This window comes from Lagopus leucura, unplaced genomic scaffold (genome assembly GCF_019238085.1).
Source record: "Lagopus leucura isolate 7727_CA_CO unplaced genomic scaffold, USGS_WTPT01 Super-Scaffold_100103, whole genome shotgun sequence".
Taxonomy (NCBI): Eukaryota; Metazoa; Chordata; class Aves; order Galliformes; family Phasianidae; genus Lagopus; species Lagopus leucura.
In genome coordinates, this window is record NW_024962324.1 from 166491 (window position 1) to 305218 (window position 138728).

Consider the following 138728-nt stretch of genomic DNA (forward strand, 5'->3'; position numbering starts at 1 on the left):
GCAAGTACACTCAGCCTTGCATGGGACAGACTTTTAGTACGAGAAAAGTGTTTATTAGGGTCAAATTTATCATTTGACAGGAGTGGTCCTAAGCATCCTACCAACAACTGATGGGTAAGGGGGAGCACTCATCCTCATTCACACCTCATCCTACTCTTGCTGAGGCAGAAAAACGAGTGCTTACCATTGCCATCCTCTGAAAGACTGGAGTGGAAAGATAGGCTGTTCTCACCTACAGAAACCTGCAAGAGAACATTGGGCAATGAGCACCCACAGTCTGCAGAAGTCTGAGAATCATGGCCCAGGTAACACCCAGAAAGACAGCATCAGCACCCCGACAGGAAGAGACTGGCCATACTAACGGACACACAAAGCTACTTTTTTGTTTTGTAAGACCCAAGACAAAGTCCAGCTGACTGTCAAGAACGTTCAGCGCTTGCTATAAGGCAGATACTCTCCCAGTTACAGCTCTTGCAACATTCAGATCATCTGCTGGAGTGTTCACACAAACACTGTTTCTGTTTTTCCCCCAAATACCTGCAGCCTTTAAGTCTTTATCTCTTAGTCATTAGAAAGCCTCTCTGCTTTTGTTGCTGCATTTCCTAGTTCTTACTGAGAAAATCCTTGGCCACCAAGCAGCACATGTTTACTGGAAATCTCCTGGCTCCCTCCAACATTTGACAAACCTATGATACTTAAGCATTCAAAGACAGTGCATTCCAAAACAAAAGAAAACCCCAACACCAACAAAAAAATCCCTGAACTTCCACAGTTTTTCTAAGAGGTGGTTATAAATCAGTTTCAGACACTGAACACGTTACAGATAAAGCACTTGATTTAGAGTTGTTAAATTTGGTACTATTGCTATCAAACAGCTCTAAGTAGCTACACTGAGAAACTAAACTACTGTAGCAAGATTAATGGCAGGTCATCATTAATTCACTTCAATGACTGAATGGTCCATTGCAGGCAGCTGACATTTGCAAATTAAGGAGGTAACAAAGAAGCAAGTTACATAAATTAACAGGCGTTGTTCTCCTGACAAAGTAACAAACACTGGTGTACTGGGAAGGGCATCAGCACCTTCTGTGGGTGTTAGATTGTCACACTTAACTGATTTCCAGACCTGTCATGGATTCAATGTAAAAAATGGCAGAGAAAGTTAGCACGTTTCTTTTGCTCTCTTTCTGCCTACAGGTTCCTATTGCTGACATTCATGCCAGTAGTTTCCATTAGGCTTATTTCCAAACTTCATCGTGCCATTTCAAATGGACAATCCTGATTCCCAATCAATGCCCTCTTCAGGTTCCTTATTACACCTGGACTCCTCAACAAGTGACTTAGCCATTCCAGCTGAGTGCGATCACTTGTATTCAAACCTTCCATACAACAGCAGAAAAGTCTTCTGATTTCACAGGTGTTCTTTTAATTAACTCACCTTTTAGCAGAAGCAGCCTCAACCATTAAACACAGAGCTGCTCAGCTGTCAGTAACGAACAGCTGAAAGCAACAATTTGGCTCCTGGCCCAAGGAAGGCTGGAAAGCTTTAAAAGGCCTCCTGGCATTAGGCTGCCACGTGTTCAGAATGGTTTGAATACACAGTACCCCAATTATTATTCAGCTACTTTTATCCTGTCTGCTATCCCAGTTTAGTACGCAAATGGTTGAGTGTGCTTTATTATCTCTGTATTCAGAGAGTAATTTAGCCTCAATTTACAGCTGGAGCTCAAAAATGGGAGCAAACCCAGAATGGCACTCTCTGCTACCTTAACCAAAACGTAGCTGCTAAAGAAGAAATGGTGACAAAGTCTCCTTTACACGCATCGCATCACACACAGCTTTTCATCCTTTACGTTATATAAAGAAAAAAACCACCAATACCTACTTGAGAATCATTATTTTTGGTAGGAAGTACGACACAAAAGTTTAGGCGACTTCACCATAATCAAATACTAACAGTAAAGTCAAACAAAACCAACCCCAAATCGGAGGTTTCAGTTCTCATCAGCTGCTGAAGCCACTAAAAATAAGTATGATAACCAAGGGTTCTGCCATACTAACGATATGTCATTATTGAGAAGATGGGGGTAATCTGCAAGAGAACTTTAAGACTTATCTCTAGATGTTCTTTACAACTTCAAAAGCCTTCAAATGAGATCTGCTCGCTTATAATGTAGATACAGTCCAGATTTAAAAAATAAAATAAGGAATTCTGCAGGTATACAGCAACCTGCAGAGATTCAGTTTCTAAACAGCATGGAACAAACATCTCAGCTGAAACTCAGCAATTTGTTCCACTTACAGTGAAGTCCTTGATCTTCACCAGCATGAGCATCTTACCTTCTCCCCATCCTGATAGGAAATGCAGTCCTCAAAACTTGGTGGCATATTCTCCTTCTGCTCAGATTTGTAATTCTTGATTTCATTTTCACTGGCTTGAATCTCATTCTATAGAATAAAGCACTTGAAAGTTGACAGGCACTTTTCTCCTAGGAAAGTATTTGCTATTTTTCTTTCTTTTTGTTTTTGTAAACTGTTTTCCTAGCACATACAGCAATAACTAAGTGAAAGAGCTTAAAAAAAAAAAAAATCAATACACATTTGCAAAGTGATGGATTTTAACGAGGAGAAGAGATGGGGCTGTGAATTTTATTCTGTGAAGATAATGCAGCCCTTTTCTCTGACTGCAGATTTCCTTTAAGATCAACTCTTCCATTTTTGTCCTGCTCACTCCACATCTTCACTTTCCAGACACGTTAATTTTTCAAGGTAAGCACCATATATAAAGCCCTGATGAATTGATAAATACAACATAAAAGCAAATCCTACTTGTTTCTATACTAGTAAAAAAAGGGGATAAAAACCAACTGTTATTTACCAAGATTTCTGTTCTTTACAAACTGTCTTTAGATGTGCACAAAAGAAGCTTTCACACTTTAATAATAATCCAACAAAACCTCGTGTTTCATTGCCGCAGGATGCAAGATAATTGGAGAAAAGAGTCATGCCATTCACAAGACATCTTCTTTGTGACATGGAAGACAGATAGCCAAATGCCAGCACTGGCAGCTCACTGGATTCTGTAAGCCAATCGAATCTAACAAGTATGTAATTAAGTGCAGATCTCTAAATATGCTGTTTCTCCATCTCTCCCTACCCTTTCTGTGTCACCTGTGATGCTATTAAAAGAATTGCTTCTCACTATTCCTCTAACCCACTGCAAAAACATCCACCAGTTCTAATCCAGACCTAATTGTACAACAATGCCCACAGAACAGCTGATCCCAGGAGGGATTGTGTCTCTCTTTTGCAGCATAGATGTGACACGTTTTCAGAGAAGTACAAATACCACACTGCTATATCAAAAGACACTCAGTTCCTTTGGCAGCAAAGAAGGAAAAGAACCAAGACTTACAGTTTCTATTCTAAGTATTGCAAACATTAACCTCATCAGCACCTTACTGCTGCCCTTATTGATGTGCCAGGCCAAAACCAAGAGAAATTCTGCTAAATGGGACTTCCTAAGAGCTTGAGGCTGCACTGATGCTCGAACTGATAGCACTAAGGAATTGCAAACGACAGCCTCAAGAGAAAAGAAAATCTATGGTCAATCTCTTGCCATTAGGACACAGCTTATTGAATCCGTGCTACTCTGAGACACAGACTGGAAGAAATAATCTGGCAAACTGAATAGAAGTGAGAAACAGGACTCAAATCAGCTATTTGCAGATAACAACATTTGCTGCACTGGCTGCAGTGCCCTTCCACTCCTGCCTTGAAGGTTACTAGATTTTCCTGCCAAGATGCGCAGAATCAAATCTACACCACAGACAAAACTGAGAGATCATTTCAGTTAGGTAGAAACTATTCCCCCTAGCTTAAAGCTAGTGTCCATTACAGAAGTGAGGTTTCTGTTTATTTCTAGCATGCAGAGAGCTCCAGACAGGCAGAAAGAAAAAGAACGCCAGTTAAGTTTCAGAAGGACCGCAATCAGGACACCAGCAATTAATTTCCTGGAAAACTTTCAAGATCATTCCAGCAAGATGCAAATACTTGTTACTCCCTGCAGTACAGTCAACTCTTCGTTAGAAATGAGTCCTATGAGCACAAAGGTCTCTTCAAAATGTTTGGTTTCTGTAACATCTTCTTTCCAGCCTCAGTTTGGGGCTAAAATCCACTTCTAGTCAAGGCAAACAGACTTACCGTGGTAACGAGGCCTGCGGAACTGCCCTGCTTGGACACAGCTGCCTGATACTTTGCCAGCCTATCCTTTATTGAAGTTTCTGTTAACCGAGGCATCTCCAGGCTTTTCTTGGTCTCTACCTTATCCGGGCTGAGTGCTGGACTTCCATCTACAAGATGAGAAGAATTACATGAATAAAAAGTAACTTTCATGAATACCAACAGCACGCATGAAAATTACAAGCCCCATCCCTTTACCAGAGTGTCAGAAATCCGTCAGTCATGGGCTCTTAGTCCTGTAATCTACCCAGCTACTTTCAGAAGTAGCACGTTCACCCGATGCAGATTTCAGCCAGCAGTCTCAGAAGCAAACACTACAAACACTGATGGCTGCTGCTGTCAAATGACAGCAGATGCTACAGCAGCTAAGTGAAAATTCACATCACTGAGGTGGAGGCACAGTTGTTAGTCTTCTAAAGAAGACACAGAACATGAGGAAGAGTTCCATTTGCCACTTCCACCTTCTCCATGAAAATATTTACCAGCTGACGTGTTAAAGATCAGGATTTCAACAACAAACACATTAGAAATTAGTTCAGTTCAGCCTCGCTCATCCTTGGAAGCATCTGGATATGGCAGGAGAGACAAGAACTAAAACAAGGAAAACCCATCATCAATTCACTACTTATTTTCTAACTGAGATTGACTATTAAAAGTAGTCACAGGAATGACTACTTTTATTAATTAATGCTAATTATCTCCTGCACCTCAGTTTCTTTGCTTAGGGAGGCGATGCTTTAACATTCTCAGCAAGATTGAGTTAATTAAATGTGATGTTTGCATAGACTTTGCAGATGGGAGATAGTTACACTTCCGTTACTACTTATGAAAGGCAAAATTTAATTCCTCTGTGTTGTACACAGCACTTCCCTATTACATAAACTGGGGAAAGCAAACAAACAAACAGGGGGATTACTGACCTGATGCACTGTGACTCTTCTCTCCTTGGCCAACATCAAGGTCCTCTGAAGAGAAGCTGTTTTCAGAAATCCTCCTACCAATTGCTGTCTTCCTCTGGTCTCTAGCAACCTATTAGAGACAGAACCCACCTATCAGCTGCCTGGGCAAACAAAGACTGTTGCATTTAATCCTTTAAGATGCACAGGTGTCACTAGCAAATCTGCTTTACTAGAATAAACAAGTCTAGCAGGTGACATCTTATTTAACCAATATTAAGTTTGATCACTTTGTCACCTGGAAAACACTCTTGTGAAGAGGTTCATAAACATCCTTCAATAAGGTATCTTGGTTTAAAAAAAATCAGAAAACCACACAGGTTAAATTCTTAGCCATTTACCTCTGCAAGCACAAAACATCAGTCTAGACTTTTGCATCTCAGACCACTTCTCATGAAATTAACGTTCAAAGTCATTTTGTAAAGACTTAAAATTGAACAGAATGATGAAAGGAGGAAGATAATGCAAATCTGCATTCATTTTCAGCTACAGAAAGGAAAAAAATTACTATGGTAACAAAAGTTATCTAGGGCTATTTGTTTTGATTTGGATCTCTCATGCGCTTGGTACCAAATAATTCCCTAATTAGGTCTGATAAGGCTTAAGCTAGGTGCTAGAGATAAATATTCTCAGATAAACAGGATAATCACTATTTGCAGGGCTGCACTGATGCGCAGTTTTGTAGTTGCACCCCAAGCGTTGTGGTTGGCTCCATCAAACTTTAAGGCTCATTTCTTGAGACCAACTCCCCAAAACCTTGAGCTCAGTAAGAGGAATAGTGAAAAAAAATTCAGAGCAGCTGAACGCTCAGGAAATGCAGTATTTAATTGGACCTCATTGAAACAAGATATCTTCACAGCTGACAGACAACATTCCAAATACCAGAGGGTGAGAGATCTTCGTTATCTCTCTCCTTAGGAAAGGGTAAATCGCAGAGACAGAAATTACTTTCGAGGCTGATGAGACAAGAAGGCAAGGCAGGTTTGGCAAGATGCTACAACCACACATCCCTGCACCCCCCCCTCCTTCCAACAACTTTCTTGTTTGCTGCTCACCAACCTGAAGGAAATTCCAAAGTTTTATTTGAACAGAACAGCACTGTAAGACAATCACTGTGAAAAATCAGGCTGCCTTGGCATACAAAACAGCACTTTACCAGGGAAGGAAAATGCAGCTGGAAAACTACTTTTTTTTTTTTTTCCATTAGCATGGGAAATATTTCTTATTTCTGTGGTTTAAGGCTTTGTTAACTTTTCTTACTGGAAAAGAGCTTAGCTATGACAAGCCTTTTCCTTCCACTGAGTGCGTTGATAGGTTCAGTTTGGGAGTGCCTGCACACTTGTAAGAACTTGCAGATTCCTTATTCTGAGCAAACTATCCTCAGATGATTCTTCTTCAGTCTATGCCTGCCTTCATGTCACCTTCAGCCCACACATCTGAAGCTCTCACAGCTCAGAAATTGGCCCTTCAAAGGGTCTGGCTTTTCACTAGCATACAGAAAATATAGGCAAAATACACAGAAAGAGAAGATCCTATAAGGATAGAAGAAACAAGCTTATTAGCCCACTTGAAACTCTGAACTAGTGAATTCAGATAAGCTGTGGGTGTTTTTTCATTTGTTATATGGATCACATACGCTCTCTTGCACACAGCAGGGCTGATGAAGCTACAGATGGAACAAAGGTTGTGGTACGGACACACAGGAAGTTGAACTGGTGAGCAGCATTCATGAGGAAGACTCCACTGCTGGGGAACAAAAGTCTTAAGAAATTTGGATCTGGTGTCTGGGATTCCAGCTTCACTGGAAGAAACTATCAGTATCTCACTGGGGAAAAAAAACCAGTTAGAAATCCAGACTGCATAAAGCTGATGTTGTGTGGATTTAATATCAATAGTCTCACACCACCGAAGAAAAAAAGCAGAGCAATAAGTGAAAAATGTTTACCAAAAGGAAGGTGAGAGACTTTCTCCATTACCACCAACAGCCTGACCACAAGTAATTAGGCTGATCAGGGTGCATGGAAGGTAACACCGTTAGCATGAAGGAATCCCTTACTCCCAGGTTTAGGCTTATCCCACTCAGTTCCCTCTATAATTCTGGGTGGGCCACTATTCCAGCGCTGCAGCTTGTGCTGCTTGCAAAATGAAATAAAATATTCCTCATGGCTGGAAAGCCCCAATGTTCTAAGACAAAAGAAGGAGTGCAGAGGTACCATAGAATTAACAGCATTTCGCCTGGGGCACAAGGAGCTGTTGGGCAAAAGACCAAAAAGAAGTTACACCTATTTCATTATAGACAACTGTGTCAAACGTGACCCTGAGCATCAGGTTAAATATACAAGGCATAATAAGTTTTTGCCTTAAAGGAAGAACACAAACCTACATCGAGATAGCTTTTTAAACGAGCCTTGCAGAACTGCTTGCTCTTTCTTTTCTTCTGATCTTCCTTGGGTACGTTTCTGCTATCACTTACAGGAGGGATTCTTTGAAACTGATAAAAGACCCAATGTTCGGCCTCTGCTTAGCCCTGAAGCAAACTAGACCAATGTGTTCAGAAGGATTTATACTGTGTCTTTGTGGAAGAAAATGATCTGCCTTATATCGGAGCTGTAGAAGACAGAGCAAAATCTGACAAACAGATGAAAAAACTGAGAGAGTTTTGCCCTGAAAATCAGAATAGGTTTGTGCAGAGTCTGTGAAGTCAGGAAGTCCAGGCAGTAACCTGGATTCTTGCCATGGACTTACCCAGCAACCAGGCGAGTCATTTTATCTTTACTGCCATGAAGCTACAGCCATGTTGCCACTTAGCTCATACAGATGTTTTTGTCAGGAAAGCTCTTCAGTGCTTATACCATAAGGCTGAAGCAAACACCAAGGAAAATTACCATCCTTCAGGTGAAGGAAGCCTTGCTTGCACTTAAGCCAGGAGTTTATCAACCAGCAGGGTTCAGGAAGAGTACAAATGGAAGAGAGAAGTGCAGATCCCGCAGTCGGTTCCTACCTCAGTGAAAAAGATCTGTGTCCCCATAGCGCTGATCTATCTTCATTGTACGTGACTACATGACATCATCCTCCACTCCCCAGATAAAATCCCAGAACCAGAAACCTTACAATAGAGCTTTCTAATCAGACACCCCTCCCCCCGACTTAAACTTCAGAGCCCTTCGTGCCTTTTTCCTTCTATAAAGTAACCAGATTAATTTGGAATAGGAACAGGATTTGAACCCAACCTGAAGAACTTAATATCTACTGTATGATATTTACTGCATTCACTCAGATTTCAACCACATTCAAATGACTAAGCTGAAGAGAATTATCAGTTCCAGATTCAGTCATCTCCAAAACAATTTTATTCCCCAGGCTAAGATAAAATTACTTCACGTCCATCTGCAGAATGGTACTTTCCTGAGGAATCCTGACCGATTAATCCTACAGCAGGGGTTCAGAGAAGTGCTATCAGGAAATCACCCTCCACCCTGCAAAACAGCCCTGATAGCATGGGTGGCTCTTAGAGAATGGCAAAGACTACAAAATCTAAGCTGTGCAATTATTACACACCCCAAACTTACGTTACCAAAGAGCTGCCCCTCTGAATCTCCTGATACACGTTTTAAAAAACCTTTGTACAAAATCTGCTGGTTTTATTCAATAGTGCAAGAAAAATCACCCGCAGTAAAACAAAGCCAGAAGTATAGGAAAGTATGAGAAAACTGGAAACTCCACCAGCCTCGGGACTATGTTGCAAGTCAATGGCATATGCAACTCATTTTCTAGTTAAGCAATTCTCCCCCGGGACACACAGTCTGCAGTCCACATGCAGGATCAGATTTCATGAGCAGTTGTAGGAAAATGCAAGCCCTGTGCATTTGCAAGTCAAAACGAGTGAAGGCAGCAGCTCCCGAGGCGATCTTTGCCGCTTTATCCCTGCGAGGATTTCTTGATCAGAAGCATTTGTTAAGATACAAAGATGAGAGAAGAGACAGGAAAAGACAGAGGTATTTCGCAGCACTTTATACACACAGATCTACATCTGGTCGTGTCACACATACAGATGCACACAAAGCTCTTCTGGCAGCGCATTCATCTCAACTGCGAAAGCCGGTCCTGCTGAGCTCTCCTCAACTTTTACATACAACCACATCGATTTTGACACAATTCGTGTTTACAGAACTCATCTTCACAGGAGTTAAACACTCCCTTCACGCTTTGAAAAAAATTCTTCATAAATTCCACACATATTTTTCTCATCTTAAACGTTAACCTTTTATCAAAAGCAAATTCATCTTACGTCTGCAACGAGCAACGGACAAAGCAGCACTCTACACGTATTCACACAGCTCAAATAAGTTATTAACAGCAGCCACGTTATTTTTCAACTAAAACAATGAACACAATCACTCAATAGCTCTCAGCCACTCCCTCCGGGGTTTTTCCCGATGCCCAGGAGGCAGCACTTTTAGTTTCCCTTAAGATTTGCACAGTCAGATCCTTACCTTGGGCTGGGCTGCTTCACCCTTTTCAAACATCATCTTTAACTTGTTCAGCGGAACGCTGTACTTCTCTATCTTCCCTGAAGACTCCGTGTTTTCACTGGCTTCGGGCTTTTCCACTTCTCTGGACTCTCTCAGATAGTTTTCCATTTTACCACTCTCCTGTGAGTGGCTTTGAGACTTTCCGCTGTCAACACCGGGACGCTGCAGCTGGCCAGGGGTGCCAGAAGAGGCCTGGACGTGAGATGCTGTGCCGGCTGCCGGGATCTGCTCTGTGTCTGAGCAAAAAGCAAGGCTGCTTCCAACTCCCAGCTCGGGGCTCTCGACCCTGTGCCTACCCTCAGCACAGCTGCTTCGGAGCGTTTCCTTCCGAGACTCCGTTCCCGGCACTGGATTCTCCCACTTTTTCTTTAGTACGCTCAGATTCCCTCTCTTAAAATGAGGGGGAAGATTTTCTGTGCTCTGAAAGAACCAGAAGTCAAATTCCAGTTATGTGCCTGATGAAGTACTTCCTTTCTATGAGAAAGGAAGTTAAAGGCTCAGTATTGAGCTCAGCTCTCTGCTTTTTCAGACAGCTGTGAATAGTTACAACTGTGCCACATGGAGAAAGCATCCAGGATAGGAAAGGAAGGAGGGGGGGAGAAGAGAAAAGTCAGGAGCTAAAGCAGGAAGTGAGCAAACAGGATGGCCTTATAAGGAAAAAGGGAGTCAAGGTCTAATGAGTTAAATGCCACACAAAAGGCTCCAATCCACACATGAAGGGAAGGGGACCCAAATCCACATAACAAGGGTCTCTAGACCTGGAACGAACAAACAGCAGCAGCCACAGAGATGCGTGGTGTGCCAAGAGTTGCAATGTCTTCCAGCTGCTTCAGAAGACAACAATTAATAAAAAGCCACTGATTAGCTTCCAAAAACCAGTACTTTTTGATCTTTTGCATTTGTGCAAGCACTAAACAGAAGCATTCCACTTACAACAGATCTGGCTTCAGCATTTTGTACCATGCAGAGTAAGGCTTAAGCAAGGCACAGACAAGATATTTCTGTTTGCTCCCATTCATAAATACCAGCTCATTTGCTGGACTTTCTCTTCTGTTTCACTCAACACACTGAAACCTCTAGACAGGAAACATTCACACAAAGCACAAGTGCTGCCTTACCACTGTCAGTGAGATGGTAATACATGGAGAACATTCAAATGCTTTCCATATTAGTTTTGCTCACAAGCAGTTACCTCTCCTCAGAGTAACAGGCCAGCCCACGTTTGATTCATTCAAATCTATTACCTGCCAGCATTGCATTTTTGCTGTCCCTCTCTTATGGAGTCCACTGTGTATCAGACTCATTGCAAGTGGAGCAGGTCTGCAAGGCTTACAGGAATTAAACAGGATTAGCAGCTATATTAGGATTTAAGTCTCTCACCCCATTACTCTTCTGGTCACATTTTGAACACTGCTTTGCAAATTAACTTGAATCCATCTAGGCTTCAAAAAGATCAGCTCACTTGCTAACTGTACTTAAAAGAAAGTACTAAAGTTGTAAGGCAAATGTTGTAGTGTAACAGAAGTACTTGTAACTGCATATATCCACATAACTGGATATGAGACATGTTGCTAAGAAGCCCAGGCATACTTTACAGCCCCAGTCATTTTGCTTTGGGACTTGCCTATTCGTGATCATAGAAGCAACGAAGTAAACTTAAGACTGGGGAATAATTTTTAGAATGCTTATTTTGTCACTCCTGTATCCCAGAGAGAAAGAAAATGACTTCTGAAGCATTACAGAGATCAAGTAAGCACGCTCCAGCAAAAACATCGCTATATATCCTGTAAATATTGCTGGTCTTTTAAATGAAAATTAAAAGGTCTGCTTGCGAACACCTGGTCTTCCATCAGGGTTTCCTGACCCCATGCCAGTAAGTGCAATGTAGAGGGAGAGCAGGGCTCTAGCAGAGCCAAAAATGATGGCTCTCCCACATTCAGGGACAGTTTGAACTCTGTGCAGCATTTCAGAGAAGATCCCTTAACGGATTCTGCAGTTATCAAAGAGATGCGTGCTAGATTTCAGAGAGGCTGGCAGCTTCTTTTTAAGCAGACTTTTAAATTTAGTTAAGAAAGGAAGAGGTACCACATAACTGCCTACAGCTAAGAACAAAGAGGCTGTGGTTAGAAATGACAGCCAACTCGTTCTGCCTTTTGCTTAGGAGTGAACTGGTGATTCAACATATAGCTTTGGGCAAGTCACTTGATTTTCTTTCCTTTCATTCCCAGTCTAAAGAGAGGAGGGAATGGGTCAAAGGCAGACACTGCGTCTGAGTTTTCTGTAGGATGCACAGCAACAGCTTTGGTATTTCCAAAATAAACTGCCACAGGAACATTTCATGCAGGTGATCCACTCTGGTTGCAGGCTGTTGCTTATTGCCTAGGAAACAGATACTTACATTTCTTTTTTTCTCAGCCGTGGCTTCTTCAGCTGCTTTCTGATACCTTTGGGATATAGGAAGGAGGAACAAAAAAACAAAACAACACAAGAGTTTTAAACTAGAACATTGAATGATCATGAAGACGGCTGAGATTTCGCTTCCACCTAGGACTCTGTGCACTTACCAGACCTACCAAATAAGACCGAAGGCTGGACAAAACAGCAGTGAATAGCATCCGAACAATGCGAAATGACAGACATGTTTTAAGTCATGCGGCTCACAGTAATAACATGCGTTGATAATTTTTATTAGCCAAGCACTCTCATTCTCGAATCAGGCAGTTTACCTTGGAATAGCTGCATTGTTTCTCCCACCCAGCTGTCTGCTGTGTCCCCTCACAGGAATATTGCCTCAGCTATTTATACAGCAGCTGCTGAACCGTAACAAATTACAGCTTGGCATACACAGAAAATCTACATAAGTGCCAGTTTATCGTACTCCGCTGGGTGGTAAGCTGCACCAATTCAGCAGTTGCTTCACGAGCAGCTGAACCACCCCAGCAGTGGAAACGTTAATCACAGCCCTCTGAAGATAAGCTACCCTGGATCATGAATCAAAGTCCTTTAAGAAGCTACAGAAAACTCCCAGCAATCTGCATGCCTCTCTGCTGGGACGGAGCACACCGACCTCACTGATCACTATACTGCACACAGCAACTGCACTTTGCTTTTGAAACGCACAAATTAATCTGATTAGACACATTTGGCCATTTGTAACCAAAGCTGTGCTTTTCAAAGAAAAGAATCACCTCTCAACATGTTTCTGTTTTTCTTACCTGTGGGTCTCTCTTATCTGTGCAATTCTACTTTTGATAAAACTATGAATATGCTACAGGCCATAAAAGTGAGTCACTCATACTGTAAGTCATCAGCTTCAGACTTTAAATAATGGCTGGGATCAAATCAAGAACTAATGTATATCAGGGGCTCTAAGAAAAAAAAAAAAGCCCCTTAGGAGGACCAGGTTCTTTCTTAAGGAAAAGAAACTCACACACAAATACCTGTTTTACAGCTGATGAACCTCAGTGACTTTGATTTCCCTTTGTGAATTGTGTGCTCCTATGTAGGTTTCTTCTTTCCTCGTGCAGAAGAGCAAACAGACTGCACTCGTTTATTGCTGCTCTGAAAACTGCATTTACTGCACAGACTGAAAGCTGCTGAAGAACTGTAGCTGGCCCTCTTTAATTCACACAAATGAATTAACCTGTGTCTTGTATACTGCAGAGCTTCCAAAATCGGAATGAGACACGGTGGGAAAATAAGTTGATGTAGGAATAGAGATCAATACTACTGGAAAAATCAACAGAGATATGCGGGTGAAAGTGCAAACTGGAAAACATAAATGAGGACTGAAAAGTTTCAGGCAGCGCTCAGTAAGTCAGCCCAGCGCAGCGCACTGCTTGAGTTTCTGCTGTTGCAAATTTGCATGTCTCTGACCTGGCAAAGCTGATAATTTAAACACTACGGGGATTAAAAAAATATTTCCACGTACAAATATTTAGGTAATGACAATTCAGAAAAAAACACTCCTCTCTGTCAGTGTCAGAGTTGGCAAAGCCAGTAAGCAGCGCCGTGCTTTTGCAAGGAAGTGATGCTGCTTACGCAGAGGGACTCCATTTGATTAACGAATAGCAGTTTGGATTACTTCCAATAAGCCCTTTCCAAAGGATTACCAACATTTAGCAAGATGACTAGATTCTGTAATCAAGTTTCAATGAGTGAATAAATTACCTTAACGAGACTGGCCAAAGCAAGCAGCTTCTCCTAGGACAGGGTACTTACAGAGCAACATTCTGTTTGTGTAAAGTCCAGAATGTTATTATCCTTCCTCTGTTGACTCCAGAAAGTTTCTCCCATTCTCAAGATTTAAATAAAACAATGCTACGCTATTAATGCAAGTCTGGGTCACTTGGCTGCCCAGCTCCCACGTTAAGTGAGAATCCCATACAGCTCATGAAGCTGCAAAATCCCACTTCTCATGAAGTCCATCAGCAGCAGCTGCCTCCACTCCAGCACTATACCCTCAGAATCTAACGGTAATCACACACTTTCTGACAGCAGAAAGATTATAACTCTGATATTAGAAACAATGTCAGCAACTAAAAGAAGTTTTGCACAGCGTATACCGAACCAGAAATGCAAATGCCCACAGAGCAATACTGTTTTAGAGAAGCAAAGCAACTGTCAGTGAAGCAGTAATTGCTCAGTATCTCAGCTTTAACCTCCCCACGCAGACTGTGCTCAGAATCCTCGCAGTACTTACCTGGAGAATCTCTCCACAAGAGCTGATGACTTATTTTTGTTGACGAGAGAAAGCTCTTTTGCAGTGATTTTCAAAGACTGAGAAGTCCATTGTCTTCTATTAAACGGGGAAGGCTCCATCTTATCACCACAAACACCTACTGAGGAAGAAAGCACAGTGTGAGTCAGTATGAGTTGTATGAGCAGAAAAGTAGCTCCACGGAGTGATTTGATCGCCACCATTTGAACTCAGTTCATGAGATGCTGATCTACTCGTGCCACCAAGTGCTGATCATTCAGAACATGTCCATCGACTGACCAAAAAATACCCCTCAGCATCAGATGAAAGTCTTCATTTCCTCTGCAGATGCCACTGAGATGGTGCCCCAATAAAACACCGGCCACAATGAATGGGGCAAGAGAGAGATATGAGCCAGAACACGAGTAAGAAGCAGGCTGTGACTGAAAGGGATGCTGACACAAAGCTCTGGCTTTCCTTTACACACACAGGCTCCACGAAGCCCTGCTATGCCCTCTCTTGTTCTGCTTTCTGAACCAAATGCTCTGGCATTTATGTAAGAAGGCTTGAGTTATGAAAGCTAAGAGGATGTAATTCCTATGCAAACATTTTTCATTCACTGGCGGTGTTCACCCTTCATGCAGCAGCCGTTTCCTCTGTGAGCCAATATAAGTCTTCTGTTCACAGAGGCAGCTGTAAATCTCTTGTCACAATAGCTAGCAGTTACCTAAAGGAACAGTTTTGATTACTTTCGCCTTGCTGTAAACTGGAAGAAATTTTGTACAGCTTTTCACAACCTAAGTCAACAAGCCAGTATCAGATACGTATATGTTTGTTTATTTATTTATTTTTACATAGTTTTCTTTTGTGGAGGAGGAAAGGAGGGGAGATTAATTTAAAGAGTTCCTTGATAAGACAAAAATACAGCTTGTGAGGCAACGCCTTTCCTTTTTTCCTATTTTCTTTTACCCCAGCCTCGTGTCACACAATGCCTGCAGCAAATGCACTGCCTGATCCTGCAACGGTGACATCAGGCAGGCTGATCTCTTTCCCGTTTTTTTCCATCAGTTTTTTAGCTGACCATTAGGTTACAGAACTCCAGAAGTCTGAGTCTTTAAAAGGCACCTCAGGAACTTGATATAAACAGTAAAATGTAGGGATGATCATCTGGAATCCTCACATGCATGTAATGCAATTCCTCGAAAGCATCAAACACTTGGGGTTCTGCAGCATCTCAGTCCAAAAGAACTCAGCTGCAGCAAATGGAACCTCACTGATCCGATGTGGAGTTGAGGCAGAAGAACCTGAACCAATGCTGACAGAGGAGAATGGGTCTGCAAAGTGCGGCTGGAAGCAGAGGAACCACTCCAGTGCTGCACCCTGCTGCTGTGCAGGGATAAAGCACGCAGCTGATGAACACCTCTCTGCCTGGTGGGAACCGTCAGGAAGAATCGGACTTTCTCTGAGATTCCTTTATTCACCTGATGTAATGCAGGCAATGACACACCAAGCCAGCACACGTTTTTCAAGATCGTGATTTAGATGGTGCTTTTAGATGGACAGGTTGAACTATCACGGCAAACCAGAAAAGTTACACTATTTTTGTCGTGGTGTTGAAACACACTGAAACTACTTATCAGCATTACGTTTCCAGTCGCAGCTTGCTGCAGCTTCAGGCTCCCATCTCCCACTGAAGGCAGTCTCCAAAGTGCAGCCATCGCCCCTTCCAACAAGAGAAACTCAGACTGGAGAGTTACTTTTTGAAATTCATGGTTTCCAGAAAACGTTTTGCATCCTTAAACCGCCTCTTCTGTTACCCTTAGGAGTTTTGTCAGGACTGAACTAGAATAAGGATGCTCTCTGGTCTCCAGACTTAAAAAAGCTGTTGCTCTTTACCAGCTGCACAAATGATCATCCACAAAGATAATGGTTCTAATTTGAATGTGAGGGATGCTCAACACCCTCCCTTGTTAACAAGAATACCTTACATGCAAATAAATCAGCATTTCTGCGATGACAAAACAGAGCCCCTGCTATCAATGTAGCAAACACTTAGCACAGAGATTCCATAAAGGCACGAAATACATCCGCAGAGACTGCAGATTAAATTTACTCCTGAAAAATGCATCTGCTGAAAAAGAAAAAACACTCCGAGCCAGCTGTCTAATGCTACAGCTTCAACTTCTGTTTGGTGATTAATCTGGAGCCAAGAGAAGATCATCTGAAGCCCCACTTTGCAGTTTAAATCACCGTTCTCCAAGCAGGACTCAGTTCTGCACAGGAAACAGTAGCAGGGCATTCATTAGAAGCCTCTCTTGGCAGACAGCAGCTTGCTGACTGACTTGCACCTTACACGGAAGGACAGTTGCAGTAAAACACTGAGAAAACAAAATCTAGTTAAATTGTGCAGAAAATGGGCCTTAATTTGATACCTAAGCAAGGAAGCCTTCAGCAATCACTGTTTGCGGATGAATTTTTCCACCATTGTGTTACTGTTTGGTTTCCTCACCATTTGCTGCCCTACAGCCACAGGTGCACCAGGACAATCAGCACTGTTTTGGCAATCTCTCTGTGCAGAAGCAGCAGCCACTGCTGCGACATCGCATGGGAAGTTAAGGAGCATTCATTCAGCGTCTCAGCTGCTGTGAGGGACACAAGCAGGACTCTGAGATGCCCACAAACGTCCTGCATTCCCAGCGCCATTCCATGCTTTCAGCCCCATTCGCTTTCTGTTTCATCCCATTCAAACACCTTCGCCCTTCTTTTCCTGAAGAATTATTCCAACCCACGTCGGGAAAGAGCTCTTTGTTGTACGATTAGAATTTAAACAAGATCGTGAGCATTCTGCGTGCTGCAACAGTTATGTTAAAGACAGAACGGAGTCCCGAGGAAGAGAATCTCGAGTCCTGCAGGATGCCAGGGAGGGAAGGGCTGCATTGCAGCCCATAGAGCAGCACAGCGTGGGACTGAAACCCATCCGTGTGGCAACGGCCCGAAGGAAAACCGCTCCTTAGCGACCACCCCACAGCCCGGAGCAGCGTTCCCGGCACCTGCATCAACCGAGCAGCACCGCACCGCAGCACCTCTTCGTCCCTCACCCATACAGCGCCTTTCTTCCTTACTTTTAACTCTCGCTCCCTCTCCGCTCTCCGTGCTGAGTTCCGCGACCACCCGACCCCGCTGCCACCGGCCGGCACCGTGCGGGCACCGCCGGGCTCGAGAAGGGCAGCCCGAGAACAGCCGAACGGCCCGCCGGGCATCGCCGCCCCTCCCCGCCGCCGGACCCCGCAGCCCAGCGCCCGCTTACTGCCCGCTCCCGCGCCCCAAACCCCCGCTGACAGAGCCGCAGCGGGCAGAGCGCCCCCCTCCGGCTCGGCGGTCCGCACCACCCCTCCCTCCTCACGCACCTACGGCGGCCGCAGGCGCTCCCACGCGCACACCTGTCGCGGACGCGGTAACAACTGCACCTCCGCGCCGGCGGCGGCGCCGGGCAGCAGCGCTGGCCACGCCCCTCACCCCTCCAGGCCACGCCCCTCCGCCACAGACCACGCCCCAGACCACGCGAGAAAAGGGGGGCGGGGGAAATGTGTTTCTTCATTCAGCGCGTGCGCAGCTCGGCTCTCCCACAGGTCTTCTCTACGCGTGTGCGTTGTCGCCTCGAAGGGAGGAGGGGGGGGGAGAGGGACTGTGGTGCTGCGGGATCATTGATGGGGGTCGGGGTCGGTACGCACAGCACCCAGCACCGCGGGGCTGCCCTAGGGGCTCAAAGCCCGAAGCCGAGAGGGGCGGGCGGGTGTTTGTGTGGTGCTGCCGTACCTGGAGAGCGCCGTGCCAGGACGAGGAGCGGCCGTGATGGGGTCCCGCACATCCCGAGTATGTTTAAAGAAAAAAAAAAAGTGGTTTTCAGCAGCCCAACTTGATAACCCGCATTCCTGAGATGCTGGGCGTTTATGCATCTTCATTAACGTGACACGAGCCTGAGTCTGCAGCCAGAAAGCAGCTCCTCCAGATGTTTATCTGATCAGTGCACTTCAGGAATTGTTGTAGGTGCCCTTTTATTTGTTTGTTTATTTTTGTTCTTTCTTACACCCTTTCTATCACTCCCACTGTGTGAAGTATGAAATCCTTGAGTTAAAATACTGTGTCCTCACTCCCACAGGCTGAGAGCTCAGTGAGGCTCTCCATCCCCAGCTCTGCCCAAGGCTCAGCACAGCTCTGTGCTGCAGAGCTGCTCACACACCTCCCCACCCACCCCAGTCGAGAAGCAGGAAGCAACGAGTTGGAATTGATAACTGGCATTGCTTGCAGAGCAACCGCAGCCATCAACATGTGAAATGTGCACTTTCCTGTGAAAAGCACGGGTGTTGGCCTAGAAAATACACACAGTTTAAATGACGGCGCAGCGATCTGTGCTGGAGGCTCAGAGGTGCGTCCAGGTGGAGCAGATGTGACCTCCGCTAAAGCGTGTCAGATAAACTCTGTGTGGTGCTATGAAAGGCAAGGCTTGCACAGGGAATGACATGTTTGCTTTGGTGATGTCAGCAGGGCACTGCAGGCATGGCTCAGCTGCTTCTCAGAGCTGCTGCTGCCATTCCAGACACCAGGATGTCCGTGCAGACGTGGGACTGCCGTGGGATTGAGCCCCGCTGGCCTGGCCTCCCTTTCTCTGGTGCTAGGAATGCTGCAGGACACCAGTGACAAGTATCATAGGAAAACAGTCAAACTGCACATCTGAGACAGCTTTGAGCCCATGCCACACATGCAGCTTCCCTCTCTGCAGTGGTTTCTGGAGCTGAGCTCAGCAGAGCTCCTGCAGGATTGGAGTCTAAATGAGGCCATGCTGTAATGTGAGGCACAGCAGCAAGGAGGGGCTGAGAGGGAGATGAGTGCAGCAGTTAACTTAATTAGTCACGATGACTTAATTAGTTATGTGCAAGGTTTGGGGGAATTGCATTAGTTGAGCTGGATCTTCTTCCCTCCAGCATTCTGAATGGGTTATAGAGGTTAAAGGGTGCATCGTTGCCTTTTAGCAGCCATTTATGTGCCTGCAGTTGCTCATGACTTTCTGTAAAACCTTTTAAACATGTTGGTAGTCTCCACTTTTTGTAATAGCAGGTTCCAGACTCGTGTCAAAAAGTGCTTTGTCCTCTCAGCTGATCTTACAGTTGTAAAGCGTTCTTCTGTAGGCAAATTTGGTGAATACAAAGTCTGCATTTCCTTGTTCTACCGACCTCACACCTGCAAAAGCCTCACTGAGATCCTTCTAAGCCTTCTCTATAAACTGAAGAGTGAATCCCAAGAATTTTGGTAGCTCCTTATGAGGACATCTGCTCCCTGCCCTCCTCTGGACCCTCTGTTCCTCCATCACATTCTTCTGTGCTGCTGGGACCAGAATTGCTCCAGCTGTGAGCAAACTGAGGACTTTTTTATCAGCAGAGATGGGGACTTTGGTCATTCTTGGAAACAGCCAACATCCAGTTGGAGCTTTTGGCTGCTGTTGTATCCTGAGTGTCCATGGCAATGCTGTGCTCTCCTTCCCAAGCTGCAACTGGCAGCTCTGAGCCCAGCAGAGACTGAAGAGGACCGGAGTGTTTTTTGGTGTCTTTGTGGTTTAGTAAGAGATTGTAGTGAACTGCAGGGAGAAAGGCTGATGAGTCACTAAGAAACAGCCAACATATTCCAGGAGAATAATCTCAGGTGTAATTATTAACAGGTTTATGTTTTATGGAACAGGTGTTTGGTGTTTTTTGTTAATGTTTTTTTTAAAGGCACAGCATCTTCTCTAGCATTACTCGTAGAGCATTATTTATCCTAGAGAGGAGAGTGCAAATAACTTTATTGTGTCTTTTCAGCGCTCTCTTCTTGATGCTCCCCATTCTCTCTCACTGCAGCAGCGCTTCCTGAGGGAATCTGCATCCTCTGCCTGATTTCTCTGATTGCTGGAGCTGCTGAACTTCCTACAGAAGAGGCCCAGCAGCAGCAGGTAGGGTGAGGCAGCCGCTGAAGAAACACTCACAGGTATGGACAGTGCTTGAATACCCACGTGGCTTTTTTTCCTTCTTCCTCCACCCAACCAATGAACTTCGTGTGACCCCTCCCAGCAGCGCCGCTCATTTGTTTAATCAGCGATTAAAGTGGAATTTTACTTCGCTTCCAAACACGCTCTATCAGTCCTTACATTCCCTTCCATTTATTTATTTATTTTTAACTAAAGGGAAGGCAGTAGAAAAATACATCATTAAAGCAGCGTGGCATAACTTAAAGGAGAAACCATCACAGATGTGGTGACTGTGGGACTGAGGAGGCTTTAAGCCCTACAGAAAACTGCTGTTCCAGAAGGACAGAACGTAGGACCCAGCATCTGTTAGGTAGAAGTTATGGCACAAGTGCCCTTGTTGGCTCCTGCAGTCCTTTCCAAGCTCTCCTTTAGGCACAGTTTAAGACATTAAGACTGACTTTCACACAGCACGTGTCAGCACCACAACAAAGAAAACCAAGCAAACCACACCCAAGTGTGAACCCTGCAGGTAAAGTGCAATAAAATATGAGTGCTGGTATCTTGCAAGATCAATGCAGATTTCTTTTCTTCCTTGTTGTGTTTCTTTTTAAAAATACTGCTTGTTTTCATCAGTGAATGCAGAGCTCACCCCATGATTCCATGAGCTCTTTTCTGAGTAGAAAAAGCAAACTTAGACCTCATCATTGTGTAATTACAGCCAAGCTAGCTTTGCCCCTTCATATTTGCATTCATTAGCATTTTGTTTTGCCTGTAGCTTGATTGCCCAGTGGTGTGAGATCCTTTCCTGACTCTTTCCAGACAGTTTGGATGCCCTGAGTAGTTCCACATCCATATCATGAGTAGATTTCTCACTTCACTGTTCACTTATTTTCCAGCTCACTGGTGACTCTTGTACAGTTTGGGCCTCTGCACAGATGCATGCTTTGTTATTGCTCTACACATTAGAGGTTTATAAAACAGGTCTGTAGTTACGGTGTGACTTGGTGTGCCCAGCAGGCCTGCAGAGATTAACTGATTTTATCCATCTCCTTCCTGGGGCTTATTGGTTGCTGTGAGGCACTTTGGATTTGATTTGCCTGCTGAAAGGTGCAATTGCTGATCTGGCCGCTGAGGAATCCGCACCACCACCAGCGCATCTCCTGGCAAAGCAAAGGACCTCCTTTCATAGAAGCTGCTGAGTCTCAGGCGCCTTTCCCTAAACAGGGGATTTTTGGTGGAGTTAAACATTAACACTGTTCACAGTTCCCATCTGTTCAAGGTCCAAGAGAGAAGCCGTGCTGAGTCAGCCCTGGCAGCTGTATTTCCTGCTCCGGTTCTCTCCTGCATGATTCACTCCAACTCCCTGCCAGGAAGCCTTGGTCCTGGGTGAGACAGTAAGAGGCAGAGGGATCTCCTGCTGTCCTGCACCAGGATACTGGAGACCAGCTCCTGTGTGTCCTGGCTGCCCTGCAAGTAATGTTGGTGCTGCAAGGAAAGGAGGGAAACTCACAGTCACCAAAAGACTTGCTTGAGCTATTCAGGAATTTTCTTTGGCTGTTAGCAGTCCTGTGCTCTTGCCACATGGCATTTTTCCTTCCAGGCAGCGCTGGACAATGGCTGTGAATGCATGGGCAGCTTATTGTTTGGCTGCGTATGTTGCTTTCATATGGGCACTTGAACTAAAAGGGTAAATCCTTTGAACTGTGGCGTTTTCAAGAGCACGGCACATTAGCGGGGAAGGAGGGTGGGCAGATGAGAAGAGCTGTTGTATTTAATATTGCTGCCACAGTAGTACACTGCAGCACTGCCAGGACTTTGGGCGTAGCCAGTCTGACATGGGAAACATTGTTCAGTGCTGTTGCCTGGCTGCCGCTTGGAGCTGCAGCTCTGTGCTGTCTGCTTGGTGCTAAGGGTTGGAGTCAGACCCAGCAACTGCTGCTCATCCACTTGGAGAGGCACCGATCCCACCCCGGTGGGTTTGGTTCTGCCTGGACAGCACTCAGTTTGCTTCAGCACCGGTGGCAGTTTGTGAAATTGCAACTGCAGGATCTGCTGAGCTCAGACCTGCAAACAGAGCCAAGAGTCTCTCTGGCTTTGGATAAAACTTTGCTGTGGTTACATGGATCATGTGATGGCGCAGCTGATCTTTCCAGCATTCGGTGCTCTTACTTTAGGCTTCCTCAGCTGTGCAAAGAGTTCAAAAATTGTCCCCCTGTATAACTGCTACTTATTGATAGTAGGACAACAACTTCCAGGAGTTGCTGAGGAAACTCCTCTGCCTGCATTCCTGTTTATCAGAGACTCCTTCCCTGCATGCCAGCCCATCCACAAAGCCTTCAACATCCTCAGCTGTGGGATTTCTGAACAGATGCAGCTCCTCCCTGCAGCACAGTGGCTCCCTACCCTGCTCAGGACAGCATTCCTCAAGAGCTTTGGCTCCCAGAATCGAGTGAGTTAAATCAGGTCTAAGCTGGACTCTGAGTCCTCTTCAAGACATGTTGACAGAGAAATGTATGGCTTGAAACAACTTGAAAAGAACTGTAAGGAGGGAAGAGAGTAGGAAAAGGCATCGGCTGTGAGCGGCCGCCCTCTCCTGAAATCTCTCCCCCTGCAAAGAGTGCAGCCCTGGCTCCTCTGTGACCTCTTTCTTCCTGCAGGGTAATGAAAGTCAGCACGCTGTAATGGCAGGCTGAAAGTCAGCTGCTCTGCCACAGGGTTTGTCCTCCGGATAGATGAAAGGAAAGTGGTTTGGTGTCCAAACGACTGTCACAGCTTTAAAGAAGAATTAAAGCCAGATGTTTCCAACCAGCCTGCTGAGAACAGCCTTTTCTGACATATTTGCCAAGCCATCAAGGAGACCCAGCCAGTGTCTGCAGTGCTGCATGTTGGGAAAACGCTGTGATCCCAAAAGCTGTGCTGCAGTTGCTGGAGCACCCAGGCTGTCCAGAATGAGTGCACCCACAGGGCTGGGACACAGTGCTGCCAGTGTTTGTGCACCATGTATCAGTATTTACTCCTCACTGATAATGGATGTGATAGCAAGATTGTAGTGAACACATCAAATTCAACACTTTTTGCCTTGGGAAAAGGTACTGTAGGTATTGAAGGTATTGTAACTGGGCTGGCATCAGCTCTCAGGTTGGTGGCTTGTAATGGTCAATAGAGTCCAGAAAGTCATCCCTGTCCCTGGCTGCGCTTGGGCTGATGTTCAGTCTAACAGGCAGATAGAGCTTTGCCACAGTGGGATCCCATCAGAACAAGGAAGAATGCATTTTAGTCTCTCCTCACACACACAGCGTTTGTATTCAGCTGCAACTGAAGCCAGTGAGTGTTCCTGTGTGGGTAGAAGTGAGGTGAAAGCTGAGGAATAGGGAAACGGGATCCTTGCCTCTCTGTAATGAGGGAGAGATCTGCACTTCCCACTTTGCTGGGAGTAACCCAGACCTCAGGACTGCTGGGTGTGTGGTTCCAGCTCACACCCAGAGGTAATTAATCTTTTTGCCAGCGTAGCTGCTCCAGGCTTCTGACTACAATAAGAATTGCTCTTTGCCTTTGTCAGCCTGCCTTGCGGTTACAGCGTTCACCTTCTGGCCTCTTCAGGATAAATTCCTGATGCTGTGCCCTCAGCGCTGCTTTGAGGTGGAGTTTCCTCTTGCGAAATCAGTGGGCGCTGGAAATGTCCTCTTGGCTCCAGTGCCTGGGAAAGGTTTTGCTCAGTGTTCTATGGGGATGTGTCGCAGCCTCCTCTTCCTCCTGCCAGCATGTTTCCTCCTCTGGAGCAGCAGATGAGGTGCTCCTGAGATGCCATGTGCCACCGGATCACTGTCTATAGCAGGGAAGTAAATGATAAATTCAGGAGGTGCAAAAATAAATAGAGAAGAGGAAAGATAGGATGCAGAAAATCCCAGTTTTTACTGGCATCCACTCATAATCAGATAATTTGACCAATAACAAAAAATAAACCCCTCTCTCTTCTGACTCTACAAAGCGGAGCCATAAAAAGGAGCTTTCTTCCGTGCCCTTCATTTGTTCTCACAATACAACATCTCATTTCAGCGTGTGCATCAATTCATTCTGCTCTGCCACATCACAGACAGAGGCACGATTGTTTCTGCTGCGATTCCAAAACCGACTGTGCAGAGAAAGCCTTTGGGAGCTGCTCGGTGAGGCGGGCATTGGGCTGCTGGAACTCCGGGTGGAGCTCAGGGAAAGCTGTCGGCCTCACCACCCTCCTGTAAGTTAACAGAAGACGGTGACTAACAGGAAGGAAACCGGACTGTGGTGTAAACACAAACTTGTTTCTCTTTGCCTTTCAGATGGGTATTAAATGTTATCTGATTATAGCTTGTTTCTTGAAATGTCCCATCTGATTTGCTCCGTCGGAAGACAAACAATTGTTGTTGCAAAATGAATTATTTAGTAGCTCTATAGACTGGGTCTGTTTTTCTGCCCTGTCTGCACTTCAAGCCCAATGAGGCTGTAAGTGAGTAAGGGCTCTGCCAGTAGTGGAAGTGTTTTGGCCAACAGCTGACCAACGACTTTACCAGTGTGATTAAATGGGGAAGATCCTGCAGGAGCAAAGAACAACTGGGGCCTCCCTCAGCTCCTGTGGGATTTCCAGAGCTCAGTAGGTCTGAACACGAGGCTCAGAACAATTCTGTGCTATGATTTCCCTATTGCTGCGATATTGCAATGGGTACGCTATAAATGAATGAGCAGATTCTGAAGATAAAGAGGCCTGTAAAAAGGGGATAATGCTTAATTACTTCACAGGAGGGTAAAAGGATTAATGAAATAATGTTTGCAAAGTGCTTTGAAGATGAAATGTGCTAAGTCTGATTATATCTGGGTGAGGGATAACAATGAAAAGGAGGCGATCAGTTCCATCCTGTAGCCCCCAGAAACAATAAATAACGATCTGAAGGGATTTGTTCTGCTGTGCTCGTTTGGATCCCCTGGCTGAAGGTGCACTTTCAGAACAGATTCTGCTGTCGGGAAGTGGGCACTTTTCATTTCTTCTGCACAGAGTTATTTATTCTGCTCCTTCTACATTATTTTACTTTTCTTTCTCATTTAGGTGCATCTCAGATTTGTCACTCAGTGAGATGCCTGTGGGATCTGCCATCTGGGCCATCAATTTGAGGCACAGCTTGTGCCACCACCTCTAATCTCTTCAATGGACTTCGATTACCTCTCTGGCTCAAACTCATGCGATTTGCTGGGCTGTAATTGCAGGTAATGGTGTTAAGTGGGGCCGGGGTTCCCCCACAGGGCATGAGGCACTGTCATGGATCTGCATCCTTCACCCACGCTGAGCCCACTGCTGGCTGCGATTCTTCAATGGAATATTTCTAGATCACCTTCCCTGAGATTTGATGCAGTAACTTGGGGCAGTCTCTGTTGCTTTGAGGAGGCTTGGAGGTGCTTTCCATGCAGGAATCCCCTTGGTGGTGTCACTGCTGCTGGGTCCGTGCGAGCAGTGAGTGGAAGAGTACAATCCTTGTGCTTACGAACCACAGAATCGTTAAGGTTGGAGAAGGCCCCTATGGTCATCCAGTCCAACTCCAACCCACCCCACCATGCCTGTTACCACGTCCCTCCGTGCCACATCTCCATGGTTCCTGAACCCCTCCAAGGATGCTGACTCCATCACACTCTGGGCAGCTGTGCCACTGCATCTCCACTCTTTTGGAGAAGGAATTTTTCCTACTGTCCATCCTGATGCCTCCAACAGCGGAGATTTGTCCCTTCCTGTCAGTCAGACACTTGTCTCCAACGTGAGAGTATCTCCAATGTGAATCCACCCTGTGGTGCACAGAGTAAGAGACTGAAGTTCCGGTGGGCTCAGCTGAGCCCTTCCCACGTGGATGCGGTGGCACTGGGTGCACAGTGGTGGATTTGTGCCATTTCTGTATCAGCGTCATCTGGATGAAATCCTGCGGTGGCCGAAGGCCTCTCCTCGTCTCCGTGCGCTCCCCCAGTCGTGGGAGCCCCGGTTCGTTCCCCTGACGAAGGGCTGAGGGCGAAGGATCAGAATTTGGGCTTATTTCCGTAAAACAAAGCGCCAGGACCACGCTTGGCGCCCGGTTCCGGCGCAGCGACCTCCAGTCCGCAGGGGGGCGCTGCCTCCCCCCGTGCGCCGTGCGCTCCATCCCCGGCGGGGCGCACGTTTCCTTCCCGCCCCGCACGGGGTTGGGCCGCTCCGGCTCCGCCTTCGGCCCGGAAGCGATCCCTCGCGCCCCGGAAGTAGGCGGCGGGCGGCGGAGGGAGACGGGGGCCGGGCCTGGCGGTAGCAGCCGGAGGCGGAGCCCGGGTGTCCTCGGCGCTGGCGCGGCCGCCGCCGGGCAGCGGGGAGCGCGGCGCGGATCCCAGATCCGCCGGCCGGAGCGCGGGGGACGCGATGCTGCTGTTCGTGGAGGTGAGGCGCGGCGCCGGGCCGGGCCATGTGGCGGGGAGGCCGCGCACGCCGCGCCGCGCCGGGGGGAGGGGACGGGGCTGACACAGCAAATCCGGGGCCGGGGGGCGCGGGGCGCCGGGCGGGGAGGAGAGGAGGGGGTCGGCGATCTGGAACGTTCCGGCGGGGCCTCCGCGTGCAGGCGGCGGGGGCGGTGAAAGGCACCGCGGTGACCTTCGGGGAGCGGCGGCGCTGGGCCCGCCCTGAAGGTGACGCGCTGCGCGGGGCCTCGCACCGGGAGCGGCCTCACGGCGGGCCGGGGGTCCTTCCGTTAAACTGTGAGCGGCCGCAGCGCAGCGCAGAGGCCCCGCAACGCTCGGCCGCGAGTCGCGGCGCTCCCAGCCGGGCTGCACGCCACGCCGCGTGCGCTCAGCGCGGTTCCCGAAGGCGGCTCCGGGTGCGACTGCGCCGCTCGGCGTTGAGAGCGTCCGGAGCGAGCGGCTGCGGTAATGGGACGGGAGCGAGGAAAGCGAATCGATCCGTAACGGCGTATTGTGCTCCCTTGGGAACGCTGATGCGTTCTGCATTGAAGAAAGTGTAAATCAAAGTCTTTGGGAACCCTCCGTTAAGGTGATTGCTTCGGTTCTACAGCTCGAGTTTTATGGAAGGGAGGGAAGGGGAAAGGCTGTGCAGACATAGGCAAATTGCGAGAGTTGGGTTTTGCAGTATGGCAGCTGAGGAGGGGCTGTTGAAGCTCATGAGCAGTGCTGAGCTGAGTGTGGAGGATCTGTGCTCCCACTGGGCTCAGAGCCGTGCAGGTGTGCAGTGAATCCTGCAAAGACACACACCGTATTTTTGTTGTTTTCTTTGATCTCCTTCCTTCCTTTTTGTCGATAAGCGTTGTTAGTTTCTGCCATCTTCGTTCAGGAACCATCAGTGATCATCTCAGGGGCTCCAAATCAAACACATCTGACCTTGTGAAGGCACTTCCCCTCCAATGTGAGCTCAGAGCTGGCTGTTCTGAATCGCCGGAGTGCAGCACACTGAAGCAGAGCCCGGCTTCACCTCTGGTTCTGTGGGGCTGCCTGAAAAACACTGCAGAGAAGGGTTGCGCTGGAAGTCGTGGAGCTTTGGGGAGGATTAATTAGCTCACCGACTTTAGCTGTCAGTGCTGTATTTTTAGGCTTAGCTGAGGTGTGCACGTGCTGATTGCAAATTGGTTTCTTCACCGTGTGCAGCTCTGTTTGCTCTGAAAGTCTCTTAGCTCAGAAAACTTGCTGAGCTGAGGTAGTGGTGTGAAGCTCGTTTTTCACATGCTAATATTTGGGATAGATGTTTTTTGCTTGCAGCCGTGGCAAGTACACTGTTAGAATTTGATGATTTATTGGAAACTTTTGAAATCTGTGCATTCAGGATGGCTGAAATGCTGCCCTAATTGCTATCAGTGGTGCTTTTTGGTGAGAAAAGCAGGACTGTGAGTACTGAGATGGCTGACACAGTTCCCACAGAAGCCATTGGCTCAGGTGGGGGCGGCACCGTCTCACTGTGCCTTTGCTTTACAGAGGGCTACAGGAGGAGCTCCCACTGTGCAGTGTGTAAACATCAGCATTCAGTGGTTGTCCTGTGATTACTGCTGCGTGTTTTGAGAACTGCTGGGGATGTTCGAGGTGCTGAGCTGTTACTATGGGATGTCCTGCAGGCAAATCAGGCGTTCTGTGTGTGTGACAGCAGTGCTCCTCGGTTTGCCTCTCAGCCTGGCTGAGCTTTCAGAACGCCATGGATGACAGCATGTGTCTGCATCCCCGCAGGTGTTTCCTCATCAGCATTCATAAGGTTTCTCTTTGTCAATCTCCCATAGATTTGCCAATTTATTAATCGTTAATTATTATTATTTTCCTCTGTTTATGTTTTCCCTTCTGGAAAACGTTTGCCTTCTCACATTGCAAGTTTTAATGAATTCTCTTTTAGATTTTTCACCTAGATGCTCTTCTAGGGTCTCAGTTTGCTCCATGGAGTTTGTCCAAACTCAGTGTTAAGATTTTGCGGGATTAAAATATGCTGTAAAAGAAGCTGTCTTTTCATTTTTGTAGGCTCACTTGAATCTGTGCAAGGTAGCATAGACAGATAAAATAAAAGGCAGTGTTCTTTGTCATCTTCTCAAGAGGAGAGATGCTTCAGTGACCAACATGGAGGAATTTCTGGAGGGGAATCTTTGACCACATTTGCTGAAGGTGATGTGAGGTGGGGGAGGCTCAGCTGAGAGCTTTGTCAGCTCGTGGATGCCAGCGAGTGTTCCTAACCTTTGTATCTCTGTAAAGCTTTAACCTCATCATGAAAGTTCCCGATAGCAGCAGGGAGGGTTGTTCGGCAGCCAATGGAAGGGCCTGGTGTTTGTTCACCTCCCCTAAAGAAGCAGGAATCGGTGTTTTGGCCTCCTCTCCCATAGAACCACTTGCCAGAACAGCAGCACAGCTCTGGGAGCACAGCTCGTGCTATTCTCTGAAGGCTGATGTAAATGAGGGACTTTTTGTCTGCTCAGAGCTCATGGTGTCTTGCTATTAAGCTGCGTGACATCAGGGCTGGGTCTTCCAGAGCTACATTATGTGTCATTAAATGCACTGCAACAAAGAGGAAGTAGCCCACGCTCTGTTTCAGGAGTGTATTTCAGATGCTGTATTAATAGGCCCATTCATTTCTCGATCAGTCTGAATCTGTTCAGTTTCTTTCTTACTTTTCTCTGGCACCTGTGATTTTGGAACTTGCCATTAACATGTGTGGCTTCCAGGATGTGCTGCAGTAACTCAGACTTACCCAGGGCTGCTTTTCAGTTCTGATCTGCTTCAGAGGTGCAGTGATACCCCTGAAGTCTTTCAGTTTCACTTTATCATATTTGCACATTACAATTATTTTCATCTTGAGCTGAGTTTCTACCTGTAAGACCTAAGGCAGAGAAGTAGCGTTTGTGAGTAATGAATCATCTCCTGGATGCGCGTTGGTGTTTGGTTTTACATGTGATGAAAGGTAAACTGAAGGAAATGTGATGTTAGCTTTCCAAAGCAGATCCCTCTGCTGCCACAGTGCTGCATCACAGAGGGACCGAGGGTGGGCAGAGCACAGTTCAGAGTTTGCTGAACTGCACTGGGACTGCGGGGAATGCGCCGCAGCTGCGTACTGAGCTTTGGTTCCAGCACCTCGTTGGAGAGGAACTGCTCTGTCCCTTCACACTGCACTACGGCTGCTTCTCCTTTCTGTTTCCAGCCACATCCTTCTGCTAACGTTCACAAAGCAGCGTGGACTGAATTCATTGTGCCTAGAAGCTTTTGAATTCTAAAGGCAGCGTGCAGAAGCTTTCACCTCTGCTTCGCCCTCTGGTGTGTTTGCCTTGAACTTCTCAGCAGTTTGGAGGCTTTTTGTTACTGGGCTTGGAGTTGTCCTCCGAGCGACTCAGTGCCACCTTGGCAGAATTGTCTCTAAAGCTATTGCAGCTGCTTTCTTATCCTCCTTTCTGTTCCAGGCCTGGGAGTGAACCACTCCTTGATTTCAGACTCCTGGAGGCTGGCGGCTGTGATATCAAACTTCCTCATTCATGAATTTGTGAGATAAGAGCTGAGATGGGTGGCTTTTGCCTTCCGAATTCAAGCAGGTGCTGTGAATGAAGTGGGCTGTCCATGAAGAGGGAACCAGTTTGGAGGACAGCGTGTTAATTGCTTGGAGGAAATTAGGAATTCTTACTCTAATTGCGGTTCTTGTTGCCCAGTCTTAAAAGCGTGGCAGCTCTGTTTCCCCCACCTCCAGGCAGGCTGTGGTGCTGTGTATCCTTACCGTGGGTCTTTGGGAGCATTTATCTCTTTGGTTACAAGTTCACCAACATCCTGCTGACAGCTTTCTTCAAGTCATAGAGACATCAGGTAATGAGGAGTCCTGGCCCAGTGTAGGTGATGCTTTGTTAGGAAAGATGGCACCAATTAAGTTCAGTAACTCGTTCTAACTCTTCCTTTTGGAATGTGATGGCCTTTCTTTGTTGTTTTATTTTTTTAACCTTCCTGTCTAGGATAGGTTGTGGAGGGGGGAAATCCCCATTTCTGCTGAAAGGTGACAGGAGGACTGGAAGCTTTTACAAGTTGGAGCTTTTACAAGCAGAGTGCATCGTAGTCATCAGCAGCAGGGGAAGCTGCTGGCTGGTGTCAGTCAAGAAGTTGGAGGCAATGCTTTGTGGAGGCAGAAATAAAATACTTGGGAAATGGAAATACCAGAGATTTTCCCATTTTGAGTGAGGAAAACTGACGGGGGTGGTTAGCAGCTCGTGGCCACCTTGCATGTGGATCTGCACAGCAAATCACAGAGTTCACCTGTGCCATCAGACTTGCCTGTTGGAGCATCTGGAGGTTATTTTCTCTCATGGAATTGTTGTGCTCTTTTCAGCAGGTAACATCCAAAGGAGCTGGCCTAAACCCCAACGCCAAGGTGTGGCAGGAGGGTCCCCAGGGCAGCGGCGAGGCGGCGCCGCCAAGCAATGGCGCAGAGCACTCGTGGCACGAACCAGCAGCTGTGGTGGGGACTCAGACTGAGGGTGAGATGAGCCAGCACTGCGTGTTGCTATGGACTGTGGTGTGTGGGGGCCGAGTGGGAATTGAAGGAGGGATCCGGGGCTCCGCTGTGATGGTGATGGTAGTCGAAGGGCCCGGTGATGACTGTAACGCGCTAAGAGGGAAGCAAGATGCTAAACGTGTAGGAATGGGTTCAAGATGTCTTTTTTGCCATTGCTGCACTTTAGTATAAACTTGACCCTGTGAACAGGAAAATAAGTTCTGAGGGCCACTTATAATCCTGGAAGATCACCTGGTGTTGCTGAGAACTGTTGCACAGCAGGGCTCTTACTGGAGTAGGAACTACAGAGCAGTTCTTCAAAGTTTTGTGGAGCTTTAAATGCCTTAAATTTCAGCAGAGAGTCTGGGTGGGGGAATCTTACGATTTCAGGACCCTGTTATTTATTGAGACCTTTTGTGCAATCCAGATCTTTGTGAAAATAGAGAGGTGGGAAGTGCTGTCCTCTGCAACGTAGGCATTGAAAATCCAAGCCTTGTTATTACTGCATTCTTGAGTATTTTTTTTAATGCTGACGTTCTCAAATGGAAATTATTCTGAAGCTTATAGCTGGTCTTCTGCTGTTGGTGCATTTTTCTGCCAGGTAACGTAGAGATTTCAGAGGACAGCTGCAAGCAATATGAAGTGATGTACTCCACGTCGTGTGAAGCTGCAAGAAATGGCACAGGAATCGATGAAGCAGCTGCCAATGGAATTGTCCTAACAACAGAAGATCTCGGATACCAAATCTATGAAGTGGCCGGTGGGTACTTGATCAATGACACCACTGTCAGTAGCTGTAACTCTGCAGTGCATGCTGCCCTTAAGGTAGGACTTGTAACATGAGGAGTGGGGACTTTGGATACACACTGAATGGGAAATGACAAGGAGATCCAGAGCAGCTGTTGCAGTCGGCCAGGTAGATGAAGGCCGTGGGATCAACTCAGCACAACAGGAATGACACAGCCTGCAGTGTGTAGTGCAGTCATCTCTAAATGTATCTTCTGTGACCTTTTCCTTTGTTACCCTGAGGGATTCATACTTGAATTGTGCAATGAAAAGGCTTCTTGTGTTGATGTGAACCTGAGATCTGATGGTGAATGTGATAAATTTCAGGTGAAGGCAACTCCGTTGTGTCCACAGAAGATATTAGAGAATGTTTGAGGAAGCAACTCGAGTTCTGCTTTTCACGGTACAGTCAGCTCAACTTGGCGTGAGCTCTTCATTAAAACTGCTAGCAAATGCTTAGTTTTGTTTGTTTGATTAATAAACACGTGAGCTGTGGGTGACAGCAGCTGGTTGCAGTACGGAATGAGGTCTGCTGGAATGCTGCAGAAGCACTGTGGTGCATTTCAGCCCCATCCATGCATCCCTGCTGGGAATGGGAACCCAGGCTGACCTCTGTGCTGAGAGGTGCTGGGATAATTTAGAGAAGAGATGTCTTTGGCAAGATTGCTTTAGCAGAGAAAGCAACACAGAGCATGCTCTAACTTTCATCAAAGTAGTTGTTTTAATCATCTTACTTTTTGTGTTGATCTGCTAAGGCACTTTCTAAGGGATGAAATATGAGTACATTTTGGCTGTGAGTGGTGTTGGTGAATATTTAAGCCTTGCAGTAAGTATGTTGTTGTAAGGCATCTGTTTAAAAAAGAAATAAAAATTGTGAGGTTTTTAATAAAATAATGAATTTGGTTTTTTAGTGAGAATCTTTCAAAGGATCTCTACTTGATGTCCCAAATGGACAGCGATCAGTTTGTTCCAATATGGACGATTGCTAACATGGAAGGTATTAAGAAGCTGACAACTGATATGGACCTTATTCTGGACGTTTTGAGATGTAAGTCTGGGTGTTTGGTAAATGCTGAAGAGAACCTTGTACAGCAAAGAATGCATTTCAGGGGCTGTTCCAGACTCCTGAATTCTAGTTATGCCCTGTTATAAATGCCTAAATCTGTCTTAGTGAGAGGCTGCTTTGGGAGAGTGTTAGCAGTGATTTGCTGAGAGTGCTCCCAGTTCACTGCTCACTGCAAAGGAGTGACTGGAAGTGATGCTGCTGAGGTGATTTTTGCCTTGTACGTTGTCCCATTTTAAGCCAGTTTTTGTGTTTTAATTGTAGCTTCTCCTATGGTACAAGTGGATGAGACAGGGGAGAAAGTCAGACCAAACCACAAACGATGTATTATCATTCTCCGTGAGATCCCTGAAACAACACCTGTAGAGGTAAAGAGTTCTATAAGAATGGAGAGCTTGGTGTTTTTGGAAGGTTCTTCAGCAGTGCTTCAGGCAGCAGCAGGAAGTGTTGCTTAAAAGGTCAACTGGTGTTTAATTAAGCTCTAAGCTCTTGTAAACCACAGAAGTGATTTTTTTTCTGCCTGTATCTGTTGACTAAAGAAGTCAAACTGAAATGACCTTGTCGCTGTTGTCCCTGTTATTTTCTAATACATAAAAGTGTTCTTAAGTAAACTTTCAGCAAAATGGAGCTAGTGAGGCTTTTCTGCAGGGAACTTTGCACTGATCTCTTTAGATCCAAAAATGAAATCAGCCCAGGACACAGATTGGAGTTCAGGCTGAATTTCTGTCCCAGCGGTGCCTTGACTTGAAGTCAGGCAGTTGTTCTGGCAGCAAGAAATGTTCTTAAACACACACATCTCCCATTCATCGTGACCCAGTGTGAGCTGAGCTCATTATGTTCAGCGAAGGGGGATAATAAAATTCCTACTGATATTTGGCTAACAGAATGATTTAGTTCTTTATTTCTTAAAGTTGTAATGTGGGGTGTTTGTCTGCTAGCATGTCCTGTCTGTGAAATACGACTGATTGTTGCAAATGAGGAATATCCCCTAAAATCATTCTTGTATAGATGACTGTCTCAGTGACCTGATTTTTTTTTGCTGCTACTTTCATACAGAATTATCGCCAGTTTTACTCTGGTATTGGTTTTTTTTTTATCATCATGGTGATTTTTAATCAGTTGATTTCTCTTTACTTTGGGAGGAGTTTTACTTGGGGAGCTTTGTACGCTGCACTTGTGCTGTTGAGCTCATTAACTGGTAGAGGATAATTTGCTGCTCTGTAAAGGGAATAAAAGAGCATTTCTGATCAGGTGAAACCTGCTGCTGAGGAGAGCTGGAGCACCATAAGTAGCTGATGTCTTTCTCTCCCCTAGGAGGTAAAGGCTTTGTTTAAAAATGAAAACTGCCCCAAAGTCATAAGCTGTGAGTTTGCTCACAACAACAACTGGTACGTTACATTCCAGTCTGATACAGATGCTCAACAGGTAAGACTGCCTTCAGCTCTTAATAATACCTCTGTTTTGTTACTGGTGCTTCCCTGCTGGAGAGAATTGCATGTGTGCTGCCCACAGCTAGAAGTATTCTTTGTTTACTGATCCTCCCTCTTGATATTGTAAGAGATTATTTCCAAATTCTGGTTAACGTAGAAGTTAGAAGGCTGTAGGATTTCAGTTCGCTTGTCTGCTTGCCACAACTGTGATATCTAACACTTCAAATTCAGGATAACCAGATAAGTTAGCTGAGCTAACAGGGAAGCACATTAAGTCATATCTCTTAAGTGGTACAATTTCATCAAGGTATTCTAATGTTAATCTCTTCTATGCAGGCATTTAAGTACTTAAGGGAAGAAGTGAAAACCTTTCAGGGCAAGCCAATAATGGTAAGGCTGTTTCATAAGGGATTTCAGAATGAAATGTTGTTTCCATTGGGATGACATGGCACATTTGTGGGAGTGGGGAGTTAAGGAATTAGCAGTGGGATAGATGTAAACTAGAGATAAAACCTGCAGTTCTGTAGGCCATTGACTTGAGTGAGCATTGAGAAGTTACTGTTTGGTGCCTGCAGGTTAAGCACAGTGCTGCTTCCAGTGAGGTGTGAAATACGTTTCTGTTTAATCTTCTCCACTTCCCTGGGAATCTGCAGAGCTCAGGAGGGGGACTCCTTCACGAGGCTCTGGTTCCTTAACTGCACTGCAAATAAGGCTGAGGCCCACTGGTTGTGCTGTGAAAGGAAGTGTCCAAGTTGGAGTCTGGATGGTTGCTGCTATAGAAAGCAGTGTTACCTTAAACTTCATCTCTAGTTAAAAGTGTGTGTATCCTAATCCTATGCTCCTAAGAGTGTAATCTGATTCATTTTTATCAGTGTTGATTTGTGAAAAGTAATCAACTTACTTCCTCTTCGAGTCCTTTGTGTTACAATTTCAATGGGCAAGAAAGGTATCATGTTCTACTCTCATTTCTCCTGAGTAACACGTGGGATGTGATTTGCTATCTTACAGGCCAGGATAAAAGCCATCAACACATTTTTTGCTAAGAATGGTTACCGGGTAGTGGATTCCAGTGTTTATGCTCAGCCCATTCAAACACAAGCACAGTTTGCCTCACCGCTGTTTATGCAACCTGTATATAGTCCTCAGCAGTACTCTATTTACAGCATTGTGCCTCAGACATGGTCTCCAAATCCTGCACCTTACTTTGAAACACCACTGGTGAGTAACAGCTGCTGAGTGATGAGAATGGGGAAGATAGCCCAGCGCATCAGTAATGGCCTGGAGAACAGATCAGTGGGGTTAGCAGGCTCTGCAGCTGCAGAGTGTGGGGGTTTTCAGTCAGATGGCTCTGTTTTATATCAGGGACCTCATAAAGCAAGGCTGTGAGAGCGGCAGTGGATCTCACCATTGTCTGCCATTGTCAGATTTCAGTGCACAGTTATCCAGTAGTTGGTGTTAGTGGGTGAGCTCTGCAGCTCTTCCAGGAAGCAGAGGACTGTGCTGAAGGAGATCTGCTGGTTGTTAACCTGATGGGGTTTTCTCTCTAGTGGTAAGGTCACAGCATGCTAGCTGGAGTAGCTCTGCATAAAAGTTTGTACGGACTAAATGAATAACTGCTGAAACTGATCCTGTGTAACTGCAAACATTTTGCTTTGATGTTCAGCCATTGAGACTGTTCTGTCTGTTGCAGGCCCCCTTTCCTAACGGTGGATTTGTGAACGGCTTTAATACACCAGGATCATACAAAACAAATGCTGCTTCTTTGAGTATAGGTCGCCCATTCCATAGGAATCGGTAAGAAAACTGCCTCTGTTTGTTTTTGAGAACTTACAGTACTGAGACCCCAAAGTGTTCTTTGCACACCTGCAGAGTGCAGTGCCTCATAATGGGACCAGTTTATTTATTTTATCAAACAATCAAACTGTTTTTTCAACTTGATTTATACCACAAAATAAGGATCGAGGTAGCAGCTTAAAAGGCTAAAATAATGGCCATATGCACTGGAGAGAGCAAAGGTAACTCCTTTAAAAGCCTCAGAGGAATTTTTGCAGACAAATAACTTCCTCGTAAGGCAATACTTCTAATTATGTTTGTCATGCACAGATTACAAACTCTGCAGAGCAAACATGAGCTTTTCCTGCTGTGTGTTTAGTCCTGCAGAGCCACTCAGCGTGTGCAGCTCACTTGCACCCCTGACTGCTTTGTGCTACAGCTGCACCCGCTGTGTGTCTGTTACTTGCAGTTTATTTACTTTATCCCCATCTTTCCTGAGAAACTGTGAAGACTGCTCAGATACAAACAGTGGGGAGGAGGGAACAGCTTTGTATTTGCTGGAGCAGTACTCTGTAAATACAATGGAGTAGTAATGTGTTTGTGTGGGTGGAAATGGGTTTATTTGCAAGCTCTTCTGCTGCATTCAGCATGTGGCTGGCAGCGTGGAAATGGAGCTGTGTTCTGTTTGTGGAGTCAGTTGACAGCTGACGGTTCTGTAAGTGTTTGATGCAGTTAAGGTTTGTGGTTGTTGGCAGGGGATGAACTTGGAAATGTGGTCTCTGGTGACTCAGCAGAGCCTTAATGCTGGCTCTGCAGCTGGCAGTTGGGCTTAGGAGATGGGGCAGCTGATTCTGTCACAGCTGCACAGATCACAGCTGCAATTCTGAAGTTGATCAATGTTGGTTTTTTTTTGTTTGTTTTTTGCCTTAAATTGTGCTGCAACTTAAAGCTTGTAAAATTGCTCATTTCATGGGTCGTCTCAGAGGTATGGATGCTGAAAACATGCAAGAATTGTATGTGCCCAAAGATCAATGTCTGGGAATGCCCACACACTCACTGACTTCTTGTGAATTGCACCTGCCTCATCTTTAAGCTTTTAAAACTCCTCTGATTTAAAACTTTCATTTGCCAAAGTTCAGTAATTGAGAAATTATAGCCTCAGGGTCAGGTGTGTGCAGGTTCTGCTGGTCTTTCTCGGTTCTCTTATCTTTCCTGCTCATCTTGCTGAGCCACTGTGCTTGTACCAAGCTCTGCTTTCACAGCAATAAATCTTAATGTTCCAGAAGCAGACAGGGATTACACTTCAGCAGGACTCCTTTGCGAGCACAAGACTGAACGTTTGGCCCAGTGATGATCAAGTATCGCGCTAAGAGAGAACAGGTCCAACAGTCAGCGTCTGGGCAGCCTGCACTGCTTGCTTTTCCTTCTTTTTACTCTTTCAAGTCACCTTTCTTTCTGTCTGCTGCTTTTTTTTTTTTTTTTCCCTCCTTATCTTTCCTTGTTTCTTCTGCTTTGCTCTTCTGCCCAGATAAGATTGTGGCCTTCTCAATGATGGCTAAGATTATGAGATCTGAGGGCTGAAGTATGATCTGAGAAGACGTGGCCTTACTGGGGCCTAAGAACCAGTTCTTAATGCCTCTCAAAGCTGTGAAAGATGAATTAATCTTTGTTTGATGCATCTCCTCTTGAACTGTAGGAGAGTTCATTCAGAGAGGTTCATTCAGCTGCTGCTTTCAGATTTGTCCTGGCTCATTAAGCTTCATTTTTTCTGTCATACAGGCAGTCGCTAGTTAAATATTGGATTTTTGTCTGTAGCTAAACATTTGTCTAAGCTGGCTGTGTTTATTTTGCCCTGATTTGCTGCAGTGTCCTTGTGGGAAAGGAAGGTTGAGTTTTGTGAGAGAAAGTCCTCAGTGTTAGTGTTGGTTAAGTTAAATTGATATCTTCTGTCCAGCCATCTAAAAGATGATTTAAAGTGGCTTTGGCAAAGCAGATGAATTTGATCACTCAGAATTTGGCAGAGACGAGACAGGCTCTGTTCTGTCTTCTGGCAGGTTGGTTTTCCTGGGTAGTTTTCTGTTTAAGACCTGGAGCTGTAGCACACAGTAACACTGAGTGTGCACAGCCACATCTGGGTTCAAAGGAGATACAGCTTTGATGCTGACTAATCAATAAGTGGGTAAAAGGTCTGGAAAACCACAGTCAATGTGGAGGCGTTTGATAACGGGAGCAGCGGGGCTGAGATCCTGGCTTTTGGGGAGGAGGGCTCTCAGCTTCCCTGCTCTGATCTGCCCAGGCCTCTTTCACTCATACATCTGCTCCAGTTTCCTGTTACAGTTCAGATTTTTCGCTTGTGCTGGAGCGAGGTTTGTTCTTCAGGTTTCATTCTCCAAATAAGTTGCCAGAACCCAGTGTCCATGCAGCAGGTACAGGTCGGGGTTACGCTGTCTCTTCTACTGTGTCGGGTCTTTGGGGATTTTGTTTTCTTTTGGGATCTGCCAGGCAGTGACCTCTGTTTTCTGCTGACAACGTTTGATGAGAAGAGAGGTGGCAGGAGAGCTAGAATGGAAGGAATAGATGGAAGGAAGGAATAACAGCTTCTTTGTTCTCGACAAGTGTTCAGGAAACAAGACTTCTCTGATGGAGGTCCAGTACATATTGACCTCCTCCTTTTTGTCAGCTGCAGATTAACAGTAGGCAGTGGAAACTTTTGCAGTTTGTTCTTTAAACTCTGGGTTACAGAGCCTCTTGCCATGTACCCTGCAGTGTGAAGCCTCACTTCCGATCATCAGGCAGCTCAGAGCACGCTGCGGAGGGTCCAGCTGCAGCCAGCACTGTGTCAATGGGGGATGGACCACTGAGTAGAACCAGCTCAAGGAATTTTGTTATGGAGCGACATAACAGCACGCTAACGGGGCACCAGGAGCAAGGCTATTCCCAGAAGGATTCTCCTACCGTGCAGATGGAGCAGAATGGAGATTATGGCATTGGCAGGGGCAGGTAATGCAGCGATGTGTTGGAGGTTCAAATGATGCTGAGCCAAGGATCATCAGCCATTGGCACAATAGACATTTCTGTAAATTGTCACTGGAGAGAACTGACATTTGAACAGAGCATGATAAATACTTAACTGTTAGCACGAATTTCCTGCTTGACTGAATACCTGACAATTCTTCTGGCAAATACTTTAAGATGTTTTTATTCCAGAATAACTGATTTTTCTCCAGAGTCGTTTCCAGAACATTTGATGAATTAATGTTGGTATTTGTACTGGCATAAAGAATAAATAAATCTTCATCGATAGTCTGTTATGAGTCCCTCTGCTACGGGTCCCCTTGTGATGTACTTTGGCTGTAGCTAAGTGACTGAGCAGCTTGTTTTTCCCTTTAAAGGAGAAACATCTTCAGAGGTCGGAGGAGACGAGAAGATGACCGGATTTCGGTAAGTTCCACTTCCTTTACTGCAAGTCATGCATTTATTGAAGGAGTGGCACAGTCCTTAAGTTCTTAGGTTACACCACTGGTAGTCACTGCTTCTCAGGAGACTCCCTGGTGCTCACTTTCAGCTCTTTCAGTACTACAAGTCATGACTCTGTTAACTAACGTATATTTTGTTTCCCTGTAGCGACCTCAGCCTTCAACAGAAACAAAGACTCAGACACCAAAGTTTGATTTGTTAGCATCAAATTTCCCACCTTTGCCTGGTAGTACAGCAAAAATACCAGGAGAGCCTGTGCTGGAGAGCAGGATGTCTGATGTAGTCAAGGGAATCGGCAAAGAAAAGGTATCTGCTTAAGTCTCTGGCAAGAGCACAGTAGCTCACCTTGCTGTGTCTTCCTTCTCCCCTGCCTAAAGAATTAATCATTCTTGTTAGAGCTGTGCATTAGAGTGCTTTAAGACCAAACGCTGTGCTGTTTTAATATAACAGCGCATCTTCTGTCTCTTCTGGATTTCTTTGGCTTCGTGGGAGTATTCAGTTGAAGCTTCTGTAATTACAGAATGACATATAGTGTAAGCTCAGTTCTGGAGTGGAATAAAGGAGGGAAATGTGGGTTGTTGGTTGTTGTAGGAACAGTTTGTGTGTAGTCTAGACAGGGGCTTCTCCAGGTGAATCTGCTGCTTGAGCACTTACTGTGCACCTACCCCATTTACTGTGGGCTTTATCCACTGTTTCACCCACATAAATGGGAATTGGTTTAGAGGTGCTCCAAAAAGAAACAGAATTCCTATAATCTGGACTTGATTCACCTTTGGAAAAATCCCACTTGTCAGTTTTTGTGTACTGGCATGTTGAGGAGCAATTCAAGCACGTGTGTCATCTCTTCATACTTTGCATCTTCTTTCTGCACAGGAAAGCAAAGATTTGCTGCCCAGCTGTCCGGCTTCTGCTCAGGAGGAACAGACGCACAGCATTGTCCAGCAGCCTGTGACGAGCGTGAGTTCATCGGGTCAGACTGAAGCTGTGGTGTTAAGGTATGCGGCTCACGTGAACGGGTGTGTTAAAATCTGTGTGTTCTGTGGCTAAGACTGTAGCTGACATCCTGCAGGATGGCAGTAATGATTGTGCTTCCTTTCCCCTTTGTGGAGGGTAGCTCCTGTGGAGGCCACAAGATGAAAATAGATCATGGCAGTAAAAGCTGCACCAGTCTGCAATAAAATATGGCTATGGCTCTGAAGTGTGTCGCAGACTTTAATGTTAAACCGTTCTTGATTTAGCAGCGCAGTTCAGCCAGAGAGCAAACCAGAAGTGTCTGTTCAGAAGGATGTTAAAAGCCACACGTCCCCACCTGTGTCTGTCTGTCCTGTCAGCACTGCAAAGCCACCAAGGACAAATACCACCAACGCCACCTCGTCTCCTACTAACACAAGTGCAGCTCCTGTGGCGTCGGTGCAGGTAAGGTGCAGAGCAGGGATGGAGTGAGGAATGTGGGGAGTCTCCCTCAGGTGTGCTGAAGTAGCACCTGGATCTCTTCAGTGCAGTTTGCCACAGCTGTGGTTTCAGCACTCATTTTTTGTGTTCTTGGGACCGCGTGGAAGAGCACGGTGTGGTTATTCTGGTCTGTAAACACCGCTCTTCTCCCTTGGTCCCAAAGGAGCCGCGCAAGCTGAGTTACGCAGAAGTTTGCCAGAAGCCCCCGAAGGAGCCACCTCCCGTTCCTGTTCAGCCTCTCAGGGAGCTTCGCACCAACATCGTTCCCCCTGCCAAAAACGACGACAGCGGTGCAGCCGAGAGGGCTTCGGAGAAGGCTGCTGACAAGGCTGAAGGTCGGATGAAGGATTACTCCGGGTTCCGAGGCAGCGGGCCGCCCCGGGGAGCTGCGGGGAAAATCAGGGAACAGAGGCGCCAGTTTGGACGCAGATCATCGCCTCAGGGAGCGCCGCGGCGTGTCGGCAAGGAGCAGTACGTGCCACCTCGGTCACCAAAGTAACGCCTGTCCGGCCCATTCCTCTGTTTAATTTCAGCTGTGGACTAATGAGCAGCAAAGGAGACTGAGAAAGAAGTATTCGTGAAGGGGAATACTGAACTGGAGTGTGGCTTGTGTGGAGAAGGTGTGGAGGGTCCCAAAATTCATCTCTGAAAGTGATTTCACAAATGCTGGAGGATTCCAATCAATATGAATATAGAGATTATAATTTTTGTATTTTTGTTTTTAATTTGCAGAGGGTTTCCTGCTTGAAATCTGTTTTGGGGTTGTGAAACTAGCTTTTTGACAAAGTGAAAGATTGTGAATCGGGCGAATTAACGTCTCGCTTGGCGTAGGAGGAGAAGGATAAGAGATTATTATTTTTGAAAAAGATGAGCATTTCTGTAAAAGTAGAAGTTTTTTTTTTTTAACCTATTTAACAGTTGGCTTGTAGGATGATGTGTCTGCCATTGATGGCCTTGCATTGCAGAGCGTGTCTGCAGCCCAGGTGCTTGGTCGGTGTGTGAGGTTGGGTGAGTGCAGCCAGGTATGTTGTCACGGCTTAGTTACCGATGGTAAAAACTGAATGTACTACTGTAGTGAACTTTGTGTTTCCAGCTCGGAGTATATCTCTTGACCTTACTAATAACTCATTCAGCAAGCTTTTTAAACTATAATTTTGACAGGAGACTGGATTGTAGGTCTGAGCACATGGACGGCAAAACCTGTCTTGTACGTGCAGTTGGAAGAGGCAGAAGGGAGCGTGTCAGAACTCCTGATTTGACCTTCCTCGCCTCCTTGAGGGCGACGTGGTGGGGTTTTTCATTTGTTTTTATCTCGCTTTTTACTTTCTCTAATCTCTTTATTGCAGGCTTCTGTGCATTTATCTTGGTATGTTTTTGTGAGGCAGACCCAGTATAGATGAGCGATGGACAGCTGCTCGGTCCGTGGCGTTAACTCCGTGTGTAATGAGCCTGGAGTTGTGGAGTTGTGCCCCACGGAGCCCTGCCAGGCTCAGGCTGGAGTCTGCTCTGGAATAGTTAGCAGCTCAGGCGTGGCTGGGTTTCTGTATGCTGACCTGTCTCTGTGATTTGGAGTAGGGCATGGGATGCTGTATGCTAGAAATCAGAGTTTACATGTACTGGGAACTCGTTTACAGCTGATACAGTAACAACTGACTTTGAAAAACTGTTCTAAGTGGAACTAAGGGTAAAGAATTAAACAAAAACCCTCATGTTCAGAGAAGCTGCTCAAAAGGTAGCATCTGGCCTAGCTGTATGCCGACTGAATTTGCAACACTATTTGTGTAGTAAGTGGTTAAGTTTGAAGGTGATGACCGTAATGACTGAAATGGGAAAACTCAGCGCATTAATCTGCCAAAATCAGCACGCCAGGGTTCAAAGTTCTGTGTGAAGCGTTAGGAGGAGGTTCCAGCAGCAAGAAATCACGCCTTTTTTCTTTCTGTAGCGAATAGCAAGTGTACAAACTTTAAGTCGTAAGTTGTGAACACTGGAAAACTCAATTGTGATATATACCGTAAACATCTTAGTAATATATGTTAGTGTTGCCATTAGAATGAATGTAAGTGGCAGTTAAAATAACTGTGAAAACTTTCATTTTCTGATTTCTTAGCCAGATAACCCTTGGCAACTTCTTACTCAGTAGGCATTCGCTATCAACTGCTTTGAGAACACTCATATCTATTTTTATAAATATATATATAAAGCCAGAGTTGTCATTTCTCTAACTTATTATTCAGCTTGGCAATTGCTTTGATTTGATTCATAACACAATATGATGTATTTATGCAGTTAACTGTTCATTTCTACGCATGTTATATATATATATACACACATATATATTAAAAAAAAAAAGAAAAAAAAAAAAGAGAGAACCAAACCAAAATCATTACTCACTGTTAAACTACCTGTACTGCGTTTGGGAGGTTTTTCTTTTAATTTAGTTAAGAAGAAAATAATAATAACTGTTGATCATGTCTACAGTTTAGGAATGCTTACAGAACCCTTCTCCATTTATTTCGGTAACGCTACGTTTGTTGGAATGATAGAGAAATTCGAATATTTTGAAACATTTTAAGTTCTGAAATGGAATTCAGAATTATTTTTGATCCGTTTAAAGGCTACAAACGACGACTGCAGTCAAACTGGAAAAACTGTGATAGTCACAGATGTGTGGGTAGATGTGTGCTGTCACTGGGGGTTCAGGAAGCACTGGGTGCTCTCAGTGCACCTGGTAACCATGCAGTGCTCCAAGGTGGAATCAGAGCTTTTAACAATTGTGAAATGGAATTTTTTTAAAAAAAATTATTTTATTACTTACGGGGAAAAAAAATGAACTGCAGTTCAGTCTTTCTTGAATGGTGATTGGGAAGACTTGACCGTGGAAAGGATGCTTTGTGTGTCCTGGATGTACATTTCCCAGCAGCAGAGCATGGCTCCTGTACAGTGTATGCGAATGAGTCTGTAAACCCGTTGGCTCTTCTTTTTTCCCCCCCCCCAGCATATTAAGACTTTGATCAAATTAGAGCACTCATAATTATTTATTTAATACTTATCTGCAAGGATTTAACATTAGCATTCCCCTTCCTCTTCTCCCCCGCCATTGATATTGTTGTTTTCTTTCCTAATCTTTTGTGCGTTGGGGGAAATAACCAAGTCAATGTAAAGGCTGTGAAAACTATAGTTTTGTGTGCAAGTTCTCCTGCAGTACTCGTATTGCATGGCAAGCGTTTCACTTAAGCGGGCTAGCTGCTACGTTCTCATCCCTGTAGTAGACTCAGGCAAACTGCTGTGTGTGCCCAGTTCTGACAGACTGGGGGACACAGGGACAGAACGGTGACGTGAGCCAGGCTGACTTCTGGGGCAGCTCGTGGCTTTCATTTGAGTCACATCGCTTCATGGCTTTCATTTGAGTCACATCGCTTCATCGTTAGAGGTGAAACTGTCCCTCGTTCAACAGTGTTAGAATGACCCGCGGTGACACAGCAGCTCTCAGCAGCTCCGTTGCACGCGGTGTGAACACAACCCGTCCCACTCTGCGGATGATCCATGCGTGCAACTTTCATGAACTGTGAGCTGTGTTCAGCATTGCTGACTTCTGTTCCCTACAGAAGTGTGCTTCCCCTGTTTCAGTTCTTTTCCAAATGATTGTGCATGGAAAAGATCGGGCTGCTCTCTTGCATTTTTGCTGGAGAGCGAAAAGTGGAGTAATTATTTGCATGTGATAGTAAAAAGTGCAAATTTTTTTTTTCTTTTGATTTCTAAAATTAAGTTAGTTTTATAGCATCTTACATTCCTGCTATATTTGTTTTTAAAAAATAATAATAAAAAAAAAGTTAGCCTGGCACAGTATGATGGTGCAGTTTAGCAGTAGATCTATAAAAAGAAAAATAACATAAAAATGTAACCCACTCTATTAACCAGAAGAGAAAGGTGATACTGTGGCAGATCAGTAGCAAATAAGTGACTTAATCGATGCTTTACTGTAGTTCAATAGCTATGGCCTTACTACTTTGTCAATATCAGCTTAATTGTCTTGAAAATGTCTGCTATTTTTACTGTTCCCGGGGGTGTCCGCCTGGGGTGAAATATCTGATATGTACAGATGATATTTTAAATTTGTAAAATGCACCATTGTATTACAGACGATGCAACAGAAATGCACTTCGGGGGGAAATTGCTTCTGATGAGTTTTTTTGTAAATCCTCGATGACTACAGATATGCAATAGAATTGTGTTTGTTTTTTTTTTTTTTGTTTCTAATTTTGATATTTCCTTCTGAAACGTAACGATTGTTGCCATTAATCCGAATGATTTCTCATGCTCTTTGTGTGTATATATTACCTATAGTCTGAGCTTCCTTTAGGATGGTACATAGCTTTGGTTTGTTGTATTTTAGTTAGCTCTTCTCTAAGTGCCTTTAGCACAGGCACTGCAAGAGGCTTTTGGAGTCTGTTTTTAATGTACAGTTGGGAGGACTTGAAATGGAGTTAAAGCAACTTATTTCTGAAGAAAAAAAACAAAAAAAGAATAAAAATCCATCCGCAAACTAACGTGTAACAACCTAAAAATTTTATATTTAAGAAACCAGAGGTTTATTTTTATGGAGCTTCAGTTATGGATACAGTTTCCAGAAGATGCAATTTCAGCTATAAACAGACTGTGCGTAAATGGTTGTGGTTTTTTTTTTTTCTTTTTTTTTTTTTCTTTCTTACCCTGATTTTTAGAGGAAACAAAAGATTCAGATAATATATTGAGCTCCTGTGAGTACGGCCCTCGTGTTCCTCCCGGATGAATCCAGCTTCCCCACAGCATCTCTGAGCTCCTCGTAAGGCAGGGCTTGAGTGAAAGGAGAAAAAAACACCCATCTGGCTTCTATGTCTGTCCTGGTCTATTCCTGTTGTCAAAACTGTCCAAAAAAAACCCCCACAAAATTGTGTCAAGTAGGTTCCATGCTTTAAATGTTCAAATGATGATACTTGTATTTGTATTTGTTTTTGACATTGCCAAGGTGCTATGGGAAATTGAAATAACAGTTATAGAAAAAAAAAAAATAAAAAGCTGATTTAAAAGAAAAAAAAAAAAAAAACTACACACACACACAAAAAAAATAATCCACCACAAAACAAACAAACAAACAAAAACAAAAAAAAACAAAAAAAAAACCAACAACGGTCTCTCTCGGCGCTGTCTGTTACGCGCGTGGGGATCTGAGGGAGGCGGGAAGCGGCGGCTTCGACTGAGGGGCGCAGAGCGGGCGCGGGAAGAGGCGGCCCCCCGTGAGGGGATGGGAAAGAGCGGGAAGGCGCAGCCGCGCCTGAGGGACGCGCGAAGCTCCGCTGTGTGAGGGATGGCGCCTGGCCACCAGAAGGCGCTGCGTGTGCGGGGGGAGGCGAAGGGGCTGCAAAGCGGTGACGCGGGGTTCGCGCGCCGCCCCGCGGTGTGACGCGGCGCTGGGGCGGTGCTGTAGCCAGCATGGCGGAGGTGGCGGCCGCTCCCGCTGCGCCCGCGACCCGCAGCCCCCGGCGCTGAGCCGGAGCCGCGCCGAGCTCGGCGGCCGGGCCCGCCTTTATTCCCCTTCCCTTTTTCCCTACCCCTTACCTTCTCCTACTCCCGCCATGGCCGAGCCGGCGGCCGCGGGTATCTCCTCGTTGCCTCGCGAGGTCCGCGAGCAGCTGGCCGAGCTGGAGCTGGAGCTCTCGGAAGGTGAGCAGCGCCGGGAGCCGCACCGCCCCGCACCGCCCTCGGGGCGCCGCGACCCGATCTCGGGGCCGGGGGGCTCCTTGTGGGAGGGAGCCGGAGGAGGGCCGGGCCCTGAAGGGGTCCTTTACGTGTAGGGTGGGAAGACAAGGGAGAAGTGTGTGAGGAGGAGGGCTGGGGGTAGCTCTGTGTGTGGAGAAAAATAGCTGGGGGTCCTAGGGGAGATGGGGGTCATCTTTGTGCGGGGAAAAAAAGGGGAGCGGGGAGAAGGGGAGCCTTGTAAGGAAACGGGGGGCTGTGCGGGCCGCTCTCCTTCCTTGGCCTCAATTCGGCGCCGTGCGGGCCGTGGATGTGGGGTGGGAGGGACTGACAGCAGTGCGGGGGCTCGAAGGGCCCTGGGGTAAAAAGCAGCGTGCAGCCGGATGCGCTTTCAGCCTCTTGAGTTCTTTTCCGTAGCTGTTATCAGGGCGACGCGCGCACTTTTTGCTGAGAACAAAACCTACCGAGTTTGTTTCCCGTTCTGCACGGCCGTCTTTGTTTCCTGGAGCTCACGGTGCTGCAGAGCTCTGGGTGTGCATTGCCAGGAGCCCATCGGCGCTCAGCTCGGTGCCACAGCAATGCCTTATCGGGAGAGACCTCACGGGTGCATTAATCCCCCCCATCGTTAACAAATTGACGACAAATGAAACTGCGATCGTCTTTGTGCTGTCACTTTGTCCCAGAATGTACAGAACGTAAAGGAGACTGTTTACAGCTGTAAAAGATTTGAATTCCTTCTCCGAGCTTCCCGTGTTGGTATGCAGTGCTCGGTGTATTGCCGAATGGAAAGGCAGTGGTAGTGCTTTTCAACACTGGCTGTTTGTAGTTGGGCTTAGTGCTGCCTGTTGGCTTTTGTGAGTGTGTGTGTGTGATTTTTTTTATCCAACTTTTTCCAGATAATACTTTCTGTAAACATTTAACGAAGGCGATAACCCTAGCTGGTGTTTGGCTTGGGGTAGTCCACGCTAACAAAGAACTGGAGAACATCCTCTTCACTCACTAGAAATAAAATGAGAAGTAATTGTTGGGCTTTGGAAGAATTTGCTGAACGTTTTTAAACGTTTGCTTCTATTTTCTGCAAGTTGTTCCATGTGATACTGAAAGACTTGTATTTTGAGCCGTTGGCATGCAGCACTGCGAGCCGAGCTTGTTAAGGTCCTTTTGGTAGAAGGGTCAGCTGTGACATCACGCTAATCTTTACAAAGCTCCTAGCAGTTTCAACTTCCATGCTTTGGAGCGAAGTTTCCTGTGTTATGTAATTCTGTGAACACTAAATCCATTACTGCTTCATGGATTTCATACCCCGGTGTTTTAACATGCGCTCATATGACGGGTTTCTGTGTGCCAGTCTCTTTTCCTGTCAGAAGGCCTCGAGTGCAGCTGATGGTGTTTGGCCCTGAGATAACCGAGGGGACCTGTGAGGCAGCGGGGGGTCAGTGGGGTGATGCCATTTAAAGCACACCCCAGTTTGAGACTTCAGCATAAGGGCTTGAAGGTGAATGCGTGCATTGTGAACTGGGTATAACTATGGAGCTGTTTATAGTAAACAACATTGAATGGAAGGGTTTTATTAAAAATGGCAGCGGTGCTTGCTGTGATTAGCTCTCGCTCAGATAAGAGCACTTGATCCTTCCCCCCTCCTAACTGCAGCTTCATTTTCTCAGATTGTCTCTTGTGTGCTCCGTGAATGTTTCAGTTGGGGTTTCTATGCCTCTCTTTGGGAATGGGAGAGGACCTGCAGGGACCCAAATTCAGCACCCCTAACACAGGGGCTGGGAGGTGGCTGTGCCTCGATGGGTGATCGCACACAGGGAGTGCTGAGCAGCAGTGTGAAGGAGGGCTGCCCTGCAGGTGAGCTGGGAGCACAAGTGCTGTGGGCTTCGTGTGCGGCTGTGTTCCCACTCACCTTCATGGCTTGCGGAATCTGTAACGGTATGGGGGAAAGAGAGTATTCAAATCTTATCTGATGCTGTGCTTGTGGAAGGTGCTGCAAATAGAATGCGGAGTGGAACAGAAGGGTTGGGTTAGTGTATGCTTAAAGTAGAAATCATCGTTTGCAGAGATCTGCTGTGAGACTTTCTTGGAAGTAACAGCAGTGCCATTCCTAAGGAGCTTGAAGTGTTCCAGCAGCATAGTGGGACGTGTTGCAGGAGGCAGTAATTCTTTTTCCGTTAACCAAAATTGTTTTAGTTGTTTTATTTCTTTCAGTCTTTTGTTGCATGTCCTTATTTGGCCTCAGTGATTGATTTGCATTTAATTTGTTTATTTCTAAATGAGTTGAGGTAGGAGATCAGTGTCTCCTATAATGTGTTATATCCAAACCTCGAACAGCACATTTTACAGAGAGATTCTTTACAGAAGGGATCAGTGTCATTGCCTCTAATGAGAATGATTAACTGCATGTAAGCAATGAATTAAGTCATGGAGCTACATGGAACCTGGAACCTACTGATTACTCATGCTTTCCTTCTTTTCTTACTTCAGTTTCTTTTTCTTTCTCGTGCTTTTTTTTCATCTGTCAGTAACACCCACATTATGCATCGGTAATGATGGGAAGGGCTGGCTGTGTGCTTGCATCTGCTGCTGCTTGATGAGGAGAAGCAGGGATACGAACTTTAAAGTGCCCAAACTGTTGATAAGGCTCAAAGAAATGAACGGTTTCACATTTCTCTGAGTGCAGGAGCTCAGTTTTACACCTTTGGGGCTGAGCCACAGCTGTGTGTGATGGTGGCTGTGGGTGCTGCCTAACAGCTTTGCTCTCAGAGCTCGGTGAGCGCCTGAGATCCTCCATGTCCAGTCTGAGATGTCGGCCCAGCAGCAGCACTCAGCATGGAGATGTCCGGGCACTCTGGTGCTTTGGGGACAGCTCTTAAGCATCTCTTCTCATATTAACCTCATTGCAGCCGTGTTAACAGCGCTAAAAACTCTGGTATTGCTGGATTCATAGGTTCTAATTAAGCACATTCTGTACATTTGTGTTACGCACTGCACGGTCTGAGGTGGCTGCGCATCCACAATCTGTGCCCTTGCTGCAGTGTGGGTGGTGGCGGCACTGGAGCTGCTGCGCTGGAAGTAGGACAGCTTAGTGCTCTCCTGGAGGGCTGGTTTGGCTGCTGGCTTTTGTTTGACTGCAGCTTCTGTCTGTTTTTAAGAAGTAAAGGGATGTGAGCGGAGTGAACTTCAGCTCGTGACATCTGTGAAAGTATGAGGTAAGGGGAGGGGGAAAACCCCGCCTAGTAATAAGGAGGAATTCCTGTGATTGCAGTTCAGGCTCTGAGCACGATTTGCCCTTTCTGGGTTATGTGACAGCGTTATCATATCACCGCTCTTGCTTCATGTACAGAAGGAGGTGGTTTCTGTTGACTTTTCTGGTTAAACATCCATTTGGCTGTCTGGTTTGTGACTCGTGTGGGTGTTTCTGTGAATGGCTCCGCGCACCTGTGTTTGTTCCTTCTGTGCTGATTGTCTCTTAGCGGGGAAGTGAGGCAGAAGGAAGCGTGTGTAAGGACTTCCAGAAGCAGAAGGGATGGTGGCTGGTGTGGAAAACGTGGTATCAGCAGAACAGCTGAAACCCGGGGCTGAAAGCCAGCCAAATAGGATAGAACCTTACTGGAAGAAAACATGTTGACTCAAACAATTGGGTCGAGTCTTTGTTTTGTTTGGCTTGAGAGATTCCTGAGGAATCCTGGTGTTTTTGTCTTCCCTCAAAAGCTGTGCTTTTCACTTTTCATTCTTAGATTGCCAGGCACCCATCAAAGTAGGTGAGGATCTTTTTAATAGATGGAGTAGAAGAATTATGGAATCTAAGTAGATTAGGGAAGAACCAAAGAAAGTAATTGGCGGAGGAAGGTCTGCTTACATGGAGTTTGCTGAGTGGGCAGAGAGGTTTCACTTCAGTTTTCTCCCTATTGTTTAGAAGGGAGCTGTGACTATAGCAGAGAAAAGGCTGAAGGGAGCTTATGAGCGCAAGCAAGTCAGATCTGATTGTCTTGTAGCTAACAAGACTCACAGGTGGTTTTTGTGCTTTTATGCAGCATTGCAGCCACAAGTCCTGCATTAGGCAAAACTGGTAATGGGAAAGCTTTTATGTTGCTTCTTTAATTTACCTGCAGGACTGACAGCAGATGGGTACCAAATCTGCTGAGAAATCTGTGTATGGCTTTGGCACAGCCTCTCCGTATGCAGCCAACAAAGGTACAGTTCCGAGGCAGTGCTTTGAAATGCAGAAAAATCCTTTTGGAGCACATCGTGAAGAGCTGTTCACACAAATTCAGAGGTGCTCATCCCTGCCTCATGTGGCTCTGCCAAGATCCCGATAAGAGCCTTCATTTCTAACGATATTGTATTAAACTTTACGGCAGGGAAAGAAGTGTGAGCGTGATAGCCAGAAGGAAATACAGCTCAAGTCATCGTCAGCAGAGGAGCAGGGTGGCAGAATTGTCCCCAGTCCATGAAACAGAAGGTCCATGAGGACATCACATTTATACCATGCAGATGGTCAAAGCACAGTGCTGCGTGATGAATGGTTTGGAGAAAGTTAAATGCTATGGTTGTGACCGGGAACAGGTTATAATGTGCAAGAGAAGTATTTGGAGCATCCAGGTTAGTATAACAAAGAGCAACTAGGAGAGTTTAAGAATGTGCATCTGGTTGCGTTGTCGCTCCTATTCTTAGGAAATGAGGTGTGGGTTTGGGGCTATTTTTAAAAGCTGCAGCTCTGACCCTTTGCCTTGGGGAGAGGAGGAAATTAGAGGCTTTAAAGGCACTCCTCCACCTCCTCCCTTGCTTCTCTGAAGCCTTGCTGGAGTTACAACCAGTTTTCCTCAGCTGGGCGGAGGGGACATCTGGTAGCAATGATTCCTGTGTTGCCTTTATGCTGCTTGCTCTTAGTAATGGTGCTATTTGCAGTTTCAGTTGGATGCTTAGGCTGGAAGTGTTGATCGGAGCTGTTAGCCTGACAGAGCTGCAGTAAAGCACTCTCTGGTGTTTTCTTGTGGTGTCGTAGAGCTTCAGCTTCCTATTTTAAATTCTGTAGCATGAAACATTAAGGGCTAGATGTGATGGATGGCAGCAGAGCTGTGTGCAGCCGGGTTGCAGGTCTGGCAGGCGTGCATCTGCTTGGAAAGCACTTGGAGCTCCATGGAGAGGTGGGCGTGCAAAGGACCCCGTGTGTTTGTAGTTCATTGGTGCTGTGTCAGAAGGGGTGATGGGTTCCTTCCGGATTCCCTCTCTCTAATTAGTTTTTGTCATGAAGCTTTCTATTCATTGGATTTATCATGTTTATTCAGTGGCAAGTTTCTGAAGCCAAAGAGTGAACTAATGGTGAGACATCCCAGAGGTGCAAGCAGAAGCGGAATACTTTCCTGTTTTGATTTGCCTCAAATATAATGTCCAGATAATTTCTTCACATGGTTTTCTTGAAGCTGCTTGAAAGTTGAAGTTACACGAGGCATTTCCTGATCTCAGTGCTCTGCTCAGCTCCTTTTGGGACACTGTTGAGTGGTGGAACTGAAGCGTTCTTCTGTTAACGTTGGTTCAATCCAACATTCTTCTTAGACCTTATGAAGTCGGGGAGAGTCATCAGGGTGCCTCATTCTATTAATTAGAATGGAAGATTGTTAAATTTGCACCATGTGTGAGGGAAATGGTGATTTATGGCTAACGGCTGCTGTGCGGGCGGCCGCCTTCCATCTGCTACACAAATTTTCCCATTACATTTTGATGACGAGTCTTGGGCAAAGCCTCACACCTGTATTCCTCACTCTGAGTAACGCTCTCCACTGCTGCTTTTTCCTCTTGCCTGCATTATTTTCTTGAGCAAAACACCCGTTTCTATCAGCATGCACTTTTTTCCTTCAAACTTCAAAGCTGAATGTGTCTGCAGCACACCTCAGTGTGCACACACAGGTTATGTTTGTACCAAAGACAGTCGATGGAAGAGTGCCTTGTGCTTTAGGCTCTAGTGAATGAACACCTTGTTTTATTTAGCGTAACTTCTGAGAGCAAAGAAAAGGCTTGCTTAAAGTTTTAGAACTCTTCTGCCAACATCAACTTTTTCTAATTCTTCTGAGCTTGAGAAGTGCTGATACGAACTGTGTGAATTCCTTGGGGGTGGGAGCCCACGGTGCCTGCAGGGCATGTGCTGCGTTTGGGAGCCTGGGATGTGAGTTACTGCTGCAGTGATCAGCAGCTGGGCCGCTCAGAATTGTTCCCCAGCAGTCAGACAACCTGCGTCCAGCAGCTCCGTGTCCCTGGGGAGCAGCAGCAACCAAGAGAGTTGCATCCCAGCCTGATAAAATTAGGTCTTCTGTAATCTCTCTCAGGGCAGCCGGATGGCTGGCTGCCTTCAAAAACATATGTTTGAATGCAGGAGTAATGCATTCCATTTCGGATGGCTGTAGCCGTGGGAGCTGGGTGACTTAGTGGATAAAGTGCTCCCATTTTGCCTCTGGGATCAGGACTGATGTCAGACATCAGGTCTAAAGTGCAGCACTGGAAAAGGATTGTTTGGGATGCTTTTCCTCTCCTTTGCCACTGTACCTTAGTCATAAAGGATGTGGAGAACAAAATCTTCCTGCTGTTGGAAATGAAGCACGTATTGCAAAGAGGACTTAGCTACAATCTAGAAATACACACACTCATTCTGCATTAAGAGTATGTACTTTGGAATAGCAGTGCTTTTGTTCCTCTCATGTAAGTCTATAACACATTTCTCTCTGAGCAGCAAAGGGGAAAGAAGTGTTGGCTGTGCCTCGTCCCTGTGCCTCCTGGCAGCTCCTACACTGAGGGAAGGCAGCACTGCCATTGCAGCCATGCAGCTCTAATGCAGGCGCTGCTGGGAATTGATGGATCCCATCATACTCCACTGTCTGTTGCTGAATTTCATTAAAGGAAATGTTTTTCTGCTATGAATTTTCCCTGTGCTCAGTAGCTGCAGTGCCAGGAGGATGGCTGGTGCTGTACAGATGGCAGCAAGCTGTGGCTCCAGGTTCCTGGGGAAGGTAGGGTTGGGTGAGGCTGTGTTAAGGAAACTTTTGTGTTGCTGCTGTCTCACCTGTGCTACCTTCAGTGCATCAGCTTTTCATTTAGAGTGCTGACTGATGTTTGAAATGAAGAAACTTTTCAAATGTGAAGCACCTTTTCTGGAAATTCTGTAACCTCCTGGCTGAGAACAGTAATGAATGCACGTATGTCACTGTGGGGTTCCTGATAACAGTGCTTTCATTGCCCCCCCTTCGTCACGTCTTCATCGTCACCTTTCCCTGTAATTACCCACTGGGAGCTGTACGTGCTTCTGGAAGCAGCGATCACACAGATATGCTGACCAGCCAAAAAGAAATCCTGGGGGAGGGGAAGAGGCTTTGAAGTTTTCTGGTCACTTTGTAGAAAGAGCGATGAGCAAAGCGGAATGGTTGTAGAGGTCACTCTTTGCTTTTCTGAGAAGGTGAGATGTGTCCCTTAGAGCTCCGTGCTGAGCAGCTGAGCTCCTGCCACACCATGCACCATCAGTGGGCAGGAGCAGGGAGCAGCAGCGCTCCTCCCAGGAGCTGGCAGTGACACGGCACATTCCAGGCACTGCTTATTCACCCTGTGCTGGAGAGAGCAGCATCAGGTGATCGGAGATAAGAGTGCCTCGATCCTCCCTGCTTCTGGTGGAGGAATAAACAGAGCTTCCATCTTCCGTTTGTGCCTTTGGATGGAGAGGGGTGCTGTGGGGAGAATTGCTTCAGCAGGTTCCTTCCTGTGTGTGCTGTGCAGTGCCCTCACCCCACAGCCACATCTCCCTCTGGCAGCAGGATTGGATCCCACCTCATCGTGTTCCCTTCTCTGCCACCAACAGCCCAAAGTCTCAGCTGTGTGCTTTGTGGAGCTGTGAGCTGCAGGGGATAATTGATTAAGCTTTTAAGAATGTGTGTTTCCTTTTCTAAAAAGAGGAAGTTGAGCCATTTACTTCATTCATGTGTGCAGCGAAATGTTGGTTGTAAACCAAATTTGTGAATTATTTTCGTTTAACTGGCAATCCTGAAGAAAACACTGGACAGCACAAAGTGAAGGTGTGGTGTTAGCAAAAAGTGGATCTCAGAGCGCTCGTGTCAATGGTTTGGGTTTTTTTTTCAGACTGAGACCTGTGTTTATTCTTAGGACAGAAACTTTAAGTGATCCCTTGTGGATTAAAAAAAAAAAAAAAAAAAAGCAAACAATTCTTATTGTAATTAGAATAAAAACCTCCACGCTTACACAATGTGGGATTGGAAATCGCTCCGGTGAAAAGGGGGAAGTGTTGTTTTCAGTTTGCAGGCAGGAAGCCGGGATGCACAGAGCAGAGCTCAGCAGCAGAGCAGAGCTCAGCCCCAGCTTTGTGCAGCCGGCTGCCTGATGGCTGGCCAGGGAAGAGCTGGAAAGATGCAGCCTGGTAAGCGCTGTGTGTCTGCACAGAGTGTCCCTCTGCACTCAGGTAATGTCAAATTCATTGCTGGCCATGGTGGTGGTTTGGGCTGAGCTGACTGGTACAGTCTGTATCTGTGGAATTGCCCCTCTCTGCTTTAAGTTCTTGAGTCCCTCTTGAAAGTTTCCCGAATGAAAAAAAGTATGTATTTATATCCTGTTTTTGTAGGAGAAAAGTCAATTATTGAGTCCAAAAGCAGGAGAATCGCGGGTGAAGAAAAAGCAAATGAGTCAGATATAAATAATCCTATTATGTCTTGGCTGCTGCCACACCTAGAAACCTTGAACAAACACTGCTGTTCTGCCTGGCCATTCCTGTGTTTGATACACTTTACTTGTTAAGTCCTGTTTAAAATTGCAGCATCTAAAAATGGCGTAAGGCTGCTCACCAGGAGTGTGAAATACTTAAGAAAGTTGCTTTGGTCACTTTGAGCACAGAGATGGCTGAGCACAGCAAGTTCGCTGTCGTCGTTCCCCCAAATCGGGAAGATCCAGAATCTCAGAAGTGCTCTGCTGCTGTCGAGGGCTCTCAGTGCAGTTCTTTTGTTGCTGTAGGCCTTTGGAAAGAAAAAAAAGCCAGCAGCAAACAGGAAGATGTAATTCCCCTTTGGCTTTTGTGTATCCAAAGGTTATTCCCTGTGTGGAGTCTCAGTAAAGCGCTTTTGGTGCATCTCGTGGGAGCATGGGAGGTGTAAAGAGATATTTGGATCTAGCAGAGTCATATTTGATGTATTGTGGTTACTGTCATGTGTCTTCCAAAGTGATTACTGACTTAATAGCTCATATCCTTCGAGCTTCCGTAGTGGATAAGTTGATTTTAAAGAAATCTGAATGAAAATTAAGAAAGCTGAACCCTTTCTCCTCAGCTCACATTCTCATCCTGCTATTGCAGCTCCTTCCAGGGCCCAAAGCCCTGTCTGCCAAGGGTGGCTGTCACCACTTCCGGGGCTTTTTAGGGGAGGTTAGGGTTGGGTTGTTGGTTTTTGTCCAGACATGTACTGCTCACATTGTTCTTTTGTACTGACTGCTGTCCTCTGGGTTTATAAGGGGCTGTGAAACATCCTCCAGCCCAAAGGAGTTGTCACATATTTGTCACATACGTGCTTACCTGCAGTAATCTTTTTCAGTTTATCAGTGCTGCAGTGTGATAGCTCATGATATTCAGCCCAGGTATTTCCCTGGAGTGAAAAGGTAATTTCTTGTTTTAAAGTTGAGGAAGAAAGCCACATGGAAACAAAGGTTCATGTCCTGACAGCTCTTCAGGGCTTTGGTCACAGGGGCTCCCTCTTCTCCAGTGACAGAGGCAGTGATTTTCTTTCCATGTTCTATGGACTGAAATGGATGCAGCAAAGGCTTGGGGGAGGGAAGCAGCAAGTAAAGCAGAGGCTGGTGGTCAGAATGTGCTGAAGGAGCAGAAATCATGGAATCATAGAATGGCATGGGTTGGGAGAGACCTCAGAGATCATCCAGCTCCAACCACCAGTCAGCTTCCAACTAGGAATCTGTGGAACTGCTTCTAACAATCCCTTCCAAATAATGGAAGCATTCCAGTGCCACACAAGATGCCGTAGCTTGGCCTGTTCTCTTAGGAGAATTATTGTATTTCTATTCTTTTCCTTAACACCCCAGAACAGCTTCCTGTGAACTGTAAAATGGTGTGAAAGGGACGCAGACATCGCGCAGCACTGCAGGCTGTGCTCCGCTTCCAGCCGGGACAGAAATATTTGGGCAGGAGGATAAAAGCGAAGGCTTGGCATGGGGAACTGGGGAAGGAGTAAGTAGTCTGCTGTTAGAAGTGAGTTTGGCTGCAGGTTATGGCAGCAGCTCGGGGTGTGCTTGCTGCTTTGTGCCGCTCTTACCATGCAGTGATGGCCTCGGTCGTGTGGGTCCAGCCATGGGAGCTGACAGCCTCAAAAAATGAGTAGTATTCCTTTTGAATATTTGACATAGGAGAGAACAGCCTGCAGAGCAGTCCAAGAGAGAAGAACAAAAGGAACTAGTGAAGCAGAGAGATTTGGGCAACGTAAGACTGCTTTTTCTGCAGTTCTGCTTTCGAGAACAGCTATTTTAGAGTAGCTTCCATTTTCTGTGGGTGAAGTGTGACGAAAAGTCTCCAGAAGTTATTGTTGCATTGGGGCAAGCCTGCAGTTGTTGGGTTGTTTCCATGTTTTGAAGGGATTGTTTGAAGCTGTTTCATGGAATCCCAGCTGAAAGGTAGATTTCTGCTCCTTCAGCACATTCTGCCCCAAGCAATTGCAGACAGCATCTCTCTCCTTGACTCACTAAACCAGTTGATGCTTGAGCTTTGAACATACCGTCTGCTGTTTAAGTGTTACATGCTGTTAGATACGCAAACGAAAGGGACTGTGCTGGTTGTTCCAGGGAGTTAGCTCATGGAGGGGAAAAGCTGACTTGGGTTTCCTGTGATATCCTTTACCTCTGATTGTCTGAATTCAGAGCCGTCCTGCGTTTTATCTGTGGATGGAGGCATATGCAAAAAGGAAGAAGGCAGCTAGGCCAGGGCAGCTTGCCCATTGCTTAAAGCCTTTGTTAGAGACCAAAGGAAACCTGCTCCCATTTAGGCACTAGTACAGCCCCAGGGGCTTTCTTGGCCTCATATGTAAAGAAGATGAAGGCAGCCGCATGGAAATGATTGCACACTTTTGCATGCCAGTCTACATTAGCTTTTTGGACCCTCGTTGTTGTTTGAATGCTAGGATCTCGTCCTTAATTCTCAGAGTTTTCATCCAGTGGGTCTGTCAGTGCAGCACTTAACCTTTCTGATGAAACTGAGCCATGAGGGAAGGATCTTCTGAGCAAAAGCATTGGCAGAACTGGTCTGCTATTGAACTGCCCTGAGCCTGGCTGTGATTGTGTCCTGGTCACAGGGATGGGGATGCCTGCAGCAGGCAGGGCTGCTGTGTGCCTCTGATGGCTGCTTTCTCCTGGTGATACATTCCTACTTCTTGATTTGCTATGTCCTTAAAAAAAAAAAGAAGGGGGAAAGAGGAAGATAAAAACTCCGCTCTGAAAATAAACTTCAATTTTAAGCAGTGAAACTAAGCAAATTAGAAATGGGCACACTTTGAAATCTGCATTGCTCCGCTGTTTCCCTTTTCTCTGCGTGGAAGGAAGGTTTTAGTGTCATGTGTAGCTGTTCCAGCAGTCACATCGCATCACTGCTCCGCTGCACTGCAGGAGCTGAGATTGGCTCCTGCAAGCTGCGTTTCTAGGCTGACTCTTCTCCCTTTTCAAGCTTTCAGCATGAAGTATTCAGTGGTATCTGCTCACAGAACAGTCAGTATGGGCGGCGTGCCGCAGGGAGCTGCAGTGAAGGTATCATGTTGTGAGCACAGCCTCTGTCTGTGGTCACTGAGTGTGACCTCCAGCTCCAGGAGTTGTGTTGCATCGTCCTGTGCAGAATTAGGGCAACAGGGAATTTCTGGGCAGAGTGTCTGAAGTACTGCTGTCTGCAGGGGCTTTTTTTGGGTACTGCAGATTGGCTGAGACAGCCAGCATGGTGTTTGGTGGGAGCATCTAAGGCAAGGAACTGATTTTGTTTGTGTTTTATCTGCTGTACTGGTTTGTGCTTCTAGAATGCCAAATACTTAAGAAAAAAATATCCTCTTGCATAAGGCATAATGAAGGGAAGTGATTGCTTTATTTCCCAAATATCATTATTTTTCTTTTACAGATTTTACTTATATAAACTTATGGAGCCAGCAGGCCGGTCTTACTGAACAAATTGGAGGGCAGCAATCCAAAACTGTTCCAAATGCCTGTTGTCTACGTTCCTCCTTTTTCAGAGGTTTTGCTTCATTGCAGACTTTCTCCTTGGACCTCAGTTTCTTTCCAGGCAGATTGTCTTGCCTTAAATTCCTGCTGTCAGCACGGCCTCAGCCCTTCCCGCTCCCACCTCCAAACTGTGGAATAGTCAGTGGTGCTTCAGACTGCTATTAAAACAGCCATTATGTTTGCAGTTGAAAGCAAGGCCTGCTGCAAATGTAGTGTTTTATCAAAAAGGTACAAGTGTCTTCCTGTTAACATTATTACATTGACAGACCGGTTTGATAAACATTTTAGTGCTCTTTGAAATGGCTGATACCTGGTGATTACGGCTCCATTAGGTGTAGTAAGAGATGGTTAATGCAAGTACTTTTTATGTTGTCATCAATTGCAGAAAAACTAAAGTGCAAGTGTTAGATTCTGATCTCTTCGAGCGTAAGGCTGGGAGTGAACATGAGCAGTGGTGGAGGATCTCACCAAGCTGCTGCTCAGAATTGTGCAGAGTAGGCTGGAAAGGGATAATGAGTCACACTGGAACACGGACACTGGGGTGAATTGTATGCCGGTGCAGCAGGGCCGCAATTGGGATGGTCCTCAGATGGGCAGACTGCAGTGCTGTGTAAAACTGCCAGGCCTGAGAATGGGGAGGGCTCCCGCTGTTAGGAAGTTAGAGGGAGAGGCCTGGAAAGTCCCTGCCTTTCAGCCAGCCAGAGTAGAGGTGGAATTGGGCCACGGCCATCAGATAACCGTGCCGAGGTCGTGCTGTGGAGCTGAACCAGCAGCTTTGCCAAACATCTGCAGTTTTGCCCTGTGTACCCGCATGCAGTTCTACCTTCCATCAGGTGTTTTTAAATGGGGATCAAGAGACCTCTGTGTCCTTGCTAAGATAAGAATTGCAGAGGGTGTTAAATTAGACTTGCTTTTTTCTGGCACTAAACTTAATTTAGTCCAGTTTCTTTTGTTTGTTTGCTTTCTAGACACCTTAGGGTTGTATGTTCTTAAATATCTTTATACCCCTACCTAGAGAGTTAGCCCTGCAGGCTTTCTTCCTGTGAAAACTGGAGCTCACACTTCGAGGTTTCAGTTTTAGATAAGTAACTTGGAGGGCTTACACGTTTCACATAGTAAGAAAACCAGGCTAATACTGTTAGAATGAAAGCTAGTGGTAAACAAAGGGTTCTGTTCATTACTTAAAGTGGTGCTTCTGACTTAAGGGAGATTGGCTGTTGCTGAGGGAAACTGCACAATCACCCTGCATTAAATTTGTTGCAGAATGAAAAATTAAAATACAGTCTGTCATTAAAATGAAGTAATTGATGTCATCACTCCATTAAGTTTTTTGGGAGCTTTTGGCAAGTTGCTCCAGGTTGCTATTAACACCTGATCAGCCAGCATCCTTAAAGCAGAGGGAACAGGAGAGAGCTCCCTGTGTAGCTGAAAGACACAAAGGAACATCTCAAGGAAATGCCCAGCGGGGCAGCAGGGCTGCCAGAGGAGCTCTTCATGGAAATGTCTTTCCTGAGGTTAGTGAGACCAAGTCAAAGCAACAGTTTGAAATCAAGCTGAATCCATTTCTTTTAATGCATTTCCCTCTTGAGGTGCGTGGCTTGGAGATGACTGAATGTGATTAAGCATCAAAAGTGGAATCTGGGAGGGAAGGGTTCTAACTTTATCTTCAACATGGCAAACAGACCCATAAGGTCAACCCGGTACTGATAACCGTTCAGCTCTGCTTTTCATTAACTGACATAACAATTAGCTGCTGTTAGTCCTCAGTGCGCTGCTTGGTGCTTTGTCAGGCAGCTCTCAGTTATCAACATGTACAGCTGCAGCTTGTTTTTTTGGTGTTTTGTTTTGTTTTTTTTTTAGTTCATAATCCCATCTAGCATGTTTTAAATAAAATTTGGGAAAAAAGAAGTGCATCCCTGTTTGCAAGAAACCTTTCATCTCTAGCTCTGGGCTCTGCAGAACTGGAGTGGTGAGGAGCCTTGTGTTTTTGTGCTGCTTCATCCCTTTCAGAATATTAATATTTAATTTAAGGCTTTTTAAAGCTTTTAGCAGATTTAGGCTTTCTTCCCTGTGGTGGTTGTATGTGAGGACAACTTGAGAGAGCGCTCTGATGAACTTACAATATGGAATGTGGTTTTATTCATTTCGATTTATGACTTGAAAAGAAGTTTCAAGAAGTTTGTCCTGTTCTGTAAGCAGCTCTGCCATAAGCAGCCACAGAACAGATCCGGCACTTCTCCCTTCCCTGCAGCTCGAGCCCAGCCAAGCAGGTACTGCTCACATCCCAGCCATAACTCCTCCTTGCCATGAGGGCTGATCTGCAATGGCTCTGCAAGAGAAAACCACAGGTGAGCAACAGTCCCTGTGCAGTGTGGTGCCTTCCCAGCATTCAGATTGAGCCTGCATTGCTTTCATGAAAGCAGGCTGTGTTCGGTGACAAGGAAGCACTTGGCTTTTGCTGAGATGCACTTATTTACACATTTTTTACCCAGCATTTTAATGATACATTTTGCTTGTGGACAGACTGAACCTCATTAGCACAAATACACTATGACATTTCTACCTGTTCTTAGAAATTGAGTTTTGTCTTTCAAATTCAAGATATTTTCTTCACATGAGGAGCACAGGATGTGAGAGCAGCGCTCGTTCGGGTTGGTTTCCTTTTGGAGCAGGAGATGATTTGTCCTGGGAAACACTTGGAAGCAGTTTAGAGATTGATCTTTATTGTTATTTTTCCCCACTCTTTGCGGCTACCTGTGGTACAGAAGCTCGTGGTGGTTTTTGCATCGTGCTCATTAATTTCTTCATCAGAGCTGCAGAGGGCTTTGTGCATTAGAGCTGACAGCAGCCAGAGCCATGACTGAGCCCCACTCTGAGCACCCCGCAATCTGCTGCTGGTGGTTCAGGCTGCAAACAACGAAGGGAAAGCAGTCAGCATTCTGGTTTCTGCAGAGCACGCTTTTGTTTACCAGCTCATGTTTCTTCCCAGTTGGCTGGATCAGTGGATCTGTTGTTTAAAGTATTTGTTTATAGCTAGCACTGTCCTTTGATTCTTTAACACAGAATTTACTAACAGGAGCTTTAATTTACCTACCGAAAGCTGTGTCATTTCCAGGAGAATGTGTTTGTTTTTCTTCCCCTTTTATTACAAATAAATCTCAATGAGTGTATTTCCACTGTATCAAATGTTTGGCCTTCATGGGAAGAGGGTGCAGGAGCATCAGAGCAGTTTGGAGAGCAGTTGTGTTGAGGTGTTTGCTTATCCAGCCAAGCAGGGTTGCCTTTCTGCTGTGATGCGCTGGGTGCCAGGTGTAAAACACGCTTCCCTTTCCATTGATATTCAGCTCCTGTGTGTAGTTCAAGACCGACTCATTAATAGTACACGTGTCATATATATTGTGTTGGGGCCGGTCCCTGTTTTTTGCAGTCCCCTAAAGTGGAGGCCGTGCGGTTGGAAGCTGCCCAATTTGCTCTTTGGTCGGTGAGATGATTGCGTGCTGGTGAGTGTCGTGGTGATAGCTTTGCTCCTCCAGCAGGAAGGTCTTGGATCCTCCCCAGTGCTGCTGTGAGAAGCGTCCCTTCCCGAGAGGAGCTGAGTGCTGCCAGTCCTGAGTGACTCTGCCTTCCAAGGAGCTCTGGTGGCGTAGGTAGAGCCGGGAGGAATTCAGATGAGATGTTTTCTCAGCCTCGCTATGGGGCTGCTGGGGAGGCTTTAATTATTTGTTGTGCGAACAAAGCAGTGATTGTCCAAAGCTCTGTGTTATCCTCTGTTCCTTGTTTGATGGAGTGCCTCTATTCCCTGCTCACTGAGAACCTCACACAAGGTGGTTTGGAGTCATTTGTTTCGTGATTACTTCGTTGTCATCTCCTCCTTTATTTTTCACTAATGAGAAATCAGCAAGCTGGAAGTTTTCTCCTGTGAATTTTCCTTACGTGAATGTTTGGTTGGAAACTGCAGTCTCAGGAATGACTTTTTAATGAGGCCACAGTGACACATTTGGTGATAAACACATTGTATTTGGGAATATAAATACAGGAATTCTTTACAGTAAAATAATTTTCTATCAAAAATTTTGTCTAAAACCACGTCAGTGACTGCAGTATCTTTTCTGCGTGCTCTTTCATTCATTTTGTTTGTGTTCCTTTCCCTTTTTGGCAAGTTGCTGACTGCATACTCTTAAATAATCTTACTGATTTCTCCATACTTCCTTCCCTCTGTAAGAAAGACATTTGAGAATTCAGTTTATTGAAATTGGAAAAGGAGATGCTGCACCCTTAAAGAGGCCCCGGTAGGGAAATGTGCTGTGAGCAGGGATTGTGATTCTGGAGATAGCTTGTTGAATGGGATCTTCCTTGCTTCTAAGCCTGTTTGTTTGGGTTCAGGGTCCACTGGTGTTGCAGAAAGAGAATTTGACTTCAGTTTTGTGAAAATACACTGTGACAGCGGTGTCGTTCTGGTGCAAGGCATGAAAAACACAGCCGGTGTGCTCCTGTCATTTTGGAGCAACAGAAATACATGTTGTAATTGGTCTGAGTGTTGCAGCATCCTGCATTACAAGGCCAGCAAATTGAGCTGGGCTATTCCTTCCCTTATGATAATAACATGTTTGGTTTTTTTCTACTTGGGTATGTTGTACCAAAAATTGAATGCAGTTTTTATTTGTGTGCAGAATCAAACAGGAGCGATCAGTATGCTGGAAGCACTGCTTAATTCCCATGGAAGTATTTACATTCAGTAGCATAGCTATAAAACTTCTGGAGGTTCTCAGCTCCTGGGCTGAGCCAGAGCGTGCTGCGTGTGCTGTGTGCTGCAGGACGCTGCGCTGCCCAGGGCTGGGATCTTCCACACTGCTTAAAGGCGCTCACGTCGGGAGGATCTTTCCACATCCTGCTATCCAGCATCTGAACAAAGTGCTTCTGAGGCAGACGCTTTGACTCCTCACACGCCAAAAGAGCCCGAACAGAAGTTGCTCCTTGCATGATCTTTCTTGTAAAGAGCATTGCAGCTGACAGTATAATGGGTTTTCTTAGGCTCGCTGGTGACATGCCAACATGGTTTCCTTAGCAGTGAAATTCCTCAAGAAGCCAGGCTTGCTGATGTAAACAGAGCTGAAAGCTTAACACTGCCCACACTGAGCGCAGGGCTGAGGCCCACTGCTGTGCCATGCTGCCCAGTGCATTTTCTTCTGTTCTTTGGGTTGGGTTTCCCATGCTTGCAGCCAACTTGAACAGGGAGCACTCTTCAGCGTGGCACAGGCAGCCTCGTCCCTGCACAGAGCAGCAGTCCTGGCACGGCGTGCTGTCAGCTGGAGCACAGCTCTGCTTTCCTGGGACTCTGTTTCTGATGGGGTTATTCTGAATGACCATGTGCAAAGCAGGCTTAAGGATATTTGGCAAAGCACAGATGACTGTTGATGTCTTTGCCTGGATTCCCACTAGGCAGGCTTAAAAGAAGTGAAAAAGCAAAACTAAGAGTGATTTGTTTATTAGCTGTTCGCTGACTGTGCCTCCTATCTCTTTGTCAAATATGCTTTTGGAATTTGGTGGGAGTTTCTGAAAGTGAAATGACTGGTGTTGCACCATAATTTGAGGCTGGATAAAAATTAATAATTTTGTTGCTTTGATGTTAAGTAGTGGGATCCTACTGCTGTGACTAATAGTGTTGAATACCAACAATCTGAGAGAAAGCAGTTGTTAATGCTGTAAAATGACTGTGTGTGTGTGTTTCAGATTTGAATGTTTGGGAAAAACAGAGCATTTTGCTGTCTTCAGCAGCCATCACTTCCTCAGCTGCCCTTTTCTGTGGAGTGGGAGTGCCATCCTCATGAACACACGCCTGGTGCCACTGCCTCGAGGGAATCAAGATAGGGGGCACATGGGAGAACATTGTGACAGAAGTCTCATCTCTTTAGTTTTGCTGAATTCATTCTCATTGTTGAGATTTTTTGTTTGGGGGGTTGTCCTCCTTTGAAGTGCTGATGCTATTCACTGAGATATCTTTCTGTGTTCCAACACGTATGATCATCGAGCTCATCCGGTTACTTGCAATAGCATTTTCCCATCTGGAAATACATAATTATTGTGCCCTACTGCAGTGTGACGTGCCAGCCTGCATGCTAGCTTGCTCTGCTAACACTGTGTTTCAAAGATGAGAGTTGCATTTCCATACCTGAATACTTTGTGTTGAGAAGCACTGTTTGATCAATAGATAGCGGAGTAATTGCTCTTAACTTCTTTCTTTTCCCGTTCTGACATGGCATTCAAGAATCTAGCATTTAATTACAAGGGTAACCTGAGGTACAGATGGCCTGGAACAGGTTGCATCTCCAAACTGCTTTTCCAGATGGCTTGCAAAGGTGTTGGTGTTGTCAGACCTGGAGCGGGGTTACCTGTGGCAGTTGGCTTTTGTTAGAGAAATCAAAGCCTACTTCAGGAGCATTTGTTAGGTATTGCCATGTGTATGCCTTGAAAGGGTAAGGGATGGGTGTTGCACGCAGGAGAAGTAAAACTTCAATTTTAATCTTATCCCAGGTGAGTCCACTGTGAAAATAGTCAGGTGGTTTTCATAGAACCATAGGATGGCTGTGATTGGAAGGGTCCTTAAAGATCGCAGAACCATCGAATGGGCTGGGACTGAGTTGAGTTAGAAGAGTGTTTAAAGGTCACTGGACCATTGAATGATAGAATGGCTTGCATTGGAAGTGTCCTTAAAGATCATAGAACTGTAGGATGGTTGGGTTGGAAGGACCTCCAGCCCCCTCCAGCCCCATGCCTGCCCTGGGCTGTCCCACCCCTCCATCAGCCGCCAGGGCTCCATCTGTGGTTCTGAGCACCTCCAGGGATGGGGCAGCCACATTTCCCTGGGCACCCTGTTTCGATGTGGCCACATCTGCTGCTGAACAGAAGGCTGCTGAAATAAGTCAGGATTTTGTGTGTGAGAGCAGAGGAGGAAACACCCCCATGAAGAAGGATCTGCAGCCCCTGAGGCTGGGAGCTGTTTGGTTTCATTGGCTTTCCAGATGAGTCTTAATTATTTTGAAGCAAGATAAGGAGTTCTCTTTGGATGCTTGCATGTAGTGGTGTGTTGAAAACAGGCTTGATTTGGAAATTCCTTCCATGGTAGCCTGTCTTGTGGAGAAAGTGTGCTGTTTTGGATAGGTGAAGAGTTTGTGAGCTTTTCTAGTTGGGCTGGATGGACCACTCCTAAGAGAAGGTTATCAAAGCTCACTGTTGTCGAAGCTCAGTTTCTGCCTTCAGGAAGACCATGATGCACCCAGTGAATAACTGCTGAATCACGGGGCTGCTGCTCTTGCACAGAGTTTAGTCATTTCCTGGGAGACTTTTGTTTTCAGTCTGGTGGTGGAGGGCCAGGGCTGTGCAAGGGTTAAAAAAATGTGAATTTCTGCTGGGGTCTGTGATCAGCAGGTTAGTCAGAAGAGTGTTCTGCCTTCTCATGGCTGATCTGCTTCATTGGGGTTGGAAAATGCATCGTGAGTTGTTTTACTCAGCACTTCACTCAGTAAAGTAACTGTGAGCATGGTGAGTTCAGAGATGCATGCACGTGGTGCTTGCTGCTTCTCCTTGTTTAAATGCAGTGTTTTGGAGCACTAGGAGCATTACAAATGTAACAACAAACACCCGAGCCCAAATTCTGCTGATGGACTTTGTGTTCAGAGTAGGTGAAAGCAATTCACTTGAACAGATTTTTGTAAAATGGTACTTGTGACAAAGCTGTAGTTTACTGCCATGTGTAAGACTCAGAAGGGAAATTGCATTTTCCCCCCGTGACATGCTGCAGTTATTGAAAAGATTGTTATTTTTTTCCCCAGGACGGGGTTAGATGCAAGATTTATTACTTGTTTATGGGATTAAGCTATTTGTGTGCGTGTGCTGGCTTTATTGGTAACATGTAAAATTTATATGGCTGCACTTTGCAACGTAATAGCTAGTATTAAAATGGACCTCAGTAATTGTATTTTGCAGATATTTGTTAGAGGCTATGAACCAAGCAAGTTTTAATAGAGCTCACAGGATTTAGTGCTGTGTTTAAAGGCCTTGAGTTTGTACTTACCTGTTGTTAAGATGTTGGCCGTGCATCAGTTGCTGATTCACATGTGTATCACACATCCTTTTGCTACAGGTCTGAGCTAATGAAAGCATCTCTGCCTTGCAGTTCTTGCGTACGGATGAATGAGAAGCAGGGCTTAGTTTGGCTGCATGCTCATTTGATAACTTACCTGGGGAGCTCCTTGGAAGAACCGAAGCCCAGAACGCTGGGGTCACGTTGACGCTGTGAAAACCGTGCGCATGTAACGTGTAGGAATGTTCTTGTGTCTGCTCCAAGGAGAAGAACCAACAACCCCGCAGCTCATACATGAGAGGCTTTTTTATTTATAGTGGGAAGCTTCCAAGTATTTTTCAGCGTCCTGAACTCATTTTGCTAACTCAGGACAGTGCTGTTTTCAGCGGCGGTCACACTGAGATTCCATACGTGTCTTTTTTGTGGGAAAAGGGAAGGCTTCTTAGCTGGAGCTGATCCGGTGCCACCTCCTTCCCGTTGCCCACCCCCTGCTCACAAAGACAACTCAGCTCTGTCCTCAGCTCACCCAGGTTGGTGATGCGCCACATATGGCATCTAAGATTACAGCCCATAATACACGGGCCGAGACGGGTGACACGAGGACACTGGGTCATCTGGAGCTCTGCAGTGCTGTTGTAAGACGGCGATCCTTCACTGAAGTTTCTGAAGCAGTTGTGTTTGTTGTCTAAAGGTAAAACAGCCGCAGCAGCAGCAAATTAAAAGGGCTTAAGGCACACAGTGGCACAGAGCTGCCACCGAACCACGCCACAGAAATCTCATCCTCAGCTGCACTGCTTGGAAGAAATAAATGCCGAGATTAAAATAGTTCGGTGAAAAGAGTGTGGAACAGAGTCTGTGAGGTGCTGGAGCCAAGTAGGCTTGTAGTGGGTATGGATTAATCTGGAGCTGATCTGTCTGTGAAACTTGGGAGTGCTGAACCATGGCAGTGTAATGCTCCCACTCAACAAACACAGCTTTGTAAGACTCGCTGTTTTTTTCAGCCGCCTATTCATGTTCTTAATGGGAACAGAATGGTGCAGTTAAAGGGAAAGTGCGAGGCACAAACCTGTTCTGTTTGTTTTTATTTTGGGGGGATGTATGGATCCAGTAAGGCTTGCTTTCTTTCGAAGAAATCATTGCCTTTTTTTTTCTTTTTCTGGGAGACTGTGTAGTTTGCAGAACTTGGTGTTGTTTTCAAGGAAGAAACCTGATGTATGCCTTCACCAGAAGAGGAAGGGATCTCTGAATCTGCATCATCACCTGGAAAGAGACTAAGCGAGGGGACTGACTCAATTCAAAGCATAGTTTTACTGGTGAATTCATGGCCCGAGAGCGTTGGGATTGGCAGGTATGCTCTGTTTGGACACGTGGCCTTGGAATAAAGGTCCCACTGTTGCCTTCTGGGCTGCTGCAGCCTGGGATTGGGAATGTCCTAGCATCAAACCCTGGTAAAACAGTGGCAGGGCGTGCCTAGGAGTTCCCTGTTGTCCACAAGTGGAAGGAAGATGAGCTCTAACTCGAGAATAAATGAAGGAGTGGCAACAGCATGTGTTCCTGAAGTGCGTTTTGGTTCGATGGCTGTTTTCTGCCTGGGCCGTAGCTGAGATGCTCCGAAGTGCTGACATGCGTACTTTTCCTTATTTTGAATTTCTCAAGCATGCCACCTGATGCTTGAAAGGCCTTACCTGGACGTGGCGTGCAGCAGAAGACCACTCTGGACTTTCAGCTGCACTTCTGGGGTTTCAGCATCTCCACTTGTGTCTGCTTCTGGACGAGGACAGGGAATCCAAAACGATCGGAGTGATTTTTGTGTTTGTGCAGAGGAAGTGAGAGGTGATAGAGCTGCAGGGGATGCGGGCTGAGGCGTGTGCCCAGGGATCCGAGGGGGGAGGAGGGCAAAAAGGCAGAGCCACAAAGCGCTTGTGTGAGTAAGACCTGAAGTACAGATGCAGAGGTGATAACGTAATTCTTTCCTTTCTTCGTATGATTTTGTCACGGTGTTTGCTGTTGAGTAAACAGAGCAGGTATCTGTATTTTGGAGCTAATGAACATAACCGGAAGCCTTGTCAAGGTTCTCTGTTAGCAGCAGCTGCTAGAAACATCCAAACTGTGTTTCTGCTGTTGTTTTAAAAGCATACAAACACTTTTTCAAATGCATACACGCTCATTTCGAATTTGAATCTTCTGCTTGATACAGTCGAGTGTTTGGAGGCTTTGTTGGAGAGATGCTGTGTGCTACGTGATCATTTTCCTTAATTTCTCCAGTGGAGTAATTATGGTTTTGTTAGACAGTAAATGATTCAGTGTTCTCATTCCATGGGGGAAGGGGAGCGTGGATGTTGAAAGAGGAGCATTGTCAGAGCATAGCAGGATTAGCTGGTGTTACCACCTTACACTGATTGAGCACCGCTCTTTAGAGCAGATCATCAGCGCTAATTGCTAAAAAGCAGCCTGGCGTCACAGGGCGGTGAGGCTCCTGAAGTTTTCAGCTCCTCTGTTGCAGGATTTGAATATAGGTGCAGCTCTGGGCTGGTGGTTGGGGCTGGCCGGGCGTCCTGCTGCCCTGCGGAAGCCTGGAACTCAGGCTTCACTTCTCAGTTCTGAACAGTTGGAAAACACGGGTTGGATGCATATGATGAGGATGAACTCTGTGAGGAGGGAATCTCAGGCTCCATTTTGGCGTTTTCTTAGGGAATTCCCTTAAATGAGATATGTTTAATCACAAACAATCCTCCTGGATTTCATCATGGACTCGGGACCCTTCTCCTGGTATTCCAAGCAGTGAAAAGCGGCCGCTCCATTACTTTGTTGTTTCTGTGAGCCATAAATCGAGTCATTTCCCACTCTGACTCCAAGGAATGGCATCCCTGATGTGTTTGCAAGACCTGCTGTGTCTTGAAAAGTAGAATATTTTTAACTTCTTGTGAAACTGTCAGAAAGGAAGCATTGGAGGAGGGGGGTGGTACAGGAATAGGCAGCAAGGGGAGGAATGGCTGAAGCAGTGCAATAGAGGAACCTGTCCTGTTTCTGGTTCATCAAACGCTGTGCACACGAGCAGGAAAACTGAGCTGTGGCAGCACAGGAGGAACCTTCTCACGTGGGGATGAGTTATCCTCTGCATGCTGGAGCTTCGGTTGGGATGGAAGAAGCTGTGAGAGGGGAACGGCGTGTGCGAGGCTGATGGGATGGGTCACAGCAATGGAGGGGATGTGGCTGTGCTTCAGCCCGTTCTGGTGACCCATGGCCGTAGCTTACCAGAGCCGAGGCCTTCAGGGTGAGGAGGTGAATAGGATTTGCTGAAGTTGGGCTGAAGGCAGCGTGGGGAAGCGTTGGCTTTTGAGACACCAGGAAAGGTTGCGATGTGGGAATCTTAAACGAAGCTGAAACGCTGCTTTCTTTTGACAAGAATTCCTTTTCCTCAGCAGGGCCTCCTCAGCATGTGGAGGCACGGCCATGGCTTAGACTATGGATAAATATAGCCCACAACTGAGCAGAAACAGTTGTAGCTGGGAGAGGGCCAGAGGAATGCCTCAGCTGAAGTGGTTTTGTTTGTGACTTCTTTCCTAGGGATGAACAAACGCTGGCACCGTTTTAACGCTACATTGTCAGCTCTCCTTGCTTTTGCATCTGTGCAGAGAGGGGATATTCTTCTTGGGTTGTTTGTTAGCTATCTGGGAGAATTTAACGCATCAAATGTCACGAAACATTGAATTGATGGAAGCGGGGTTGATGGAGATTTACCAGGTTTATAGAGCAGGAGTGAATGGCTCTGGAGATTGCAGCCCCGTTGTCTTTGTTCTCTTCCTGTTGCTGTAATTTATGATTTTCTGTGAGGAAATCCGCCACCTAGCCATGTCCATTTCCTGTGGAGCAGCAGAGAGGAGAGAGCATGGAAGAGAATTTTCTCTCGGTGGGTCTTTGATTTCTGTCTCAGTGAATTGATACCAAATGTGGCCTGTGTGGGACCAGAGAGATCACACTGCGTTCCTTCCACTTGTGCAGCACTTGGAAGGACATTTGTTTCCTTCCTTGTGGTGTCGGCTCTGCCATAGCTCTTGTGGTTGTGGTAACCAGACCTTGGCTTTGTTAAGATGATCTCATACCCATCACCCGTAGCTGCACACAACCTTATTTTTCCTGAGTCTTGCTGCCTGCATCCTGCTGGTGGTTTGTGTGTGTGTTTGTTTCTGTGTTTGTTTACAGGCTGTACGTGGAAGTTCAGCAGAGCAGAGTTGCGATGCTGCAGGGAAGTTGCAGGAATTTCTCATCTTGATTTCGCCTGGGTTTGACTCCTTGTAGCTTCTTTCCTGCTCTTGCCAAATAGCAGATAATTTTTTCTCTATTTGTTCGTGCTCTGAGAATCCTTTCAAGCGATAGTGATCATGTGGTAGTTAAGGTTGCACAGAATGTTTTGACCTGGGTTTCCTTGTGTTCTTCAATAGTATTTCACCTCCATTTCAGATTTCCAAGTGCAGGTCTGTGACCCATAGGGCTTGCATTCCTGTGATGCTGGGTTTGTTTTGCTGGTGGGATATTAGCGTGGAAGAAGCGATTGGAAAGAATTCTTTGCTGCCCAGTACGTAAAACAGAATGTGATGCTGTCAGTGCTTAAACAGAGCACTGGGATCTGTTTGCAGTGCCCTGGTATTCCTGAGTAATTCCAACAGCTTTCTGTGGCAGACGTTTCATTACATACACCGTGTAACCACCAATGTCAAGAGTCCAATTAAGTGTTGGGGAGAAATTAATCGCAAAATAACAGACTACAAACAGATCTGTGGGTTGGCTTCCAAGGGAAGTCCCTCCCCTTCCCATGCAGGTTTGTTTTTCCTGATGTGGTTGTTCCCCCCCTGCTCTGTTGGCCACCCAAAGGAGGCAGTGCAGGGAATTGGAGCAGCTCCCAGAACGGAGAAGCAAAGCACGGATCAGTTTGTAGATCTAGCTTATGTGCTCAGTGGAAGTATTACCCCTTTGGTGCATGCTCTGTGTGGGGCTTTTCTGAAGGTGAAGTTTTCTAACACGAGCAGCATACCTTTCTTATGAGCTGGATTAATTGGACTGAGCTGTACATTGCAATCAAGCATTAAAATTAATGCTTTGCTTGGCATTTCAGTGCTTCATGGACATTCTAATTTTCTATTGCTGGATTAGCTTGGACTTGTTGGGGCCTGACTCAAGCTCAGTAAAAGAGAAGAGAGATAAAGTTGCGTGTGCAAGTGCACACCCTCTGCCAAGCAGTGCCTTTATCCATTTCAGCCCTTGCTGTCGGTGTTGAATGATGGAGATCTGACTGTCCAGGAAAAGGAGCTCACTCCGTTCCCTCTTCAAGCTTTTCGGTACTGCAGAATCACCTTCATAACCAGAACGGCCACTGAGCTGTGCTCCATCAGCCATGCTGGGGGGCTTTCAGCCTAAACCTTTCTGATGTGACCCTCCTGTCCAGCTGAGCTGAGCTGAGCTGAGGAGCAGCAGCCATTGCTGATCAGTGCCTAATGCTCTGCAGCCCTGTGCTAATCAGGCTCATGGCAAAGCAGCCTGCTGCTCACCATCACTGTTTCTTGCTGTGACACGAATGTGGGCTGTACTCCAGCTTGAGTAAGGACAACCAAATAACTCTGTTTTCTTATTGCTGTGTATTTGATCGCTTCCAGTCTTTGAGCCCTGAGAGAGATGAGGTTATAAGTGCGGGTCAGGCTAAGAGAAGGCTTGAAACGCTGCAGGGCTTTTTGTTTTAATCCCTTCAAGGTTTCCTTCTTTCTTGTGGTTCTGATGTAATGTGAGAAATTAAAACAAAAGACAGCAGCCAGATGGTACATCTCCAGGATCAGACAGATTAGGGTTTTGTTGTTTTTTTTTTTTTTTTTAAAGGGAAAAGTTTACTAATACTTCTCTAGAGTTTTTGCTTCTGTGGAGCTCAAGCTCCTATCTTCTGCATCATTCTGCTAGCAGGCAAACGATGGAATCACAGCTATCAACAAGTTAAAAAACAAACAGCAGCTTGCTTTCACTGAATATCAAACCAATGCAAATAAGTCTGATCTTCTGCATCACACCACGTGCTTCCAGAGCAGTAGTCTTGAAGTTGGCTCTGTTCATCCTTACCTCACTCTGTAGGTGCTCTGAATAATGTTCCTTCTAGCAGTGGGCTCACTTTTATTTGCTCAATTTGATTACTTTAGGACCAGGCTCTGAACATGCACTTTGCCCTGTTGTTTGGGAATGGCTTTGTACAGCCATAGCCAAGTTGGCTTTGTGGTCACACAATATTCTCATGCACTCTGAGTTTTCCTTTTTAGGTTTTCATGGCTTTGATATTTGATTTAGATAGCTGTTCTGATTCAAATTATTGCATTTAAATAGTGTGTTGTGTATATCTGTGATCCCAAGGGAAACTATGGGAACTGTACTGTAAAGACTTTGAAATCATAATGTACTCACATGGATTTGGTTTCAGATTTCCTTTGGCGAATGCATTGACATGTTCAGGTGAAACTTTCGTATCGCTGAAAAGAAAAGGGAATGAAACTGGACCACATCCTCAGCATTCTGTTTGTTTTAAGTGATCTTTCTCTTCTTGATTTTAGGAGACATCACACAAAAGGGTTATGAGAAGAAGAGAGCAAAGCTCCTGGCTCCGTACGTCCCTCAAACACAAGGTAGGTGCTTCTTGGGGTTGTTGTAATGCTTTTGCATAGCCTTGACATGAAAGGGATCCGTGAAATGGCTGTGGAGCGCAGCCCTGACGTTTCATTGTCCGCCTCTGAGCCATTCTGTTTAGATTTGCGTTTCCTTAGCTGTCTAATAATTACACTTGTGCAGTTTGCATGGCTGCCAGGAAAGCATGGGCAGTGCCTTCAGTTCCCTGGCTCATCCAGAGCTCCAGGGATTCCTGCCGGTTCCGCTGTTTGTTGGGGCTTTGTGGGGTGCCATCTGCACCCTGTTGTTACCTCTGTTGTGCGTAAATCACTTCCTGCTCCCTTGTCTGCAGAGAAATCAGGGCTTTGAATCAGTCATAAAGTGTGAGGTCCTCACAAATCATTCTTGAAAATTTACAAACAGATTGACTGCAGAGTTGGTACATATTGTGTCTTTCTTTCAGCCATCTTAATTCCCTGTAAGAGAAGCATCAGCATTTTAGTTTTGTGTTGGTTTATTTTACTGCTGAATTCACATACTTTGTTTACATCTGTTTCTTTTGGATCAGAGATCCTCAGCTATAGGTCTGACTCACAGCAGGATAATGATACATAGCTTTAAACTGAAGGACAAGGCTGAAAATATGTCCAGTAATTATTATGGGGTTGCTTACCCAAAATAATTGTGCTTCTGATATGCTTAACCATTCAAAACTAATCCGTCTGGCTCTTAGCAGTGTGGGGAGTGAATGGGTATGATAGGCAGCCGTGACTGGAGTTACTGTAATTTACTGAGACTGAGCCACTGCCAAGAAAAGAAAAAAGCAAAGGCTAAAAGTGCATTTATTGACAATCAGCACTGCTTCCACCGGGGAAAGTTTGTATGGGTTTTCTGAGGAAATTGCAGCAGTTCAGATGAATGCTTGAGCAATACAAAACAGCTCTTCTGCTGTTGTGTGGTAGCACCTGGACTCTGCAGCTCCAAACCGCTTGGTGCCTGGGTTGCTGGGCTGCTCCATCCCGGCTGTTTCCCAGCTGCATTTTGTTTGCATATTCAACAAGAGCTGTTGCTGTATCTGCTGCGTGAGACTGGCTGCTGCAGTGGGTGTTTATGTACAAAAGCAGTGTATTCTGATGGACTGAAGGCAGCAAGGCAAGCACAAGTTGTTTTTTAGCCTTCAGATTGTTGCAGGCAGCACCCTGAGTGAAGACTCCTCCCTGAACCACGGATGTGATAGGAATCTCTGAGGTCTCAGTGTGCACAATCAGTACCTCAGTATCAAATCTGTTTCTGTTATTTAAGGAAACCCAAAACTAATGCACTTGACTAACCCCTCTTTATGGTCTCTGTAAGTTGGTGTTTGTCAAGCACGTCTTGCAGTCTCAGTCCAGTGTGTGTACCAGCAGACCGTGAGCCATCCAAGCTCCTCTCCAATGTTCAGGTGCCTTCTTGGCAGATTGGCTTTCACAGAGCCCAGTGGAGGCTGAAGCTCTTCAAACTACTTTTCATCTGCCTGCAGGATGTGCCCATCACACCCATCACTTTGTGCACATTTGGTTTGTTTCATAAAATCTTGTTTAGTTAAGAGAAGAGGGGCAAAAAAAAAGAAGACAAGACTGTGGCCCTGCTATTTTAATTGCTGTGCTTTGCAAGTCTGCAGAATGAGCCAAAGTTTAGGAAGAGACGCGGGTTGATAGGAGGACAGCAATTAAGATCGCGTTTTGACTGCTGCTCTGGCTCAGCCCTCAGCTCTTTATGTATCCTGTAGCCAGATGCCTCTGTGTCTGGGAATCTCCAGTTGTAAAAATGCCGTTGAAATCATGCGTGAGGGATACAGAATCAGGTCACCCTTTAACGAGCGGAAAATTAATTTAGCTCCCAACAACAACAGAAAAATGTACTCCTGGCATTTAGCACGTTGCACTTCTCAAAGCTCTTGTATTGTCTCCATTGCGTAGATGTGAAAGGAGATGAAGGAAGGTGGAGTGGCATGCCAGGGCATGTCAGAATTGTAATTTGGGAGATTCTGATTGCTAAACCTGTGCTCCATTCCCATTGCCTCTGGGAACTTGCCTCCTTATTTTTGAGTTAAGGCAACAGTGTTGATTACCTAAAGATACGTGTTTTGCTGGTGCAACATCCATTTTTGTAAGTGGAATGTACTGAAGCGATGGAGATAGCATTCCTGGTCATTACTCCTGTTTCCTGCCAGCTGCTGCACAAAAAGGCTTTGGAGGAGGAATTCTGAGCAGTGCTCCAGGTTCTGCAGAGTGAGTAATGCAGCAGATTGCAGTGTTGCTTGTTTCACGTCATGCTGCTGACCAACCTTCTCCAAAACCGAATGCCACCCTGCTGTCACCTTGGTGTTAGTATCTTTCTAAATGAGTTTAGCTGTAGCTAAATGGAAGGCTGCAGGGAGGTATTGCTTTTGCTGGGATAAAGCTGGTGCTTTGGAGGAACTCTCAGTCATGTGTGACAACCAAAAAGACGTAACGCAGCGCTGTTTCTTTGTGAAATGCTTGTTGGGTGAACTGTTGTGGCACCTGGAGGTGGCACAGTTACTCACTGCCTCTTGGAAGGAGCCTTTGCTGTGGGCTGCAGGCAGACTTCTGCCTTGGGGAGCAGCTCCTGCCCGGATCAGTTGCTGCAAACCTGGAAAAGCACTTAGGGCTTTTTAGCTCAATCAGTGCGGATGCAGGAGTACCTCGTGCCAAAATTAGCAGCCCTTGCACAGAGACTTTTGGCAGAGTACGTTTTCTTGCTATTTAAGATAATTCTGTTCCTCTGCTAATGTGTAAAGGAAATTATATTCATTAGCCCTGACTCACTGTCAGACCTTTCTTTTTAGCTGCTGGAGTTCTGTGATCTTGCCCCTTTTTCTCTTCTCATCAAGAAAGAAACAAACTTTTAAAAATGACTGCATTTAGAAGGGAATATGGAGTGTGTACTGAACAGAGGGCTGAGCACAGCTGGGTGTGTTTTGTGTCCCAGTGCATGAGGGAAGGGTGTTGGAAACTGGGGAAACTGATAACGTTCAAAGCTGGTACAGTTTGATCTCTGAATTTTTGTAGTTTATGTCTATTTTGTTCCTTTGTTCATTTTTGTTATTCATGGATAGGTGGAAACATTACAGCTTTGTTATTTTACTCCTTAATTTCTTTGGAAATGAAGTGTTTCTGCTGTGCTTTGTGCGTGGCTGCCATGCGTGTCCTGTCCCCACAACCCGACACAACTCTGCTTTCCATTTTTCCTCTTTTTTCCTTTGTTTTTTTCCCTCGTTCAGCACTTCATTAATTTCAGACAGGAGCTGAAGTGGAATGGTAATACCCAGTGATAGAACAGCTTTGCCTAAACCTGTACATCACGCACACGCGCTGCAGCTTAGTGCTGTTGGAAGAGTTTCACCCTCTTACAAGATCTGACTTGCAGCTGCCACACATGGGGAATCATTCCTGCTGAAGTCTGAGGGCTGTCACAGTTACAAATAAAGCTTAGCACTTGGCTCTTGGAAAGCAATTTGTCCATCTTCGAAATCGTTTCCAGGACTAAATCAATGGGAGATGTGATTGCTCCCATCATGTCTCGCACGGGGCAGTGCTGAGATCCATCTCAGTGTCTGAAATCTTCACAGCATGATGAGCTCTCAGCACAGGGAGAGAGCAGGGATGATTCTGGGAGTGCTGCTCGGGGTTTGCAAACCTCAGCTCTTTGTGTTTGTTATTTACACGGTTTTTATTTGGAAAGCTGTGGTATAAGGAATATCCCACACAAATGCTCTGTGCAGGGCTGTATGCAGAACAGCAGAATAACAGGTTTGCTGCAGTTTGTCAGATGAATGAGCCCTTCTGCCCTTGTTGTTCACGTGAGTGTTTCTCCTTCTTGATCATATGTGGTGCTTTTACTGATTCTTTTAGTCTAAAAATATTTTTATTATAAGAATTGCCAAAATCACCCATCGTCCGCCTTCAGCAAACTGCCAGATCAGAAAACATCCAGTTCTGCTAAAAAAACCAACGTCAATTAAAAATGCATCACATCCTTCAGAAACAAACCTCCAATTACTTCTCTCATCTCTGCAGTTTGCAGTTTTGCCAGGAGAAGCTGCAGCTGTGGCAGCATTGCTGTGAAGGGAGCGGTGGGCCGTCGCCTCTCACCTGTAGGGCTCAGCTCACCTGTGTTGCTTTCTTATAAGCACACGTGATCTGCTGCAGTTAAACACGCTGCTCCTGATGTGTGCTCATGTGCTTTATTGGGCTCCTGAGTTGTTAAGTGGCTTCAAGGTGTTCAAACGGCACTTGGTGTGCAGTGCTGCTCACCGACAAATGCGATCCCAGCATAGAGGGAGTGTTGTGTTTGCCTGGCAGTGCCCTGCAGAATAGATAAGGTGGTTCTGCAAGGCTTAGAAGAAAGAACTGACTATGAATGCAGTAATTTATTACAAATAGTGCTAAATGTGCTGCTGACATCTAGTGGGTACTCAGCTTTGTAAGTGATGAAATATCAGAAAGTGACGCTTCTCTTTGTTGTCTGTGAAGTTGTGTTGTCTTTGGATCAAAATAAAACTTTCCTTTATGATGAGGATAACTATGGCCCAATCAGGGGGCAGTTCTCTACTGCTGCTTGTATCCTAGATGAGCTCCCTTTGGTATTCAAAGAGATAATTAACTTCATTTGGATCACATGCAGTCTCTGCCTATGCAAATTTAACATGCTTGGTGCTATGCAAACTATAAGGAGGCTGTCTGATGAATTAGGATTTAGGATATATTAAGCTGTCAATTTTAAAGCTTTGGCTTACTGATCTTGCTTCAAGTTTTGGATGAATGATGCTGAAAAATTAACAGCTTTCAATGTAACAAATTAATATTCTGCTCTTTAGGGTGTTGGAAGGTGTAGGAGATGGCTGAAGGTTTCTGCAGCAAGTTGGGTGTGATTTGCTGGTATTATAAGTACCCTGAACTGGAGGTGCTTGCTTTGAGTTGTTTACGTAAAACCACACACTAAGAAAGTGGTGTAACTGGAATTGGAACCCAGCACTTGTGGTTTCCTCTTCATTTCTCTAATCCTTTGGTAGTTTGTGAGAATTCAGAAGCAGTGCATATTTAGTGACACAATTGCTCTTTTCTTGCGTGACTTCAGGTGACAACCTCATGGTAATTGCAGCTCTGTGACCTTTGGTTTTAGTCTTCAAGAAATTCCCACTGAGGCACGGATTCTAAAATTAAAATTCAGTAGCAACCATTGCTGACGTGCCTTGGAGAATTATGTAAAGCAGTAATTTCTTATCAGATTCACTGTATTCATGGGAAAACAAACTTTTTTGTGGTGTTGAAGCCACTCAGTTCTTGGCACATGCTGGAAGTTGCCCCTGCACTGGTTTGGTTATGTGAGCAGCAAAGGCTCTTGCCACTGCTGGTGCATTACTGGTTTTCCTGTCAGTAAGGCACGCTGATCAGTGCGGTGCTGGCTAACAAGCAGCTTCTGAATGGATTTTTCTATGTATTTTTGCAACTGAAGCTTAATTTGTAGTGCATCAGTCAGAGCCCTTTCCTCACCGTGCCCTTAACAGCAGTGCCTAAAAGTGTTGTGAATGAGAATGATCTCTAAAAACTGGCATCTGTAACCGTACCACCCATCACGCTGCTAATTCTGAACTGTCTTCCCAGGGGTTGATCCAGCTCTCCAGAAGGAATCCAGAACTCAGACCCCCACTCCATCTGCAGCTCCAGCCCCAGCTCCCTCCTCATCATCATCCAAATTTCACCGAGCCCGCTCAGGGGGAGCCAGAGATGAACGCTACCGATCTGGTAAGGGCAGATCCCCATCTCCTGGGGTTCTTGCCAGTGAAGGCTAATGGTCCCCCTGACCGAAAACACTGCCTTGGTTCTCTGTGAAGGAACATCAGACGTGTGGGACTGTAGCAGCTGAAGTGCAGAGTAGAAAATACAGATACCTCTTTGCCTTCTTGATTTTCTGGCTTGAATGCGACTCTCCAATACCAGTTGTTCGCAGAACGAAAAGCCTATTTTAGCCGTGTCTGTTGGTAACCAGGTTTGGTGAAGTGGCCGACAATAATTTACTTGTGGAATTGATGACTGCTGTGCAGATCTACTCTAGGAGGGCTCTTCGTGAGATGGCAATATGTAGTCGTTTGGGAAGGTGCAGTAAAAAGGGGGTTGTGTGTGTGTAGAAGGCAAGCAGTAGTTGAGCATATGTAAGCCTTGTGTGTTTTTTCTCCTCTACTGTTGCAAAATTGAGCACGTTAACTTCCATTTTGCAGATATCCACACGGAAGCAGTTCAAGCAGCACTGGCAAAACACAAAGAACAGAAAATGGCCCTCCCCATGCCCACAAAAAGGCGATCTACTTTTGTTCAGTCTCCAGCTGACGCCTGCACTCCCCCAGGTTAGGTTCTCACAGTGTGACTGTCTGTGTGGATGTTAAGGTATGCATTTGTAACAGTTTCCAAAATTAAGAGGTTGCAGCTTTCAAAATATACACGATCTTCTGCACTTTTGTGGGTAGCTGCTACTCCTGTAGGGCTCTTGCTACTTTTGAGCAGCTGTTTTCATGGAGCTGCCGCTGGGACAGAGAAAATGAGTCCTCTTCTGGGAGCTTTTAAAGAATCAAGGAACTGAGGTTGGCAGGAACTGAGCTGGCCTTCTGTACTGAGGCTTCTTTTGCTTCCCCCACACCTATTTCAGTAAAAGCCCTCATGATTAGGAATTGACATGAAGCTGCGCTGTTAGCCCACTTCACTCATAACTGTTCTTTTACCTCCTTTTATCTTCATTTCTTTCGGGTGCCTTTTCCTGGTGTCTGTCCAGGTCTCAGCTTTATACTAGCTTGTCCTGTACAGCAGCAAATTCTGAGCTGTGGGCACCACACAAATAAAGGTTAGCATTCACTTAGCATCAGCTGGAATCAGACTTTTCCTCCAGCAGATAATCACTGTGAAGAACAGGTAAGTGTTTGTACATAGCACAGCTTAATGTGTCAAGTAATGAGTGTTTTATTCATGGTAGATTTATTATTTTGCAACTTTAGGACAACAAAATATCTGTTTGCATGGAAATGCAGGATGTGGTTCCTTTTGTGGTTTTTCTCCCCCTCCCCCCCTTTGTTTTGTTTTGTTTTGTTTTCTGCCATTGAAAGGGACCCATTTAAAATACCAGACAAAAGCATTTTCTGCATGTGGCCTTGGCACATTTGTTTCCCAGTGCCTGCATTCTGCTTTGTTGCGTGAATTTTCACTTTGACAGAGATACTGAGCCCTCACTTTCCATTTCAGAACTACCAGGGTTAGGCAATGCAGCATCTGATAACAGAATATGAATGGGAAAGTAATGAGACACAATGAAACGCGGAGAACCCACAAGGATACTTGCCTGTGTTGTGTCTTTTACATGCAGTAAACAAGGGCAGAACACCAGGAGTAAATGTATTCACATTGGATATGTCTGCTGCTTTAACTTTGTTTTGGCCTATTTAACTTTTTTTGACACAGCCTGTGAAAAAAGATCTTCATATTACGTGCCTGTGCCATTGATATGTGACTTGCAAGGAGAGCATGTTCAGTGCAATGTGCTTTTCCCTAAGCAGCTGGAGTTTCTTTTCTGCTTCCACACAGACACGTCTTCCGCATCCGAGGATGAGGGGTCGCTAAGGCGTCAAGCTGCTCTTTCTGCTGCATTGCATCAGAGCTTACAGAATGCTGAGTCTTGGATCAACCGATCTATTCAGGGGTCATCCACATCTTCATCAGCATCCTCTACACTTTCCCATGGAGAAGGCAAAGGGACCAGTGGGTCACTAGCTGATGTATTTGCCAATACTCGAATAGGTAGGAGATGGGTACGAACAGAAAAATTGCTTCAAGTTCAGACTGTATGTATAAAGCTGGAGTTGTCCATTGTGTAAGGGAAATTTGGAACGAGAGTTCAGTTCTGGTGAAACTTGATAGGATCACAACTTTTTTTCCTCTGTAGCAGTTTCAGAATGCTGGGTTGGTGGCAAAAAGGGGAAGTGGGGAGTAGGAGGTTCCTGAAGTAGGAGAGGTTCTGTGGTGTGATGAGGGCACTGACAGTGGGCATGACTTTGGTTCTGTACACAGCATCGCTTACGTTTACAGCTAGTTGAAGGTACTGCGTGCACAAAGCTGCCATGTGCAAATAGCATTTGACACCTGTGCCCTGCTTACAGGACATGGGCAGTGTCTTTGCCTACTGAGTGGGGGAAATGCTATATTTTAACATTCTGAATGCTTTATTGTTTGTGTTGTATCAGAAGAAAAACAAACAAACAGAAAAAGAACCCCACAAACAGCAGAGCAGCCAAATAGGAGAACAGCGGAGCATGTCATTCAGAGAAAATGGCTGCAGTGAAGTAAGATGTAGCGTAGATCTTTCCTGACTAGTCTGAGAAATAGTCAGCGTTGTGGTGTTGAGAAGATGGAGCATAAACCTACAGATCTGGATACCCCAGGCTCAGTTTTTTGAGGCTCTGAGGTGCTCCTTGCTGCTGATGCTTCTGTATGAAATTGCAGTTTGTTTTTGCTCTGTGTATGTTTCTTTATCTGCTGTTAAGGATACTACTGCATCTTAGGAAATGTCTGTTTGTTGTGTGCTCTCTGCTTTTGCTTAACTGGTTTGGGGCAAGCAGTGCCTAGAAGTGCTGGAATTTTTGTTTCTCTTTTGTTTTCCCCTGTGTTGTTTTTCATTTGTTTGTTTCTTTGCTGCAATGCAAGTTGTCTTCTGAAGTGGCAGACGGGGGGAGTTGCCTGTAAAATGTAGTCAAAGTAGTGAATCTGCTTATGAAGCACAGAGGCTTTTCTTAGTTGGGGAATGCAGAAAGCCACATTAACTTCTGTAATGAATTAAGGTAATCTAGCTTTTTATCTATAGAATAACTGCTGTCTGATGAAATTAGAAGTTTATGCAGGAAAGCATCGGGTTTTCTTGCTGCATTGACGCCACATTCATCCTAATTCAAAAGAATGGGAATTCTGATATACACAACTTGGTGCAGCTCTGTGGGGAGAAAGATAAAAAGCCCTGCAAATATTTGAAGTTGTATAAAATCTGAATCCTTCCCAGTGAGCTTAGAAGTTCAGCGCACGAGAAATATTCCTTGCCACCATATCTCCAAAGGTATGCAGTTCTTTCTTAGAGAGAGGAGCAGAGAATCGGTTGCAGAAGCCTTGCTGAATTTCCTTCAGACTGTATCTTTGTAAGCTCATGTGCAGTTTCAAGATTTGTTTTTATTCCCCTTCAGAAGCAACAGTTGCTACTTCTATTAAGCTAGAATAGAACATTTGTGCCCTATCAGATAATTGAGCCTATGGTGTTTTATAAAGAAATCCCATGTAAGCAAAAACTGCTTACTGAAGAAGTTGATGAGTTACTGAAATACGCAGTTATTGCAGTTTTGAAGCTTACAAACTCATCTGGAAAGCAGAACAGTGTCTTGCAACTTAAAGCAAAAGACAGACCCAGCTCACAGCTCGCAGGCTTGCACTGTGCAGCCACTGAGCTGGAAGAAATGTAAGCCTGATGTGGTTGTTTGATGTTCTGCAGTCAATAGACTGCTGCTTGTTTGGTTTTAGAGAGCTTTACTGGCCAAAACGAAAATTACATAGTAGAGTTCTAATAAGAGACATTACAGTACAGGTGATGCAGGTTTTTGTTCTGGGGTTCTGAATATTTCAGACATCGCTTGGATTTCAAACTTTTTTTTTTAACAGTACTGACTGTCAAGAGATAAGGTTGATTTTGAAGGTTTGTGACCAAAAACAAATTATCTAAATATTTTACCAAGCAGCTTTTCTGATGTGGATAAAACCACTCATCTTGTGCCTTTGTTTTCTGTTTTCTGGAATAGATAACATATGCTTCCCAGAGTTGCTTAATATTTAGGAAGCAACATGTTTAGCGTTATTAAGAGACCTTATAAATGCAACCCATTAAATTATTTTTAAGCTGGTTGGCAGCAGGTAATTAATGCTTTGCTTTTTCCATCTGATAAGAAGAGGTATATGTTAATTGTCACCTCAATTATCTTTTTTTTTTTTTTTTTTTTTTAATTTTTAGAAAATTTCTCAGTTCCCCCAGATGTCACAGCAACTACCTCCTCTTCCTCCACGCGCCCAGCAGCAATTGACCTTCCTCCTTCAGGGATCGTGAAGGGCATGCACAAGGGATCCAATCGGTCCAGTCTGATGGACACTGCCGATGGTATGGAACCTTTCAGAGCACACAGGTGTCACAATGGCCTTAAGGAAGGGTTTGAGTTGGGAGAACAAAACACGTGATTACGTTTGTCCCCTTTAAGCATTTCACAAGTTGGAAGTGGTTGTGTGCTATAGTGGTCACCTGCTTTTAACTGAACTGGAGAAAATTATAGCAGAAATAGCAGACTTTTTTTCTAGAAAGCAGTAGAAATGCATGGGTAAACTGTTAGCTAAAGTTATTGTCCTGGAGTCCTGAGAATGGCAGGTAAGATGAATGAAAGCGCATAACTTGAAGCTCTAATTAAGATCTCATGGTGCTGATAATAGTCACTGTAAGCTGTTTGGCACAAACCTTTGGGTGGAGGGGTGGCATTAATATCTCTGGTCTCACTGTGCCCCTCCTCTGCTGGCGATTCTTCCACTGCAGCTGATCAGTGCTGTGCGCAGGTGCAGATCTGTAGCCAATGGTTTACACTGAGTGCAGCTTGTCAGAGGAAATCAGGGAGATCAGACTTCAGAATGGAGTAAAAACGCCTTAAGAATGAGTTTTTATTCCTAGCATTTCCTCACCGCTGGGTTAATTGTAATTGATATTACACTTATTAGTGTCATCCTGCTTGGCACAAGTTTTAATGATGGAGCAATAGTTGAATGAGTGGACACATCAAGAGAAGTATCCTGCAGTGGAAGAAGGTAGGTCATGTGCATTTATAGAGGTGATGCACACTTTATTAGACAAATTCTTTCCCTTCAGGTGTTCCTGTGAGTAGCAGAGTCTCCACAAAGATTCAACAGTTGTTGAACACCTTGAAAAGGCCTAAGAGGCCACCTCTGAAAGAATTCTTTGTGGACGACTTTGAAGAAATTGTGGAAGGTAATAGCACTCAATGTTTTTGTGAATCATTTTTGATGCACGCAGTCCTGTACTTATTTATGCCTTTGTTTTTGATGTTGACTCGGATAGATTTACTATTTGCACTGTGTTCGTGAAGAGTCTGATTAAAAGAAAAAATGAAATAACACACTGTACTGCTGAGTTTTGTGGGGCCTCCACCATGCTGACTTCTTACAATAACTAAATGTACTAACAAAAACTATTTAAATGCTTAAAGACTCTTCCTCTGCTTAGGCTTCTCCACTTCAATTTCCAAAATTAGTTGTCTTCACTGGTTATTTCATTACAACCTTATTTTCTAAGCTTTTCTTTTATCCATTTCTGTGGTACCTTCCTCACTACTGTACTGAATACTTCTTAATGGCATTTTAGGAGAAGGCAGAGGTATTTTGCTGTGTGCAGGGCTTCCTAGAGAAGTGTCACGGGGTGGTTAAACCTGAAAGCTATAAGAAAAAGGCATTTGTTCTTAATGTGTCTTGTGGAATTAACTGCTCCAGAACAAATAGTGCAAGGTGTATTGGAAACATTGTTGAATTTCCTTCAGTTCCACAGCCTGATCCAAATCAGCCCAAGCCAGAAGGACGCCAGATGACGCCTGTGAAAGGAGAACCACTGGGAGTTGTTTGTAACTGGCCCCCTGCCTTAGAAGCAGCACTGCAGCGCTGGGGAACCACACAAGCTAAATGCCCCTGTCTGACAGCACTGGATGTTACAGGGAAACCAGTTTATACCCTCACATACGGTGAGTTGAGCCCTGGTTTCCATTGCTGAGCTGTTCCGTAGAAGCAGATAGAACACAGGAGTGTTGGTGTTAGTCTGATTGCAAACATCTTCCTGTTTTGTGGAGCTTTGTAGACAAAGCAGCGTAAGTGAAACAGAGGAGGTGACTGTGGATGGTTAAAGCAGTCAGGAATTGAAGTATTCTCTTGTATGCTGGATTGATTTAGAGTTGTACAAGTCTCTCTCCTTTGTGTTCTAGGCAAACTGTGGAGCAGAAGTCTCAAGCTGGCCTACACACTGCTTAACAAACTGGGGACCAAAAATGAACCTGTGTTAAAACCTGGAGATAGGGTAATGAGTTTGGGACTGTCTGGTTTTCCCTGTGAAGCACAGAGAGAGTTTTGAGGGCCTGTAACTTAGAACAGAGACCAAAATCTTGTTCTCCTAATAGCAAGGCACTTATCCCAGGAGCAGGCTGTTGGGGAAAGATGCTTTTGTGACTTTTCAGGCCTCCTGGCTCCTCCTTTTTGGCTCTGGACCTTGCAGTACATCTAAGGGAGAGCATCGCAGCTGGGAGAAATACAGTTTTAGAACTCTGTTTTGACTGTGTGCCTCTTCATATGTGTGTGGAATATGGGAATGCTGATGTGATTGCTTGGAGTAAGTGCATGTACGGATATGTGGAACAGTGCTTGAAGAAACCCCGTGAAAATTGCTCTCTTAAAATGAAAAAAAATAAAGTCTTCTGACTTTCAGTTACTACAGATCTGAACTTTGTATTTTTTTTCCTCATATTTCAACTAACAAAACATTTTTGTGAATTGCAGGTAGCCCTTGTGTATCCAAACAATGACCCAGTCATGTTTATGGTGGCATTTTACGGCTGTCTCCTAGCAGAAGTGATACCAGTGCCTATAGAGGTACCTCTTACCAGAAAGGTAACGTTGATGGAACTTAGAGGAGTAATAGGCAGATGTGGGATGAAAACCAAGTCAGATCACCAACCTCTGAAAGCGTTTCACAGCACAGAGCATCTGCCTCAGCCGTTCTCTATTAACACAACGTGTGAGGCCGTTAGGAACATGCAGTAGGACTTCAAAAACATGGAAAAATATATTGACCAGAGAGCTGTGCTGAGCAGCTGCAAATGGTCCATTTGCCTCAGTGCTGTAGTTTGGACAACAGTAGCACTGGCTACTATGACTGCAAGTGATACCTTTGGTGCAGGTAATATTGTGTATCTGCCTTCTGACTGATGCGATGGGGTCTCATTTCGAGCCTTGCTTCACATGTGCCAGTTTTTTTTATTTTTGCTGGAGGTTGAAGATGTGAAGTATTTTGTGAATACTCAACAAAAGCATTTTCTTTACCCTTACCAGATCTTTCACTATGTTGCCATATTACTTTATATCAAAAACTGTCTAAAAGTAAAGAATTTAGTAAGAGGAAACCAAGAATAACGGCAGATTTCCAGAGCATTACCAGTCTTTAGAATTTGGTAAGGGAAAAGCTGACTAATGTCATCTTTGAACAGGAATGACTCCTCCCCCTCTTCCTCTCTTTCCTCAGGATGCTGGTGGTCAGCAGATTGGTTTTCTTCTGGGAAGCTGTGGTATTGCTTTGGCCCTCACCACTGAAGTCTGTCTAAAAGGGCTTCCAAAAACCCAAAATGGAGAAATTGTTCAGTTTAAAGGTTAGATGGGTTATGTCGTCACTTCTGATTGTACTTTTGCTTTATCAGAACTGTTTGAAATTAGTTGTCAGAAGTCTGAATGCATTTTTCAGGGCTTAAAGTGAACAATTTTCCCAAGAGCATCTCTTACTGTTGTGGGCTTTGTGTGTATGGCGTAGATTGATTTGATGTATCTAACAGAACGACTGTGTTGATCTGGGAGTACAAGCCATGGTTTGTCCTCGTATCCCTTCAGTGCCGTTTAGCAGATTCAGAAGCAGTTTTATTAATGATGGAACAATCTATATTTAGGAATACTGCAGGGATCTTTCCTGAGTAGAGGAAGTGCCTTGCTGCCCACTGAACTCCCTGATGAGAAATGCCTTCTGGCTACCAGCTTGGATTGGATTGTTACTGCGTTTGCATAACTAAACTTGGATAAATGATGTGTTTTTGTGTATTCTTGCACAATATAAATCTGTCACTAAGTAAACTGTTATTAATGCTCCACTTTAATTTTGGCTCTAGGTTGGCCTAGATTGAAATGGGTTGTGACAGATTCAAAATACCTCTCTAAATCTCCTAAGGACTGGCAGCCCAACATCTCAGCTGCAGGAACTGAGCCAGCATATATTGAGGTAAGGAGTGAATGGGGAATAGAAAGTAGTTTCTGTGAGCTGAATTTAATGTTCTACTCATCAGAGGGAGAATGATTTCACCTCACAACCATAAACTTCTCAGTTTCTTGTCACTGAAACAAATCTCGCTGTATACGACCTGCAGTGAAGTGTATTTTAGTTGTGAATATTTTTTGTGGCCTTCGAGCACTGCTCAAAATGAATTGGAAAACACTCTTCCTTTTCCAGAAAGCTGGTAGTTGAGTCAGCCAGGCTGAGAAGTGTACTTCCTGTACCCGATAGCACAGATTTCTGGAACTACTTAAGCCAACAGCATTTTGAATTTTCTCTTCTTACCAGCAGAGTTTATTTTTGTTCGTAGGAGGCCCCAATAAGGCATCTCCTAGGAATTGCAGTGATTTAAGTAGTAACAGTAATTTGGCTATTCTAAATTAACAAATTGATTTGTCAGTTCTCTTATGGACACAGAAGGAGATGTTCTGAGAAGCAGTAGTAATGAAATGAGCGTTAATACGTTACGTTGCTGTCTTCATCTCTGGACCTAATCTGAATCTAATCTGAGCATTTGATACCTGAATCACTGGTTTTTCTGTGGTGAATGTTGCTTGTACTTTCCTACAGGAAAGGATTATTTTTTTGTGGAGCTTTAGAGGAGCAAAATTTCATTTAAGATGGACTCTCTTTTAATTTCCTTTGTGTGTAGAGCCCAGAGTCACACCATGACCTTTTTTTCCTTCTGTAGTACAAGACCAGCAAAGAGGGCAGTGTTATGGGTGTCACAGTGTCTCGGATTGCAATGCTGTCTCACTGCCAAGCTTTGTCTCAGGCCTGCAACTATTCTGAAGGTAGGTGAAGTCACAGAAACATCAAAGAAGTGCTGAGGGGGGAGAGAGGGAAGCAAATCTGTACATCCATTGACTGCAGCGTTATTTTTAGAGCTGTATGTCATAGTACTTTAAAATGCAGAGTAGGTCTTTTGAAAGCCATCACTTCATCACTTTTGATTTCCACTGCTTCTGAGAGTCAGCGCCTGAATGATATTCTCTAGTCTCTTCTGCTGCTGCTCATGCATAAGGAGGTTAAGACCCTTTCTGTTCCACTGGTGTCCATTAAATGCTGAAATGTGATTTTCTAACAACTTTCTGGGATGTGTTTCTTATGTTAAATTGATGTTTGGTTGCCTTCTTTGCATAACAAGGAATTCTGAGTAGTAGAATGTATCATCAGACAAACAAGGCTCTGCACTTGCTTTGCTGCTCTTGGAGCAGATCTGACAGTGTGAAATGACAGATCTGAATACATGCAGATTTGAGCATAAATAACAGCTGTCCAGGCACATCTTACTTCTAAACTACAACTTTCTCTTTCCAGGTGAAACAATAGTGAATGTTTTGGATTTTAAGAAGGATGCAGGGTTGTGGCACGGCATTCTCACGGTGAGTTGAGCCTTTAAAGACTTTCTAGAGCATTCATAACTTTGTAACTGACATTTGAGGAGATGGTTTAGGGACCACTGACTGTTAAGTCAGTCATACCTTTCTCTCTCCAGAGAATTGTGCATCTGGCAGGAAGTGTGGAAGCATCATCAGTAAATTTATGTGGCTTTGTAGTATGGAGAGGGCTTGGGAGCTGAGGGTGACTTCTGCTTTGTAATTCGTTTGGTGAGCATTTTCTCAAAAAGTCCTTTTTCTGCTTTTCAGAATGTAATGAACAAATTGCATACTATCAGCGTGCCCTATTCTGTGATGAAAACCTGCCCACTGTCATGGGTGCAGAGAGTTCATACTCACAAAGGTAACTGTAACTGTATGTTCCGCAACTTAAGCTTGAAGCTTTCAGAATAAATGAGAGAAGAGCATTAAAATCTGAGATGTTTTGGAGCCTCTCTTTTTGCTCTTCAGTGACAAATCAAACAGACCAAGTTGCTAATTTGTTCCAAAGCGTGCACAAAGTCTTAATCAGCAAACTGCAGAGAACTTCATAGGGACCTCACAACCTGTGTGCTTGAAATCAGTGCTTATGAGACAAAGAAAATAGTTGAGCACAGAGAGATCCATTGATCCCAAATCCTTAGTGGGGTGTTCAAGTGGTGCTGGTGGTCCTGGCATCTTGGAGAAGGGGCTGCAGCAGCTCAGGTGGTGGGAAGTGGCCTGCATGTAACAGCAGATGCTGTTCTGTGTTAGGGTTTGCTATCACTACAGGCTCAATGGCCTTGGAGTTTTCTCATCTGTAGTGTTAGAGTGTATTGAAAATGACTCATGGAAAACTTTCATTTATTCTGATACCTCTTTTTTGTGTTGGGTTGCAGCAAAAGTTGCTTTAGTCAAGTGTCGAGACTTGCACTGGGCCATGATGGCCCATCGAGACCAAAGAGACGTCAGTTTGAGTTCTCTACGCATGCTGATTGTAACTGACGGTGCAAATCCCTGTGAGTATGCCCATACTGCTGTTCTCCAGAGAGATTTCTCAGCAAGTTATTACCACGTGCTCAAATCTAACTCCTTTTGCAGAAGACATGTGTTAGGGTGTTAGGCACCACCAGAGCAGTGGTGCATGGCAGCTGCTGAGTCGTGGTCTGAACCACTGATTGAGCACCTAGGGAGAAGACCTGGACAGATGAGAGAGCACAGGTGAAAGCAATTCACCTGTGAACTGAGAAGGTGAAGCCTGGCTCCACCTTTCTTAGACCTCCTGTATGGCTAGCTAAGAGGCATAAAAAGGTATTTGTCTAGGTCGTACTAACTGGAAAGGATGACTGGAATACTGTTAGACCAGTTTTTGATTACAACCACTGCATGGAGACAGAGCCTGTGTATGTCTGCATACTGTTGGAAGTTTGGAAAGTATTTGCATTCTTGTTTTGTACTATTAATGTGTTGGGTTTTTTTATTTGTTAAAAACAAGCATCCTAACCCATTGCGGAGCAGAAAAACAGACCTGGTTTATCACAAGTCCTGTTCAGTAGACACTGATATCTTACAAGGTGTCACCTACAGTTTTTAGTAGTGATACTGTACGTGTTCTCTGCTAATAAGCTGCACTTATTTCTAGGCGGTTTTGGAGACTTTAAAAAACTATATATAAGATTATAGTTGAATATTTCTTTTTTTCCAGGGTCTGTTTCCTCATGCGATGCCTTCCTGAGTTTGTTTCAGAGTCACGGGCTTAAACCAGAGGCAATTTGTCCATGTGCCACATCTCCGGAAGCGATGACTATTGCAATACGGAGGTAATGGCTGCTCAGCACTGCAGTTTATCTGCTAGATTAAGTGATGCTGGCTAAGGCTTGTTCACACATCTGTTGGTCATAGTTGACTTCAGGATGTAATAAGCTCCACTGACATTTACTGTGTGTACTCAGGGTATTCAAGTAGCTAAATTGTTCAGCATTTCTCCTTAGGCGAGTGTTTTTTTTTCTCTCTAAGATGGGCAATATCTCAACAGGACCTTTAAGAATTCTGCACTGCTTTCTGAGTTGAAAATCAATAGGAGTTTATACAGCCACTTTCAGAGTCTGTTTGTGTCCATTGCTGCCCTCTGTAAATCAGTAGCACTGTAATCAACCGTGAGCTGGTATTTAACACAGGTTAAATTAAAGACCTGGAAGAAGAGTTGTGATTCACGTGATGATTCGCATTTGCCCAAGAATAAGTGTTCTTACTTAGAGTTTGATGCCTGGTTCTCACCAGAGGACATCTCTGCTCCCATTTTACAGTTTAAATTTGTTATGCAAAGAACAGACACTGAAGCTTGCATTCTTCGGGTGCTCTGATGTCTTATGTGTGATTTGGCGTATTGACTTCTGTGTCTTTCAAAGGCCCGGGGTTCCTGGAGCACCTCTGCCTGGAAGAGCCATACTGTCCATGAATGGGTTGAGTTTTGGAGTGATACGTGTCAATACTGAAGACAAAAACTCTGCACTCACTGTTCAGGATGTTGGGCACGTGATGCCAGGAGGTAAGAATACATGGGAGTCTCTCCTGAGGATGTCTGAGAATGCTCTGGAACGTGTTGGGAAAAGAATCACTCTGTTTGATTGGTCCTAGGAATGATGTGTATAGTGAAACCCGATGGACCACCTCAGCTGTGTAAAACAGATGAGATTGGAGAAATCTGTGTCAGCTCCAGAGCAGGAGGAATGATGTATTACGGGCTGGCAGGGCTGACAAAGAATACATTTGAGGTAAGTACAGCAGAGTGTATATTTCTTCCCTGATTTCCTCTTAAGAACAAACCTTGGATGTTCTCTTGTTTTTGTAACTTACGTGTTAATGTCGGCTTTTGAAGAGAAACCCAGAAAAACTCATTATGGTTAAATATTTTCTGTGCTTCTCCTTCGTGAGGATGCCTCACAGTGCTAAAATGATTGCAGCGGGGATTTCCTCCTTATTGTTTCACTCACATACAATACAGCTCTTGATACTGAATCATGGGAGCGTGTTTTTCTAGCCTCAGGCAAATCCACTTTGCCTCCAACGTCCTCCCTTCTGTTGCAGGTTATTCCTCTGAACTCAGCTGGCTCTCCAGTGGGTGATGTGCCATTTGTCCGTTCTGGCTTGCTGGGCTTTGTTGGACCTGTACGTAACATAGCTTCTGAGCTTGTGTGAGCGTGTGCTAATGGCCTAGAATGTTTAAAAGAAGAGCATTTGTGTTTGGAAATGTGTGTGTGTGGTTGCTTGTTGAGAGTGACAAGATAATTGAGAGAGAATTCTGTTGATCTAGCTACTGAGACCAGTAAGAATTGCAGAATATGCAAATCCTGGAATTTGTGTCTGCTTTGTATATAAACGTGTGGGTCACCAACTGGTACCTTTCTTATCTTTCAGGGCAGTTTGGTGTTTGTGGTTGGAAAAATGGATGGATTGCTGACAGTCAGTGGGCGGAGGCACAATGCTGATGACATTGTCGCAACTGGGTTGGCAGTAGAGTCAATAAAAACAGTTTACAGAGGAAGGTTAGTAAATTAAAACTCACCCCTCCCCTAAGCTTCCCCACGTAATATAATGAAATGGGATCTTCAGTATAATCTCCCACTTTTCTCCAGTAACTGGTCTATTTTGGTAAGTCAGTTGAAGTAAACATATTTTTGGCTCAGCCATTAATTGGCCTGGTGACTGTTTTGCTGTCTTATATTTTATTTTCTGTACTTGCCCCCATGGGTTTGGTTTCTTTGTGAGGATTTTTATTTTTTTATTTTATTTTATTATTTTTTATTTTTTTGAGAGAGAGGGAGAGAAAGTTTTATCTTCTTTTGGTCACTGCTACTGAGGAGTATATTCAGAATTCCTGCCAACGTAGCTCTCCTGTTGTCCTTAGGATTGCTGTATTCTCAGTATCTGTCTTCTACGATGAGAGGATTGTGGTGGTGGCAGAGCAGAGGCCAGATGCATCTGAGGAGGACAGTTTTCAGTGGATGAGTCGAGTACTGCAGGTAAGCCCAGTGACAAAGGTGGACAAGGGGAGTTTGTGCAGTTTTTCAGTGTGTGGGCAGATCAGAGGCCATCAGCGTGACCTACATGCAAAGAGCATGGTCTTGTGCCTCTTGGCGCAAGGTAGTTTTACAAGGTTGCAAGCTGGGTACATCTGCTGTGTACAAGCTGTTCTGTTGTGTCCTGAAGGTCCTGGGAAAGTGGCTGCAACAAAGAATAAGCTCTGACAAATTTATCAGCATTGTGCTACACAGTGGCTGTATAGAGAAACACAATTGCCTCTCAACACTGCAAAGCAGATCTAGTGCTCAAACGCAGTAATTCTGCTACTGTATTAGATCTTGCTAGTGTTCAAAGCCAGGTTTTAAAGTTGCCCTTATCTTTAAGGCTTATTTTCAACAGAAAGGCAGTAAACAGAAAGTAGTTAAAACAGCTGAACAAGCGTAGTCCTGAGAAAGTAGAACAAATGGCAAATGCTTACTTTGAGAGCTGCATGCAGGAATGTGGTGAGGTATACAAACTAGGCAGAGAAATCAGGGAAGTACCTGGTAACCTGAATAATGTATTAGTTGCCTGAGTGCTGAGGCAGACAAAAAAACAACAGAGTGATGATACAGTGGAGAGACAGATGGATAAAATCCTAGGATCAAAATCATGTGATTTTGATCACAAGCAACTGGGTATATTTTGAGATTTTAGTCATGAAAAGTTTAAAAATGAACTTCTGGTATATGGATTGGATTAGGGATGCAAGCAGGCACTTAACTCTTAACACTGAGTAAGTGGAACTAATGCTGCACAGGTGAAATTGCATGACAGTGGCTGCCCTGCTCCTTCAGTACCTTACAAATGTAGCATTTTGTTTTGTGGCATGGCAGTGAAGCCTGTAAAACTACACCATCTCCAGTAATACCAAAAATTCAAGTGACCTTCTTTCCTTTCCTTAGGCAATTGACAGCATTCACCAAGTGGGTGTATATTGCCTTGCTCTTGTGCCAGCTAATACATTGCCAAAAACTCCCCTGGGAGGGATCCATATCTCTCAAACTAAACAGCACTTTCTGGAGGGCTCTCTGCATCCGTGCAACATCCTCATGTGCCCGCACACGTGTGTGACAAACTTGCCAAAACCCAGGCAGAAACAACCAGGTAACCTGAGTCCCTTTTGTTTAATGTTGGTGAATTGAAGCTCACTACTTCAGATACGGGAAGCTGTACGATGCCTGTGACACTGAGTGTCCTGCTTGCTAGAAGCAGGGACTTGTGTTGTTGCCCATGGCTACTTTGTTTGATGCCTTTCTTGGCACGTGGCAGTCAGGAATTCTGATTCCTACTTCTGAGCTCATTGAGACCATCTCTGCCAATGAGTGGGAGATAAGCCCTGCCTTCTGAACTGTATTATCAAGATTTCATTGCCTCTTCTCACTTGTGCCTGGGAGCAGCAGAAAACCTTTCTGCCTTTTGCCTTCAACAGACTGCAGTTCTAGGCCAGCTCCTTATCGTTTATATTACAAGTCCTGACTGCAGCGCAGACCTCAATCCTCCTTTACAAAGCAGCAGCTTTTCTCCTTGTGTTAAGTCTGATTTTTGGGGTAGAGGAAACTTAAGTCTGCCTCATATATAACCAAAGGAAAAGTTACTTTGTTATAAGTTGCTACAGGCCTCCAGAGCTGTCAGCTTTTGCTTGTTTGTAACATTACTCTGCTGCAGGTAATACTGAAAGACGCCGTTCATAGCACATGAGTGCATTCTGATTCTATGTGGCTCTTAACCAACAGGTGTTGGCCCTGCCTCTGTGATGGTGGGGAACCTGGTTGCTGGGAAGCGTATTGCTCAAGCCTCTGGAAGAGATCTTGGTCAAATAGAAGACAATGATTTAGTTAAAAAGGTAAATCAGTGTTTTTTTACAACTGGAGTATGCAAGAAGAGTTTATCCTACAGTTGAATGCAAGGCAGCAAAGTGAGACAAATATAGTATTGCTTAAGTAGAGGAACTAGTATTTAGTTACTGCCTCTTTGTTTTAGCACCAGTTCCTGACAGAGGTGTTACAGTGGAGAGCTCACACAACTCCTGACCACGCACTCTTCCTCTTATTAAATGCCAAGGTACGGTCACTTTTGGTTTTTTTTTTTTTAAGGTCCAGCATGTTATTCAGCCCAAGTTAGAGACTGTGTTTAACATCTTTGCCCACTGCGGTGTCCTCTATTTTGCCTCTTTGTCAGAAGTTGCCCTAGGGTTTCTAACTTAAAGTTGCACCTTTTGAACCTGCAGGTCACTTGTCTTCTTAATGCCCGCAGTGGTTTGATGCTTCATTTTAAAACTGAGCGTGTTTGTAGGTCCCACTGGTTCCTGTATCATTTAATGATGTATCCCTGTTGAGTATATTCTGGCAGGGTTCTGGTGCAAGAAGACTTGAACTGACTCCTGGAAGGTAGAATTTTCTAGAACAGATCTAACTCTATTTCTGTCTTTTCCAAATTGTAGTGGATAGACAGCTCAGTAAGCACCAGCAGCAGATAGGTATTGATAACTTGTAGCTATAGACTAATGCTAGTGAGCAAGGTTGTTCTGTTTTTTTGGTTTGGTTCCAGCAGCTGTCTTACTGACACGTGTTGTGCTTGCTGGAAACAAGTGTCAGAGGCTGTGGTTGGAACACTTCTGTCTCTTTTCAAGGGAACTGCTGTGTGTACAGCCACCTGCCTTCAGCTGCACAAAAAAGCTGAGAGAATTGCATCAGTGCTCTGTGACAAAGGACATCTCAATGCAGGAGACAATGTGGTGCTTCTTTATCCTCCTGGTAAGCAAGCTTTAAAAAGAACTGCATCCCATCATGAAAATGCAGTGTGGTGTTTCTTTGAAATTTCATTGAGATCTGGAAGTCCAGGGGGGATCATTGAAACACCAGGACATCAGGGATGCATGACTTCCTGATCTAGTTTTGACTCCATAGAGGGCTGTCCTCATGTCTTGCAGTTGCAGTATCACAACTCCAGCATTGATTCTTTAGTTTTGGAAGAGTGGATTTGTACCTTCTCACTCCTGGAGAGATGCCCTCAGCTCTAGGGATCTTACTGTCTCCTGATGCTTAGGATAAAAACTTTTTTTTTGTGGTTATCAAAGAACTTATGGTATGATGACGCTCACTGTAAGATTACTAGAAATGTGTGACCGCACTGCATGTGCTGGAGAAATGCATTTATGTGCCCTAACTGAGACCTCTTGGCTCCTGGTCTGTTCAGATCTTGTTTGCCTGAAGTCACGATGACAATTAGCAGCTGTTTATCCAGGGAAAGCTGTGAGAAATGGCAGGGTGGGTTCTGGTACTGAGTGGTGCCGTTGCCTTCAGCTCTGCTAGCTGCCTCTTCCACAGCAGTAGGTTGGGAACAGTGGGAAGTGTGGTCTGTCTGCTCACACCTTTATCACTTGGCGTGTGTACAATGCTCACTGCTGATGAGAGGTGCTGTGTACTTCCACTGCCAGAGACTGTTTTGAACTGACTGACTTTCGAGTCATTCAACAGGATATTCTTTTCCTGAACAGTGGATATGGTTTGCTGTGGTCAGTGTTCTCTGCTTTCCCAGTCCCCTGTCCCAAGCTTCCTTAGCTTCCTTGCCATGCTGACCTAACAGTTTGGTCTGCTTATGTTGGACACCTGTGCTGTGGGAGTGTACCTTTTTCTAATGAAAATTTTAACTGATGCTCAGAGAAAACTCCTCAGGGGAAAGGCTGGTGTCACCAGGGTGTTGTACACTACAGCCTGTCGTGTCCTTGCAGGCATTGAGCTAATCACCGCGTTCTATGGCTGTTTGTATGCTGGCTGCATCCCTGTGACCGTGAGACCACCTCATGCTCAGAGCCTCACTGCTACTCTGCCCACTGTGCGAATGATCGTGGAAGTGAGTAATGGGGCCTCAGTGTGGCTGGATGTATAACCAAGATGTTATAATTGCAATATAATCAAAAGAGTAAGGCAAAAGCAAACAAGGATCGCAAAAGAGAATAAGTAGAAGAGCTTACCCTTGGGTTGAGCTCACTAGAAGATACCAAAAGAGGAGGATCTCCAGAAGAGATCCTTCCCCTCTGGTAGCCAGCTCTTAAATAGGTCCAGGAGGGGTGGAGCCTGGCTCCACCCCTTCCGGCAGCACAGGTGAATTGCCTTCACCTGTGCTCCTCTGGCTGACTCAAGGCTCACCTCAGGTGATTAATCAGAGGTTCAGGCTGTGTCTCAGCAGTTCCCATACACTGGAGCACTCTTGTTTCAGCCTCTCCCATTTGAATAGTTAACACAGCTGTCTACGGTATTTACATGATAGTGGTGAAGGACAGTGTTCTAATTCATAAGATGCAAGAGAGAACCACCCCTCCTATGGAACAGTTGTTTCTGAGGGATACTAATGTGATGGTGCTACCTAAAATTTCGTACCCATCTCCTTACTGGAGAGTGCAAATCCTGCTATCGATTATTTTCCAAGTCAGTAATCTAGACAGAATATCTCCGCATGATAAACAGAGAAGAAGTTAGATTTGGGCTGTTGAAATAATTTACTTGCTCTAAAGGTTCTGCCCTGGTTGTTTGCCTTTTAATCTGAGTTTGGGGTTTAATGAAGGAAGTGTTGGAAAAGCCACAGCAATTAATGCGAGTCGACCAGGGAGAAGGTGGCTGCAGGTGGTAAAATATATTCTGTGAATATGAAATCTTGCAGTGAATAACATCTGAAGGAGTTGCTTTGGTCTTGATTAGCAATTGTTTATCTTTTTAGGTCAGCAAAGCTGCCTGTATTCTCACAACCCAGACCTTAATGAGACTACTGAAATCCAGAGAGGCAGCTGGTGCTGTAGATGTGAAAACCTGGCCGACCATCATTGATACAGGTGTGGTCTGTGGACTTGGAAGACTTTTTCAAGTTCTGTGCAGGGGTTACCATTGACTTCCCAAGGGAGAGGCTGTTCCCCATTCCAGATGTTAACCAGATGGCTCATAAGGTTTTGTTAGAATGTTCAGAAAAATGATGAAAGATAGGAGCCAAGTCTTTGTTTGCTCATCTCTTTTCTCCATTTGTTGAACTATTGATGGAACATAATTTTCATGGAAAGCCACATTGAAATAACAGTCATTCCTTGATGACAGCGTTTCAAGCTGTGGTCGATTTACCTGGCCTCCTGGTCTGGCACTGTAGAGTGACTCAGAGGGCATAAGAAGCAGGATATGTTCCTGGACTGATTGTATCTCCTGATACCTGGTCTTGCTTCATCCCTTGGCTCTGGAGTTTAAGAAAATTCAAGAAAAATTAAAATCATGTATTTAAAATGTTTGGTTTACGCACAGAAAAGAATGAATAACTTCTTCCAGGGGAATTTTTGCAAGACTCTTCTTATGTTCTGTGTGTCGTCTTTGTAAAATGTTGTAATCAAAAGGTTTATGGTCCACCTCAGTCTTTCTGAAAACTGTTCTTTTTTTAAACACTAATTTAGTAATAAAAAATTAAACATGTTTGTTTCTTTCTTGCACAGATGACTTGCCCAGGAAGCGGCTCTCTCAGATCTATAAACCACCTACGTCTGAAATGTTAGCATATCTAGATTTTAGTGTTTCCACAACAGGCATGCTTACAGGAGTGAAGGTACAGTAAAATGCTTCTAGAAGACAAATTTTTTGGTGTCTTGTCTTTGGCTGATAATCCAGACCAGCTCTCCTGCTTACCTCCACCAAAACTGGCTTTGTAGCTTAAATAAAGGCCGTACTTTTCTCTGAGTAAAGCTGTAAATTCCCTGCATGCAATGCAGCGTGACTTCAGACTGAAGAATCAGCTCTGCTATGTAGAAAGTGAGGTCTCTACAGTGGGCATCAGGAGTTCTGCTGCCTCCCACCAGAGAGCAGGCTGACAGGAGAGCAGTGGGTGTGAGGAGCACAGCTGTGTGCTTTTGCTTCTCCCCCCAACACTAAGAGCAAAATAGGAATGCAGTTGACAGAGAAGATGATATGAAACTGAAAAATGAAAGCCTTAGTGTGTCATTAATGATCAGCTCTGTTTGGAGCCTGAGAAGCCCAAAACCTTTCAGCAGTAGCTGTTGTCACAGTTTCTGGCTCGTGTGGTTCTGCGATGCTCTGCATCTGCTGTGGGAGATAAGGGAAGAAGAAATGCTATCAAGGCAGTTGGTGTTCTTACCTGCCTGTCTTTACTGTGATGTGAGATTTCAGCAGGATTTAATCCAGTTTCTCTGTCTTTGGTGTTGCAGATGTCCCACGCAGCAGTGAGTGGTCTTTGCAGGGCCATCAAGCTTCAGTGTGAGCTCTACTCCTCACGGCAGATTGCGATTTGTCTTGACCCCTACTGTGGACTAGGGTTTGTGCTCTGGTGCCTTTGCAGGTAGGACCCTTGAGGGAGAAAAGGGTGAAGGTTAACTCTTGGTAGATTTTAAATGGGAAATAGCAGTCCATGTCTGTAATGAGGCATATATTTTGGCATTACAAAATGACTAACTTGTACTAAGAGGAGAATTTGTCTTAAACTGACAATAATATGTTCCCTTTTCCTGCAGGTTAGCAAGTTGTTATCCCATGTTGATTATGCACATTTGTGCTGCCAAATATTACTGGCTTCAGAATGCTTCTCTTCCTTGATTATATGTTGCAGCAATGGAATTTTCTTTCTGTAGATTGTGTGGTTGAGCTGATTCTCTTCCTTTGCTTTCAGTGTGTGCACACTTGTGTGCACATAAATTGTTGTTCTTGTAAAGTAAGTTGTATTTATAATACATTGTTGCTACAGAATGTGGGCATTGGAGCTATCATCAGTTTGCCTCAGATCAGAGTCTCACAGCTTGCTTGTGGTCTATCAGGAATGTAAGACGAAATGAAAATATAGTAAATATTAATTTAAAGATTGCTACCTGCTACACAAAAATATATTCTTCTTTTTGATGTTTTTCACAGTGTGTATTCTGGACACCAGTCAATTTTAATTCCTCCTATGGAGCTGGAATCCAATCTTTCTCTCTGGTTATCTACTGTCAGCCAGCATAAAATAAGGGACACTTTCTGTTCCTACTCAGTCATGGAACTGTGCACAAAGGGACTTGGAAACCAAGTTGAAACATTAAAGGTGAGAAATGTTTCTTGACAATTGCGCCACATAAATTAATGCAACTGCTGTAGCAAGTGAAGTGACACGGTTGTTAAAGACAACGCATAATCATGCACAAGCCTGCTGCCCACAGCTTGCTCAGAAAGCAAAAGCAACAAAAGAATGTTTGGAGCCCCAGGAAATTAAAAGGATTGAAATCGAGTAAGGTGCATGCATTGCAGTGTAGGGGGCACATTGCCAAGGAGTGTCAGAGACTGCTGGGCAAGCCCTGAAGAGAGGATGCCAGCAGCAAAATGCTCTGCGGAGGAATTGCTTATATAACAGTCTGCAGTGAAGGCTCAGATCAGTGCATGATGTAAAGCACACACGTTAAGTGCTTGGCTAAATAAAGGGGTTTCCTCCTGGGGGATGAGAGGAAGGAAAAAACAGCTGCATAAAAGGCTGGAGGTGTTTTCTGCTTGGGGTTTACTGAAATAATTTGAGAGCTCCATCTAGAAGGTTAAGGATCAGTCTTGTTCTGTTGGTGGCACAGAGTCCCTCTGCCTTGTGGTGTGTCACCAGTTAACAGAATAACCTACGGGTTTGTAGTGCTCATGCTGTTCAGTGCATTTATGATATGGTTTGGAAGTAGTAATGGATTAATGGATTCTGGTCTTGGTTTGGTTAAAGGCTCAGTGCAACCTCCATGAATGGCTCCACATTCTCACTTGGTTTGGTTTCCATCTATATAAAATAGGGAATGAAAGGTGTAATCTTAGCTGACAAGCTCTGCAGAAGCACATGGCGCTACATTCTCTAGCAGAGGAAAGGAGCTGTGCTGACGATCTTGTTCTACCGATGTTTTTAGGCTCTGGTCAGATATTTTACAGTAACAAATAGGAACTGAAAAGAGGACATTGAGCACAAGAAGTCACTTTCTCAGGAGGATGAGATCTCGGTGCAGTGTCCTGTGCACTCATTTGCACACTCTTTTCTAGGCACGAGGAATTAATCTGTCCTGTGTCCGGACGTGTGTGGTTGTTGCAGAGGAACGACCACGGGTTTCTCTCACTCATTCATTCTCAAAACTCTTCAAAGACATTGGCCTGTCATCTCGTGCTGTAAGCACCACCTTTGGATCAAGAGTCAACGTTGCTATCTGTTTGCAGGTAACAGGAATGCTTTCTAGGGCCTGTGCTGTCACTGCCATCAGGTTTCCACGTTACCAATTGAGAGTACAATGCAAACTTCCTAATCTGAGTGTGATTCTCCGCTGTGAGCTTAGCCCCACATGGGCACAAGTTGCCTAAAATATATATTTTTTAATGTTTACTGTTTTAGGGAACCTCTGGGCCTGATCCCACCACAGTGTATGTAGACCTGAAATCCTTGAGACATGACAGGTACAGTAAGTTTGCTTTACGAGTAACTCATCTATAAAATGTTGTAATAGCACTGAGCTACCACTCCTCTCAGTAGATTTCAGCTCTCTTCTTTCACTGACTGTGTTTTCTTTAATTTCAGAGTACGTCTAGTGGAAAGGGGAGCTCCACAAAGTCTGCTGCTTTCGGAATCTGGGAAGGTAATTTCACGTTTCTCCCCTTCCCCTCATGATGCTGACGTGTAGCTGATAGCTGTGGCCTCGTGGCACAGCATGAGGAGTGTTGGTTACACTGCTCCTCTGAAAGGTTACTTTGATTTGTAATGGAGTAGAGTGCCTTACCCGTGTGGCTCTTCAGACAGGAAATACTTTTGTTCTGACAGTGCTTCGTCGTACGTGCCCTAGCATGTTCTATCCATGTTAGTGATTTCCATGGGTGAAACCGTGCCTTTGTGGAAACGAATGAACAGCCTTGGTGCTTTAGCTGCGTGTGAAGATAATTCGCAAACTGATTTGCATATTCCTTCTTATGATCTTTAGATTTTACCTGGAGTCAAAGTGGTTATTGTTAATCCTGAGACAAAAGGGCCTCTTGGAGATTCTCATCTTGGAGAGGTAAGATGTGACTTTTTGGGTAGCTTTTCCTGCTGTCTGCTTCTTGATCTGTGTTCTCTCTTTGATTATCTAAGTTGATGGTAAGCAATACCTGTGGGCCTCTTTAAGTTGAATTACTGCTGGAGTGTTACTGCTTGTATGACTGGCTTCCAAATAATCTAATTTATATTTTGCTCTGCTTATCTCAGTAACACAACAATATGTTCAGTCTGTGTTGAAATTATAAAAATCCACAGGTTTCCATATCCTCACTTTAATGTTATTAGCAGAGGATATCTGCAAGATCCATTTTTAGGGTGCTTGGCGGTTTGAGCTAAACGTGAAACGTTTTTGGACCTGGAAGGCCTTAGCTTTGTTCATACCTAACGAGACCCTCCTTGTTAGTTTATTGTTTGCTTTATTTAAACACTCAGAAGATGCCCTTTTGTTGTAACTTGCGGATCTGTTTTTCCACTTCTGCAGATTTGGGTGAACAGCCCACACACAGCCAGTGGCTACTACACCATCTACGACAACGAAACCCTGCAAGCTGATCATTTCAACACTCGTCTGAGCTTTGGAGATGCAGCTCAGACACTTTGGGCTCGGACTGGGTACCTTGGTTTTGTGCGTCGGACAGAACTTACAGCTGCCAGCGGAGGTAGGGCAGAAACGAGTCTTTATCCTTCAAATAAAGAGTTTTCTCCCATACAGTGCAATGGATAAGTTCTCATCAACGTATCTGTGTAAAGGAGACACTTGACTAGTATCCAAATCCCATTTACTGTCTGCCTCTTCCTGTTTTCGTTGTGTGCATGCATCTCATTTCTGATTTCTCCTCTAGAGCGCCATGATGCTCTGTATGTCGTTGGAGCACTGGATGAAACTCTGGAACTGAGGGGGCTGCGTTACCACCCGATTGATATCGAGACGTCTGTATCTCGGACGCACAGGAGCATTGCTGAATGGTAAAGCAGCAGTGAAAAATGAATTCATCCTAGTATAGATGGAACATAGCAGTGTTTGCGTAAGGATGCAGGATTTAATTAGGAGAAAAAAAACATAAGAACAGAACATAGATAAATACTTTTTCAAATACTTTTTTTTTTTCTTTTTGTGTTACCATCAGCAAGTGGTGTGATCTTGATATGCATCTCCTTTCCCATCCGTAGATAAAAATAATACTGGGCTGACTGACTGTGAATCTTGTCTCACAAGCCTTAATTCAAAATAGAAATCACAATTTCCAGTTCTGTGATTACATTTAAGTCGGTGAAGGCAGCAATTAATTTGTTTGTCAAATTGATTTGTGTCTGAACTGATGTTTGACACACTGACACTGGGTATTCGTTGGAGTTGTGCTACTTGGTAATGCAATGCAAATCAGGTGGTAAATGCTATCTAAGGAAAAAAATTCGGAACTCTGCATTTTTGTATTTGTGAAAATAACTCGGTTTTCTGTTTGTGTGCTCTTTGTAACTTTCAGTGCTGTATTCACGTGGACCAACCTGCTCGTGGTCGTCGTGGAGCTGTGTGGCTGTGAACAGGAGGCCCTGGATTTGGTTCCTCTGGTTACAAACGTGGTCCTGGAAGAGCATTATCTCATTGTGGGAGTGGTGGTGGTGGTTGATCCCGGCGTTATTCCTATCAATTCCAGGGGGGAGAAACAACGGATGCATCTCCGTGACAGTTTTCTGGCTGACCAGTTAGACCCCATCTATGTTGCTTATAACATGTAGTGTGTGGGGGAGCGATGCTCAGAAACTTGATGGCTCCACCAAACGACAAAGGGTGGCCGTAGAAATGAAGCTGGTGAAAATTACTAATACTTGATATAAAGTTTGAGATTGCTGCCATATTCCCTTCATCTCATCCTGTGATATTAAGATCACATGAACTACCAGTGGAAAAAAGGAAATGTGGTAGACAATGGAAAACATTCGTAACGGTTTACTGAAATATTAGCTTTATAGCAAATGCAAAGTTGACAAGCATGTGAGCTACAAAATTCCTAAGGCCTTTACAGTAGTGTTACTTTTTTTCATCTGTTGTACATATTTGTATTTTTATCTAATACTGTTTTAGGATTCTCTAAGGGGAGGGTTTATTTAGTTAAGATAATAAACTATTAAGAGGAGGGTCATTGGAGTTCTGCAGTTCCCTACTATATAATGTACTTTGCATCTGTACTGTAGCTATCCATTCTGTGGGATCACACAACTTATTTAAAATCGTGCCATGACCAAATCAATAACTTACGGAATCTAAGAGTTACTTATTCAGATAGATATTTCTTGAATTTAAAAAAGAATTTTGCCTATATTTTAAATATGTAAATATTATTATACATAATTCACTTAGATAGAAAATTAACTTGGGTAATGATGACAGCTGAAGGTAGAAATTAAGGACAAGTAACTTTTGTGGTCCTTAGCATAATTGCATTCGGTTAGACAGCTGATGTGAGATAGGAGGATCTCACACAAGTTTTCTTCTTTCAGTATGTAGTCTTTTATTGCTGGCCAGAAGCGTGTCGTAGCACATAGAAACCCATGATTTAAAGGCACATCTTCCTAAACGAGGCTGAGATATTTAAAGAGTTGCATTGAACCTGGTAGAAATCGCAGTGCTAAGTCCAAAACGCTTGACTGAAATGATGCACTGGACTTACAGTCTCTGCCTCCACTCTGAAACCTCGTGCTTAAAGGAGGAAAAAAATCCTATGGATGAACACGCAGCTAAATTCACTGTTTGTGCAGTTCAGTCATTATTCCATCCAGTTCCCTTGGGGGTATAGCAAGAATCACAGTAGATGAGCTCTGCTGTAAGCTGGGAGATGATGACCCAGATTCCTTCCAAACGTTCCCTGGAAGCAGTTTGATATTTCTGGGGTTTTGGCCGAGAGCAGTTCTACTACTACAGAAGGAGGCACAAAAATGCAACAGCAGTTCTGGTAAACGCATCGTTAACGTTAATATCCCAACCTTCAGAATGCTGTGTTAGCTTTCACACTGGTCAACGTAAAGAAGCAGAAGCTGTAGAGCAGCGGGTCCGAGTTCTTCCTGCTGCAGGGAGCGACTGCACGCTGGGCTGAAGGGGGAGATGGCGTTTAAGCTCTGACTCAGAACAACCTTTATTCAAGTAATCCTGAATAAAATTCTAAATTCCTACGGGTGTTAAGGAAATATGATTTTGGAAGCAATGAGAGTTGATACCAGATATTGCAGCAGGGTTTTTTGAGTCAAATACGGTATACAGTGTAAATAAACTTGTTATTAAAATGCTCCTCATTACCTCGTCCCAAATTTGTAGGTGGTTTTTAAAAGGTTTGTAGGATGAGCTTTGAAGATCCTGTGGCAGTTATCAGCGCAGAACCTGGCGGATCTGTAAGCAAGTCACAGTTTGGTTCTTGAACAACTCCTGATGCATTCTGTTAGCTCTGAGGGCAGGAGTTCTGCAACGGAGATGGGAAGTTCTGAACGGTTTTGGAAAATATTCAGTGCTGAAGTAGAAACCGCAAGATTCTGCGGCACGTCTCGAGTTGAGTTGTTTGCAAACGCTTCAGTTTATAAGTGTGTATCAGTTTGTTTTTCCCTATCTGCCCCTGTAATGAGACAGCATTGCAGATGAAAGTTCCGTGCTGTTGTGCTGCTGCATGGATGTGACAGGTTTTCTGCCGCTGGTGTCCAGTTCCTTACAACATGCATCCTGAAATACCTTTACAAGAAGGTTTATATGTTTAGTTTTGACAAATTGGCCACAGTGTAGGGACAGCAACAGGTATAACTGTGACTAATACAGTTGGTACTGCAGCTGCTTATTTCTGGTGTGAAGTGCACTGAAGTTGTTCTTTTTCAGCCAGTGAAGTGGAGAATCTCCTTGTTTTGCTGTGAGCCACTTTTTTTGATTTTTCTTGCACAGCAAAGCAAACTGCAGTGCAGCTTCACTTTGTTGTTGCGTATTTCAGGAAAAAAGCAACAAAGGGCCTTTTTCTTACTGAGATTAAAGCTTTGGGGAAGTTGTTTCAACAAACCTCTTGTTTGTTCACAGAGATGGATTTCAAGTACAGATCTAGTATTTTACTGTACTTCCCTTTTTTCTTTTCAGAAATAAAAAGTGGATCCATTAATCTGATCACAGATTCTCAGTACATGGCAAATTGACTTTGTGAAATGGAATTTTTTTGAATGGCACACCTGACTTTTTTTTTTCCCTTTGGTCTTTATATGGAGAAGTGTTTGGTAGTTTCTCAAACGTTGGGCTTCTGTCTCACAAGCTTACTGCGTGCTCTTAATCTTTCTCTCCTGGTTTATTACATTTCTCTGAGAACTAAATTTACAGTCCTGTCCTTAGAACAAGATAACATTCTGCTCTTGATTGCCAGTAAGTGATGTATAAAGCTGGCTGGGTTTGATTTCATTGAATGCTTTTGTCTGTGTTTGGTGCAGTGAAAAACAGAGTGTTGGAGAGGAAGAAGTACGGAGCTGTGAATCTGGAAACCCCGATTTCTAACTCCAGCTCTGCTAATGACTTGCCACAAGGCCTTCAACAGGTCATTTCACTCCTTCAGTTTCTTCATCTGTAGATGAGGATATTACCTAATCCTTACAACATCCCTGTGAGGTAACTAACTGTACAGCACTAAGTGCTAAGTATTTTTCATTGCTAGCCTCTTTGAGGTCAGGGTCAGTTTGTTCTTCCAAACTGATAAATGATTATTTGATTGTCTTGGGAGGGCTGTCAAGAGATGTGACCATTTCACTTTCAAATGCTTGCTTGGTGTCTTTCCACATGAGAACTGAGATATTTAACTTCACTAAACTTGCAGGGCCACTGAAGGTTCTGATGTCACGTGTTCAGGTTCAGAGTTGGGTTCTGTTCCATAACTGCTGAATCAGGTGTTGAGTCCCAAGCAGCAGACTTCCCGTGCTTGTTTGGCTTTGCAGCTTATCCAGTTGCAGAGGACAAATAATTTCCTCTTGCCGTCTGTCAGATTCCAAGCTACCAGCTGCAGTGAAACTTAAACTAGGAATTTTTACCAGTTGGAACTAAAATATTTTGTATGTCTTACTGTTTATGAATACTCCCTAAGCAAAATGTGTTGGCTACAGGTAATTTCGAGTCCTGTTTCGTTAACATTTGCACTGCATTTCTGGTTTAAATAAATGTAATTAAGATGTGTCATACTAACTGTCCTAAAAAGGTTGTAAAAATGATCAACTCTAGCCCTAAATGCAATTTTTCTTTAATTTCTGTCAACCTATTTACCATTGTCAAATTCAGATTACAGCATTATGTAATTATGTAAAAAGTTTTTATTTATTTAAAATTAGATTAGATATACATTTTTAAATTTAACATCTGGCTGGACAGTGTTCCATTAACGCATTGATTGTGTTTCCTTTGTCTTGTGTTAATAAATATTGATGCCTGATTGCTCGTTTAGTTCTTTATCTGCTGTTTCCCTGAAGGATTTTGTAAAGAACCAAGATTGTTCAGCACTTAGTGCCCATGAAAGGGAGAACTTGTATTTTTGTTTGTTACTTGACATAGAAGTGCGTGAGGCCTGCGCCTCTGAATAGCTGAGCTCCCTGCACTCCCGTGGCAATTCCCATCAGGATTTGGGGGTTTCTCTTCACTGGAAGAACAAAGCAATTGTGTAAGGCTCCATAGTGAGCTGATGAGACGTGTCCTGGTGGCACTTGGGATTGAACACTAGAATCTCTGCTGTCAAAAACAGTGGAATTTTTTAAATCAAGATTTACTTAACATCTACATGTCTTTTAAGGTACGGTTTATTACCAGTGAGGATGTAATTATGATCATCTAACAGCAGCTACCATTGATGTACATGCCACTTAGTGGTTACGTGGCTCTGGGTAAGAATACACAAACACGTTATTTACTACAAATGCCAGTTTTACAGTGTGCACATTTCGTTTTAAGTAAATCTTTATTAATATTGGGAAACCTCTAAAAGAAAATGAAAGACAGAAAAAAAAAGGTTTAGACTTGTTCAATTAATGAAGCTGAAATAGCCAATAAATCTTTTCATAAATGTTAGATTTGAGTGATCAGATTCCTTGAAGATTATTGCTTTGGTTGTCACAGCTGTGGCTCAGGCATGTTATGAGATACCTTGACCTCCCAGTAAAACTACAGGTGTAGGTAAAACATTGAGTTGTCCTCAGGAAGAGGAATCCTGAGAAGGCCAAGCTTTTGCTGTGGAGGGCGTTCCCACCTCCTCCATGCCCACATCAACTCCTGCCTGGGGGTTTGGTTGACTTCTGTGGGTGTTTCTGATGGGGTGCATCGTAACAAAGCAAAGCGGTGGTGCTTACAGGGAAACCAAAGGTTGGAGCCTGGCCCCAGCACCCTGATCCTGGGAGCAGGGAATTCCTGGGCATTCTCCTGGCCTCCTATGATATCCGATGGCACAGGCAGGAGCTGGTATCACCTATTCAACGGCTGTGATCCCTGGCACCCATCTGATAAGGAGCTTCTCTACAACGCTTTCATATTGCACCAAAGCTTTGATCAGAACCCTTTCAATGCTGCTTTTTACGCTTGGTGCTGGAACAGCAGTTAAACAGCAGTTACAGACATCGAACATCAGGGAGGGACTGCCAGGGGCAAACAGAGAATGGAATTTCCCTTATGTGCTGTGAGAATCGCTGAGAAAGGCCGCTGCTACCCCACAGCCTTTTGTCGTATTGACAACTGTGAGCAGCAGAGGGAAAACCCTAAAATTGCCCCGGGGTGGTCAAAATCCTCCCTGCTCATGGACGTTTGACCTTAGTTAAGACTAAAACTGCCTGAAATTCCTTTTTGTAATAGAACTGTTCTCAATAAATAAAAGATCAGCCAAAAATTACAGGGCAAAAGTCTGCGTTCTACAATACGTCATTCTCTCTTAACATGCCTTTTGCTGTGGTGAAATCCAGCGCCACAGCTCTTTTGTCTTTTATTTTACGCCTGAATTTGTACAGCTGAAAATAAACGAAAGGTTTTATTCCTTTTCGCGAAGTGAACGCTGCCCAATGCTCTGTGGAGAATAAGGCCGCGCCCAGCCCTGCGCGCGCCACCTCAGTCGCCTTCCCGCCCTCGGGCCGCGGCGGCGCTCTGCCTCCTCCTCTCTATGGTCTCCGTCCTCGGGAGCCGCCGGATGTGGGCGGTGCCAGAGCGGCGCTCTAGCCCCCACCTCCGGGGCTCTGCGCTGCGAGAACTCTATGGTGGGGATTTCTAGGCGAGGCCTCCGCGGAGACTCTATGGTCGCAGCCCGCCCACCCCGAGCGTCCCGCGCGGGCCCTCCGTGTTTACGATGCCGCCGGCGCTGCTTTCCTGAGGCGGAGACGGGCGCTGCGGCTCTCCCTACGCGCGGCCACCGGCGAGGCCTGGAGGGCCTCTGAGGTAAGAACGGGCGAAGGAGGCCGCCCCCTCCCTGCCGCCCCGCCCCGCCCCCGCCGGGCCCGGTGAGGCGCTCCCGCCACCCCTGGGCCTAGGCCAGGCCGCGCCGCTCCCCTCAACACTGGCCGTGGGGTGCGGCCTAGGCTCGCTCCAGGCGCTGAGGCCCCGCGGGCTCCGCCTGAGGGTTCGCCCCGCTGCGGGGCTCGGGGAGCGCGGAGGGCCCGAGCTGCTGGGCGGCCTCTCCCCGTGCGGCTCCGCGAGGCGGAGGTGGCGGTCCTGTAGCGCTGAGGCCGGACGCGCGTTTCCATCCGCTTTGTGCCCCGCAGCCCCCGGGCCGCTTCCAGGTGGCCGTGCGGTGTCGTTTCATAACGATCTCAGCGACGTTTTCCCTCTCACAAATCCCGAGGTCCCCGCGGGGCCGTCTGCCCCGTCCGTTCGAAGCCTGCGGGGTTTTGTTTCTCGTGCTCGGAGCGCTGCTGAGGCAGAAACGGGGGGCAGAGTGGAAGGAAACACACGTGGAAATTACTGCCGGAGCTGTGAGAAGAGCTCGGTGCGGTGCAGAATGCAGCCAAGGCTGGGAGCTGAGCGGGCAGTCTGACTCCGGGCTCCTCCTGGCTGAGTGCACGAGGTGCGCTGTCCTTCACTGCTTTCAGCGGTTAGTGGAAAAAGAATTGCAGCTCTGTCCGTCTTCTGGGTGGAAAATGCTTTCCTAAAGCATCTTCATTGTAAGGTGAAGCAGAAAGTGTTTTAGCAACCAACTTTTGCTTGTGAGGGCAGCACATTGTGAGGCATTAAGGAATCCAAGATTTCAGTATGTGGTGGAGTGGATTTTCACCAGATGGTTGAAATTATTTTCTGTGATCATATCCACCCATGTTTGATTATTCACAGAATCACAGAATGGCCTGGGTTGGAAGGGACCTCAAGGATCACGAAGCTCCAACCCCCTGCTACACGCAGGGCCACCAACCTCCCCATTTAATACCAGGGCCCCATCCAACCTGGCCTTGAACACCTGCAGGGATGGATGGGGCATCCACAGCCTCTCTGGGCAGCTGTTCCAGCCCCTCACCACTCTCACAGCAAAGAACTTCCCCCTGACATCCAACCTCAGTCTGTCCTCCTTCAGCTTCAAACCATTTCCCCTTGTCCTGCTGTTATCTCCCCTTTCCAAGAGTTGACTCCACACTTAGCACTTGAAGAGAAAACTCAGTCTCCACTATTCTTTGAACACTGACTTTGTAGCATCCTTAAAGAATCAGTCCCTCTTACAGCATTTCAATACTGAAGTGTAATTCAGGCCTTCCACCTGTTAGATTTAAGAAGGTGGGTTCTTCCTTTGGTGATCCCACGCTGCAGCTCGCAGTGCTTTGCCTTGTGCACAGCTTTTGTATTCCGTGGTTTCATTGTTTGCCCCCCAGTTGTACTTTGGGGCTCCATCTGAAGCCACTAATCCAAAGTGAAGTGGAATTGGAAGTGGTGGCAGTCGCTTCTCACAACTTTTCAAACAAATCCATTCTTTGTAGTGCTGCCATTGCAGCGTCCTTTCACGTAAATTGAAGTGACTGTGAGGTTTTGTTCTGAAAAGCATCAACCTTGCCCATCTAATGATAAAAAGTGGTTTTCATGCAGAGTGCTGCAAGTTCAGGTGTACCCTTCTGTGTCCCCTCATGGTGCAAAACTCTTCCTTCACTCCAAAACTGTGCAGCCAGTTCTGATTAATGCACATTCTGTTGTTGCTGGAGGCAGCTGTAGCTGCGCAGTGAAGGCTGCAGCCCTCCTATCTCCCATCTTCGGTACTTCTCTTCTGAGCTGAGCCCTTCAGGTTGAGGTTTTTCGCTGGAACTGAATTTCTGAGAGCTGAGAGATGGCAATCAGCATTCCAGGTGTTCACCAGAGGCCTTTCCAGTGCCAAGTTCCTGGTTTTCCAGGTGCGTGGGTTGTTGTGGCAGGGCAGAGGCACATCAGGCAGTGTGCAGAGCCCAGCAGTGGAGGTACCATCCCATGGAGGGTGTAAAATGCAAGAATAACTTTCACTGTGTGAAGTTTGTCTGCCAAATCTACTTTGTTTTACCAAAATTGATGGATGTTGGCTGAACCTTTAGTTGATTTCTGCCAAGCAAGTAGCGTTGCAATGAACTTGAGAAAATGTATTTGTGATGGGAAATATTTTGTTTTCTTTATTCCTGTAAGTACAACTTCACACCTCTCGGAGAAAGATGAGCAAAGGTTTCTGTGCTCTCTCCCCTGTTTGTTTATTTTGAGTGGTTTTCTATCAGTTTCATTGTTTCTTGCAATCAGTTTTGCTGTTGTTGTGAGTTTTCATGGGACAGCCAAGCAGAGACGAGCAGCGAAGGAGTGGGGGAAGCGGGGAATGTGGTTTAGCACTACAGAGATGAATGGGTTATTTCTGCAGCACTGGAAATTTATGTTAGCTTTTTGCTGCTGACTGGATTTCAGTTTGACAGTGCCCTGTTTACTGGTGACATTTGGTACATATCTCCCTTTGCCCAGGTGCAAAATGCAGATTGGCCTCGGTAAAGCGAGAGGAGGGGGAAGACAAAGCTGCAATGGGTGCGGTTCATTCTGCTCTCTGTCCTTTGTAGCTGTGAGATGTTTGAATGCCTTCACTTCTCTATTTTATCTCCTTGAAAACAAAGCCAGACAGCCCCTGAGATGCTGAAGTGAGCTCTGCAGCAGCACCAATGGGAGAAGGGAGTGCATGGGGCTGCTTGCATGCAGCTCAAGCACTGCTCCCACGGACCCACTCTGCAATCCAGCCTTCCTCGTGCTGCTGCAAGCTGAAGCAATGGGCGAATTGCACAGTGGGAAGCTGGACTGGGTGCTTGAGGGTGTTTGTCCTGCAGTGTGAAGGACGCGGCCTCGTGTAGCACCAAACCATTGCCCTCTCCTCGCTTATCCCTCCGTAAAGCCCAGGTTTGAGTGACTTCCTGAGGAGTTCTGCCCCGGGATCCTCATTGCGTGAACGAACGCTGCTCCTGGTGCGTGCTGACTTCTTACACTCTGAGTAAACGTCAGGCTGAGAGAGCTGTGGTTTATCTCAGTAGGGAAAAATCAATGACTCACATTTCCACAGAAAGAAATGTAATTTCCAGTCTCATAGCAACTGTCCTCTCAACAGTTTGAAACCTTCTGTGACAAAATGTTTAACGCTCACCGATCATCTCTTACTGCTCCCGGCTGGTCCACCCACTCCCCCCACCCAACAGCCTGCGTTTTTACATCGCCGTATCCCCCAGCATTGGGAGGGCCTTGCTGTCAGGTCGTGTTGAACAGTTAAATATAAGATCTCGGAGATGAGAGAAGCGTTACTTGGTTTGTTATGCGGAGACCCATTTATTCTCGCGGGGTTTCAAACTCAGCTCTGTGTTCTTTGAATTCCTGATTTGTGTTTCTGTACCTTCAGCTGCTGGAAGATGGATTTGGCTGCGAGCTCTGCGAAACGTTGGGGAAAACATTTTCTTTAAGAGCTGCTTTGTTTAGGTTTTCTTCCCACATCTCGTGATCTGATGGTGCATTTTCACCAAAACTCGGGATATTCGGTAAATGTTCTTCACAGCAAATTCAGTGCCGGGCCTGAGGCGGTGCCAGCGATCAGAACTCAGCCGCGTTGGGCCATCACAGGCACTGCTTTGTGCTGCTCTGAGGCCTGGGGAGGCGGCGCGCTAATTGAACTGATTAAAAAGGTGCAAACGAGGCTAAAAGCACCACGCACTGAGACTTTCTGAAGCATGGCTCGGGCTCCCTCCTCCTGTTCCGAGTTACTGTTAACCAACTGAACTTGTTCCTTCTCTTGTAGCTGATTATGGAAGAGGTGCACAAGAGCGGCAGCAGCTCCGTGCCGCCCTCCCAGCCCTCGGCCGCACAAGGTACAGCACTGCAGGCAGCTCAGCTCTCTCATATTGCTCAACAGGTAAAGCTTGGGCCGAACCTCGGCAAACGTTTGAGGTGGTTAAGAGCCACGTTTTTTTCACACGTGCTACAAACTGTATTAATTCTTGAATTTTAGAAACACTTGGAGAAGGAAAAAACGAGAGAAGGTTGAGAGAAATATACATATTGATGGACAGCACAATTAATAAAAGGGTGTGTATTCAGAAGACCAAAATTAATGTCATGCGAGCGAGATGGGCAGATGCAGCCCAACAGTTGGGTTGGGTGGAATGTGCTCTGACACGGCCAGCAGCCTGACTTGCAGGAGCTGCTCGGTAACGAATCGAGGGCCTGACTTTCATTTTTTTTCAGAAGAAGCATTTGCAGCTCCTTTTGTAGCAATGGCAGTTCTGGGTGCTCAGCACCATGGAAACACTTGGATTTTAGCCCAACATGAATATATTTAATGTGATAAAGCGTATGGAGTTGGAAATTTGACATAGTTTCCTGGAGGTAACATCACATTCAAAGCTCTAACCTGACTTCCTCGTGATTCAAATGTCTGCATCTGAAGCACCTTTCTCTAGGTAAAGTCTGCAGCACTCTTGTGAACCAATGTTTTGCAGCTTGTCCGCTGGGTAATCTATGGAAGTGTTTTAAATTTGATGCAAAACTTGGATAACTGCATGAGTCAAAGACTGCAGAGCTCCAGCAGGCGTCCTGCTGTTGGTCTGCAGTGGGCTGATCTTTGGATCTGGTTTTACGTAAGGATGCCGGTGCAACTTGATATTGTGATGCACCCCAGGTAGCATTAAATGCAAAGCTATCAGTGTGAGATTTAACGATTCCTTCATCTTGTCACACATTGCAGATTAATAAAACTGGTGGAGAAGTGTGGCGAGGAAACTTGTGCTTCTGCGTGTGTAACTTGATGAATTTCAAGCACAAAGGCTCGTGCAAAATCCACACAGAAATCCACTGCAGACCTAATGGAACGTGATTTATTTTACAGTCTTTATACAGGAGCAGCAGCAGTAATAAAGTTTTGCCAATTAAGCCTAGATTTCAGCTACAACATTAATTGAAATCGATAGTTGCAAAACATTAAGGAGCAAAATATTTTAAGAGATGCCGTAATTTTTACTTGGAAAAATCTGCTCTTTGCTCTGCTTGCTTGGCCAGAACTCGTGTTCCTTGCCTCATTTCTTTACTCTCATGGCTGATACCTTCCATACCGCCCTTCTGCCTTGCCTTTCCAAGTAGATCAGTCAGCTTCTGCCCTGCTCTGCTCCTGCCAGTTCTTATCTTGGAAATCTTTGCACAACGGCTTCGTGACATCGCTTAAAAACGGGCAAGCAGCCCGACGTGCACACGAGTCGTGCCACCTTCTGCATTGCTTTGGTGCTGTTGGTTTGATCTCAGCCCTGGGACTTGTTGATGGTTTCGTCTGGGTTTAGATTTCAGTGCCCCAAACTCCTGCTGACTTTGGTGGGAATCACAGTGCTCGTATTTCTGCTTGTGAGTCGCCCCTGAGATGGAATCTAACCTTTAGCAAAGGTGAAGTGCTGTAAATATGGGCCTTTAACTGGGAACACTGATGGAGAAATATGGGAGCAGTCTATGTATGTATGCTCTGCTCTCCTCAGCACTGTGGTTCTGAGGAATTCTGCTCTGTTGGCCTTCATTTAGGACAACCTGTATTTAAGTTGCAGCACTTCAATCATTTGCCCATCATGCGTATTTGATTTTCTCCCTCACCTGAGGCAAATAAGTAACAGTTTCAGCCTTTTCGTATGCAGATATATACCTGAAAAATGCACATCTTTGCAGGATAACTTCTGGGGCTTAACTTAAAAGAAGCTTCTGCTGATGCATGTTCTCCTCTAGCTTTCCTTCATGTGTTCACGTGTTCTGACTGCTGCAGAAGCTGTGCTTTGTTCATGATCTCTGATCTGTTGCAGATGTCTCTGCGAGGTCCTGCTCCTCTGACAGTTGTTCAGCTTCCTGGAGAGCAAGTCCAGGTCCAGGGAGTGATTCAGACAGCGCAGTCCTCTTCTGTAATCCACTCACCCCAGGTGCAAACAGTGCAGGTAACCACAAAGTGTCTGTTGAATAACCAGGAATCCTGTTCTACGTGCACAAGAAGACTTGTGAAGGCTTGTCTGATGCAGCTCAGTCTGCTAAGTATCTGTGAGAGATAGTGAGTGCAGCGAAAGGGTGATGGGAACGCACCATTCTTACTGAGTATTTAAGGTAGAAGTTATCTGTAGTGCTAAAGTTGCCACTGAAATTAAGCTGTTTGATATTACCTCCCTTTATAAAAAAAGAAAAGCAGGCAAACCAAACCACAGCTTTCTAGCTGGTGCTCTTAGCAGACATGCAACCAGCGTGCTTCAGTAAGTCAGTAGGGAGAGCACAGCGTAACCCAGTGAAGAAAAGGCAGACCTGAGTGATGGTGGGGGAGCTGCTGGTTGCTCACCACGTGCGCTGTGACTCCATTTCTGTGGTACCCAACTGCTCTGCTTGCTTACTCACTCGCCATGTGATTTTTGCTCAAGCCACTTCAGAGAGGTGCCCTGGGGGAGCGACAGCTGAATCTGTTACAGCTCCGTTCAGTTCTGGGCTGCAGAGCCCTCTGGGCAGCAAGGCACTGAAGTTACACTGTGAAATAACTGCAGCAATCCACCAAGCGAGTGGAAGGGCTGTGCTGAAACACTCCTTGGTTTCTCATCTTTTTAGCTGTGCTTATCTATTCATGTGACATTCAACTGATAAACCATGAGAAGAAAACCACTGACACTTCTTCAGCGACCATTGTTGCTATAACTGATAGTGGAAAAGAAAACACGCTTCACCTTGCTGAAAGCAGCTCAGCACCCGATTTACTGGGCTGCCTTGAGCCCCTTTCCTGTTATATTCTGACTGCAGGGTCCCCAGTGAAGGTAGCCCTGTATTTTTGGGTAATTTATGAGCATTGTGGCCTTGTTGTTCAGAGGGAAAAAGGTCATATGTGAGCAGTGTGGGTTTGTTTTTTCTTCCAAGTGTTGATAGTAGGTTGTGCTTTTTATCTCTGAGGCAGTGGCAGCAGTTAAGTGAGAGAAGCTTTTCTCAGAGCTGTGTGCATTCTTGTTGCTGGCACACAGATAAGTACGAGGACGTGTTTTGTTAGCTTGTATTTAATAAGGAGCTTCAAGGGAAGGAATTACACTTGGCAGCTGGCTGAGAACACAGTGGGACGAGGCTGGAGATAACTTTATGTATTTACTCCCTGATGTGTTTCTGCCTTAAATATTATTGTCACTTGGTTCTCATCTTCTGGCCACCAAAACGTGCTGCTCGTCTCTGCAGAACACGTTCATTTCATGTGTTTGTACATAAATGCTGTTCCTGTTTTTGTTCCCTCGGCCTCCTCAGACAAATTCATCTGGGAGCATTGTACCTCTGCAGGCCACGTCAGCTCCTTAGGTAGTTGGGTTTGTAAGAGTTTTATTTGTATTTCTTCAAATTGTTTTAGAATTTCTGGTTGGATTAATCCTGCAGTCGTAGGGCCATTGGCTTCAGGTGGTGGAAGTTTGTCAGCTTATGGTAGGAGAATCTCTTGAGTTTTCTATTTATAGGGAGCTGATAGGTTTGCAGCCTTTGCTTTTACAGTGAAAATGTTCTGTTTGACTGTGAAACAGAACTGCCAGAGATTAGACAGCACTGAGTCTAGAAATCCACCATTTCTTCTTCCTCTGTGTAATCAGCCGCATTTGTGTCATTTTCATGCTGCTGCAGCTCGGACAAAAATACCACGTGTGATCTGTTCTGCATCTCTGTTCCGTGGCACGCAGGGCACCCACATGGGATGTGTTTTGTAGGTGTCGTCTTTGTCTGAGAGCGAGGATTCTCAGGACTCATCAGACAGCATAGGCTCTACTCAGAAAGCTCGGGGGATCTTAGCGCGTCGTCCATCTTACCGGTAAGTGCTGCACGCGCTTTATTTCGTGCTGTTACTGGAATCCAAGAGAGCAGCTTCTTCCGACAGCTTTCTCTGTTCCGTCGACCCCTGCCTTGTTTTCCTCCTCTTGAAACACGGGTTGCATCTGCTCGTGCACTGCACAAGTTGAGGATGCCACGTGAGCTATCGTTTGCTGCAGGGAAACTTTGACTTAACGGGCTGGAGGTGGACTTGGAGGTGATGTGGCCCAGGGAAAATTGTTGATCAGCTCTAATTTCACTCCATGATGTTGTAAATGCAGGGAACAAGTAAGCTGTCTCGCTGTGTGCTGACGGAGCGAAAGATCTTACTTTAAACTTCCTGAAGTAACTTTCTGGTTACTTTTCCTTTCTCGTTTATTCAGACATTAGGCAGAGCAAACTGGTTTTAACTGGGTGTCCAAGGTTTGTTCTTGAGAGAACTGAGTATCAAGTTGTAACTCAGAAAAATCCCTTCGTAGGCCAGCTATAAACCCCTGGAAAATGCTTGTGGTGGAAACTCTGATGCAGGATTGTACTGAAATGAAGTGATGCAGCTGCAGTACAAGACAGACTTCAGTACGAAGCGTTTTGGCACACTGGAGGTTACTGAAATCTGCTCTGGCTGCTGCAGGTTCTCACTGCAGGTTTACCAGTCCAAGGATTTCAGGCTTTTAGAGGATAATTACTGAAAATGTGGGGTTTGCGCTGACCTGCACACACAGATCTCTTATAAATCAGTAGCTGTCTTGAATTGCTCTTAACATGTGAAATGACTAAATAAAAAACCTAGAATTTAAAAACTACAAAAATGTAATTACAGAAAGAGTTGGACACAGTCACCTCATGCATGCAAAATTCTGGTAATCTTCAAACTCTTTTTCTATCAAACAAACAGTGTTCATTTCTGCAATGCAAAATAGGGATAGTAGTTGGCAACTGTTACTGCAGTAACTTGTGATCTTTGCCTGCCATTACAGCTGATAAACTCTTCTTTTTCATAGAAAAATTTTGAAAGATCTCTCTTCTGAAGACACAAGGGATAGAAAAGGAGATGAGGAAAGTCCTGGGGTCTCCACTGTCACGTCCATGTCTGTTCCCACACCCATCTACCAGACAAGCACTGGACAGTACAGTACGTTGTACAGAATGTGTGCCTGCCTCCACAGATTTCTGCTAAACAGAAATAAAATCTGTAAAATACAAATCTGTTTCTTATGCATTTGAGACTAAGATGAAATTCATAAGGTTTGGTTATTTATCTGATAGTTAATAACATTAGTACTGTTTCCTGTCTGAAACCAGACTGGTGTCGAAAGGCTCCAGGTAAACTCTGCTTTATTATCTTAAATTTTGCACATCAAGACAAAGGATGTTTGTACGAAGCACAGAACAGCCTGTTAGATTTAGTCCAAAAGCTGTGATTGGGTACCACTGTATACCTGAGATCTGCACCAAAAGGCTCCTTGTGGGCCTCAGGGGATGCCTGGAGGACCTCCTGTCCCCCCATATTCTGTGGCCTTGCTGTTCGTATTGCTGTTTCCCACTTTTTTCCCCCTTTGTCCCCAGGGATGGGTTCATGAAAAGCCATTTGAAATTAGCAGTGCTTTTCAGCAGTGGGTTGAGATACAGATTTGCCGACTGGAAGAGATGTACATTCTGCAGCCTTATCTGTGTTTTATAACGTACAGTGACAGATATTTTCTTGCATGTCCCTCTCTCCTTAAGTTGCCATTGCTGCAAATGGATTGCAGCTGGCCGGTGCCGGCGCTGATGGAGTGCAAGGCCTGCAGACTTTAACCATGACGAATGCTGGCGGGACTCAGCCTGGGACAACGATCCTGCAGTATGCACAGACATCAGATGGCCAGCAAATACTCGTGCCCAGCAACCAGGTGGTAGTGCAGAGTGAGTATGGGATCGGTTACAAGTGCTGATCAGTAACACAGGTGTGTTTTTTGGTAACGCTGCCACGTTTTGACGTGTTGTGCTGTGACCACCGCAGCTGCATCAGGGGACATGCAGACCTACCAGATCCGCACCACGCCGACCACCACGTCCCTCCCCCAGACCGTGGTCATGACATCTCCTGTCACCCTGACGTCACAGTCCAGTAAGACAGATGATCCGCAGCTGAAACGAGAGATAAGGCTGATGAAGAACAGGTATGTGAGTGCATTGTGCTGAGATCACAGAATGTCAGGGGTTGGAAGGGAGCTTGAAAGATCATCCAGCCCCGCTGCTGGAGCAGAAGCACCCAGACCAGGTCACACAGGAGCGCATCCAGGCGGGTTCTGAATGTCTCCACAGAAGGAGACCCCACGGCCTCTGTGGGCAGTGCTGTTCAGTGCTCTGTTAGCCTCACCATGAGCTTTTTTCTCATGTTTTTGTGGAACCTCCTATGTTCCAGCTCGCACCCATTGCCCCTTACCATTGGATGTCACTGAGAAGAGCCTGGCTCCATCCTGCTGGCACTCATCCTTTACTTATTTATAAACGTTAATGAAGTCACCCATCAATCTCCTCGAAGCTAAAGAGACCCAGCTCCCTCAGCCTTTCCTTGTCGGGGTAGATGTGTCTTCAGAGGACAGGGGTCATTCATGTAGGCTAACACTGCTGCCACCGGTGTGATGTGCAGGAAACAGTGACCAAAAATTGCAAGTTTTGATCAAAATGTGCCGTGTGCTCTGTGTGTCCCACACCATCTGAGGAAAACAGTTCTTTTCCCTGCAGATTGATAGGTGTTACCAGGTGCTGCTCAACGTCACGCTTTCCACCTGTGGTGGTGCAGCTTTCCATTCGTTTTGTTCATGATTTCAGTTCTCTCTTCGTGTTGGTCAGTATTGTAACGCTGCAAAAGAGACAAATCTCAGATAAACAGCAGGGACTTCTGTTCTGTGTTGCAGAGAAGCTGCTCGAGAGTGCCGTAGGAAGAAGAAGGAATATGTGAAATGTCTGGAGAACCGAGTTGCAGTCCTGGAAAACCAGAACAAAACTCTAATTGAAGAGCTAAAAACTTTGAAAGATCTTTACTGTCATAAAAGCGTGTAAGAAAAGGAGGTAAAACTTTGGTGGACTGTTGAAATTTCAGAGAATTTTTTTTTTTTTTTATTTTATACTGAATTTTTTAACTAGATGAAAGGTCAAAAGTGAAACTTTTCTACCTAGATTTCACAACCTAAGGACTGTATAGATTTTATTTACAACGTGTTGGTGACAGAGTACAAAAAGGAGACGAGAAAACCTCACCACAATTCCTGCTGGCACAACTGGAAACTTTATATACAGTCAAGATTGCATCTACAACCAAAAGGATTTTGGTGTTTTACCAGGCAGGTGATCAGAATTTCTCTGGCAGTTTTTACCTCTTGTCATGGGGACAATATTTGGTTTCAATTAAAACGTGGATGGAATGGAATCCTTGCCATAGTTAACATTGTTAGTAACATTTATAACCAGTGTATGTTTTGATTTCTTAACTCTTTCAATCCTTGCTCTTCCTTTCAGTTATCTGTATGTAAATATTTTAATTTGAACCTGTAAGTTGCTCTTTACAGGTGCAGGTGATAAGAAGCTAATCCTGTGCTCGAGGCGTAAATTATGTTTCCTCTTTTTCAGCTGACAGTTTTACAGGTTTTTCTTTTTGTTTTTGTTTTTCCTTCAATGTTTGCTGTGTTTATCAAATTAGGAAAGGATCTGCAGAAAGCAGCGAGAGGAGCAGCCCTGAAAATGCCTGGGTGCATGGATTGGTGTTGACTTCAGAGAGCTCAACACGTGCAATTGTCTTTAAAGCACAGTTTGGTAGAATGAGGAACGGGGCACAGAAGTTGGATGATTTCACAGTGGTTTGTTTTCAGTTGCTGGGCACAACAGGCGTCTGTAATGGAACAAGAAATGGCGTGCTGATATCTATACGATGAAATATGCACTGTTTATTCTGTCTGGAGATTCTGCTGTGCTTTGGGACGTAAACCAAATAGAAGTAGGATAAAGCAGAGAACAGAAGAAAATACCAAAGGGTTTCATGAGGTTCCGTGGTTTGTATGCTGAAAGTGGTGCGAAACTTCTGGACTAATTTTGTAAAGTAGGTGATATTTTGCAAAGTCATGGTATCTTTGTAAGAAAATACTCTATTGCAAACAGGTAGACGGTCGGTATATTTTGTAGCTGAATTGTGATCTTCACAAGTTCCGAAAATTAAGTTTATATACGTATTTTGACAGTTTATATATTTCATTTTAGTAAACAAATGGAATATTTTGTGAACCAGATTTTCAAGCATATATTTTTATGGATAGCACAAAGTCAAATGAGATCCTCTTTGGTGTAGGAGATATTTGAATTAATTTTATATGTCTGTAGGCAACTTACAGAAGAAATGGGTGTCGGGGAAAAAAAGGAACCGGGGCTTTTTTCCCTACAGCTGATAATATCTGCACATCAGATCTGATTGCTCTCACAGATGCTGGTCGGTATCACTTTGATTTGTTTCAGGCAGGCGTTGTGTTTGATGTGACCAGGGCTCTTTCTGGGTGTTAAAATCCACGTGGGGCAGCGCTGGGAGTCCTCCTGACCCCCAGAGCTCCCTCCAAGCTCAGCTGTTCTGCTGTTCTGTGACACAGACAAACGCGTGCGCAGCGCTTCCTGCACGATGAATCAATGCACTGTTCTCCATAGTTAGGATCGGATCCTGCTTCCAGATCCGTCAGCAGGAGTTGCACTATGGGCTGCGCTGTGCAGAAGGCGTTACAGCTCCGTGTGTGTGCTGTGCTAGCTCGGACCTGAGTGAAGCTAGGAGATGTGCTCATCCCCGGATGTGTACTGCTTTCCCTGTGGTCAGTTTTCCTTTCACTCATTTTGAACTCGTGGGTTTCTGAGCAAGCAGAGCCCTTGCAAGTGCTGTGAGAGAGTCTGCGCTCCACAGTCCCACTGTTAGCAGGCTGTAGAAACACTTTTGTTCCAGACTTTCTGGATAGAACGCGTCCATCATCCACAACACATTTCCTTTAGGCCAGACTGGAGCGTACGCTCGTGTTCTCAGTCATGTCAGACACAAAAAGACACTTTTGTTGCACATCAGCCGTAACGAGCAATGCTGAGAAAGCCATTAGATGAGTAAATTGCTCCTGGGGAGTGCTCAGCACCTCCAAAATTGGACTGTCACTGTCTGCCATCAGTGTGTGTGCATTCAGAGGGACTGATCTGCAGTGCTGGGACTGGTGTGACAGCTCCTCTGTGCAGAATCCTCATCCTCACTGCGTGCTGTCGTTCCTTTACTTTCTTTTGTAATATGGAATCATCATAATAACAGAAGTCATCACATGTTAAGACTGCACAAAAAAAAAAATGGTGGCCAATTCTTTCTGTATTTCAGCAAGTGGAGCAAATACGGAGTGCTGCCAGGCATAAGGTTAGGCAGTGCTTATCCTCTTTTGGAAAGAGCAGCTGGATTTTTCATCATGGAGGTATTCACCAGCAACATGGGTTTGCTCTTTAAGTAATCGCTCATCACAAAGTACTGATTTTGGATTTACTTCATAGAGAGAGAACGAAATTCGTATCCTGAGAGTGAGAGGTGTAGTACCAAACTGCTCTGCTGTTTTGTTCCAAACCAACGTATGTGCTTCATATGAACTGTAAATATCTGTCAAAACAATTAGATGGTTGCAGATTTTGACCTTGGTAAATAAAGTCGCCAAAAGATAACTCTGATGTTCCTTATTTCTTGTCCAACTTGCTTTTAATTGACCCAGGACTGCAGCAGCTCTGAACGTCTGCTTCTGATGGGGTCAGAAAGCAGTGTGTGATGGTGGAGCAACACCAGCGATTTCTTCCCACGTTGTGTCCTCCCAGCAGCGCTGTGCTGTCGTGCAGTCCTTGGAGGAGAGCACCTTTGGTCCTTCTGCAGGTATTTGTTTCAGTTCAGCCTCTGGTAACTGAAACCATTGCGTGTTCTGCTGACAGTCACCCAGCAGAGGGAGCATCTGTGCCATCCACAGAGCCGTGCTGGGATTCCACAGTCCCTGCGTTTCTGACAGCTGGAAAAGCATAGAAATAGGGTAGGGAAAAACACTTGCAGCTGGTGCAGTTCCTACACTCATTTTCATTATTAGGGTCGAGGTCGTCACCACTTCTTCTCCTATCAGTACAGATATCAAAGGCAGAAAAGATGGTAATGCATTGCACACATTTGGGAGCACTGGGCAGTGTTTTTAATGTAATATTCCACGCTTTTAGGATTGCTCTCATCAACCTAAAACTCTCACATTTGCAGTCTCCATGCAGGTCCATGGGAGGAGCTTTTCACAAGAGAAAGCCACCGATTTCTCTCAAGGAAATTTTGTTCTGTTGTAAGAATGCCAAGATAGTCAGTGAGACTCATCAGCATTCCTGTAAGTGAGGGTAGAACACGCTGCATCAGGTGGTGAGATGTTAAATTACTGCTTCCTTCTGACAGACACTTGATAATCACGTTATCTTCGTGGTGTCATCATTGTGACGTACGCTAATGAGTTTTAATGTAATGAATTCATGTAACCTCAGAAAAGATGGGAGGTTATCACAGTTTGAAACCTCACATCCTTAAAAAATACCTCTGGATGTGTGTATTCACTGTTGTTACCCTGTTCCTACATTGACAAGAAATGACACAACTGCAGATTATTTTTTTAAGTGTTGCTGACACGTGCAGGTTGGATGCACACAACGTTTTATTGCTCCAGGACCCCTTGTGGAACATGAGCTGAACGGACCGGCCCAGCTGTGCTGTGCTGATGCTGCTTTAGGAGGTGTACAGGAGCACCATCCCCATGGCAGTCAGGGGGAGGGCGCTGCTGGCAGGAGCTGTGGCTGAGCTGCTCAGCACAAGTTGGGATGTGATCCACCTTCTGTATGGAGCCAATCGGACGTAGATCCCGGGGAATCTGGGGTGGCCGCAGCCGAGCCCAAAGCTGGTGATGCCCAGCACGTAGTATTTGTTGGCCGTGGGGTGGCGGCACGCCAAAGCCCCTCCGCTGTCTCCCTATAAATAAACAATAACAGAAATTAGTCACTATATTCCCCTCCAGGAAACGATTTAGAAGCACCGCTAACGAATCCACTGATTTTAATGAGTTACTGGGAGCAGCACGGAGCTGAGTAGGGTCAGAAATACGCTCTGACTTTGCATTCTGAGTCCTGTCCACGCAGCTTTGCTCCTTGTGCAGAAGACACATTCTGACAACGTATGTCTGCAATAACCAGGAAGCGCAGCGATGAAAACACAGCTTGAATCTGTGCCAAATCACTTGCTTAGGGAAAAAGAGCTGAGGGAAGCAGGAAGTCTATCAGACTAATGACACACTTAGGAATGCATTGTTTTTTAATTATAAATGGCTCCGCATCGCAGCCGATGCCTCAATTTTAGCACAGGGCTCCTGACCTGAGAACTGTTGCTTCTGAGAAAGAGATGCTGAGGGCTCAGCATTTAAATGCAGCTCCTGGTGCTGTTGCTGCCTTTCCAAAGCACGAAACCATGCAGGGTGCATCGTGGTGCAGGCACTGCATGCATCTGTTGCGTGCACGCACGTGTTTCATTGTGCATCCTCTCTGTGCCACGATGTGAACTCTGTGACACCTGCACACCACGGTGCTGCTCCTCCTGTTAGCCCAGCCTTTCCTACAGCTGAGCTCTTTGTGCACACTTCTGAGATGTGGGGGTTTTTTTGGAAACGCCGTTTCACCTCTCTTTCTGTTTGTGATGCCTCTTTTCCAGTCGGATCTATTTTCATTCTAGCATTTGGGCCGTTTTAATTAACGGTGCTATGAACAGTGGTCACCAGGATGCCCTCCATGGTTTCTATGGGGGGAGGATTTTACCTGGCAAGAATCAACGCCTCCTGATGGAGAGCCAGCACAGATCATGTTGGCGTTGATCAGACCTCCATACGCATCAGAGCTGTTACAGACACCAAAAGGAATGATTTCCACTTCTGCCTCTTGCAGCACAGATGAGATTTTGCCTTTAGTGGAAGACAGCAGATAGAAAAGTCAGGCATTGCTGCTGCTGTGTGCAGCAGTTCTCGCTGTGGTGTCCTGCTTTGTTAGCTTAAAGGTAGCTGTGTACAGCTCAGACATGTGCTAGCATAGAGGTCTGCCTTGCCATGGCACAGTGCGGCTCGTTGGCCTTGCTGGAAATGCCACGGGTTCTGTTCCAGTGATGACACACAGCCTTCAGCTCTCCTCCAAATCCCCCCTCTGCGCACGGTGCCAGCTGGGGTTGCATCACCTGCACTCATTGTGGTGAAAGAGCAGCCACACCTGAAACCAACTGGGACCTTTGAGCTGAGAGGGCGCTTTGTGAGAGCTGTTCTGTTTCGAGACAAAAGCTCTTTTAGAAGAGCTCTTTTACAAGTGCTCTTAAGCGTATTGTGACCCTGAAAGCTGTGTTTCTTTCCCTTTATTTGCTTGATCCTCAGCAGGAAGGTCACGCATTGATGCCTTCAGTTACACCTGGGCAGCCTTAATCTGCTTTCAATGGCAAAAGCACCGAGAGCAGATCGTCAGCTGCAGAAGGATGAAATGATGCTATGGGGCGAGAGCACAACCCGAGCAAACGCAGAGAACCTGAGGGACTGAAACCTCACCTCAGCACCGGAGCTGATGGTGTATCAACAAACGTTTACCTTTTTCTGCTGTGCGTCCCCAGCCGCTGATAAAACACTTTGTTTCATTGTCAGGGTACAGCTGAGGGTGTGCAGGAGGTAAGCAGATGGGTTGGATGTAATCGCTGTAGCGCACAGCAGAATGAAGTTTAAATAACGCGATGTCGTTTTCAAATGTCTCTTTGTTGAATTCGGGGTGCACGGAGATTTGAGTGATGCTTCTTTTTGCTGCATGTCTGCTGTGTTTCCAAAGGCTATCTGTGCCCAGCACAGCTCTCCAGTAATACGGGTCCCTAAGGGAGAACGCAGTCAGCATGAGCTTGCAAAAACTTCTGTGTAGATTTTGCAACTGTGTTAACGACTACGGTGTTGGGATGGCCAAAATGCAGCTTTGAGTGCAGTTAAAAAGCCTCTTCTGAAAGGTTTGTGCCCTTTTGTCAAAGAAAAGGAGTTGCGTCGAATTCATTGTTTGTTAAGCAGGAAGAAAGAAATGGGAATGGAACTTGGGAAAAGCAGTGGAGCACTACAGAGTTGTTGTGCTCCTCAGCTGAGCACTGCAACTTTTTTTTCTTGCAGTGAGCTTTGCTCGTTTAGATAGGTCAATTTAACCTCTGCTTTGCTTATTTAGAAAGGGCTACTGAAAAACCAAAAGCTCATGGGGAAAAAAAAAATAGGCAAAGCGAAAAGAAAGCCCCCAACCCAACAGAGATGTAAGCTGGGCCCAAAGGGACGGAGCTGAGCAGTGCGTTCCCAAGATTCAGTGCCGCCCGCGGGGCTGCAGATGGGTTCTGCATCAGCTGAGCTCTGCCCACCCCACGTCCCATTCGTTGGCACTTTGTTTGAAGGCGCCCACGGTAACGATCTGCAGATCTGCAACGCCTTCCCTCTCCACAACACAGCAGCTATCAGCACTGATACCCACATCCGTCCCGTCGTGCAGTGACCGGCGGTGAGCACGGAGTTCTCACTGACCAAAGCTCCTCCGCACACGTGGGCAAATTCCACCCCCATGAGGTGCACCTGCAGGCTGACGGCCCACGGCCACGCTCCCAATGGGGCTTCGTGGCCGCCCACAATCCTGGATCCCGAGCTGCCGTCCATCAGCGGCCGCCGTCCGCACTCTGCAGAACAGAACGAAGTCGGTTGTGGGGCTCGAATGCAGCCTTTGGTGCATTGGCTGCAGTGTTTGCTGGCGGTGCTGGTGGTGTTTTTTCCATCTGCTGTGTTACTTGCTGTGTATTTTTTTTTTAATGTTTGAAGTTGGAGTGCTGATTCTGGAGAGAAAATGTGGGTGTTTTATTCTGCATGAAGCGCGTTTTACCTGGTTGCAGGCGTATTTCTTGCGTTCAGGTTCACTGTGCACATCAGTGGGGGTGCCCCAGACACTGCAGCTTTGTGAATTCATCAGATTTGGGGACAGACAAAGTTTTTACATGGAGCTTGGTGTGGAAGCTGCACAGCAATAGGCCCAGCCCCCCCTCCCACCGCCTCCCAGTGCTCCCCCAAACCTCCCATTGGCCACCTCCATCCCATCAGTACCAACAAGGACCTCCATGGACATCCACGGTCCCACCATAGCAGGCATGGTGCTGCTCAGGACCCACAGCAGCAGCACTGAGGAGGTGGGCAGCCGGGGCCGCATCCTCTTTCAGGGGCACAAGATGGCGGCAGGGCCACCAACGGTCACCAACAGCTTCTGATGACCATTAATGGGGCTGAGGGACCCATAGGACACCTTAAAGAAATCCATGAGTGTGTCAGGCACAGGGCTTTTAATGGTCTGCTGGCGAGTTGTGTTATAACTGAGGGCCACTCAAGGGCAGGCAGGCAGCCAAGCAACCAGAGCGGCGATGGGTGTTACCCTCCGAGCGTTCTTTCTTTGCAAATAAGTAACTCTCTGTTGAGCAAAGATTGTGTGTCAGAGGTTCTGCGTTGGTTTGATAAGGGCAGAGAGCCTTCAAAGTGAGGGGAGAGGGACGTGAATGCCAGTGGAGCCCTCAGCATGGGCCTGGGGCCTCAGTGGGGAGCGGGGGGCACTCGCAGGTGCAGATAGAGGGGTTCACGTCTTTGTTTTGTCTGTCAAGCTTTGCTGTTCTGCTTTTTTGGCGGTGTGGGGGTCCCACCCTGCCCACGTATTTGGGGACAGTATTGTTGGTAGGTGGGTGGTTGGAGCGGATACCTCAGAGCTCTTTTCCAACCTTAATACTCTGTTGGTTGTGTATGGTTCCAAAGCCTTTCTTGCACACCCAGCGAAGCACTTTTAGCTTAAAAATATTCACAAAACTGACCCTCCTCCTCCATTTCACGTCTGAATCAAACATTTATTAAGGTCTTCAACCACGCTGCCTACGTTCATTGGCCAGGATTAGTTGATGCTCTTTGATCACGCCCAGGAGCTGTGGAGGTGAGCAGCACGAAGCGCTCCCCGTCATTTCACGGCGTACCCGATGATGTGCGGCTTAATGGGAGTCCAGGGCAGCGGCACGCTGATGTGCTGCAGTTTCAGCTCCGAGAAGTTGGCCTCTTCCAGATCCTTCCATATCTCCCTGGCCAGGCAGCAGCCGTCAAACACGAGTTTCCACGTCGGGTGGCAAACCTGCTGCCAGAACAGCTTCCAGCTGGAAGGGCTGGCGGCCACGTGCTCCAAGAAATAGAAAACGCCTCCCTGGGGGTTGGACACGGCTCAGTGCCATAGGAACACACGCTGCCCTCCCCGCTCTCAGCGCCCATCACCCTCACCTCACTGCATCATCCAGTGCCCATCACCCAGCTCCCTCACCTCACTGCATTCTCCCTCCCCTCCCTTTGCTTTTCTGATGTTGACTGGAATTGACCTCAGCACAGACTCAAAGTGCATATTTCAGAAGCGTGAAGGATGTCCCTGTTTGGTCCCTCCTTGATTGCAGCAATAGTTGGTTGCCTTTTTGTTTGCACTACAGTTGCTAACGTGCTGTTTTGTTTCAGTGCAGACTGAGAGGAATGTGCAAGTCCCAATAAAACTCATTGGATTTTTGCAGCCCAGGGTGTTGGCTTGGAAATATAGCATTTTAATGGCTGAAATCCTATTGCAAAACAAAACAAAAACAGAACAACAACAACAACAAAACCCCAACAAAATCAAAACGTTAAGCCAGCTTTCCCTTTTTATTTTTTGGCTGTCACATTTCCATTGCTTTGCACCACCCAGCGGTGCAGAGTGCCTCTCACTCTTATCTTATAAACCGGGTCTGGGCTGTAGTCTCAAAAACAAAAACTTTCTTTCTTTTTTTCTTCTTCTTTTTTTCATTTTTTTTTCTTTTTCCTTCCCTTTCTTTTTCCCTTTCTTTTTCCCTTCCTTTTTCCCTTTCTTTTTCCCTTCCTTTTCCCCTTCCTTTTCCCCTTTTCCTCTTTTTCCCTTTTCCTCTCTTTTTTTTCCCTCCTTGTGCACTGCCTCTGCAATAGCTGCTCACAGCAATAGCCTAAAACTTCTCCTCCAAGCACTCACCGGTCTGAGCACGCGCTGCACTTCCTTCAGGGTTTTGCTCACACTCTGCACTGAGCAGAGGACCAAAGTGCAGACAACAGCATCCACGGAGCTGTTGGGCACCTGGTGCAGGTCCTCCCCGGCCGCCGTGAGGAAGCGTTCGTAGTGGATGTGCTGATTCTTGCTCATGCTCCTCGAAAGGCCCTGCTGGAAGTTGGGGTTCACATCACTGCAGGTGACTTTGCAGCCCGGAGGGTAGAACTGGAAGTTGGCTCCGCATCCTGTGCCGATTTCCAGCAGCTTCAGTTCTCCCGACGGTCCGGTGAAGTCGGGCAGATTTCGGAATAATTCCTGCTTCTGCTTCTTGGTTTTCCTGTTGTGGATCACAGTCAGCTTCTCTAAGAAGAAAGGGAAAAAGATCTTCTTGCAGAACGGCTCCCATATGCCCAGGAAGGACAGCAGGTAGATGGGCATGGCCAGCAGTGCCAGGCAGGAGCGGAGGAAGAGGATGGTGAGCTCCATCATGGGCAGCGAGTCCAAATGCAGCAAAACTGGCTCTGCTGCGTGTCACAGCCCCGCAGGCTCAGGCAGAGCTGCACTGAAGCGTTCCCAGCTCGCTGCCTTGCAGGCCCAGCAGCGGAATTTGAAGTCCTCTCACACACAGGAAAGGGAAAACCAGAACTGTGTAACCAAAGTTACAGCTGCGTCCCAGCTCCGGAGCTGCCAGCAATGTTAAGTAACCCCGGCCAGTCGGGCAGCACAACCTCGTGCTTCAGTGCTGGCAAAGTGTCAGCAAGTGCCCAAATGTGGAGTTTGCAGTTTCAGGTTACATCTCTCAAAGCAGAACAGCGCTGTGTTTGTGAGCACAAGGAAGTCGGCTTGACTTCTGGGTTTGTTGTAGACGTTTAATTGGGAGTTTGATGAATACTGCAGCTGAAGCACATTTATTTGTCATTTCCTGCCCCATTGCAGATGGGATCAACCCCTCTGCTGCCTGAACTGAGCTCTCACAGCAGCAGTTTTCAGTATTTGGGCACCAAAAATTCTTCATTGCACAAACAGGGGCTCCCTTGCAGGGAATGGTTTTGCTTTTCGTGTTACCTTTGATGGGAGTCATGGACCAGAGAGGAAACAACTTATTGACTCATTAATCACTGCACAAAGTGTGCCGCTCGGTTTTATTGACTGTATCAGCTTCAGTCAACAACTAATAATCTATTTGATACTAATTGCACTCTGTCAAACTTTTCCAGCGTTGCAATCAGCAGCACTGGGTGCAGCGTGGATTAGCTGCTGGCTTTTAATTGCTTTGGCTCAGGTGACCCAACTGCAGGGAAAGGACTGCAGGTCCCGAATTCCACCCGTTCCATTGCAGACCAGGAGAGAGAACTTTGTTTTTGCGCCGGCAGCCCTGCTGTCCGATGAGTTCCCTCCTCCCTCTAGTGGCAATAGAGCAAAACCCAAATCCAGCACACGGCGCTGTCATCGTCAGAGCGCTGTATGAATAACCTCTGTTGTTGCACCTTCACACCTCGTGGCGTCTGAGCAATGGCAAGTCCTTTGGATGCATGTTCTGTGCACACTGATTGAGTCAACCAACACCAACCCTCTCCCGAGGTGAGGGGAAATCCATCTCTCTGGTGCACAGGTTTGGGTTCTGTCTGAGCTGACAGCATTGGCATCGTATGGCCAGAGAGAACCAGGCACAGAACTGCTGCATTTCCCCAGATAAACTGAATTCCCTGAATCAGGGAGGACTTGTGCCGCCAGCGGGGAATGAATGGGAAGGCAGAAATCAAAATACTTGCACTGATGCTGTATCTATTATGTATGGGAACATCAAAGGTTGGGTGTTACTCTCTGCCATTAGGAAATCATTAGCTCTCTGCACTTGCTTGCATGTATTTCCTGTTCCCTTTCTTCCATCTCTCCCTTCTTATCTCACTAAAGTGCACAATCCTTCTTTGCTTAAGATGTTTTCTCTCTTCTTTCCTGGTTTTTGCGCAACAGCTCTAAGAGTTCTACCCAATCCCACAAAAGGAGAGCATTATTTGCTCTGAATGAGCTGTGGATGCTCCCTCAGGTTTCCATGCTGCTGTTTGCAACTCAACCTCCTTTCCTAGAAGCCATACAACATACAAGGTTTGTATTTGCTTTGGGCTTTGTCATCTCTGTGGCTGCCTCCCATGCGGTTTTCACTGAAGGAGGTAACCATCAGATTTTTTTTCTCCCTCATTTCCTTAGTTTTATTTTCACTTATTTTGCATCTGTCTGGGAATTCAGACCCTGAGGGAGAACCTCAGCACTGCAAGGAGGTGCAGTTGGAACCAAAACCGTCTCGAAATCGGCAGCTCTGTGCAAACACAGATTGGATGTGTGTGTCATGACACGTTATGGATGGGGAGGTGGACATTTATGAGGCTGTGCCTGCCCTGCTGTCGCACTGAGGCAGTCCCATAAAAGCCAGCGATGTAAAATGAGGGCAGATCAGTTCCTGTGTGGTAACCAAAGTGAGATGAACGCGTCCTGCAGCGCGGTGCTGCGTCCTGCTGCCTTGTCAGCTCAGCACCGCTCCTGGAGCGCCGCTCAGAGGGCAGAGATTCGCAGTGTTATGGAGGGGGCATTTCCACGAGGTGGATTTCTCCTAAAGCAGCAGCCCGACCCAGAAAGCTGCGCTTTTTGCAACGCAGACGCGGTGCTATGGAGAACAAGAACGACGCAGCTGTAAAAACTGATCCTCAAATTCCATTCATAGGTACCCGTGGTTGTTGGTCACTGGACTGAGCCTTGTCTTGGCCATTGCTTGGTGGTTGTACTGGGAGGGCAGGCATTGGGAGCAGCGAGCTGGCCACTGAAGCAAGCAGCATTAACATGCAGTCCATCACAGTGCAAAAAGTGGGGGTTTTCAGTGGAAACTCCATCTTCCCCCAGGTCAGCTAACAGAGACTGGGAAGAGTAAATGGAATTTTAGGTGCCACATTCTGCACGCGGCTCTCTGTGCAGGTCTTGTGCCTCCAAATTGTCTTCCAATTTTTGACTGATTGAAGATATTTCTCCCCTGAATCTGTGCTCTGATTACACCAACATGTTTCTTCCCAAAGTGACAGCGAGCAAATCCTGTGCTGAGTGTGTTGCAGCAACACAGAGGAGCAGAGGTGTTTAGCCCTCAACCAGCATCCACTGCTTCAGCTTTGCCTCTGCTTCCATTGCCTTTCCTCACGTCTCTTTTTGCTTTCCTCCAAATAAATTTTGCTCTTTCTGCTGCTTCAGAGCTCTGTTCACATCCCAACTCTGCTCGGTGAGACGCAGTGGTGCCCATAGCTGCCGTCCCCTCTTAACCCAAACAACTCCAGCGCTGGAGCCAGCTTCCATTCGTGCACCTCCAAGCAGCTGATGGCTGTGCAGGTCCAGGGCTGAGATCATGGAGCAGTTCTTGTTGACACATCAGCGCTGGGCACGGCTGCTTGAAGTCCTCAAGATTTGCCTTATCAAGAACGTGAAAAGGTTTTGGTTGGTCGGCTGGATGCATGGTGCAAAGTTTTCCTCTTCATCTCACCACCACCTTTCTCCCATTGAACCAAAGCACATCCTGCGCTGGGAGGGACCCCCATGGGCGCTGAACGCAGCGCCGCACGTGGCACTCTTTGTTGGCGGACTTTTTGCACTTATTTCAGAGTAGTTCCGCACGGAGGGCGGGTCAGCTCGAAGCAGAACATTGGGCTGAACAAAGCCCAGCTGCAGCAGGAACAGCGGCCGCGTTCCATTCGTCCCCAGCGGCGTTCGGAGCCGGTTGGGTTCTCGCACATTTGGGGTTATTTTCCACCGGAACAGCGACGACGCGGAGCGACTCCGACAGTCCCAGCGCAGGGAGAGATGCCGAGCGCCGTTCCTTGGCCGAAAGGGAAGCCGGCTTCCAAACTCCGCGCACCAACCGCGCTCTTCCAGCACCGCACCCCGCGGTAAGCACCTCCCGGTCCCCCCCCGGAGCCTGCTCCCTGCAGCGCGGAGCCTGGAAGAGGAGGAGGAAGAGGAGAAGGAGGCGGAGGTGGGGGGGGGGGGAAGGAAGGAAGCTCGGAAGCTCCCGGGTGGACTCCGGGATTTTTGCCACGCTCCCTCCGCGGCCGTCGCCGCCGCAAAGAGCCGAGCGCGCATCGCGGGAGGGGGGGGGGGGGGGGGCGCACCAAGATGGCGACAACCGCAGTTCCTCCTGCAGCTCCCCCACCTCCGCAGTCCAGCAACGCCTTGCGGGAGACGTGCTAGCGCGGCGGCCGCAGTAAGTGACAGCCCGGGGCGGGGGGAGGTGGGGGGGTGGGGGGTGCGGAGAGCATCGCCTGTGTTTTATTTTATTTTATTTTTTATTTTTTGTTAATGATTATGATTTCGTACCTCTCGGTGCCCCGCCGCCAGCACGCTCTCTACCTGCCGGTCCCCCTCCCCCCAACACACGCACGCATGCTGGGTGGGGGGCTTTGCCGCAGAGCGATTTCCCAGCTGCTCCCCCCGCTTGCCTGTGGGGCAGTCCCTCAGGAGGGGGGGTCCTGCGGGTCGCCCCCTCCCCGTCCCCTATCCCTCCATCTCTCCCTGTTCGTATGGGGGAAGTGCCCGAGGGGCGGGGGGTTCCCCGCTGCAGCCGTCGCTGTGCCCCCGCGGGTGCCGGTTGGCAGCGGGGGGGACTGCGGGGTGCCCCGATCCTTGCCGTGCCCACCCAGCACCGCGCCCGGAGCTTTCCCCTACCCCAGGACAGCCGCTGCCCCATCCTCTCCCAGCTCTGCCCTACGGGGAGGGGGCACCGCCACTGCCCTCCCCCCCTCCCCGGCCTTTGGGAGGGGGCGGCCTCAGCCCGGAGCGGTGGGAACCCCCTTATGGCCTCCCTCCTCCATCCCTCGGTTTGGGGCCCTTCTCCCAGGCCCCAAATTCTGGGCCGTGCTCTTTGTCTGCATTATAGGGAGGGAGAGACTGAGGATAATTGGAGTTGTTCTCAGGATCCCTTCCCCCTCAGCCCTAGCTGCAGAGCTGTACATCCCTCCTCCACCCTCCCTGTTCTCTTCTTGTTCAGCATCCCGAGGCTCCCGCTGCCAGGGGAGGGGGAGAAGTTGGAGGATGGAGTTTTGTGGGGAGATGCATGGGGTGGCTTTGAGCTTCCAGCCTGACCTAAATGTTGGCATTGTGCTTTGTGCTCTTACTTTCTTCCACCATACAGATTTGGGGCAGACTTATTTTTCCTTCCCAATGAAAGCAAACTGCACATTCTCAAGCTTTTTTCTACAAAAAATCTGGGTGTCTTCTTCCCCTCCCCACCCCCTTCTTTTTCTGGTGCAAATTCTGCCCAGCTGATGTGGGGGTGGGGAAGCTGGAAGGGATGTTCCATGGCTGCAGATGATCTGAGGTGAAGCCTAAAAGTCTGATGGAAGGGGAATGTGTGCCAGGGGAGACACGGAGGGGTTGTAAGGGGCCGGGGCTTAATTTTGGAGAGATCCCAGCTGTGATAGGTTAACCCACTGCTTGCTTTCCGTGTGTGCTGTGTTGCAGGTGATTGGCATGCGATCGTTTAGGAGTTTCACAGGTGGGGTCTCATCTAGGAGTGCTGGTTGTATTTCTGCTGTGTGTTGGTGTGTAATCTGGTCTTTGTAACACTGCAACATTCCACCCCCAGCGAGAACCCATGACCTGTATGTCCTCATTTCACACTGGGAAGGATTAAATTAGTAGGAGCGAGGGTGTTCTATGAGCCTGATTGCCCCCTCCTACTTGTATCTTTAGCAGCAAAAAGGGAGGAAGTGTTCCATCAATTGTTTTCTTGCTGTTGCTGGCTGACAGTCCGTTTCAGTACTGCTTTGGAGGGAGGGAGACCGCCGGTATTCTTGCGTAGGACTGCTTATTTATCCGTGCCACATGACGGATGCTCGTCTGAAAAGAGATCGAGATCCAGGAGGGGCGATGTGCAGAACGGCGCCCGCCGGGGTCCGCTGCCCCGTCCCGTCGTGGTGCTGGACGGACAGCTCCCGGCGATGGGCTCGGCTGCGGGCGCGGCTCCCGGCCCGGCGTCCGGAGCGGCGGGGCAGAGCCGGGGGAACGACCGCTGGCTGTCGCGGCGGTACTTACGTCAAGTTCCTGAGGCTGCTAAGGGTGTGCAAACGTCCTCCGGTAGGAAGTGACACGAGAGCGGTGAATGGCATGGAGCTGTGTCAGGGGAAGGTCCGGATGGGTGTCAGAAAAGGTTCTTTGCCAGAGGGTGGTGGGCACGGCCCCACGCTGCCAGAGGTCAGGGAGAGTTTGGACTGTGCCCTCAAACATCGGGCTTAGATTTTTGAGTGGTCCTGCACGGAGCCAGGAGTTAGACGTGGTGATCCCTGTGGGTCCAACCTGGGACATTCTGTGGTTCTAGGATGATGTATTTTAGAGTAATAGGCAAGTTGCTATAGGAGCACTCATAGGAGCACTTTGTAAAGGCAGTTATCCATGCAAGCAAAACGTGAGGCCTGTCAGAGCTCAGCTAGGTGTGGTTTCCACCAGCTGTGTGTTTAGATAGTCCACATACTTAGCTTGTGTGATGTTTAAATAAAATGATTGGCAATGAAGGGCTACTTGATCCTTTCTTCCATTACAACGCTTCTACAGTGTCATTCATGCTGAGTGCTGGGGCCTGCATCTGTTACAAATAATTTAACTGGTTATATAAGCTCATATGTACGGCTTATATCCAGATCACGGTACAGATAATGTAACTTGCTCCAGTGAGCAATACTAATTATGTGACTATTTTGTGAACAGAGTTGTAACACTAGGTATACACTAAACAAAAGAAGGAAGAGTGATTGCATGTCACAAGGAATTGAGCATGAGCGTGTTTTCTTATATGCAGTTAAAAGGAGATGAAATAAAATAGAAACAACATCAGTATTGAATGAAAGTGAAGTAGCTCAACTGTCTGAAATATGGTGTCCCCTTTCCTCTGTTGGTTGTTATGTCAGTATTCACTTGTGGGTTTGTTTCATTGGTTTGGTTAGCGTGCATTTGCATTAAAATGAACAGATATGGCCTGATATCTTTGTTGATTCTGAGTATTTTTCAATGACTCGAGAAGCAGTTGGCTTCAGCAGCCATATGTGACTCCTGGGGCATGCAGTGTTCATGTGGTCACAGGGTTTCCATTCACTATTGATCGCCTTCCAACTGAAGCGGCTGCAGCTGTCATTGAAATAAACAAATGCACGGAGATCGATAATTCATCGTTGCGCTTGGAGAAATGGTTTGGATTAAAGATGATGAGGTAAAATAACAGAACAGAAGCTTCAGCATTGAGAACAAGCATGGGAAAAATAATTTAAGAAACCACAGAGAGGAAATTGCATGGCGTGGCTCATGTTGCTGGTAGAGAGCTCGTCTTCCTTTGGTGACCAGTTTGCATTGTGGTTCAGTGACTGAATGATCTGCTTGATCGCTTGCTTGGACTGTGCTGGTGATCTCAGTCCAGCTGATCATAGAAAGATGAATGTGCTGCAGAAAAAAAAAGAAGTGTTAGTTGTCTTTGATGGCAGTTGCACCAAAGAATGGTCAGAAAATCCATTCCTTGGGCGCTCCGCTTACGCCCTGTTATTCTCGTTCAGTGCAGAGTGGACAGTCGCAGCTTTAGTGATTTAAGTGCAGCCTGTGTGATGCATGGGCCCTTCAGCGTGAGAGAAATTCACCTGGATGGGAAAGGCTGTCGAGCCGTAAGGCTGAGCAGCACACGCGCTGTGCCAATGACGTTCTGGCCGTAGCAGGAGGTGAACTTTGTGTTGTTTTCCTAGCGGGATGGCCGTGTTATCAGAGCCAGGAACAGCTGATGGCTGTAGCAAGTGATAATAAGGAAAGGGAAAGACATGAGGAACTGCCAGGCCTGCATGGGTTGTATTCCAGAACGCCGTGGAAATTTTGTGATCTATGTTGTGTAAGGGCGGAGGACTGGACAAGGGTTTGTTTATTCTCCTTCCTCCCGTGTTTGCACTGTTTTTAATTGTGCTCTTCGAGCTCTCCGCAGCCCTAAGTGGATTCCTCCAAAATTGTTGTAAAAAAACAAGTTGCCTTTCTGCCTTTCTGTTTTATGGGTCACTTATAGGCTGGAAGGATTGTGAGAGGAATCAGATTTTGCTCTTCTGAGCAGCTGAGTCTTCACAATTACACCATGGCTATTTTGAACGATTCTCTCTTCAGACGTTGGGCTTTGGAAAGGGGAAGCCAAAATGCTGTGTGTGAGCTGGCGTAGCTTGCCCTGATCCCCGGATTCCTCAGTGAGGTTGGTGATAAATGCAAGTCAGCTTTGAGTAACGTCTAACAGAGGGAACTGGTTCTGCTATTTTTAGTTCTTGTAACTCACTAGGAGACAGTAAAGGAGTCATAACCCTCCTGATAGGCACCGAAAAGCCCGCAGCACTCGATCTGTTTTTTCAGTAGTGCTTCTGTAAATGCTAGGACCAGCATTTCTTCAGACGTTTTTTTCTGTAGCGTTTGGTGCTGCACTCCTCTCCCCTCCCTGTGTTTCCGTTCCTTTTTGACCTTTAGTTGTGTGCATTCAGCTTCGGTTCAGTCGCTGTTCCAAGAGCATCGCCTCTCTCCTGCTCTGTCTGGAGTCCTCCCTTGAACACGGCTTGGACTCGAGCACATGGGAAACCCCTGCAACGTTCA

At 45.8% G+C, this 138728-nt stretch overlaps 7 protein-coding genes across 21 annotated transcripts in view; 4 read left to right on the plus strand and 3 right to left on the minus strand.

The window, feature by feature from the left end:
• LIMA1 (LIM domain and actin binding 1) overlaps positions 1-17924 on the minus strand; it is a 23944-nt gene extending 6020 nt beyond the window's left edge. Inside the window, exons 1-8 of one of the 2 annotated variants that reach the window (XM_042887668.1) lie at positions 17837-17924; positions 14433-14571; positions 12129-12174; positions 9692-10150; positions 5163-5271; positions 4204-4352; positions 2341-2448; positions 185-242 (exon numbers count right to left, since the gene is read on the minus strand). In XM_042887668.1, coding sequence (XP_042743602.1) covers positions 185-242; positions 2341-2448; positions 4204-4352; positions 5163-5271; positions 9692-10150; positions 12129-12174; positions 14433-14551 — 1048 coding nt within the window. In that variant the 5' untranslated portion in view covers positions 14552-14571; positions 17837-17924. Of the gene's footprint in view, positions 1-184; positions 243-2340; positions 2449-4203; positions 4353-5162; positions 5272-9691; positions 10151-12128; positions 12175-14432; positions 14572-17551; positions 17567-17836 lie in introns of those variants that run through there. The other variant, XM_042887669.1, reaches the window with a different exon arrangement.
• An 8839-nt stretch (positions 17925-26763) lies between these two features.
• Positions 26764-46054, plus strand: LARP4 (La ribonucleoprotein 4). Of its 3 annotated transcripts, none has more exons than XM_042887665.1 (16): positions 26764-26845; positions 31244-31391; positions 32010-32168; positions 32522-32597; positions 33106-33242; positions 33522-33625; positions 34572-34682; positions 35024-35077; positions 35696-35905; positions 36378-36481; positions 39227-39460; positions 39853-39901; positions 40085-40243; positions 40811-40932; positions 41176-41353; positions 41553-46054. In XM_042887665.1, the coding sequence occupies exons 1-16, from the start codon at positions 26828-26830 to the stop codon at positions 41886-41888; spliced, it is 2199 nt and encodes a 732-aa protein (XP_042743599.1). In that variant the 5' UTR covers positions 26764-26827; the 3' UTR covers positions 41889-46054. The 3 variants fall into 3 exon arrangements, with proteins under 3 accessions (XP_042743599.1, XP_042743600.1, XP_042743601.1); XM_042887666.1 differs by having other exon boundaries at positions 41179-41353; XM_042887667.1 differs by lacking the exon at positions 26764-26845 and adding an exon at positions 27385-27451 and having other exon boundaries at positions 31247-31391.
• Positions 46055-46932: 878 nt separating this feature from the next.
• On the plus strand, positions 46933-108672 carry DIP2B (disco interacting protein 2 homolog B). Of its 4 annotated transcripts, none has more exons than XM_042887659.1 (38): positions 46937-47089; positions 74027-74098; positions 79745-79885; positions 80359-80484; positions 81710-81922; positions 84168-84311; positions 85062-85181; positions 85747-85944; positions 86182-86273; positions 86750-86842; positions 87492-87615; positions 88123-88232; positions 88975-89077; positions 89604-89668; positions 89933-90026; positions 90541-90660; positions 91347-91461; positions 92050-92189; positions 92279-92415; positions 92729-92809; positions 93059-93186; positions 93549-93663; positions 94609-94810; positions 95440-95549; positions 95687-95767; positions 96336-96459; positions 97437-97558; positions 98423-98534; positions 99174-99283; positions 99900-100030; positions 100597-100765; positions 101725-101895; positions 102068-102129; positions 102251-102308; positions 102648-102722; positions 103185-103362; positions 103546-103669; positions 104188-108672. In XM_042887659.1, exons 1-38 carry the CDS (start codon positions 47002-47004, stop codon positions 104438-104440), a joined length of 4701 nt encoding a protein of 1566 aa, XP_042743593.1. In that variant the 5' UTR covers positions 46937-47001; the 3' UTR covers positions 104441-108672. The 4 variants fall into 4 exon arrangements, with proteins under 4 accessions (XP_042743595.1, XP_042743593.1, XP_042743592.1 ...); XM_042887658.1 differs by having other exon boundaries at positions 46938-47089; positions 86750-86860; XM_042887660.1 differs by lacking the exon at positions 81710-81922 and having other exon boundaries at positions 46938-47089; positions 86750-86860; positions 104188-108671.
• A 1253-nt stretch (positions 108673-109925) lies between these two features.
• ATF1 (activating transcription factor 1) lies at positions 109926-123665 on the plus strand. 6 transcript variants are annotated; one of them, XM_042887648.1, is made up of 8 exons: positions 109926-110111; positions 113929-114042; positions 115964-116092; positions 117863-117963; positions 118964-119094; positions 119688-119867; positions 119965-120124; positions 120866-123665. In XM_042887648.1, exons 2-8 carry the CDS (start codon positions 113935-113937, stop codon positions 121008-121010), a joined length of 954 nt encoding a protein of 317 aa, XP_042743582.1. In that variant the 5' UTR covers positions 109926-110111; positions 113929-113934; the 3' UTR covers positions 121011-123665. The 6 variants fall into 6 exon arrangements, with proteins under 6 accessions (XP_042743582.1, XP_042743588.1, XP_042743587.1 ...); XM_042887654.1 differs by lacking the exon at positions 109926-110111 and adding an exon at positions 114139-114215 and having other exon boundaries at positions 113910-114042; XM_042887650.1 differs by lacking the exons at positions 109926-110111; positions 113929-114042 and adding exons at positions 114139-114215; positions 114375-114589.
• A 960-nt stretch (positions 123666-124625) lies between these two features.
• On the minus strand, positions 124626-128831 carry LOC122188955 (transmembrane protease serine 12-like). 4 transcript variants are annotated; one of them, XM_042887645.1, is made up of 5 exons: positions 128141-128831; positions 127524-127722; positions 126623-126894; positions 125817-125959; positions 124646-124980 (listed from the first exon to the last, which is right to left on the minus strand). In XM_042887645.1, the coding sequence occupies exons 1-5, from the start codon at positions 128241-128243 to the stop codon at positions 124741-124743; spliced, it is 957 nt and encodes a 318-aa protein (XP_042743579.1). In that variant the 5' UTR covers positions 128244-128831; the 3' UTR covers positions 124646-124740. The 4 variants fall into 4 exon arrangements, with proteins under 4 accessions (XP_042743580.1, XP_042743579.1, XP_042743578.1 ...); XM_042887644.1 differs by having other exon boundaries at positions 128114-128831; XM_042887647.1 differs by lacking the exon at positions 128141-128831 and adding an exon at positions 127923-127992.
• A 70-nt stretch (positions 128832-128901) lies between these two features.
• Positions 128902-130819, minus strand: METTL7A (methyltransferase like 7A). Its single transcript, XM_042887655.1, has 2 exons — positions 130086-130819; positions 128902-129266 (listed from the first exon to the last, which is right to left on the minus strand). Exons 1-2 carry the CDS (start codon positions 130587-130589, stop codon positions 129030-129032), a joined length of 741 nt encoding a protein of 246 aa, XP_042743589.1. The 5' UTR covers positions 130590-130819; the 3' UTR covers positions 128902-129029.
• Positions 130820-133788: 2969 nt separating this feature from the next.
• SCN8A (sodium voltage-gated channel alpha subunit 8) overlaps positions 133789-138728 on the plus strand; it is a 47353-nt gene continuing 42413 nt past the window's right edge. The window contains exon 1 of the mRNA XM_042887670.1: positions 133789-134023. The gene's annotated coding sequence lies outside the window, so the exon portion shown is untranslated. The remainder of the gene's footprint in view (positions 134024-138728) is intronic.

Bases quoted from the DNA above. Each gene is read 5' to 3' on its own strand.
- LARP4 (XM_042887665.1), top strand. The intron at 34,683-35,023 runs GTAAGACTGCCT...TCTTCTATGCAG, and splicing joins CTGATACAGATGCTCAACAG to GCATTTAAGTACTTAAGGGA. The intron at 39,461-39,852 runs GTAATGCAGCGA...TTCCCTTTAAAG, and splicing joins TATGGCATTGGCAGGGGCAG to GAGAAACATCTTCAGAGGTC.
- DIP2B (XM_042887658.1), top strand. From the start codon at position 47,002: ATGGCCGAGCCGGCGGCCGCGGGTATCTCCTCGTTGCCTCGCGAGGTC. The intron at 91,462-92,049 runs GTAATGGCTGCT...TGTCTTTCAAAG, and splicing joins ATGACTATTGCAATACGGAG to GCCCGGGGTTCCTGGAGCAC. The intron at 97,559-98,422 runs GTGAGTAATGGG...TTATCTTTTTAG, and splicing joins CTGTGCGAATGATCGTGGAA to GTCAGCAAAGCTGCCTGTAT.
- ATF1 (XM_042887648.1), top strand. From the start codon at position 113,935: ATGGAAGAGGTGCACAAGAGCGGCAGCAGCTCCGTGCCGCCCTCCCAG. The intron at 119,095-119,687 runs GTACGTTGTACA...TCTCTCCTTAAG, and splicing joins GACAAGCACTGGACAGTACA to TTGCCATTGCTGCAAATGGA. The intron at 119,868-119,964 runs GTGAGTATGGGA...TGACCACCGCAG, and splicing joins CAACCAGGTGGTAGTGCAGA to CTGCATCAGGGGACATGCAG.
- LOC122188955 (XM_042887644.1), bottom strand. From the start codon at position 128,243: ATGCGGCCCCGGCTGCCCACCTCCTCAGTGCTGCTGCTGTGGGTCCTG. The intron at 127,723-128,113 runs GGAGGTTTGGGG...TCTGTTCTGCAG, and splicing joins TGGGATGGAGGTGGCCAATG to AGTGCGGACGGCGGCCGCTG. The intron at 124,981-125,816 runs GTAAAATCCTCC...GTTTATTTATAG, and splicing joins GAGGCGTTGATTCTTGCCAG to GGAGACAGCGGAGGGGCTTT.
- METTL7A (XM_042887655.1), bottom strand. From the start codon at position 130,589: ATGATGGAGCTCACCATCCTCTTCCTCCGCTCCTGCCTGGCACTGCTG. The intron at 129,267-130,085 runs GTGAGTGCTTGG...TCCAACCCCCAG, and splicing joins TGCAGCGCGTGCTCAGACCG to GGAGGCGTTTTCTATTTCTT.